The following is a 133,479-nucleotide window of genomic DNA, read 5'->3' as shown; positions in this document are numbered from 1 at the left end:
AAGTTGGGATCCACATACACATAAAGCTACTTATAAAGTCATAACGTGTTCTGTCTTATATGGGAAAAAAGGTTCGGAATGGGCTGATTTTTTGTGAGGATGATCTCTATGGTGAAGAGATCATCCTTACCAAAAATCAGCTCATTTTGAAATTTCTAACTCTAGTTTTACAAGTTGAAGAATCGTGGACCGTCCGATTTTTATAAAATCCCTTTTAATGAGATTATAAGCTTCGGAATGGGCTGATTTTTTGTAAGGATAATCCCCTCACCATAGAGGTCATCCTCCCAAAAAAATCAGCCCATTCGGAACCTTGTTACCCATATAAGACAAAACACATTGTAGCTTTATGTGTCTAAGGATTCTAACCCATTTATATCTTCTTTACTATCATAAAAGAAAAGCCAGAGCAGAAGTGGTTTGACACCAAAATTTTAATCCGCTTTATGTGTCTAAGGATTCTAACTCATATATATCTTCTTTACTATCATAAAAGAAAAGACAGAGTAGAAGTGGTTTGACACCAAAATTTTAATCCCACCAATGCACCCATCTCTACAGTTGGTTAATTTTCAAAATTACAAAAATATCATCTCTACTATGTAATTTTTCAAAATCCCCTTAAATAACATTTTAAATTATAAATAAACCCTTTCAATACATGTGTATTTGCACATGCCACCTTCTAGTAGAGAATAAAGACAATGATTTTTTTGGAAAAATATACCAGTTATTAACACAAAAACAAAGATGAGGGCATTTTGATTATTTTATTTGGGGAAAATTATTAAAAAATAATAATATTTTTTAAGAAATTAGTAAAAAAAAATAATAATAATAAATCGACCGTACCCAAAATACCCTTCACTGCAACCCGACAGTTAAACCCCCTGATTTTCCTAAATAGATATATATTAAATTATATATTATTATATATAACGATATAATAAATTATATTAAATTTTAATTAATATTAAAATATGATTTCTATACGTTTTTTGACCGGTTGATTTTCACATGTTAATATATATATTAAATTATATTATTATTTATAATAATATAATAAATCATAAAGTATATAAAATGATGTTATATATTAAATTATAATATAAAGTAATATAATATTTTAATTATAATATATTATTGCAACAAAAAAAAGAATAATAAATAATTTTTAAATAGGATTTCTACCTATTAATCGGTTATTTCCAATGACACTACAATGACTACAACATAATAATTGTGCATCTTCAACATCAATATAAAAGTTGTTCTAATCTTGCAATTTGAAACAATCATCGTATGTAACTCGGACAATGTAATATATGACGTCACAATCAAAATTTGAGTATTATCACCAATGTACGTCAGATCTTCACATAACCTTCACATAGAATTACAATCATTCTTCGAGCAGCCATCTTAGAAATTTAAATTTTTTCTTACAAAAAAAATTGAAAAGAATATAACAATAATTAAGAGAAATTAGAAAGTAAGAAAGTAAGGAGTCTAATCCGTAAATTTGGTTGTAAGATTTGTGCAAAATTGGGAATGAATGTTGGGAGCGGAGTGAAAAATGTGAATATTGGAATATAAATTAAAGAAAAAATTTAAAATTTGATTGTTATAATGAAAATTAGCTGTTGATCGGTGATCCAATCACCGATTTTCGAGGGGGTAATTTCGTTCACTTGTAAATCGGCGATTGAACTGCCAATTTATTACTTTTTTTTTTATAATTTCTTAATAATTATTTAAAAAAATTAATTTTCCATTTTATTTGGAGGAAGTAATAAGCTAAATACATGGATGAATCTCTAATTTACACCAAAATGCATAGAAAAACACAAAATTATTATAAGAATCTGGTTGTCCTCCTAATATTGTTCTTAGTTTTTTTTTTTTTTTTTAATTTGTTGCTAAAAAAAATTAAAAAAATATATAGTAGGCGTTTTTTTAGAGTGATGTGTATGTAATTATATTGGACATCCCTTTTTATTATAGAAGATATTCATTAGGACACGTCTCGTCATTTCTTATAAAATAGGGGTAGTTTTCGTAATTCTCTACTACTCTCCCAATATCCTCTTTATAAAGGAGAGAGAGGGTTTCAAGAAGCGAACGAAGGGAGAGGGGAATCAAAGAGTTGAGTTAGAGATAAACAGAGATCGTAAGGAAGACCGTTGGTTTTATTTTTCAAAAATCCAAATATCGGTTACTATCAGTTTTATTTCCCGCCATGGAGACTCAGTTTGAGAATGAATCTCGACCGTATATCGAGAAGACCAAGACCTTGATCTGCGCTCTCAATCTGATCTCTCGAAACCTCCCTCTCCCTCCAGACATATTCGATACAGTCTCCTCTATCTACCATTCTGATGATCTCGATGACCTCGAAGACGACGGTGGCGGCGGTGATGGAGCTCATGAGAGCGTTTTGTGTGATAACAATCTCATCTGTGAGAAGGATTCGGTACAAGTTCTCTTGAAGCCCTTTTTTGCCTTTTTTGGTTTTTGGGTTTGATTGAATTGGGTTTTTTGTTTCTGTTTTGGGAGATTTGGGTGTGTTTAGTTCTTTAATTTTGCGGGTTGGTTCCCTTTTTCGCTAGGAAATCTTAGTTTTATGTTTAATTTTTTTGTTGGGTGGAAGAGAATTTAGATTCAATTCATGTTTTTTTTTTAAACATCTGTGAGAATGATTGGGTTCAAGTTCTCTCAAAACCCTTTTTTTTTCTTTTTTGTTACTGTTTTGGTGGATTTTTGGTGTGTTTAGCTCTTTGATTTTGGGATTGGTTCTCTTGTATAGTTTTATGTTCAATTGGTTTGTTGGGTGGAAGAGAATTCAGGAATTATAGTTCTTTTTTTTTTTAACATTTGTGAGAAAGATTCTATCCAAGTTCTTTTTTTGTTTCTTGGATTGGATTGAATTGGTTTTCCCCCCCTCTTTTGGTGGATTTTTGGTGTGTTTAGTTCTTTGATTTTGGGGTCTAGTTTCTTGTTTGCTAGGAAATCATAGTTTTAAGCTCATTTTTTGTTTCGATTCTGATTTATTGCACTTAGCATTAGTTGATTTTCTCGTTTTTTACCTTTAGTTTTGCATTTATTTCTTCCTTCTTGTTTATTTACCTGCTTGATATGTGTTTTTTTATAAAGGAGGGTGAAGGCGATGAAGGAAAAACATTAGGGCTTCTTATGTTTCGTTAAATAAAGCTTTTGATAGTAACGGCATGACTCGATTCAAACCCAATCCATTGAAAACCCTAATGGTGCTGCCATTGATATGATTCCAAGGGTTCAAAGTGATGTTCTTTCCTTTGTACCTAATGAATAAGAATTATCTTTACCATCGTGGACTACATATTGATCACGATCATAAAGCTAAGCCATCCATAACAAAAGGCATCACTTTCAATGGGATATCTGTGCCAACTTTTATCAGACAATGAACCTGATGTATACATCTTTGATTCACCTTGATTTTCGACCACTTTTTGTTGCAATAATTTTTTCTTCATTGCCACTACCAATAGCTACAATGCACATCTTTTTCCGCTCTGTTGTACTTTGAAAGATATTGTTAACTGTTCCATTTTTTCATAACTTTCAGACAGTTGTGAGTTTTTGTGTGTTCACTCTGTACTTTTTAGGAATTTGTGGTTTAAATGAAGCTCGGTCAAGGTATTGAAAGCATAGTAACAAATATCGCTGCGCGACTAATTTGTGACTTTTTAATTGGAAATTTAATCCAACTTGAAGTTTTAAAAATACATTGTTGTGTTATGTTATGTTTTAATGTGAAATTTTCTTTTATATGAAAAATACATTTTTTATAATATGAAATTGAGTCATGTTGGAGTAACATTAAAATTGACATCCATTCTCACATTGATGATGTGGAGGTGCACACATAGCCATAGATGCGTTTCACTCGTATCTCAATGAAAAGCATCTATGGTTCCGTACATACAACCACATCACTAATGTGAGAATTGATGTCAATTTTAATGTTACTTCAGCATTTTCCTATGAAATTTTCTTGATAGTATATGAAAGAGTCGTGATAATGTGACACCCCCTCTGACAAACACCCCTATCACAGAACCGTAGATCATTTACCTCGGGATACACAAGAAAAAGATTTATGGTTCTGCATATCCTGGGGCAAATGATCTATGGTTTTGTGATAGGCGTATGTCAAAGGAAGGCATCAAAAAATCATTATTCTATATGAAATATACATTTTGATTATTTATTTTTATTTTCTTCATTTTGTGAAACTAGAGATTGACTTAAATCTATTACAACATCTCCGTAGGCCAGGCCAACCTGGACTAAATTATTTGATCTCGTTGTTTGCATGTACACTTGATTTTCGAGCACTTTTGGTGGTATTGAATAATGATTTGATTATTGTGCATCATATAATGTGTGTGCTTTTTTTTGTTCTAATTACAGTTGACCTCTTTTTACACAGAGCTGTCATGGATTTTCGGATGGAGGGGATTTAATAACAGACCTTGAGGATGCACTACTGAAGCAACGGTCCAATCACACGTCAGGCTTGAGATTGGGAGAATCTAGGGAAAATCGCTTACAAAGTCACATTCAACATCGTTTAACTGAGCTTGAAGGTTACTATTTGATATTAAGAGTATAAATCTTGTAATTTCACTTGGGTCACTTGTACCATATAATCCTGGTCTTTATGGATAATCTCACCATTTAATTCTTTTTGCATTCTGAAGTTGAAGGATATTTGATTTCTTTAGAACTGAATTGGTAGAGCATTCGAACACATACATGACAGTAAACTTTATGTCAATAGAATGAAGACAGTGAACTATTGAGTAGACTACAAGGTCACTCCATCAATAAGGTTATTTCTCTGTGTCACCTTCACTGGGTTTTACTTAGATCGATTCTATCTCTTGTTCAATTTTGGAGGTCTTTATGGGCAAAAAAGGATCTTATGGTGTCTGATCCTCTTTGCTATTTTTGGGTATTTGGATGGAGAGAAATAATCACATTTTTACAAGGGAAGGAACAGTCGATTCATCACTTATCATCAGTGTTTGGTGCAATCTTTTCAAAGACTTAAAGGGATATTTTAGAGGATTTCATTTTCATATGGGAGCTCGTGTGTAAGGAAAACATGTGGAGTTTTTGTTTTCCTTACTGTTTTTTGTTGTCTTGTTTTGTTCTTCCATTCATTTCTCCTGAATTCGGTAGGTCTTCTTGACCTCCTTTGAATCATCATTCCTTATGGCTTGCTTAATTTTATGCCCATCAAAAAAGAAAATAAAAGTCAGGTCCAGTAACGGCATACTAATCCACATCGTGCATACAAGAGGGTGAAATCCAACATTAGACATAGAAGATCTTCTAGGTGGGACACTTTGGATGTATATTGTAAATAAGCTTACCATGTTACTATAATTCATAGACCATCCTTGTGGTCTATCAGACAAGTAACATTGTTTCCTCAACAAAAAACCATTGTTTGTATCAGTGTTCAAAATCTCGTTTCCAGACAATCTTTTGGTTTGCAGAAAAAACAACTTGACCAAAACATTCCGAGATAATTTGAAACATTCTAAATGTTTTGGGGTCAATATTTCATTCCAGTGTCAGTCAAAACTAGAAGTTCACCAAAACAGTCCGAAATGGAATGAAATTTTGATTTGTGGTTGCATTACTACGGGTACATGAGTTGACAAAATAGCATGTACCCGATCTATATGTTCTATGATCAATTTTTATTTTTATTTTTTTCAATTTTTTCTTATTGTGGTTTTCATAGTTTGTTTATTATAGATTAATCTTTATTTGCTTTGCAGTATGATATGATTGTTTTGTTGCTAGGATTCTAGGGTTTGGAAGAGAAGATGAATAAAAAGGAGAAGAGGGAAAAGAAGAGAAAATGAGAGAATAGGAGTAGAGGATGATAATGTAGGGTTTTAGTTAGTTTTTCCACAGCGACCTCTACTTCTCCTTACATCTTTTATAAATTGAAGCCTAAGAACCAATGGACCCCTATTAAATGACAAAACCAAAAGCCTTATGCAACCCTTATATTGTTATAAATACCAATGAATAAACATTAAAGCTCCCCATAAAGCTGGAGTATCAATTTCATCTATGTCTAATTTGGAACAATTTTTGTTTAAGGGACCTCGTCCAAGTTCCTTGGTGAACATACTTGTGAGTTGGTTCACAGATTCCATGTCTGAGGTAGGCGATCACATTAATGGGGAACCTTTTCTGGAATTTTTTGCTCTCCATGGTCTAACACTTCCTACCAACTTTTATGTACACACAAGATTATGAATGGAGTCGACTCAAACAAAACAATCAGTTGGGCATCTGGGAGAAAAAATGAGTACTTGGAGACTGTCCATGTTGTTAAAAGAGATTCGAGATTTTTTCTTTCCTTATCTCCTTTAATGTTTAGGTCATTCTTGTTTCCTTATCTCCTTGTGTGAATATTTTCAAAGCTGAGTGTTATTATTTCAGCTATTGTCTAGCTTCTTTCTCACAGCTGACATACATATAATATTTAATCAGAGTTGCCTTCAAGTAGAGGTGAGGACGTGCAGACAAAGTCCTTGCTTGAGCTATATGGATTAAAGGTAACCTTATAGCTAAAGGTTTTTTCACAACTTTATTAGTCATTTTTATTTGCATAAAAATGTTTATTTCTTTATTGGGTCTTGCAACCAATATCTTTTTTTTTATCATGCAACAATAAAGGTTCTTTCACAACATACATAATTTTTATTTTTAGTCACATAACCAATGTTCTGAAAGACCATACCACGAGTATCATGGTTTAAGGTCTTGGTCTGTTGAAAACTGAGATAGTACGAGACAAGGCCCAATGTCTTCTTCCTAATGGCCACATGTCAGAGACACCTTGTGAAAGCGTGTTTCAGTCAATGGATGGTGATAAGAATTGGTGCAGTTTTACCACACTGCATACCAAACACTTGACTTTTAGTCCTGTTGGAAACAACATCAATCTTTCTTTTCTAATGTTCTTTCATCTTCAACATTTGTTTTAATAACTGAGGGATGACTTACGGTTTTGTCCTTGTGGGCAAGGAATTTTTTTCTAACAGCTAGCAGAGTTGCAAAGCAAGGTTCGGTCTGATGTGAGCTCAGAATACAGTCTGCGAGAGAAATGTGCATATCCTGACAAGTTATTGTTCGACTGGGGAATGATGCGATTGCGTCGTCCCTTTATCATGTATGGTATGGGAGATGCTTTCGCTATGGAAGCCGATGAACGTCAGCGGAAGAAACGGGATGCAGAGGTTATGTTACCATATATACATTACTTTTTCTAGCTAGACTATTCAGTTATTATAAGACAATAGATTGCAAACACAGTCTATAAATACATGGCAGCCAAGAAGGCTATTGCAACCAAAAGATGATGGGTCCAGACGAGGTCATCTATGAAAAAAACTTGTCTTTGTTAGATGATTATCCTTATCTGATCTATTGACTCTCTTGGATGATCTGATAAGGTATGACATGCTCCAAATGTGATCAATTGTTGATGGTTACACTCATTCTATCAGGTCAACATTTGTCTTAGGCAGACTCCTAGACCGGATATTTGATTAGTGGGTTCCATCCCTTTGTATATGTGCTAATAGTTTGTGTATAGAGGTCAGTAATAGACAAATTTATGGTCTATAACAATTAGATTATAAATCTCCTGACATGCATGTTAAATTATATTGTCATCTCTTGTACATAACATTCAACATGTTGCTGATGTTGAGAAATCTACTTGCTGCAGAAGCTGTCAAGGTTAGAAGAAGAGGAAAAGAACCGTATAGAGACCAGGAAAAGGAAATTCTTTGCAGAAATTCTTAATGCGACTCGTGAGTTTCAGTTGCAAGGACAAGCTACTTTGAAGCGCCGTAAACAGAGAAATGATGGTGTCCAGGCATGTCATTTATTGGCTTTCTTTGTAGTCTATTTTGTCTTTCCTATGGACTTCTAAACCTTTGACATCATGTCTACTGTAGTGTGCTTTTTGTGCTTTTTCTGCAATATTTTGATCAAGCTAAGGTAAAAATGTTTAGGACATTGGAGGAATTTTTTGTTTTATCCTTAGTTATCTACCGCACCTATTATTGGTAATATTTAATTAATCTTGCGATAACCTACAGAATTTTGTAATTCTAGAATGTCACAATTTATCTTGTGAAACATGTTTTTTTCTTCTTTTTTTTTTGCAAAAATGCCTACTTCTTTCTGTCAAAAAATTTAGCGTTTGTCAAACCAATAAAAACATCTTCCTTATTTACATTTTTTTTATTCCAGGTCTGTTTGTGTAATACACAGACCTGGGATCTCAACCCTACCTTCACACTTTAAACCTATCTAAAAAATGATTTCTTAAAACTTAAAACAAGTACCTCTGGAATTTCCTTAGAGATTGGACAAGATTTATGGTATGCCTAGTAGTTGTTCATCATAGTTGTTACGTGTAATAGAACATGCTTCATGCTGTTTGATGTCACGTGTATTAGATATAACCAACAGAAGTTCTCAATGTTTAGTCTATATCATTCTGAATCAACCATCACCTCCTTCTAGACAAAATCTGATCCCATAAAATTTAAAGAGGATGGAGGTCCATTGATACAAAATAGCCTTCCTCTTCTATAAAAATAAAAATAAAAGTCTTCTAATGAGACATCAATGTTCTCGGTGCGCTTATTGAGTTCTTTCCATAAGCCCCAACATAATTCTACAACACATTACAAAGTTTGGCAGACACCTTGCATTTGACAAGCATTTAAAAAGTTCAAATAATACCCCTAGGATGATTTAAATACCATGATAACAATTCAAAATTTATAGACTTCAATAAAGATTCGTTATTGATCCTGTTATATCATATAGGCATGGCATGGAAGGCAAAGGCAACGTGCTACACGGGCAGAGAAATTGAGGTTCCAAGCACTGAAAGCCGATGATCAAGAAGCTTACATGCGGATGGTGGAGGAGAGCAAGAATGAACGGTTAACTATGCTTCTTGGGAAAACCAATGACCTTCTTGTTTGTTTGGGAGCTGCTGTTCAAAGGCAAAAAGATGCAAACAATTTGGATAGTGTTGAAGCGTTACAAGGCTTAGAAGCTGATGACCCATCACAGTTGTCTGCTTCTAAGAGTGAAAGCCCTCCAGATATGCTTCAAGAGGAAGATGTAGACATAGTTGATTTAGATTCTGATCACCATCTTAAGACAAATGATCTACTTGAAGGCCAGCGACAGTATAATTCTGTTATTCATTCAATTCAGGAAAAGGTAAAGAAGAAATCCTCCATTTTCAGCCTCCCTTTATTTTATTCTTCTAATTTGTTTCAGTACTTATATGTGGTTTATGTCTAAATAGGTTCGGTGTTGCATACTGACATGTAGGCTAGTGAGAGAGTTGGACAGTCAGTCTAAACCTTTCATGGGCCTGTGTACTCAGAATTACATGAGAAATGTGGAAATTAGGGATTTTATCCAATATGGGTTGGACCCTTAGAGTAGATCCGAATAAAAATATGGGTTGATGTCCCTTGACCCGAGTCGATACGGATCCATCCCTGTATCCGCCTAGATTCAAATGATATATTTTTATGTTTTTCAAAATATATTTTTTTAATACATTAATATAACATGAATTCTTATAAAATAAAAGAATTATAATGGTAAACTTGAATTTTATAGCAATTTCAAAAGAAATATAGCAACAACAAAAAAATGTTGAACAGTCCAGAATTGTCCGACCCGACTGACCCAAATCAAGTAATTCAGTCTGGTCAGATCCGAATCTGGATTTAATGAAAGAAAAATGATTCGGATTTTTAGCTAATAGGATCCGCGTTGGATCGGGATATAAAATTCGGATATGGATATGGATATACTCGGATCCGGCCTGAACCCAACCCATTTTAAGCCCTAGTGGAAATGCAAAAATGGGATTGGGAAACTGTTCTGACATTCCATTTTTCCTTTCAGTTCAGCATCAGCATAGGAATGTTTCATTCGTGCAGACCACATACGAAAAACAAATCCCACATAGGAATGTTAATATAAGCATATAAGTGCATGAAGATTTCTCACAACCTTTAGTATTTGATGTGAAGGACCAAGGAACTAACATACATTTGAACTCTGTAGGTAACAGAGCAACCATCTATACTTCAAGGTGGAGAACTGAGAGCTTACCAGTTGGAAGGACTTCAGTGGATGCTTTCTTTGTTCAACAACAATCTAAATGGTATCTTGGCTGATGAGATGGGATTAGGGAAGACAATACAAACCATATCATTGGTTGCATATCTATTGGAGAAAAAGGGTGTAACTGGACCGCACTTGATTGTGGCTCCAAAGGCTGTACTTCCGAATTGGGTCAGCGAATTCTCTACTTGGGCTCCTAGGTACAGAGATTCATTTTTTCACAATATATTTATTCCTTTTTTTTACGTCTTTGTGATTTTTAATATCAAATCACTTTATTAAGGGTTTTCTTCTTGATTCAGTATTGTGGCCATTCTATACGATGGGCGTCTAGACGAACGGAAGCTAATGAGGGAAGAGTATTCAGGAGAGGGAAAATTCAATGTGATGATCACCCACTATGATCTGATCATGCGGGACAAAGCGTTTTTGAAGAAGATTCACTGGTACTACATGGTGGTTGATGAAGGACATAGATTAAAAAATCATGAGAGTGCTCTTGCACGTACTCTTCTGTCAGGGTATGCCACATGCCACAATTTGAAGGATTTGCTGATTGTATCTCTTTCTAAGTGTGGTTACATCGGATAGGACCACACTATAATTACTCACATGTTGTGATGCAACGTCTCTTAAATGGCCATTTACTCTATTGATTAGTCGTTTTCTTGACAAAGCATCTTGATCGTTTGAACTGCTCTTTGTTATGTCTCAAATCAATTTGTTCTTCATTGAGTATAAATTAAGCAATTTAACTCACATGTTGATGCAATGTCTCTTAGATGGCCATTTACCCTTTTGATTGGTCATTTTCTTGACGAAGCATCTTTTGATCATTTGAACTGCTCTTTATTATGTCTCAAATCAATTTGTTCTTCATGAGTATAAATGAAGCAATTTTGCAAATAGAATCATATGGTAAAATCATGAGTAGGGGCAGGCATTCTTTATTGTTAGTTGTTGACATTCTCTCATTTCTTCTTCTTGCCATCCCCCTTTTGAAGGGTCATGGACCAATGAACATGTTAAGAGATCAAAACATAATTGGGCATAGGTCTCGGGCAGCATGTCAGCTAGGAATCTGGAAGAGGCTAGACCTGCAGGGATTGGCTGATCTGACTCATTTACTAGATGTTCCAACTCCTGAAACCCCTCCCTTAAAACTTCTCTATTGGAGGTTATGTGTCCTTGTTTCTTCATTCATCTTGATGGATAGCTGCATTACATGCAGAGATCATTGCTTCTCTAGCATATTATGTTTTCTATTGCTTTGTAACTAATGGTAACAAATTGTTGATTTCTAATGTTTCTATACAAAGTGCTGGTGATGGTTGATCATTCCTAGTGCCCGTAAGTGCATGTGATTTGCAACTTAATTGCAGGTTTATTTAAACAGAATATTTTTGTTTTAAATATAATATGTTTGTTTTTGTTGGTACTATTTTTACTTCCTCAATTTAGTTTAGTTCATTCGGAATTAATACTTAAGCTGAATATCTGATTGTTTGCATATAAGATTATTGTAAAATATAAAGGTTCCACTCCACTCTGTGGATCATTATCCATCTAGAATACCTACTTTTGCAAAATCTAAATAAGTTGATTGTGTTCTCAAAGTGGCCTACATAATTAATTTCATTTACTTTTTACTAGACATTTTTTCTTATTTCCGTAAACAAAGAGTGGGGTGTCTCTAATTGAGTGTTTCCTTGTGTGCAGCTATCGGATTAGGCGCAGACTTTTGTTAACTGGTACCCCGATACAAAATAGTCTGCAGGAATTATGGGCACTTCTTAATTTTCTCCTCCCCACCATTTTTAATTCAGTGCAGAATTTCGAGGAATGGTTTAATGCACCATTTGCAGATCGATGTGATGTTTCTCTTACAGATGAAGAGGAGCTATTGATTATTCGCCGTTTACATCATGTAGGTGTTGATAACTACTCTGAACTGTATGTTGTAAGATATCTTCTTGAACTGTTGCTGTTTTTTACCGTCTTTCCTGGATTTTCAGGTTATAAGGCCATTCATATTGAGGAGGAAGAAAGATGAGGTAGAGAAGTACCTTCCTGGGAAAACTCAGGTCATACTGAAATGTGATCTGTCAGCATGGCAGAAAGTATATTATCAGCAGGTCACAGACCTCGGGAGAGTTGGGCTGGATTCTGGTATGTTAGTTATTATTTGGAATTTTTCCATTTTTCAAGAGTGGTGTTCCGTTGCTTAATGTAGAAGTAATGTAATAAGAAAGCTTCCTAGAGGATATTAATCCAAGCAATCCCAAGAGCTCACAAAAAGAATCTTCTTTTTATTATAGATAGTTCACAAAGAATCTGGGAAACAATAAGTATAGTTCAATAATCAGAAGTCCAGTTACATGTCCTCACTCCTCATAACGTCTATCTATAAGAAAACAAAATCCTAAGACCTGACTTAAGACCTAAATTACATATCATAGCTATCCATCTAAAGTAACATACTACTTTCCCAATAATAATCAAACACCCTATATTTTCGTCATTTTTGTTATACCAAAAATTTCAACACAGATTTCCATATAAGTTCGGAAATAGTTGTAGTAGTAATTAAATGTAAACTACTTTCCCAATAATGATCCAACACTCTTAATATTTTTGTTATACCAAAAATTTCAACACGGATCTCCATATAAGTCCTGAAATAGTTGTTGTGGATTCAAACAGCTATAAGCTTTGACCATTGGCCGAATGATTTAGGAGGCCTACTACTTTGGTCTGCATTTAGTAAACAAATATATGTTTTCTTTTACTTTTCATATATTTCTTTCCTCTTTTTTATTTAATAATTCTGAGTTAACTATAGTTAATATATCATATTATAATGTGTGTGGACTTGTTGGCATTCCAACTTTCTAGTCATTATGTGAAACACCTCGTACTTGTGGCAAGCATCCCGACACATGTGGTGTTAGTTATTACATAGGGCTCTAGGGTCTCAGCCAATTGAGGTGATGCCTAACTGAAGCATTGTGTAACTTATGTTTGCCATTCTTTTGAGATATTGCTTGATGATGCTTGCGACCTTCACTTTTGTCAAAGTGCATGCACATTTCTTCTGATTAGTTGAATGTCGACCAACTTGTTCTCTTTCTTTCTTTTTTTTGGTAGGTTGTTTAATTATTGGCAGCATCCCCTTTTTATTATTTTAAAGCAATGTGTAAGGTCTAAGTTTGATATAAACTTACATTTTTTTTTTTTTGATAAATAAAGAGATTTTTTTGAAGACAGAAAGGGGAGGTCAAGATGACCAACCTGGGAACTAGAAACACACAGAACTACATCCCTGAAATACTACTCACTGTCCCACCGGACTAAGAATTCCTCGAAGAAAAACCTTTGAACTCTTTAAAGATCTTACACCAAAAAAATAAATGCCCAAGAACCGATAAGAAGATCACTTGGCTGGTATAAACTTACATTTAGCATCTCCATTACCAAGTTTTAATCTTTTGTCTATCCTTTGAAGAAATGACATTTATTAGCTGGCCTTAGTGACAATGTAGTTATATTCTTCTCCATCGTCATCCTTCAGTTCTCTTTGCTATCCACCTAATTAAATTCTGATTATGTTCCCTTTGCACATTAGAATTCCAACCCTGTTTAACTTGTGATAAAATTGTAAATTCTTTAACCTTTGGGACAAAAATGTGCAGGATCTGGGAAATCCAAGAGTCTCCAGAACCTGACAATGCAACTCAGAAAGTGTTGTAACCATCCATACCTTTTTGTGGAAGCATATAACATATGGCGCAAGGAGGAGATCATCAGAGCGTCGGGAAAATTTGAGCTGCTTGATCGCTTACTCCCAAAACTCCAAAGAGCGGGGCATAGAGTTTTACTTTTCTCACAAATGACCCGTCTCATAGACATTCTTGAAATTTATTTGCAATTACATGAATTCAAGTATCTTAGACTTGATGGGTCAACTAAGACCGAAGAAAGAGGGACTTTGTTAAAGCAGTTCAATGCACCAGACTCACCTTTCTTCATGTTTCTTTTGAGCACCCGGGCTGGAGGCCTTGGTCTAAACTTGCAAACCGCAGATACTGTGATAATCTTTGACAGTGATTGGAACCCCCAAATGGACCAACAGGCGGAGGATCGAGCCCATCGTATTGGGCAAAAGAAAGAAGTACGGGTTTTTGTGCTTATCAGTGTTGGATCAATTGAAGAAGTAATCTTGGAACGTGCGAAACAGAAAAGGGGCATTGATGCCAAGGTCATCCAGGCAGGACTGTTCAATACAACTTCCACAGGTTTGTTGTTATCTTTCATCCTTCAATGTTTGACTAAAAAGTGATCTTTAGGGAATGGTAGTTTTATCCAATCATAGTCTGTGGTTTCTTGAAACCTAGGGCACTCGATTTTTTTAAAGTTGCATATCAGTTCCTCATCAAACACAAGTGTCTGTAATGCATCAGTGATGCATATATAATTTCTAGCTACATTCTTTTAGAGAAATATTTGCATCAGGATGCAAACATAGCAATATGTGCTCCGTGCATTTACCACATCACAATGTTAAAGAACGTGGGATATTGGAATATTAGGATCACCCCATCAGACTTTTTTGGTTTGTATATCACAGGTGAGTCTTTATAAGCACAAAGAGCAGTTCCTTCCCATCATGAAACCAAGTATTTTCTCCTTTCTAGTATAGATTTGATATGAAAATCTTTAATATTATAATGAGATGGCGGAGTAGAAGTGGTTTGACACCAAAATTTAAGTTGCAATAAATACCCCCATTTTTTTATTTAAATTTAATATAATCGGGGTCATTTTGGTAAAAATCAAGAAAATTGCAACCTTCACGTTGCTTAGCTTTCAAAATTATACAAGTATCCTTTTTACCATGTAATCTTCAAATTCAAAGCCCTTTTAATCAATATTTTAAATTACAAATAAGCCTGTTTGATAAATGTGCATTTGCACATACCCATCTTCTAGTATACATATATGGGTCAAGTTCAAGAGCCAATAACATAGCCAACGCGTTTTGTCCTATATGGGCTAGAAGTTTCGGAACGGGCTATTTTTTGCGAGGATGTGTATATATACATGTAAATATGTAATATCTTAACACATCAAGTCAATGTTGTGGGTATGTCATTATCTTGGTATTTTCAGATAAAGTTTTCCTGACACCTCCTCGTGTCATCAGTCTGGCACATCAAGTTACCTCATCGTAGTCTTATTGTTCGAATTTTCACTTATTTTTGTATAAATGTAGATGGCATAAACCAAGTTAAGCTGTTTTTGTGTAGCTCGGGACAGGAGAGAGTTGTTGCAGGAGATCATGCGTAGAGGTACAAACTCACTTGGGACTGACGTGCCAAGTGAGAGGGAGATCAATCGCCTTGCAGCCCGAACAGAGGATGAGTACTGGTTGTTTGAGAAGATGGACGAGGAGAGACGGCAGAGAGAGAACTACAAATCAAGGTTGATGGAGGAACACGAGGTACCCGACTGGGCATATTCTGTCTCCAAGGGAGAAAAACCCAAGGATCCAAAACATGATAGTATCAACATCACAGGAAAACGACAGAGGAAAGAGGTGGTCTATGCTGACAGCCTGAGTGACATACAGTGGTTGAAGGCTGTGGAAAATGGAGAAGACTTGTCTAAGCTCACAACTAGAGGCAATAGGAGAGAAAATCTTCCTTCTGAGGCCAATGAGTCAACCAGTGATGATGTGGGGTTGGAACAAGAAATATCAGAGCCGAGGAATGACAATGAGTCTATAGTAAGTGAGGATGCAACTGAAGATTTCTTGGGTCGGACCCCAAATGGACAAATGACTGGACCCGTACAATCCAACGAACCCGAATATGGAAGTGTTGGCAGAAATGGTTGGAGTGGGGATGTCCTTACATGGAAGACTCACAAGAGGAAGAGATCAAGCCATGGTGTGCAAAGCTCATCATCGGATGTGAGAGGGCAGACTCCTAACAGCAAAGGAAACAGATGGGTTTGACTGGAACTGGCACACCAAACAAATGAAAGAATGCTGTCGCTGCTCTTGCTCCTACACCCATTGCATTCATTAATCTTAGTTGTAACATTTAATACTGCCAAGTACGAATTCATATCCATAATGAGATACGGGTTTGGTCAGAATTGAATGTTGGAAAAAGATTAGTTTTGCTAATTCCAAATTTTTGGGGAATGATTTGATGATGATGCTTTTCATAACCTAAAATATTTATTGTTCATTGTTTTCATCTGTATGATTTGTGACAGAGAGCTCCTCTACAACGTCGGGATATGGAGTTCATATTTTTATTTTTTTGGTTGGGTATTGAGTTAAAACTGCTTTCATTTGGTGGGGCTATTGTAGAAATTAATGGCATTAAATCATCGTCTAAGATCACAAGAAAGGTTTAAGTACATGCCTACAAGTTACCTACTGTTTCAACACGTCCAAAGGAGAGTTCTCTTATAATGTGAATGTGTATGATGTGTGTTGTCTTGTAAGTTGCTAGCAATGGCGTTTGCCTTCTTTATTGTGCCTTTGTGTATTACATTAGGTGTTTCTAGGCGAACTTGCATGTCATCACTTACAAGTGTAGCACGATGTAGTGTTGTAACGAGCACGACGTGACAAGTGAGAGTATTAACTCAACTTCATCTTTATAATTAAGGAAATATGCAAGAAAATTTACACCCCTAAATACACTTTTTGCCGTTTTAGGCAAGTGGGTGAATGCAGGTTCCAAGTGTTTGTTGTGAAACACTTTAACAAATTAGCAAGTTGTCACCTTGTAAATGTGTTGTGACATGGTACATGTGTTTTTAGGACATTTCTTGAGGCTCTCCATCAATATGACCATTAGGATTTGAGGAAAAACTCAGGTTTCCTTGAGATTAGTTTCAATCTTCTAGCGATAAAAACACCATTTCCTTGTGATACATTTTTCTTGGGAATCCTACCATCCCAACGGTCACGTTGATGGAGAGTTTCAACCTGTTGGTGAGGCTAGCATTTTCCATATTTTTGGGATGATTAATTTCTGATCCCAACAAAATTTAACCAAGCAAGTGCGAACATTTTTAAATGTTTAGCGATGTCATGGGGTAACCATGTTTTAATGAGATCTATAATAAGAGAGAAGGTAGGTCCGAACTAAGTAACTTGAGTATCGAGGGTGGCAAATGCAAATATAGGAGCAGGAGGATTTGCGTCAAGTTCAAAAACATTATAGGGTTCGAAGAATCCCTATAGCCTTTTTTGTGTATATCTTTGAAATCGATAGGTCTACCATAGATTCTAGTGTCAAAGTTTTGATCACACTTAAAATTAATTTGGTCATCATCGATCACATTTCACCTACTCCATTGTCTCTCCTGTAAAAATTAACAGAGCACTCTCTTTTACAAGTTAACATTTTAATAGTTTTTAAAAAGAAAACCAAATTCACTTTTTCAAATCATAAAAAAATTATAGTATCAACTAGACAAGTCAGTCAATATTAAGATAGCATAAATAAGTATCCACCTAAAGCAACTGGAGACGGGTTCCAACATTATGGGAGCAAGGTAGGGGGGGGGGGCAGGAATATCATACAAACACCCACAAACTTTACCAATTCGGTAACAACAAAGGCTTGGGATCTTGAGACATGACCACCTTGAGCCTATTTGTCTTGGACTCCTTGCAGGCCATCACATGATGAAAATAAAAACATGGTAAGGGTCTAAAAAGAAGGTTATTTTACTACTTTTCCCCTAGAATGACAAACACAGTAACATTCACATTTTGGATGACTAGGTTTCTAACATGATTTGCTCCAAAAATTATGTCACCGAGGGATCACACCATTATGATGATCCCTTGAGCCAACGTGTCACGGCCCTATTCTTTCGAAGCGGGGTCGTGCGGTGCAAGGGGGTCAAATCCACTTGCAAGCCTGTAAAATGATCGTACACCACACACACGTAGCTAGCAAACAAGAAAACGAGGCAACACGAGATAAAGCCCGGAGGCAATTTTGTTGATATAATATTTGATTACACGGTGCAACGCGTTATAAAAGCAAATAGATGCGTTACAAGCAATTGATGATCCTATGACACGCGGGACTTCCACGGAGCTGGGCTTCAAGGCTTCAACAACGTGGGTGTAGGCCGGGGATTAGGATAGCACTGACACCCTTCCTACAAAGTGTATGCTAAGTCTTTACTAGATTTCCAGAAGGGAACATCAAAAGTAGAGGCCGGTCATACTCCCTTATTACTAAAATGCCACTAAGCTAACAGATATGCCCTGGTACGGGGGCTGACATGGCTTCATAACGAGCCTTACATAGCATTACATAGGGGCTCCCGGGTGACTCCGGGGCGAGCTACACCTAAACTTTAGGTGTCAGAGTACATGGCCGTTACACAACGGCTCAGATTTCTATCAAACACTAAAAGAGATGTTTCTCTAAGCTGGTTTAAGTCTACGACTTTTTTTTTTCTTTTTAATACAACATAGTGTCCCCAACCCCTTTGAAAGTGGGACTAATCACTGCAGATATGCCGAGATGTTTGTGTGTTGACACCAAGAACCCAGCCTTCACCTACTAATTACTAACCACTAACCCTATCGCTCAACCAAAAAAGGCACTACCAGACACATTTCTCTTTTTTATCTTCCTATTAAAAAATTAATAGTCAAAGCCATGAGCCCTTAAATGGTAAGAAACACCCAACGCTCTAATGATTAGATCTGGCCTCTGGAGCGCCACTCCAAACGGGGGGGGGGGACATTTTACACATGGCCAGACCTTGGTGGCTGACATCTTGTTACTTCAAACATACATAAAATAGATCCATTCCTTGGTGGCTGACATCTTGTTACTTCAAACATACATAAAATAGATCCATTTCCCAATCAAAAATATATTCCTGCAGTGTCAAGTGGAAATTTTGCAGTGAAACCGATTCAAAATATCAGACAATAATAACATTCTGCTGAATCATAAATTTTGATTACTGAAAAGTAATCTCCGGACTGAATAATGAAAAATCAAAAGTTTCTTAACATCTGACATCTTGTTTGGTCCATCATACCACAGGGGATGTTCTGAATGTGTAAGAAAAACTTAAATAACTAAACAGTTAAACCTTCTAACTAATAAAACATTCCTAAGCAGTGCCAAGAGCATGCATTTGAGCATTAACCATGTAAATTACGGTGGTTTCGAAGCATAAAAAACCACTGTCCCATTAACTATCTTCTGAATGAGTTACAACTACTGGTCCTCCCATATAGAGTAGGAAAAAAACCAAGCCGGTCAATCCAGACTGTCAAGAAAAAAGAGATACCTGCATAGGCAGACAAAAATGCTTTTAAGCGGTTTTAGTTTTCTAAAGGTTAAGAATGCAGTCAGAATCCAGGAAGCGATACCTCATATTGATAGCCCATTAATCTTCTTGGCCGACTTCAAGATGCTTAAGCTTTGATCCCAAATCATCGCCGTCGTCGTTTTCATCATCCTCTTCTTTAGAGTCCTCGTTGTCATCTTCTCCTTCAGGATCGTTCTCATCCAAGGGACCAAGCAAATAAGGGAAACCCTTAAATATCTCCCTCACCTCATCAATGCCTTCATCAGAGATGTAATTGGCATCAATGTTCAGCAATTTAAACTCAGGCTTATGTACCACCGCATGTGCCAAGATCCTGGCCCCAGCCCTTCTTATTCCATTGGTGCTCATATCGACTTCCTTTAACTGGTTGTGCCCCTCTTCCAATGCCTTACCTATCAGAATAGAACCCTCGTCCTTTAGTTCATTCTCACTCAAGTTCAGCTTGGAGAGGAACTGTTTCGCCACTATACATGCAGCTAAAGCAGGAGCAGCGTCAGATGTGATGTCGTTTCCAGCCATCTCGAGGACTTCGAGCGACGGAGCAGATTCTTTGAGAGCATTGACAAGAGTGGTGGCTCCTTCATCTTCGAGATTCAGGTAGCTAAGGTAAACCTCGGTAAGACCTAAATGGGAAGAAATGGCTTTACTGAGAGCAATACCAGCTTCAACACCAAACATGTTATCCCTCAAATCGAGCTTCTTCAAATTGGTGTATGTCCCTAGTGCATTGGCTAGAGCGACTCCCCCTTCAGAACCTACCCTTGTAGACGAGCATCGAAAATCCTCCAATGCAGGAGAATGCTTCACAACCTCAGAAATAGCAATTGCCCCCTCATCTCCGGTCATATTATTGTGAAAATGAAGGACCTTAAGCTTCTCCGTGGAAGGAATTAGATCGCATACTGCTCGTGCGGCTTCCTCAGAGATGCCATCATTCATCAAATAGAGCTGCTCCAAATTACTTTGCGATTTCAAGAGTGCCTCAAATGCCCTGACACCTTTCTCACCCAAGGCATTGTTCGAGAGGTCGAGAGATTTCAACACACAACCTTCCAGGGCCGATGAGAATATATTCATGACTTCAAGAGCTTCTGCCTCTGGCCTTCCTGCAATAAAATCTGATAAGTCCACTTCGGTCAACTGATCCTTAAGGGATACCAAAATGGGCTCTGCAACACGAGCTGCATCAACTCCAAAGCTTCTATTACTGAAGCATATCTTTGTGTATGAGTTCCCTGTCTCGGCTAATGGCCTTAGAAGCTCCTCAGCCTCCTCTGCATCAATAAAAGCTCGGCGGCCTCCAGATATATCGAAACATGTACCAGAAGTAGCAACTTTTTCGGTTTTGGGAACTTCTCCATCCTCCTTGGTTCTAGAACCTCGTTTAAAAACTTCCAACATGAGTTTACTGGATTCCTTAGCATAAAGTTGAACAGCAGAACTTCCATCACCATCTGGTTCCCTCTCATAGTGTTCATTCGCAGCGGCAAAAGCCATATCTTCAATTTGTTTTGCATCCTCCTCGGCTTCTTCTTTGCTCAGGAGACCATATTTCTTGGAGAAAAGGGTCGGGGTGGAAAGATTCTTGGTCATTCGCTCCACAAGCATCAACCTTGTACTCTGGCTAGGTGGCCACAGTTTAATAGAAACTGAACGGTGTTGAAATGTCTGACTTGTGGTCTCCATGCTCACTGCAATCACAAATATAAACTGTGTTGTTGGCTCTCTAGAAAGAATGACGAAATTAAGAAGAAACCAAAATGCTAAATTCTAGATGACACGAATACCACTAAGAAACTGGGATAACTTACATTGTTCGCTCTCTAGAAAGAATGACGAAATTAAGAAAAAATCAAAATGCTAAATTTCTAGATGACAAGAATACCACTAAGAAACTGGGATAATTTACATGTCTCCATCTAGTTAAGTTTTTAAATGTTCCATGGAATGTGATCATCTACAGCTTAAGTGTGTCTAGATTCACAAACAACCATCAAAGAAAAATCAAGTGTTTCTACAGAAAATCAACTCTTGGACATAGTGAGAGTGAACCGAGGCACATTTTTTTATGGACACTGGCAAGACAGATGTGTTTGAGAGTCCGTCTCTCCTGATAAATTGTTATAGTTCGCCATTTAATTAGTCATAAACATATCATTATACATTTATGTTCCATGTGCAAGTCTGGCAATGAATCGATTAACCGCCTATTTGTGAAAGTCACATTTAATTTGTGACTTGCAGTTGGTTTGACACATTGCAAAGCAAGTTTGAGGTCGTGGCTTCAAGTCCAGCTTACCCATCAAAAAAATATATATATTTGTGGCTTGCAATCGAAGATTTTTTTTTTTATAAATATAAATTGTATAAATAAAAAGAAAGGGAGGCTGAGGTAGCCCCCAAACAACAAGATTAGATAAGCAACATGGGAAAAGCAGAAAGAAATCTAAAATACATGCCCCGCGGGGAGCTAATTCACATCAAAGATATCCCAGTTAAAAACAAAATCTTGGAAACGCACTCCCTCAAAGTCTTTGCTCATCTTAGACCACATGAATAGAAGTCCCAAAATCTCTAAGATCACTGAATGAGACGAGCTCTCTTTGCAATGGAAGACCCTGTTGTTGCGCTCTCTCCAAAGACCCCAAGCAATGGCAAAAGGCAGGATAGCCCAGAGAAGCCTCTTTCTTGAATAGAAGAAATTGAAACTCCACCCCTCCAGAAGTTCAGAAAAAGATAAGGGAAAAATCCAATCCACATGGAAGCGAGCTAAGAAAAACATCCAAATAACTCGGGAAAAAGGACAATGACTAAGAATATGATTAACAGACTCCCCATCGAAGATTTAGTCCTAACTAATTTGCAAAGTTTTCAAAAAATCTCATATTTAAAATAAAAAAATCACGAACTTCACAAAGTAATGGAAAAGTTTGAAGTTGAAAAATATTATGGTTTTGTAATTTTGGTTAATATTATGTTTAATACATAAAATATTTATTTGTATACTTTTCTATAATTAACAATATAATTAAAGAAATTAATTATCCCAATTTTTCCTGAAGTTTCCACTTGCCGAAGTATTACCAAACACAAACTCTATCACTATGGTCGCAATATATGTGTGGGACACTTTTTTTGGCCTTTTTGATGACAGCTATCTTTCAAAGCTAGTAAATTTCAGTTTTTTCCTCTGAGGGCCAAAACTTTGAAGATTGTTACCGTTTAGTGTATGTTGGGACTCTTGGGCCGAGGAAACAATTGGGTGTTCAAAGGGAAAGAGAACATTCAAGCCATTGTTCTAAAAACCAAATCTTTTTTATTCCTTGGTCTGTATGATTTAGAGAATCCCGAGTATTGTTGTTTGAGGGTATTGTATACCGATGAGAGCACATTGGAGGTAAATTTGACAAGGAGTTCGAAGTGACTCAGGTTTAGGAGTGGGCAAACAGACCTTAGTTTGTCCCAACTAGAGTTAAGGTGCAATATTTACAATCCAAGAGTTCTTTAAAAAAAAATGAATGAATAAAAAACCATACACTAAGAACTTAATTCTATAACAAGATTCACAACTACGTAATAAACCCTCAAAATCCTCGAAGTTCATTCCAAGTTACTTCCCTTGTTCATGCATTGCAGCAATATAACCCCATGTAGTAATGTACATAATAAAACACAACGGTGGATCCTACTTTCTTTGTCTCAAGATTTATACCTCATAAACAACGTATATTGAGGACAAGTTTTACCTTTTTTAACCCCAACTTCATTGTCTTTCCTCTTCTCCCCAATTTCTTAATAATACTTCTCCAACTTTATTATTTTTCCTCTTTAAGCCCAAAGATGTTTTAATCATACCCACTTTATAATTTTGCTTCACTTACGCCCTTAACCCCAAAGACAATGCATGTGCCGTAGGCATGGGCAAACTCTACTAAGAGTATAAGATAGGATAGGCTAGTAAAATCTTATAATAAATTACAACACAACTCATTGAAATCTCTAATATTACCATGAAAAAGAGAATTCCATGACATCCAATCCTCCCAAATAACCTAAAACTTTCAAGGTTAGAAAGCATTTGGTCTACATGTTTGGATTGGAACCGATAGAAAAGGAGGTCAAAATCCTCTAATACTGGATCAAAACTTCCTTTATTCCTCTCTTTTTTTCAAAATAAGCAACTTCTTTTATCAAGTTTTCTCATTTCTTGCTTGTTAAAATCATATTCTATAGAAAGGAAGATAAATGTATATTTCATGCTTGAGAAACCCTAGTTTCCAACAAATCACAGTGGAGAGCAATACAACGGACTCGTATTCAGAGGTGCAACTTTCTAACCAAAGCTAAATCGTCTCACTAAGTTTAATCTACATAAATATAAATACGCATAAAAAACAAGCTAGAAAACGGAAAATTTCTTCTAAACCTACAGATCTATTCAGTAATCCAAAAAAAAACTCACCAGAATTTAACCAACTTGTTGCAAATTAGTTCTCAAGAAGCGTATCAAGCAAAGGCACGGATCATTCGATTAAGAAACCTTAATCTGCAAGAAGAACCCAAAAGGATTAAAACTTTCTCAAAATTCAAATTTTAAAATAAAAAAGTTTAATTCTTGCGGGAAAATGTAATAGATCTGGCAAATATGGAACTATTTTCAGTAAAAATCAAGCCAAAAAGGCAATGATGTGCGAATTACAGGAAAATCAAAGAGATTCGGTAAATCAAAGAGAAGAAGATACCAGTAGAAATGTGAAGAAAAACAAGAATAATTCAAAACCCAAGAACAAAAAAGGCAGGAAACCCTAAAGAAATGTATCAAGAACTGAAACCCTAAAAAACGAGAACTGTGAAGAGGATAAAACCTGGAAAAGTTGAGGTTTCAGGGTATCGTGGAAGGTTGGGAATGGAGGGAAATATGAATTAAGGCTGAAAATTTCCAGAAATGAACTCAAAAGACCATAAAGCCCTTGCACTTTTCTACAATTGTCTAATAAGTACTACTAACTCGTGAGTAGTGTGGCCGCGATGGCCCATCCGCCCATGTGGGTGTTGGAAGGAGAACGCTGTGGTAATTGAATATCAATTCACCCAATAAAAAGTTGCCACATGGCACATTATTGCGGGCCCACTGCCCTCGAAACCTGTGGCCAACCTCTGATCGCCACATACACCAAAAATCTGATTGATGCTGATATCGAACAGTTGGATTTTCGTGATTTATTTCCCAAACATCCAACCTATTTTTGTCTTATTATGTTTCCAGTTGTAAACTTGGGATCAATTTCAGCAGATTTGATTGAATTTCAGCCGTCCATTAGAGGATGTGCTTCTAACCTATGGTTGTGTGGGATAGTAAAATTAGGATGAATCTAAATCAGACATTTGAAACCTAATCTTATAAGATACACCTATGGTGATATAATGTCAAAACCATGCTAAGTAATTCTTCGAATAATTCATGAATTATACACGAAAAAACTCGAATGATACACAAAACAATTAAAACTTCCGTTCAATTCAACTCTTTGTAAAAATTTACGACTTCTTGAATTATTTCAAGTCATTCATGATTTATTATTTTCTCGAATTAAACAAATCAAAAATACTTCCTGAGTAGGACATGTTCAAGATATTGTATTTTTTGTAAGAAAATACATGACATAATTAGTCAGATGTTAGCAACCAATCGAGGCGTCAACTTGACGGATTGCATGCCCATGTGGCACTCAAATCTCAATAACATGATCGAGTACCACGTGAATATAGAACACACAAAAAATTTAAGAACTTTAAAATATATATTTTTTTTCAACATTTATCAATCCATTTGAAATTTTGGGCTTAGATGGTCATTTTGTTTTTAAGTACCCCACTAAAAACATTGAAGTCCTTTTCTTTTAAAATAAAAAATTATTATTATTAAAAACTAATATTAATCATGAACCATAGGGGGCCAAGAACAAGTGATGCAAATGAAGACTCAATCCAAGCTCTATAGAGTCCTTCAGGTGATTCATTAAATAATAAAAAAATTTAAACCATTAAATGACAAAATTCAATGGTGGTGATAAAATCAAAAATGTGTATCTTGAGGATATCTCAAGTATCCCTATGATAATCTACGACAGTTGACTTTGTGTTTTGATGGTCAGAATTTTGTAATTTTTCATAATTCAAGGGATCTGAAGTTCTCAAAACCAATTATATACATATATGATGTGTATGAATAAAAATATAATAGTAATAATAAAAAAAGGGAAATAAATCACACTAATCTAATTCATATCAATAATATGATCATTCCCAATATATTCCAATTTTATTTTTTTTCTAATAATCGAGTATCCCTGTAAACAACGGACCAGGCCCATATCTGAGCTTTGCCTAGTCCATAAACCATGGTCTTGTCTAAGGGATAGTCTTGGGGCACATGTAACACCCGCACATCACTTGCACCAAGTAAGTGAGGGCGCACCCTCACTTACTTGGTGCGTGTGATATGCAACTCCAGGCATGGTTTTTAAACTCGTTCAAGATCGAGACGTATCACCCGAGTTAACTCGGTATCAGAGTTGAACGAGACCAACTCACAAAGTCATTTTTTTGACCGAGTTTTATATCTCACGTTCTATTTTTTGAGTTATCTCACGAGACGTCTCAAACGTATTGGAAAACTCGTTCAAGACGACTCGGTATCAAAATTGAACGAGATCAACTCACAAAATCATTTTTTTGACCGAGTTTTATGTCTCACGTTATATTTTTTGAGTTATCTCACAAGACGTCTCAAACGTATCAGAAAACTCGTTCAAGAAAATTCGGTATCGGAGCTGAACGAGACGAGACGCGATATCGAGTTTAAAAATCATGGTTCCAGGACTAGCCTTCAACAATACCATGGTCTATAGATTGGGCAACGCCCAGGTATGAGTCCGGCCCACTACCTACAAGGATTAATAAATAGAGAAGGCAATCACATGTAGTTACATAACTGACTAACCACTTGATCTAATCTTAAAAATGATGTTTGGTCGTTCCCAATATACCTTAAAAGATTACAATAACAAATTCTCTAACAATACCAATGAAACATAATTTTCCCCAACTTTTAAGATTCTCTTTCCTTGACTTGGAAGGCAAGAACAATCCTTATTTTGGGAATGGGCATCTCATACACTAGTTTTTGGAGAGCCTCTTTTCCACATTCACCACTGCAAAGGGCCACAAAAGAATTATTCTCTGCTTTTCATCATTCATTATTATCTTATCCATTATGGTGATTGGAGTTTCCATTATTTACAAACAGTTTTATAATCAGAAGTCTTGGTTCAATTTATACCCCCAAATCCATCATTAAACGTCCAAGTTGGCAATTTTGTGTGAATTATGAGACTCTATACTTGAAAAGAAATAATTGGAGTATTGGACCATTTTTATTTTATTTTATTTTATTTATTGTGGTGGTGGGGGTACTAAGAATGATCTTGCAGCATCAAATGTATGGCTGAGATAGGAGGAAAAGTAGAGTTTCCTAGAGATCTCTGGTAAAGGTTTCGTAGAGATTTTTTCGGGATACATTTTTCTGAAGGGCCCCTGGGAATATCATTCCATCTCAATCATATATTTGATGTACCACTTTAAATGATTTTTTTTTTCTTCCTTTTATTAGTATATACATAAATGGGGTGGTGGGATCATCTATTTAAGATAGGGAAAATTACTTAAAGGACTCTGGTGAAGGGATTTATTTTTAAATAGTACGTAAGTTTTGTGCGGTAGTTTGATAGGACATTTAGTAAATTTTTTATTTCTTAATGATCCCTCATAATTGACTAACTCACCACTTTTTTACTTACTATTGAGTTCACCACTTTTTATTTATTGTTGAACTCGACGCTTTTTTATTTAGTATCGAGTTTACAATTTTTACTGTCTAACTCACCACTATTTACTGTTAAGTTCACTACTTTTTATTTACTGTCAAACTTGACATTTTTTATTTATTGTCGAGCTCACAACTTTTTAAATAAAAATTGGTGAACTCAACATGGTAAAACCCAGCCATTTTCAATTTTTGAGTTTTTTCGACTAAAATACATGGATAGATCGACTAAAAACTTGAGGGGGTCTAATTTTTGCTCATAATCAGAACAATATTTCGAGTACATCTTTCTTCTTATTAACTTCGTTAAATATAGAAGATTGGCGAGAGAGTATTAGAGTTTTTTTTTCTTAAAAAATTGTAAAAACCAAAAAATATTTCACGATTCCTCATTTTAAGTGGTTTGGAAGGAAAGTATTTGTTCCCTTTATTAGGGCTCTTGATCCACATAATGTGGGAATCTATAATTGACTATATTCTTGAGATTTTATATTGCTCTACAAGTGGATTGAAAGTTATTGAGATGAGTTGAGTGACTTGGACATCCCAACAATGACATTTATCCTACTTGGAAGTAGATTAGATGTCTCTGCACTCTTTCAAACAAAACTTAAATTACTAATTAAACAAAAAAAAAATTAATCACTCATCCATATTGTAGGTTATCCATGTCATTAAACAAGCCTCCCTCGACGTTCAATTAGGTTTACCAAACATCCACGGCGCTAATTAAAAGTTAAAAAAAATATATATATTGATAAGGTGGTTAAACCTTTACCATAATGACTTTTTTCTAATCTCGGTCAATGTCTAACTCACAAGGATCGAATGTTTCTCTCATATGGAACTAAAAACATAGGTATCTTAGAGGTCCATTTTTTAGGAAATCGCTAGGAATATATCTTTTCGTCTCAGTTTTAGGTTGAATGATGTTCGTAAACCTCGTTGGAGATTAGAATGTTTTTACCATAACTAGTAAAATCCCATCAAAGAAAGACCAGGCTTTATGATTCATTTTGCACTTAAGTGACATTTTTATGCTTGGTTACACAATGCTTGGAGTTTTTTGTGAATAAAATCACAAAAAAAAAAATTGTTGTGATTGGAGTTTCCAATGTTCTCAAACAGTCCCTTAACAATTCTTAATTCAATTTACTTCCCATAACCCATTGATTCAATTCTTATAAAGGGGAAAAGGTTAGGTGCCCACTAAGGTTGAAGATCTTGAAGACAAGTGATTTTGAGGAGAAAATTCAGGGTGTTTTTGTAGATGTTGAAGAAAATGGTATTTTAGTCATTTTTCATTAGTCTACAATAGAATACTAAGTATACGGAGAGGTGTCCAGATCAATAAAAATATTGGAGAAAGGGGTATGTCATCAGTTTCTAAATATAGGGGTATCTCAAATATCTACTAAAATTTGAGGGGGAAGTATAGGGGTGTATCAAATATTCATTGAAAAATTGAGGGGGTTAACAAGGTAAAAAATGGGTATGTAATGGGTTGAAAACACAGGTTGTATCTTAAAAATTATCTAAATAGAGGGGGATCATAATAAACCAATAAAAAATGACGGGTGTAGGGACAACGGCCAAAAATCTCATTATATAAATCCAAATATAAATAGGACAATGAAAATTTTAAAAATTTTATGAGAGCAAACTCAATATATATCGAAATATAAGTAGGACAATGAAAATTTCAAAAAAAATTGTGGGAGCAAGTTCCCCATTACCCCTATTGTAAACGCACCCCCGATTCCGTATATTTTTTCCAATAACAGAGTATCCTTTAGACAACGGACCAGGCCCGTATCAAGGCTCAGGGGAGGAGCCAAGATTTTCTTGTAGTGGGGGCAAACTATAGTTAGTTGTATAATTGAAGAACTTGAAGATGAATGATTTTAGGGAGAAATTCAGAGGTTTTAGGTTAGTAGATGAATAAAATGATACTTAGGTCATTTCCAATTAATATATGAGAAGGCCCGGTCAAGAGGCAATGTCATTGACGAAAAATTGAAGGTGGGGCAAAAATTGGAAGGAGGTGAGGGTGTACGAGGGCAAATGGGGCATGTAATTAGTTAAAAATATAGGGCGTCTCCAAGTTTTGTGGGGGCAATTGCCCTCACCAGCTCCTTACTAGCTCCGTCCTGTCTAGACTTTGCCTAGTTCATAGACCACAGTCTTGTCCAAGAACTAGTTCATGGGCACATGCAATGCCCGTAAATCACACCTTCCAGGTAAGTGAGGGTGTGTTCTTGTAGACAACACATCACTAGATTCCATTCTTGGAAAGAAAGAAAGACATGGACCTTTTTTTTTTCTTTTTGTACTTTTATTTGAGCCATAAGAGTGACCTTACTTCCCAAATGTTGAGAAAGGATGAAAAAAAAAACAAATTTTCTAGAGATCTCAAGTAGAGGTTTCCTAGAGATACATTTTTCTAAAGAATCGATAGGAATATCATCTCATCTCAACCATACATTTAATGATGCTCCACCTCAAATGACTTTTTTTCTTTCACAAATATAGATTTGGATGGTTGGATCATCTAAACCAACTTGAATTTTTAACTTATCAGACCTCCCAAGCATAGTTTAAAGTTTCATGTCATCAAGACAACCCAATTTAGATGTTTCAATTATATAAAAGACAAAAACAAAGCATGTTACCCTAAAACATTGGATGTAATGGGAATTTTACGAGACAAGTGTCTCGGTTGGGACATTATTTTTTTTTATCCTAGGCTAAACTATCTTTTGATACAAACTTTTACATATTTCTTCTTAGTAATTTAATCAAATATAAAAGATCTTGATGCACGCGACAATCATGATAGATTATGTGTTGTTTAATGCAATTAAAATCAAAATTTATTTCTTGATTCCCCATGTTAAGTGGTTTGGAAAGAAAGTATTTATGTATGTCCCTATTAAGTGTCTTGATACACATAACCTGAGTCTAATGGCCATATTCTTGAGAATATATAAATGTATTTTTCTTTACAAGTGGATTGATAATGATGGGAGAGGAGTTGGATGACATGGACATCCTAACAATGGGTTATTCTATTTGAAGTAGATTAGACGTCTCTTCTCTTTGTTAAACAAAATTTAATATTAATTAATTAAGAGTTGTGATAATCTGACACTCTTTCTTTAAGATACACAAGAAAAAGATTTTTGATTCTGTAACTATTAAGTTAGGAAGTATATGGTGGGGTGTCTGAAAAAAAAGAGCGTTAGATTATCATTAATCATTAATTAAAGAAATCTTTTAATCTCAGCCACACTATAAGCTATCCATGTCACCAAACAAGTCTCTCTCACGCTTTGATTAAGTTTACCCAACCTCGATGACACTAACTATATTACAAAAAGAAGTTAGAATAAAAAATATAAAAAAAATAAGGTAGTTAAACCTTACCCATAAAAGAATATTAAAGTGACTTGAAATATTACTCAAGTATGGAAAAGAAAAATCATAGATGCTTTTTCTCAAGATATTAGTGTCAAACACTTGAGGACAATTGATGGTTCTCTGGACACTCGAGTGCTAGTTCGACTCACTGTAACAAGGCCCTTTATCATAACTAACGTTTTTAAACTATAATAATGTTTGACTCAGAACACCAAATGTACCCCTCGAACAGGAATACAATTTCAATATCTTTTCTTCTTAGTTGTTTGTTTGTTTTTTCTTCATTTGGAAATTTTATTTTTTGTGATTTTATGATAAAAAATAATGTTTTTATGATTAGATATAAGATATTTTATGTGGAGGGCATTTTTGTGATTGACCTCGAGATCTAATTTTTAACAAGATCATTTATTAATAAATTATATAAATCATGAAAAAATAACGAAAAAGAGAAAAAACACAAAAAGATTTTTTACGTGGTTTGACAAACGTGCCTACGTCCACGAATTCGGGAAACCATTTTACTATAGATCTCACATTTACATAGTCTCATCTCCCCCTTTCAATCTTTTCTCCCTTCCCCTTTTACAATGACCTCGAAACTTTAAATAGATAAATTCTAATTAGAGTCTTAATCCTAATTAATTACAATTAATCATATTATCCCTTATCCAAAATATTAATTACATAAAAAAGAAATGAAAGAATCTTTTTAAATTAGGATTCTTCATTAATAAATTGGAATACTCTTCAAATAATGTTACGTGCCTGTCCCGGGATATGTGTTTATAGTGTAAATGAACAATTCAGATGAAAAATAATTTTATCCCTCCACATTTTGCATTACAAATGTTTAAGTATCTTCGACATAAAACGATATTCTAATTCTGGATTTTGAATTCAGTTTTTTAAAACAATGTAACCAAAAGAGATTCTGGATTTTAAAAATCAATTTTCATAAATTTGATTCTATCATCCAAAATCAGAATCTAAATTATGAAAATTGTGTGGATCATGTTCGAAGGGGCCATGGACAAGCAAATCTTGAATAAATTTGTAAAAAAATTCAAAAAGCTTCAAACCGTAATTAATGGCTTGAAAAGCTCTAATAGCCTCAAAGCCGTGCGGTGGAATCATGCTCACTATAGTCAACCTTTTGGGGTCATTTTTGTCATTTCGATGAATAATTTAATAAATAAATCTGTTTATTTAATTGAAAAAAATGACGTTCAATAATTGTCCAGCTGGCGACCACCGAAAGGCGTATTTCCTTCCCATAGATCTCACCGTGTATTTTAGCGTACATAATATGAGTTGTACTAACGTGTGCATTGAAGCATACATGGCCACGTGGGACCGAGACTGGTGGATGAAATATGGATCCAAATAGGTCAGATTTAGATATTAGACTTTACTATATGGATCGGTCCGGATCTTATGGGTTCTGGTTCCGGTTCTGAAACAAATATTTTCATAAATTAGTATATTATACTAAAGGGTATACTTAAAACACAATATAACCCTAAAAAGATACTTAATGATTTAAGATCTGTTTAACTATTGAGAGGATCCGAATAGGACCCGAGGGCCAGTCCATTTCGGGTCGGTAAGGCAATCGGATACCCGTTTGACCTTTAGGTAGGTCCCACCTTGGCCATTGAATGAAGTGGCTTGTCCACTAACAATGGTGCTACCGACACGAGCTTCCTTGTGAAGGGAACACCAGATACCTCTCTCAAGAAAAATAAAAAAATAAAAAAATAAAAAATAAAATAAAATAAAATAAGAGAGAGTGCGAATGTGTTAAAGCTGGCAAAAAAAAAGTAAGAAAAAACAATAAAGAGAGAGGTGTAAATGTGTTAAATTTCTCTTTGTCTCTCTTGAGAGTATCTTCTTTGTGTTTGAAGCTCATGTAGGAAGAATAACAGAGTTGTGAGATCTCTCAAGAAGATGTAAGCCCTTCTTCTGGAACTTATTTTACTGTTTGTTTTAGTTGGTTTTGTTTGTAATATGTTCTTGAAATGTTGGATTTGATGTCACTTGCATTCTTCCTTATATGGATTTTGATTTTTCTTCTTGATTCCTCAGTTGGGTTCATTTATTATAGTGTTCTATCTCTTTAAAATGGGCTTCTTTTGAGTTTGGATTTACTTTTCTAGTTAATGGGTTGTTTAGTTAGTTATTTGTTTTTCTTGTTGAGTTAGTTATTCCCCAAATTTTTGGAATAAGTTGTTGTTCTTGGATTTGTTGAGATGGGTTTGCATTAATTTGTTTAATTTCTTGTTCTTTTAATTTGAATTTTTTGGGATTTTTAGATTTAAGTTAAAAATGAGAATTTGAACTTTCATAGCTGCATTTATTGTTGCAAGACCTGAGAATTCTCTGTTTTCTGAGATGGGCAATGGTGCTTTTTTTGTCGTGGATTATGAATTTTCTCGAATTTAAAGGTCTTGCATAGTTTACTTTGTTACATCTCAAACATGGGTTTGTATCCATTAGACCAGAGTTTATTAGATAAAGATAACCTTTTTCAGATCTGATCTCTTAACTCTCATATCTACCAAACCATAAGCAATTCGACGTCTTTCCACGAGCATGAAATGTTTCATAACCATTGCACCCAATGCGCCTATTTTCAGATCCGATTTCTTAACTCTCATCCAATCAGTGTTGCAGTTTAAAAGCCTTATTTCCTTACCACTAGTGTTAATTCAATCTCACAAGTCCCTATGGTGTATAAATGCTTACATTTTCAATGGATAATGTATATTTCAATTAAGAAGGAAACAAAAAAAAATTCTTTCCAAACCTCCAACCATGCTAGATTTGAATCAGCATCCTCTGATGCATTAACCACACAATGTGGTTGCCAAAATTGCCACCATCACTAACACGAAAACCATGTGTGTTTTGTATAAAATTTATAATTTATATCTGTTATATGTTCCTCATAATTATTTGAATTTACATTTTTTCTTAAATTATTAAAATTAGGGGAAATTACTTAAAGGATCTTGGCGGAGGGACTTTTTCCTAAATAGTCCCTAAATTTTGGGGGTCTCTTAATAGTTCATCTAGTAAACTTTTCTTTTCTTAACAGTCTCTAAACCTCATCTCACATGTATAAGGTCTTTGAAATACCCAAACTACCCTTTTATCATCTTCTTCACCTAGCTAGGTTTTCCAATGACAATGGCGATCATTTCCAACGACCTTTGATCATGAAAAAAATCGTCTAACTCGACAGTAATTAAAAGTGGTGAACTCAATGCTGTAAATGTGAATCAGTTTTTTTTTGTTTTTTTCATTTTTTTTTTAGTTCGGTACTGGGTAAATCTCCTTGGAACACTCAAAATGCATAAACCATAGTTGCAAATAAAAAATTACGGCTTAGTCATAAAAAAAAAATTCAAATTTCAACTTCGTTCTTCATTTTTCTTAATGAAACATCAAAATAAATAAATAAAAATGTGTCTAAATGTTCAAAAGTAAGAGAATATCATTCTCTATATGTTATTCATGATTTTTTTTTTTTTTTGATAAATTATTAATGATCAAAGACCGTCGGAAATGATCGTCATTGGAAAACCTAACTATGTGAAGAAGATGATAAAATGATAGTTTGGGTATTTCAAAGACCTTATACAAGTGAGATGAGGTCCAAGGACTGTTAAGAAAAGTTTACTAAATGGACTATTAAGAGACCGTCCAAAACTTAGGGACTATTTAGAAAAAAATCCCTTTATCAGGGTCCTCCAAGTAATTTTCCCTTAAAATTATGAAACTATTTTTTATTTTTTTTTATAAAGGATTGGTATTTCATGCCCAATATATGTATCTTAGTATCAAGAAGCCGCACTGGAATTGTTTTAAGTGAGAAAGCTTCTTGTTGACCTCTCATGATTTCAATTGAAGATTTTAATCAATCTTCATGTCGCAGAAACATTAAAATGCTACTTCTATTGGAAAAGAAAACCATCCTCATCAATTCTCTCATCTCTTTCCTTCCCTATCTATACCCTTTCCTCAATCCTTTTCCATTCTTTCATTCCCATTAATAATTGTGTCCCCTTAGCCATGATTATGCTCTTGAGGATTTGGTTTGAGGTGCAAAAGAAATAAATTGAGAGAAAAAAAAGAAACCCATAAAAATAGGGGTGTGGGGGGAGTTAAAGGAGAGCATAAATGGAGAAATGGTAGAGAGAGGGATGTGGTTTGTTAAATTTGTTTTCACTATTTAGGCTATCTTTCTGACTTTCTATACCTTTTTTTAGACTAATTTATAGTCATTTGTCTTTCTTTCCTAGCTTATGTACTTCTTTACGGTGTAAGAATTCTTGGGTGCTTTTAGTCAGTGAGAATCTTTCATATAAAAGATAAGAGTCTCAATTTATGTAGGTTCTATGTTCCTCTTAGGTTACTTCACCTGATAGAAAAGAATAAGTTAATTTACCTGAAAGAAAATGATAAAGTAGATGAAGTTACTTTATCAGAATTTTGTAAATGTAGAAGTTTGTAGGAAAAGAATGGTAGTTATTTCTTTTAGCCTTACTTTATTACGTATAGTGCCATTCCCTAAAGCACAAGGATATTTTAAACTTGTGCACTGGATTTGGCATAAAGTGTAACAATCTTTCAATAGGGCATAAAGCATCAATGCCTAACTCAATCATTAATGCCATGGATCAATATTCAGCCTCTCTGCACTTGATTTGGCAACTACGTACTGTTTTTTTCATATCCAAGTGGCAAGGTTACCCTCCACAAAGGTGTAATAACTTGATGTAACCTGCCTATCAGAAACTAACAATCCCTATTTGCATCATAGGCAAAAATACGAAAGTGCCCAGTACAATGGTAGATGTCACGATTACAATCCTTCTGGTCTGGACTTAGACCCATAGCTCAGTTGGTTTGACACATTGCAAAGCAATTTTAAAGTCGCAGGTTCAAGTCCAGCTTACCCATCAAAAAAAAAAAAATCCTTTTGGTCTCCTGCAATCTAGTTTGAGCACTCAAGTAAAAATTGAGGACCAAAAACTTTGATACCATGTAGGGAAAGGGGTTAAAAAAAGGGAAAAGGAAAGGAGAAAGAGGGATGAGGGGGAGGATTAGTTTTCTCAGTCTTAACTTCATTTATATTGTGTCATGCATAATGGGTCTACACTCAAAGTTACATTTGGTGTAAGAGTGGGTAATCAAAATGGAAGGAAATGAAAAATGCCTATGATGTTCTTATGTTTTCTTAAGGAATACGAGCTTAGTTAAACCATGTATTTCCAAAGTTATTGACAAATAGTAGTCTATGATAATTAGCGAAACTGAGCTCTTTTTCTGTATCAGTGGGTTCATCCAAAATCTTTTTTATTTATTTTCAAAGTTAATAATAGTAAAGCCAATGACAAGATTGATTTTACCATTCTATATCTTCTCTCTTTGCGAATAATTCACCAAATACTTCTTGACTCTAGACATTTTTGTGTGGTTGGTACAGCTCAAGTTAAGAGATGGCATCATTGGCACTTGAGACGGAGGTTATAGGATCCGAGATTTGTTTAGCTTTAGGGTTGAACGAATCGAGAAAAGGAGTTACAGGAACCCCACGAGTGTTGTCTCTTCTTTCTTCTCTTCTTGAGAGATCTGTTCAAAAGAATGAAAAGTTGTTGGAGACCACAAAAAAGAAAGATATAGTTACAGTTTTTCATGGTTTGAGAGCACCCACACTTGGTATTCGGCAATACATTGATCGCATCTTCAAGTACTCGAGCTGCAGCCCATCATGCTTTGTTGTTGCACAAATATACATGGATAGATTCCTACAACGAGTGAATGCTTATGTCACTTCTCTGAACGTTCACCGGCTTCTTATCACAAGTGTGATGGTAGCAGCGAAATTTATTGACGACGCGTAAGTACTTTGATTTGTACTCTTTTTTTTTTTTTTTTCCAAGGACCTTGGGTATGCAATCCTTGATGAACCCAGCCCCATAAGCACATTTGGCACACCAACTCATTAATCCTGATCTTTCACCTGAACTTCCATGGCTTGATGGGGGGGAGGGGGGTTTGATTTGGGATCTCCACTTTCATCCTCACAAGATAGTTGGTATTGGTGTTGATGATATTTCATTGGGTTTTGTTTATAACATGTCAGATGTGATTTTTTAATCCACTTCAACAAAAATGTAGAGATGCTAATTCTTTCGTGCTTCCTTGCACAAGATTATGGGATGGAGAGCTACATTTAGTTTGATTAACTCACTAGATGAATATAGTCCATTTCAAGTTCAAGATAACTGCAGTATCACATTTTTACGTATTTCCATGAAATATACTGAAATATTTCCATTTTCACGTGGCTTGGAACAAAATTTAATCAAAACTTTCTTTTTGTATATATTTAGGTGGAAATGTCATTTAGTGAAATTATCCAATTTTAAGCATGGAAATGCAATAACTATTATGACGATACAAAATGTTATTTTTTAAAATTTATTTTTATAATATTGGAAAATTTTTATAATAAATCATATTAAAAAAAATACCTGTATACAGGACTTGTAAATTACACATAATATCCATTTTTTAGTTGAAATAAACTATGTGATTAATTGGGTATGTATATATCATCTTATTTTGTTGTATCATAAGCATCTTAGCACTTTGTATAAGAACAACTGTCCATTTATAGTTAGTTTGATATTTTGATATTATTTATACATCCTCTTTGGGGTTAAGGGGCTAAAAGAGGAAAAATAATAAAGTTAGAGTGGTATTATTAAAAATCTTTGGAGTTAAAGGGTAAAAGAGGAAAAATAATAAAGTTAGAGGGGTATTATTAAAAAAGGGGGGAGATGAGGAAAGACAATGAAGTTTGAGGGCTAATATTTAGGAAAAGGGTAGAAGAAAAAAGACAATAATGTTAGGGGCATTTTTGGAAAGAGGAAGAAGAGAAAAGGTAAAAAGGTGAAATATCGGTTGTTTATGGGATATAAATCTTGAGACAAAGAGAGTGGAACCCAACGTTGTGTCTTATTATATAGTTATTTAAAAATAAACATAATAATATGTGAATATAATACTTATAAATATATATATATATATGTGAATATAATACTTAATAGGTTGTCCATCGGTCTTTGGCTATCAGGCTCAAATACCTGCGCCAATGTGTAGCTAAATGAGACCAATATTCACTTCTACATGATTTTTTGTTATAGTTTGATGACTTGTGAGTGTATTCTCTTTTTCTGTTTTAGCATTTCCTATAGTTCCAACGAAAATTCCCTCAACATTTCCGTGAAAATTGTACTAGTTTTCACACGGATGTTCCATTTCCAAGCTGACCAAAATAGAGAATGAAACCAAAATTTAATACCTTGAGCATAGACCCCATTTTTTGGTAGGTATTATAACACTTCTATCTCAAGACTTGAGAGCAATTTATTTATAATAATAATAAATAACTAAATAACCATTTTGAATAGCTCGACTTCAGAACATTAATTGATCAAACAAAGCATGGGATCTTTTTTTTGGTTTTCTTCATTGGCTCTTGTCTGAAATAAAAAATCTGACTATATTTTCTATTAAATTTGTAGATTCTTCAACAATGCATATTATGCCAAAGTGGGAGGAATCAGCACTGCAGAGATGAATAGGATGGAGATTAAATTCTTGTTCAATTTAGATTTCAGACTACATGTCACAGTAGCAACTTTCGAGCGGTTTTGTGTCCAATTGGAGAAAGAAGCCACTGGAGGGTACCAGATTGAGCGGCCAATACAGATCTGTGGATTGAAAAAAGGATGGCAAAAGGATGACAAGCAAAAAGGAGCTGCCACGATCCGGAGTTATAGTTGTGGGGCCATCTAAATTTATTGTCATGGGCTCTTCTGTTTGATCTTCAGTTTAAGAATATATATGGATGTTTGGATTTATATGGAAGAGTAATATATGCTTGTAATATCACTCACTCAATTGTTGTACTATTATTTAATATGATCCAACAAGTTCTCACAGCTTGAATTTGTCTCTCATTGAATTCAATTGAGTTATCTTTAAACAGATTTTGAAAATCTTGGTTGACATGAGCCGATTGAATCGTTCAAGGGTTTGAACTCCGCCATCTCTTCGACCACTCCTTGAGAAATTGTTCATCTTGAACTCCTCTAATAACACAAACCAATAAGAAATTGGGGGTATCATTAAGACTTGGATATGAATTCCAGACTGTATCGAATGATTCTTGCATTAATGAAAGACATTCTTCTCATCCCCATTTTTCGGAATCGAGAATAGTAGCTGATAGTGCATCATTAACCAAAAACTGTAAGATTAGTAGGCAATTATAATGAAGACGGAACAAAAACCATTTCGACAGTTTAATTAATCAAAATCTGCCAACTGCTCTGGCAAAAATACGATAAAAATTCACTTCTGGCCAACAAAGCCAATTAAATCCCTAAAAACATTAGAAGGAAAGAAAAAAATCATCCTAAATTTCATCTCTGGTATCTTCATTATAGGTAAGAAAAAGATGGGAAGCAGGGAACTCAGCGCTTTCCACCACCACCTCCAAGTTTAGGGCCCTTTGGTGCTGCACCCTTGGGCATGCTACTCTTCTGGCTCCTTTGTGTCTTTGCCATCACCTCAGCTTTCTTTGCCTTCTTTTCATCCTTTGTCTTCTTGATCCTCTCCTTGATCTCACTGCACGATATAAAATAATCAGTTGTAGAAGAAATATGTGAATAAGTAATAAACTTTCACATAGAAAGCACCAGAAGGAGTTGATGACTTTACCGCAGAGCAGCCTCACGGGCAGCATCTCGGACTTCTGCCTTCTCGGTTCTTTTCTTTTGGATCACTTCCAAGGTAGCACCCACTATGGACCTAGAATATGGCTTCTTTGTGGCACGACGCCTCTTCTTAACAGCCTCTGCTGCAATGTCCTAAAATTGAGGAAATGGGTGTGAGAAGATTCAATAAAGGATCAGCCACAACCAAACAAGAAAATTATACAAAAGTACCAGAAAATAAGACTTTTTATTTTTTATTTTTTAAAAAGGCGGAGGGGGTTTGTAAGACTAGGTTTGGCAATGGGTCGGATGAAGCATATATCCGTATCCTTATCCAACTCTATATCCGGATATCTGTATCCGATTTGTTACCCTCTTTCGCTAAGGATATCCATATCCAATTACTAATACATTTTTTTAAAGGATATCCGTAACCGACTTGTACCCAAATTTCAGGTGGATATATATACCTTTATTGTGAAGTTGATGAAAGCAGGGGTGGAGCCAGGATTTTGCTCATGTGGGGGCAGCACCCAAGAGTAGAAAAAATTTTGTGGGGATGACTAAGAGTGAAAAAAATAGTTGTGGGGGCAACAGAGGCAGATTTCTTTATCCACTGCTAAAATCTGTCTCAATGGCACATTAATCCATAGAATTTGATAACTCTTGTGGGGGCAAGTGCCCCCACTCTAAATCCACCCCTGGATGAAAGAACCTCACTTTTGGGTTATACATATATATCTTATTGTGAAATTACTGCATTAAACTCGGATAAACAGATATTCAGATTAGATAGGAAGCGTGTCCAAATCTCACCCTAAAAAATTCGAATAAAGTACGGATAATTTTACCCGAATTCTTAATTGGATAAAAAAATTGTACCCATACCCGAATTACTTGGGTCGGATGATTCGGGTAAACAGATATCCGACATATTGCCAATCTGATGAAAAAGTAGGGAGTGCCATTTTGAATAAGAATCTCACCTTCTTATGCTGCTTCCTGTACATGGCTGTCCATGTGAGCTTTGAAGGTTTAAGTCGGTTGTGGAAGTACCTCTTGCACTTCGAATTGGCAAACAAGAAAACCTAAATTGACAAAAGTGAGCTACACTTGTTCAGTTTCATTGATAAGGGGTCAGGAAAATGGTAACAAAATGGAACAAAAATAAATTAGTTGATAAATACTTATTCCAATGAAGAACAAGTGGTGATTAATACCATAGGTTACCTGAGAATCTGCACGCACAAATCTGATACCCCTACCAGGGTATATCTTGGCACCACTGAAGCGGCACAATTCAGTCCTGAAAAGCCAATATCAAATAATTAATCCAAGAGCTTTGGCAATTGAGAATGCAAGTAAATACTTACACTCAAACTCATGTAATAATACTTGGTGAAAATGCAGGAAAGAGCATACTACGCAAACACAGCAAAGGAAAAATATAATCTTAATGGTGCACAAAAGCTTCCATCTATGCAACGTGACACCCAATTCCTCAAATATTGGCATGTAGGGTTCACGCACTGTATTGGGCATTATCAACACAGGTACTAGAAGAAAAATCTTAAAATTTTATTATTGCATTTAACTTCCTTAGATCTACGCATAAATGAAATAGAACTCGTAAGAACACACACGCACACAAAAAAAACTTCTAATACCTGTTATATAATTCTAGATATCATAGTTACCTGCTAAGAGGCCCAGATTCAGATATGTATACAGACAAATAATATGGGAAACAGGGATATCATTGCTTCCTAAAATGCAAGACATTGGACACAAGGACATGTATCATATCCAATATCTTGATATCATTGCTATATCTTTTAGCTACTAGTTTTCATATTTTCATAATGCCAAATGCAACTAATATCTTAGAGCCTATTTGGATGCACTAAAAAAGTAACTTTTTTTTAAAAAAACTTTTGAAAGTTAAAAAGTTTGTTTGGACTCATTTTCGAAAAGTACTTTAAAAAAAGTATAAAAATATATATATATATATATATACTTTTTAAAAGCAAAAGGAAACTACTTTCTACTTTCTAAAAGTTACTTTCTTCTTAACTACTTTCTATCTAAAAGAGCTCTTAATATCGCAAATACAATAAGAATAGTTTAATATTACTGTTCAAGCATTTTTTGTTAACAAACAAATATTCCAATAGGAAATGAGAATTCCAAAATTCTTTGAATTCTAGCAAAAAAAAAAAAAAAGCTTCGCTAAAAAAGAGAGTACTCCAAACAAAAAAACGAAGATTATCAAGCTTAGACTGATAGCTTAGTTGGTTGACATGTTTTAATGCAACTTTTAGGTTGTTGGTTCAAGTCCAACTTACCAACCTATAAAATATAAACGATGATTAAGCAGATTTTTTTTTTTTGTGTGTCCACCTCTCCACCTGAAATTTTATCTCGATTAACCAAACTAACCCCTGCGAAATAATACATCAAAATGCAATTTCCACTAGAAAATGCATTTTTTGGGAGTTATTGCTTATAGTTTCTACCCATTCTTCGGGTTTCCAAGTGAACGGGATTGCACTTATTCCCAAAAACTATTACTAGTTCTTGAGTGAGGTTTCTCAAATTATTGTGAAGTAGTACAAGTGATTCAAGACACGTTGGGTTCAACACATTTTGAGATCTAAGAACAATGAACGATCACATTTTTACCAGTAAATGTGTTTGTAAATAAAAATCAAACCCAACCCCAATTATCCAACACTATCACCTCTCCTTCCCAATCAATCTAAACTAAATCCACCACCAATAGGCGTTAATCTATTAAATAAGAAAAATAAGTATTATAAGAGACAAAATAGTTCAAATTGAAATCTAATCCAAATCCTAATCGCAATTTTATTTTATCAGGATTATGATTTCTTTCTAGGGATTCAATATAATTCATCAAATCTAGTTTTTCATAATTTTTCCCGCGAAATTTGGTCACGGGTGAAATTTCACAGTTCAGAATTTATTAAAATAAATAAATAAATTTAAGGAGGAAAAATACGTACTTGAGAACCATCGCGGCGTCTGGTGCAGGTTGTGGTCTCTCTCTCTCTCTCCCTCTCTCTGCTGAAACCCTAATAAGCAGTGATATAATAAACGGGTAATTTAGATATACCCCTACATGTTTCGGTAAATTTTGATATATCCTCTGTATTTTCAAATTGGTGACACACCCCTTGACAATGTTCTTCCGTGAGAGACTAATTGAAGTTACCAAAACACCCTCACCTTCTTCCTCTTGTAAAACTTGTATGATTTTCTTTTTCTTCAACCTTGGATTTTGATACAAGATAGTGTGGTCTTATTAGCTATAAATTTACTAAATTTTCTTTGATGCTCCATCGAAACTTTAAAATGTTGGTATCTAATGAAATTATAGGTCAATTTGATATATTCAATGTTTTGAGATCAATGTTTCTTATCAATCTGTTTGACATGGACACGTACAGACCCATACAATGACAAAGTATCGGGACTTATTTAACTCATAAGAAATCCTAACCATGATTTTAAATCTAGTCATCTCAAAGAATGATTTACTCTAATTTTAAGGTATTTTTTTTTAAATCTCGTTTGAGACAACTCAATCTTGTTCATGAACAAGACGGGACGTCAAAACTTAAAACCATGATCCTAATCATTAAAATACAACATACAATTATCATAATTTATCCTTAAGTTACAATATGTCCTTGGGATATGTGTGTTATCGCAACAGTCCAATGTTATGTTTTTACAACCGGAATTTCCTTCTTTTCCTTGAGTCATGGATCCCATCTGCTATTTGCTACTTACAACCATATCATTAGTTGAAGAGAAGGTTTTTTGAGGCTTAGATAATCTGACTTACCCATGTGGCATATTCAATCGATACTTTTCAAAAAAAATATTCAATCGACACCTTGACGTGACAAGCTTGAGAATCGTAGATCTACTTTCCTCAGGATACAAAACTACACTTTTTTATGAGAAATCATAGTTCTATATCCCAAGGAGAACATGTCACGTTAGGGATGTCGATTGAGTATGCCACATGAATTCTTTTGATAATAGACTGCTACCGAACATCCATGAAATTCCCAAATCTAAAATTAAAATTCAACACTGAAAAAATAACATTTTAAAAAATAAAATAAAAGATAAGTACATAAAATTTTGTCCTCTACAACCCTGTGATATCGGATCATGCTTTGGATGCCACTTGGTGAGCTCAACGTCCCCAAGTAAGTGTTAGAATTTTACTTAGGAAGGCTTAGATTTGCACACCTAACTGTTCTTTTTTTTATTACACAAATTAAAAAACCTACATATAGCACACCAAAAAAATTCACATTATATTTTGAGTTGCAATATTCTGACTCAAAAATTTTCAATCCGTCCACGTGGCAAGTGCACGGAACTATAGATCATTTTCTTCAGTATAAACAAAGAAAAAAGATCTACGGTTCAGTGCACCTTGACACATAAACCAAGTAGACCGAGTGAATTATCGAGTCGTATTATCATTAGTCTTGTAATTTTTTAATTAAAAAACTGCTTCCACCGCATTTCAAACCTACAAAGTAGACTTTTGAAACAGATTTTAGGATCCAATTCTAGAGTCCGATGTTATATTATCATCAGAGTTAAAATTGACTATACTCATAAAGACAGACCCATTTTCTGCAATTTTGGAATTTTTATTTTTTTTGTCAGCCATTTGTAAAGTTGTATTACCCGTTCAAGTTTTCGGTGTGATAAAGGAGACCATAACTGTAGAAATGGGGTAAGCAATGAAGATTCTGATTCTAGATTTTGAAATCAGCTTTTAGAAATGGTGTTGTAAGCAAACAATATTTTCTATTCTGGAAATATCTATGATCTGAATCTGAAATTCCAAATAAATGAAAATCTTGCAAATCCAACCAAACACCCACTAATAAACTGCATCGTTTAACCCAAAATCAGAGCCCCAAACATCCGAAAGAGAAGTCCACACAGACCCCAAGTAGAAGAAGCAAAGTTGGAATCCAAGAATAATCTTATTTGTTGGATCATAGAATCATGTAAAGGAGGATGAAAATGATTAAGATTCACTAAGGAAAAAAAAATTGAACTTGAAAAGTAATTCATATCAAATGGTCGGTTTTCGGACCTAAAACACAGCACTGCATAAAACTCTAGATGAACTCAAGGGAGAACGAATGCAAAACTATTAATTGTACTGGATAAGATTTAATCCGAAACCAGAAATCTAGACAACCCCCTAGTGAGAGAGGGAGAATCAATGAATTGGGAAAAAGAATTAAAAGCCTAATCAACTTTTGATCAGGAACTACATCTGACTCCCAACCCAATTTGCTTCCATCCCCCAGAAATATGGGTGGACCAAGAACGGGCACTTAAATATTTTTAATGAACCTACACCAGAAATCAACTGATTGATGGTTTGGATGGAAGCCAATGGAATTGGAGTCAGATGTAGACCTGATTGAAAGTTGATTGGGCTGGTCGATCATTTCGTGATACAATAAACTGAGCCAAAAGTCCCGAAGGATTGAATCCATCACTAAAAAATGTCCTAGATCCTAGATTTGTACTTCCACAAAACTTAATAATGACATTACATGAGAACCTACAGAAAATGTTAACAGCACAAGATTCTAATCAGAACAGATTGTGCAACACAACAATAAAAACACAGTTTTGCGACAAATGACATGAACATCTCCCACTGTACAATCATCAACATCCATCTGTGTAGTTAGAGATCAAGGGTCAGAGATAACCTCTACAGCCGGAAGTTACGTTGGTTAGGCTTAGTAAGTACTCTGCAGAAGTAGTTGAGGATCTCTGGTATTATACGTTGGATTAGATGTGAAAACCTGCAAATTTCAAAACCAGTAGATGAAACTTAAATTACTATGATATTGGGGAAAATGAACCTATAAAGGCTGTTGACATGGGAGGAAGAAATTCTTTCTTTCTTAATCTAGAATAAATTGAATTGCTACAAAACAAGGCACTGTTCATTTTTTAGACCAGTAAGAAAGGGCCCTAATACAAAAGGATTTAATTTTTAAATTTCAACTATTTTCAATATAAACGTAAACAGCCGTTATTTAAGTTCAAAACTGTCTCTCGAAAGCAAAACACTTGATCAATGCTATTACATCTTGAAATTAAGAGGGGGTCCAATCATGGAACATCTTTATTTTCGAAAAAAAAAAACAGGTCCCACAAGTTTACCGTTATAAGGGCCATAATTTACTGTTCCAAAATGTTAATTTAAAACATGGTTAGAGTCTTCAAAAAGTATTCCATATTTTCCCTATAGTTTCCTTTTATTTAGAGAGATTATATTGCCACACCAACTTTTGCTAACGCCACTCCAATTCATATGTAGTAAATCACCAAAGAAAGCACATATCTTGGGGTGGAATTAGCAAAAGCTGGGGTGGCAATAGAAGCTCTCTTTATTTATTATATTCTATTATAATATAATTCAAATATATAAATTAATGCTAGTTTTGTTTCAGGTCAATGGTTGGGGTGCATATCTGCAGTCTCTAAATCAACCAATTGAGATGCCGAGGTTGAGCACATTTTAAGAAGAGTCGAGCTGGAGTGACCTCAGGCTCGAACCTCATATCGCACTTCTTGACGTGAAAGTGGATAGGAACCATAGATGCTTTTTTCACTCGTATCTCAATGAAAAGTATCTATGTTCCCATACACTTTCACGTCAAGAAGTGAAATATGAGGTTCCAGTCTGGGGTCACTTCAGCATTATTCTTTTAAGAATTTCTTTTGTTGAGAGCCAAATTAAACACATCCCCCTTAATGAACAGTACTGAAATAATATCTTTCATTATTTCTGGATTACTCTTTCAAACTTTTGACAGCTTCCTTAGGACTTTTCCCAGTTTTTTCCTCAAAATGTTAGAGAGAGCATACCCTGGTCTATCACTCAATTTTTCGAACTGCTCCAGAATAAACAAAACACATGTGTGCCTTAAGGACATAGCATGGAAGGCCTCTGAAAGTTCATACATGCTTGAAACAGTTTCCAGAGATATATCCTGAACAGAAATTAAATATAAAAAAGGTTCATTAAACACCCATCTTGAGATAAAGTCCCGATCAGAAAGTTTAAATCAAATTTAACTTCTTTCCTCACCTGTGCAATGGCATATTCACAGAGACGCTTGAGTCCCTCTAAGAGATACTGGTCTGCAGCCCTAAGGAGATCCTGTGCAATATCTAATGTAACATTCACTGATCCTGTGTATATGAATCTGTTCACAAAAAGAGACAGTTCGTATTGTAACCACATTGAGCGCAAATTTGCATAACTGAGGAAAATAAAGTGAGATCCCTAACCTCATCATCAACTCAAACACTTCCCATCGTATATTGGGTATCTCAATGTCTCGTGCATCCTTTTCCTGTAACATAGTCATCGTTATTTCATTAGAATATCTGTAATTGTAGGTAACAACATACTGTTTTTACTTCATGACTATTTTTTAGGTGAGTGGGGAAGGTGGATGGAAGCAAGATGTGGTATATGCTCTCATAATCATTTAGTTGGATTTTTCAGGGAAGGAAAATGGCACAAACTAAAGATTTGTCAAAATATGAGGGAATATAAAAACTACAGAAAGTGAAAATATAACTGTGCCTACCCTGTAACCACCATCAAACATTGCACGGAATGCATCCGAAGAAGCAAGCAAAGCAATTCTGTGAGCATAGAACCGTCTACCTGAAAAGTAAGACAATGATTGAGGAGCATTCGTAAGTGAAGTGAGTTGATTTCTTTAAATTACCTAGGGCATGGAACTAAAAAAAAAAAGGGTACTAATTGACAAAAAGAATGACTTACAACCTTCGACTAGAAATGTAACGTCAGACAGTGTGGGATGGTTTACATATTGTTCACCCAAATAGACCTGCAACAGAAATTATTTGTCATCCAAAGAAACAAGCAAGCACAACATTAAGTTTGAGAAAGATAGCTTCTAAATATTAACTAGTTGACAAACTCCTTCAAAAGGAACGTCTAAGCCATACAATCCTTTTACACTTAGACTATTCAACTGCTAGACCTGCAACGGATTATCATTTGCAATTTAAATAGTAATTTATATGGGATTTTTTTGTGTACTAAGAGTCTTCAACATGCAATGGTTGGAACTGATGCCCAATATGCAAGGATAGGGATAAATAGGTATTTCATTTTTCCTTTTTCATAATCCTTTAAAAAAAGGATACATTGTCTTGTTGAGTTTTATCTCACTTGTTGAATTTTAATTGGGAGACCACATATGATACATTAACAATGTTAGATGAGGTTTGATGTGACTACATCAGATTTTAGTAGACATTCGACAATTATAAAATCGCACTATGAATTTCAATGACACAATTTTTTCCACTATGTTCTGTGATTATGCATTCTTGAGTTTTTTGGTGGCCTTTGTAATTTTTACCCAGTGAAACAAGGTCCTCTCAGGATCATGTACCTCTGGAAGCGGCATTGATGGGCATGATTTGTTGTATTAGTGTAAGTAGTTATGTTCCCATTCCTAACGTGTACAAGTTGCCTTGATTTTGATCTCTAGCTTAGAAGCCTGGCCTATATATTTGCTGGGATGGAAAAACTTGCCAAAATCATCATTAATGGCTTAATAAAATTCCATACTGATGAGACATGGTTTGCTCATCATAGATTCATTCATAATACTTGCAAAAATAAATTCTCAATCACATACAAAAACATGATCTCTAACTAATGTGAATATATCACATAGACAAATGAGTTTTATGCAAGTTGAAGGCTCTAAAATGGCACTAGGAAAACCGAAGATGCAATAGACAGAGATGGTAAAGTAAGATACAAAAACATGTGCCTTGACTGAAGAATTCAATGTCAAAATACGATACGTGTTGTCTAGCCCAATATTTGGGTTGCTGGCAATCCCAATTGAACCGTGCACAAGAAGCAGCACGGCTTATTTGGTAGATCTGAATTGAAGCATGAGGACATGCATGCAACAAAACCCGACTAGATTTTGGAAGGGAACACACCTGTGGTGTTGGAGATGGAGGAGCTGCATCAATAGGAGAGAGTGATTGAGCTTTATTAGCCAACTTGTAAAGGGCCACAGAACCATCTTGCTGCTGCTTTGAGCTTGCAGACCCAAGAAGCCCCAAAAGCAACTCCAATCCTGCATGGATGTTATGTGATTGGATCAAGAAGCAACAGCTCTAAGCTTGAGTGCACACGTGTGACTAAAGCAATTTCATATATGAAAAAGGAAATACAAATGGAAAAACCAAAGTCAAAAAAGAGGTTACCGTTGTTATCAATGAATACAGTTCTTTGATCGTCAGGGGAACAAAGATGGGCAAGAGCCAAAGCAACTCGTCGCTGAACTACCTTCTCTGCTACGCGCATCAGATATAACAAGTGGTTCAAAACCTATCAGGACATAAAACACTTAACACAATAAGTTGATTACGAAGTACAAATCATACTTTATAAATTTATATTCTGAAAGAGAAACATCAGCCTATTCATGATTGCTTGTGGAGTGCAATAATATCCATACATTAGGTATATTCATGTCAAAAGAAGTGAACAATATGGACGGTAAGGGTGGGAAGAAGGTTGAGTTCTTGGAAATCCCCAAAGAAGTTCGCAGGCCTTGACGTTCGGAATTTAAAACAGATGAATTGTGTACTTTCAGGAAAGTGGTTGTGGAGGTTTGGTTGTGAACAGATAATTTCAACAAAGTTTGGGGAGAGAGATTTTGAATGGGAGAGTGGTATGGTCCAATCTTCCTATGGTTGCAGGGTGCAGAAAGGTGTTCTTAAAGTGTATCCGACTTTAAGACTAAATTAAAGTTTAAAGTGGGAAGTGGGTTCATGGTGCAATTTTGGGAGGATCATTGGTGTGGGTCAGCGACCTAAAGTGAGCAATTTCCAGGTTTGTTTGCTTTGTTCTTGAAGAAAGTAGCACCAATCTCTAGTTTCAATCAGATCGAAAACAGGAGTAGATTGGGACTTTGGGTTCAGAAGAGCTTTCAACGACTGGGAGTTGGATTCGGTGAGCTCTCTAACCAATTTGGTAGCATCTAAGGCTATCGACAAGACTCAAGACTTTGGGAGGCAGCCAAAGATGGATTGTGTATAGTTAGATCATTCTACCTCGCTCTCTTCGATGTAAAACTCTAATCCTTTCCCTAGTGTAGGCTTGGGGTTCAAAAAGTCCCTAAAAAAAATTCTTTCTTCGTCTGGACAACAACTTTAAATAAGATCCTTTTGATGTATAATGTCATCAATATAAGGGCGATCATCGTGGACTTCGGAAAGTGGATGGGGAGTCTATGGACCATGTGTTAATGCATTGCTCATGGGTGTCAGAGATTTGATTTCTTTTCCTAAGTTTGTTTGGAATTTCTGCTTGCCAGCCTAAGTCCACTCATGCCCTATTCGAGAGTTGGCTTTATCTCGATCACGGAACATGGCATTCAAGAGGATGTTATGGAGCATCCTTTTGTTTGCAATATGTTGTGGTGTTTGGAAGGAGAGAAACGATATGGTCTCGAAGAAAGGAAAGCTCGGTTAAGGAAGTTGCTATCTCCATCTTGGGGTTTTTTATTTTTTGGAGCAAATCGAATCCAACGGGGCTTTCTTTGATGATTTCATGGGTAGATGGAACTTTGTAGCATCTGTGTAATTCTATTTTTGATATTAAAGTTTGTATTGCTCGTGTTGTTGGTTTGGTCATCTCAACCAAGCTTTCTTTCTTTTTTTCTGTTTTTATTCATCAAAAAAGAAGTGAACAATGAGTAAAAAAAACACTCACTCTCCCATGAATCTTGTCCTCTAATCTTTTCAATGTCCTTGCTACACAATCTTTGGTTGCCTGTAATTTAGATCATAACACCCATATCAACTTGGCTGAACAAACAACAATGGGCCCTAAAGTTCACATTACAGAAATTGATGGTCGTTAATTAGCCCCATAGCTGAAACAATACAATACCTATAAAGCATTAAGAAAGCACTATGTATAGTAGACGCAAATCAAACTTTAATATCAAAAATGAACATACTTGAACAATAAATTCTCCATCTTGCAGCTTTTGAACACCTCCCACCTTGATAAAATCGGAAACATTATCCTATGGGAAGAAAAAGAATGTCATATTTATTAATAAGTCAAAACCTAACTGCATTTATAGCTTGATACCAGTGAAACTTAATTATACCTCATTGTCCGCAAGACCATAAAGAGCAAATGCTGCATTATGTTGCAGAGACCCATTTTTTGAGTCAAGAAGCTTCAATAAGGGTAGTAGACCACCATTATGAGCGATGCCAGCTTGGTTGTGTGCATCCTGAAAATGAATATCACTTGTCACGCCAGAGAAACATGCCCACTGACTGCAATTTATTGTTAAGCATACAAACTCGGTAGTATGCCACAATCAACAAAGTCGAAATGACCATAAGTCATACTGATGGAAAATAATAGAAGTATTTTCACAATAAAAGCACAAAAAGAAAGATCATGTATCAAACACAAACCAGAAGCCCCAACAAGCATAAGTACTCAATTTTAAGGAATAAAAACAGTAAGCTTATAATGCTTTCTAACCACACATAGATACAAGATGCATGGTAATGACCAACAAAGGACATTCATGCCAGCTAAAACCCATACAATCTCACATCCAAATGTCACAGGCTAAGAAACAACCAAAAGAAGAAAGGACGCCTGATCAGTCTATTGCTCCATAAATGGTTAGAACCCAACCAACTCTAGTAGGACCGACCTTACCTTCCAACAGTGATAGAAAGAGATCTAGAGAGCATATTTAGTTATAGTCAGTAAAGAGAAGTCCAAACAAATATATATATAGGGAAGCGTTCGGAGGCCCTAAAGAGCGTCAAACATTTTTCAAAATAAGGGTTATAAGTTTCGCAACTTATAACCCTAGTTAAAAAGTTGAAGAATTGTGGACCGTCCAATTTTTGTAAACCACTTTTGATGGGGTTAGAAGTTTTGGAATGAGCTGATTTTTGGTGAGGATGATCTCTCATCATAGAGATCATCCTCACCAAAAATCAGCCCATCCCAAAACTTCTAACCCATACATTGCAAAAATGTTTGGCACAATGTTTGGCTCTCTTTAGGGCCACCGAACGCCACCCATATATATATGGGAAAAGGTTGCATGGACGGAAGGACCATGTAAAACCTGGACCAAGGTTCACATTTGGGCCAGGTGGACTGACAGGTTGGTCCAAATGACACCTCAGCCCTCAACAATTAATGATTTAGATCAGCTTTTAAATAATAAAAAAACATTTTTTTGTGGTCCGATCTAAGACTTTAAAAGTGGACGGTTAGTGAACACCCAAATTTAAAATTGTCCAATGGTGAAAACAAGTTTTTTTTTTCTAATTTTTTTTTCAAAGTTCTTGGTATTTGACACCCGATTGTATTTTTGGGTGCCACATTGGTTGTGCCGAGCAAGTGCAGAGTGCAGATGAGTGACAAAAATAGTGTTTCAAACCAAAAATCTTTTTTAATTCAAAATTCATGTAAATAATACACACTCAATGCATACATTTTCATTTAAATTTTCCAATGCCTTATAATTATAAGGCAGGAAAAGATATAACTCTATGAAGCAGGTTTTCTGGCTCATCTAAAATGCAACCACACTCTTAAGCCCAAAGTTCAAGCAGAGGGCAGGAAAACAAGCAATTCTTTGGAATGTCAAGATTTTATAGCCATTGAACAAGTTATACTGCAATTAGCAATCCAAATTAGATCTCTGTATTCACAGTACTCATGCCCCTCGTAATCAACAAAAGATCTCAACGCTTTGTAGCACAACCTACGTTTTCGAGTATGCCCACAAAGTTTAATAATAGCATGCAACTCAAGCAGCCATATTTCAGTTTACATTATATATATACGAAAACTAAGAACCTGTGCCAGCCTCCCCAGTGCAAAGGCCGCCATTTCCCTAAGTTGTATATCTGAAGATTGGAGCATCTCAATCAAAGGTCGAACGGCACCTCTCTGTACAATGTGAACCTGCAAGAAACTCATTCATTAGGGGAAGAAAAGCTGTATTTGAGAAGGATGGAACACCGAACAATGTTTCGGCCAGAATCATACTCGGCATATCACAAAGAGAGAGCGTTCACAATTCAATTCAAGAATTATAGAAGGAATACATATTCACAATCACCTTGCAATCTGAATCTGTGGCAGCAAATTGCCCAAGCAACAAAGCTGCCTCCCTTTGGCTCTCAGAACAGCAGGAACTGTCACCAACAGATAAACTTTAAAGCAGGAAAAAAACCAAAGATTTATCACTCGTGCATAAATTGTACTTAACGAGAACAGCTGAATACAGGAGAAAGAGAGAGAGAATGTGTGTGTGTGTGTGTGGGGGGGGGGGGGGGGGGGGAAGGGGAAGGGACAAGAGATTGAATTCAGCTAAATTAAAAAGAGAAGACACTACAACAGTCCAAATTCAGTAATACCTCAGTAATCCAATAACAGGTTGTAAAGCTCCAGCTAGGAGCACTTCCTTCTTTATGTTTGGGGATGAATGTACCAGATTTCCAATCACACCAACCTGACATATGCAGGAAAAGTCAATTGATGCAACAGGTGATACAAATTACAACCCCAATTTCTACACATATTGCAATGTAACTTTGAGACACACAACCCCAGATTCTACATGCATCACAATGTAACTTTGAGACACATGCACAGATAGAGAGAGAGAGAGAGAGAGAGTACCGCCTCATAATGTATAGCAGCATCCTCAGATCGAAGCATCAGAATGAGGGTAGGGAGAGCATTGCAGTCCACAATCTGCAAAATTATAAAATCCAATCCATTCAACCTGATTCTTATTCAAACAAGATCTCTCTAAAAAATATTCATGTTGCACAGAGAATCCACTAACCTGATTCTTGTTTTCGTCATTTTTAAATGCCAGGGTTCGCAGGGCCCCAGCAGCTGCTCTTTGTACCTTTGTATCAGTGAACTCAAGCAACTCAACAAGCGGTGGAATCCCCCCTTTAATCCTTAAAAAACAGCAAAAATATTCATCAAAAACAAGAAATGATACTAAATACACATCTTGGAAATAGTATAGTAGTATGCAAGTGAACAAACCTGACACGGGTTTTTATACTACTATTTTCATGAGCAAGGTTAGTGATTGCGTCAGCTGCTCTCCGAATAACACTGTTGACTGCCCGAGAGTTAGAACCATCATTGTGCCTCTTCAACAGGTCCACAAGATGAGACAAAGCGCCAGCATCAACTATAAGTTGTTGATGCTCTGGCTGTTAACAACAAGGACAACAATAACCAGGTTCATCTGTTAGAACTAGAGCTTATGCTCAGCCAATAACAAAAAGAACAACCTTTGAAGCCTCATAGTGAGTAGAGCAGATGCAACCATGATAGACAGAAACAAAGAATAGATAATGACAAGGATGGAAATATAGGCTACGTTCCCAAGAATGAAGTTATGGTTTTGGTTTGTGTCTCAGTCAACACCAACATTAGATAAATAGAGTTGTGCTCAAGCGTACATGGTACCCACATGGCCATCACGACTCCACCTCGTGTGGGTATTCACCTAATAGGAAATTGGGGATAACAAGACCAAGCCGCACCAACTCAGCCGCTAAGTGACGACAACATGCTAGTGATCCAATTTGATAGGCCCAGTGGTCGTTCAATGAAATGCCTTGACTTCCCAAAACACTGGTCAAGAACTTGGGATTTCTAGTTATGAACAAATCGCACATAACTTCTACTTTCTATACACACTATAAAACGTTTAATAAAAACAGGAAAGAGTGGCTCAGACCCATAGCTCAGTTGGTTTGACACATTGCAAAACAACTTTGAGGTTGTGGGTTCAAGTCCAGCTTACCTATATATATATATTCACGAAGAGATTGCCCTAAGTGTAGAGCTTTTACTAACCAATCAATCAACTATAATTTTATCTTTAATGTTATTCTAAAATTTTGGCCAAAATAATATTTCACAGTAATTTTCAGTTAGATTTAATTTTCAAATTTTGTAAAAGGCTTACGCCCGGGCACTTGCATATGAAAGATTTTTTCCTCAAACACCCTGAGTCTTATTAAAAAAGCATAACAAATATGAAAGATATACACCGTTACCTTTTTTTTAAGGATACTAAAGAATATGTCGCATGCCTTTTATACCCTTTTAACACACTATCTCAAAAGCGTATGACTGACATGTATGCTCGTTTGGCTATATTTAGTTATGCTGCACTAACAATCCAATTATTCCTTTACCCTAAAACATTTAGCTAATTGATTAAAAAAATATCTAGTTTGGTGAAATATACAAGAGATCCCCACCCTACAATGCTTTCTTTCTCAGTTTTTTTGTACTTTGATCTATTTTTATAGAAGTAATCTTACCATACATTTGTTTTTTTTTTTTTTTTAATCTCTAGTATAAAAGGCAAGTCCATGAGGCTTACACCCGACACCTTAAGGCTTACATCTCAAGTTTTTTCTATTGACCCACACCTTCCGATTTAAAAATCGCGCTTTTAATCTCTATTTGTTAGAGAATAAGATGCACTGTATTAAGATGCATGCGATACATTGTATCATTGTTAGTGTATCTCATCACAAATGGAAGGTTGTGATGAAGGAGATTCTAGAATATATATTGATATTTAAAATAAATCAATTAGGATATTCTAGAATATTTATATTAGGTAGTTTTCATATATCTTGGTTGATGTAATGTCTATAAATATCCTATTGGGTTTGTAATATTAATCCAAGAATTCTCAATAAAATCATATTTCTACATGGTATCAGAGCTCAAACTCCACTGAGAACATCGATCTTGGTGCACCATTCTTCGGCGAAGGCGTCACCGCCACCACCATCACCAAACCTTAATCATTTTGTTTACGTTATTAGTATTTTTTTTTTAAATAAAAATACCATCTTTCTCTATGTTCCGGACCTAGATATCTTTATTTTCTTCTTTGTTATTATTTTTTTTTTTTTTCCAATAAAAATCACAACTTCTTCAATATCTCTACAAATCTTCCAATTTCACATATTCATATTATACGATCTCATTTTTATTTTCCTATCTAAAATCTCTCTAAAGAGAGTTCTTTCATTTAAATGGAACAATCCTACATTTTATGCTTCTAGGAGAGATCATGATAGATCTGGTCTAATAAGCCACCAGCTCAGACAGTGATGGACTTCATAAGCAAGCGGTGACCACCAACAAGCATGATTGGCACTTTGACGATCAATGAACATATCCATTAATGAGATCAAGCAATTATTCAACAAAATCAATTGCATATTCCTTTTTCAAATGACGATGTAATTGCGGGAGGATGTTAGAGAATAAAATGCACTGTATTAAGATGTATGAAATACATTGTATCATTATTAGTGTATCTCATCACAAATGGAAGGTTGTGATGAAGGATATTCTAGAATAAATATTGATATTTAGAATATATCAATTGGGATATTCTAGAATATTTATATTAGGTAGTTTACATATATCTTGGTTGATGTAATGTCTATAAATGCCTTATTGGGGCTTTTGTAATATCAATCCAAGAATTCTCAATAAAATCATATTTCTACACTACTGGACCCAAGTGGGAAACAAAATTTAACCATGCATGCAATATATAATAATATGAGAAAAAACGAACTCAGACAATTCAGAGAGAACGAGCAGGATAGAAGGGAATGGTTCAAGGCTAAGGATAAGAAGTTCTCTGTCAAGTCTTTATATTATAACTTGCTTCCGTCGTGTGAGGTATCTTTCTCTCCATCTGTCATTTGGTCCGCGCTTGTTCCTTCTAAAGTGTCTTTCTTTGTATGGCTTGCCTCTTGGGGTAGAATTCTCACCTTGGATAATTTGATCTGTCGGGGATGGATTATCCCAAATTTTTGCCATCTTTGTTTGAGGGACGGAGAATCCGTCAACCACATTCTTATTCACTATTCCTTTTCTCGGGTGATGTGGATGTTCTTCTTATTTTGTTTCCAGGTGGATTGGATTCTTTTTCATCTTTTTTTGCACTTTTAGATGATTGGAGTTACAATATCTTCTCTTCTAGAAAGAGGCATCTTTGGGCTATCCTTCCTTTTGTCATTGCTTGGGGTCTTTTGAGAGAGCGCAACAATAGGGTGTTCCATAGCAAGGAGAGTTCGTCTCACACGGTGATTTTAGAGATTTTGGAATTTCTTTTCTTTTGGTCTAAGATGAGTAAAGACTTTGAGGGAGTGTACTTCCAAGATTTTGTATTTAATTGGGAATCCGTTTGTGACTTGTAGCCCCCGCCGGACTTGTACTTTTTTCCTTGTTGTTATTTTCTTGTCTGTTGTTTGGGGGCTATCTCAGCCTCCTCTTTTCCTTTTCTTCATTAACAAATTTTATATTTATCACAAGAAAAAAAAAACAACTGTTATCTATCAACCATTATTCTGTTGTTTTAGTAAAAATCGAACAATTTATTACTCCTCCAGACCATCTATGCACACTTAAACAAATTTCTTGTTAATTGTTATTACTTTAGAACTGACGAAGACAAATCAACAAAAATATTATCAAACTACCGAGTCAGTAACTCAAATTACATGAAAACGGTACAATAATCCAACATAAACTCGATCAAATAAACAAAATTAAAAATAAAACAGGCAGAATTGCACCAAAATTACCTTGACAGCTAGAAGACCAAGAGCAAAGGCGCTCCCTTTCTCGACTTCGTGCTCAAACGGCTTCTGACCGATTTCACCTTCTCTCAAAGGAGGCGGCGCTTGAAGATGTCTCACAAGAGCCGGAACTGCACCTCCATCAACAATCACGTTCACAACCTCTTCTGCATGAATCACAGCAGATCAGATCATCTCAAGTCAGTAATTTTTCTCAGAAACTTGAAAACTTAGTAGATCAAAAACCCGAGAAATCGAACAAATTTAACAGAAATAAGGATAGATCATCTCAAATCAGTAATTTTTCTCAGAAATTTAGATATTAACAAAAAAAAAACCCTAGAAATCAACAACTTTAATGGAAATAAGGAGAGATCGAGTTGATTCGAGTTACCGTTTTTGGCGAGTTCTGCGAGAACATGAGTTGCACGCTTCGCGGCCGCTCGATCTGATTCTAACCAAGTGAAGGTGTTGTTAAGTATATTAACCTGCGCACTCACCTCGCACGTTAGGGCTTGTTGGGCGTCTGTAGATGTGAGAGAGGTCTCTCTTTCTTCTTCGATTTCTTCCTCCAGTTTCCGCTTTTGCCCTTTCCTCTCTGGGAGGTTCTGTTGTTCTTGGCGCTTCTGCTGCTCCATCGACGGATAAGAGAGATGAGTGGAGAAAGAAGATAGAGAGCCTTTCATGAAAAGAGTGAGAGGGGTATTTTCGGAATTTTCTTTTTTTTCTTTCTTTTCCTTTTTTCTTTTTTATTTTGAGTGACAAGAAGAGAAATGAGATGTATGTGTCGGTTTTGTACCGGCCGCATTATTTTTTTGGTGTTTCGGTGTTTGAAAAACCCGCCATTTTTTTTATTTTTTATTTTTTTTTGTTCCAAAAAGCTAACCTGCGCGCCTAAGAAATTAAAGGCTGAAAAAAGAGGAAGAAAAAGCTAACTTGCGCATGGGTTTCCCATCATGCGAGGGGAAGTACAGTCTTGTATTCGGGCATGCATGAAGAAGGTCTACCTTACTTTGATGTGGTGATAGTGGGTTCCACTAAAAAGTTTCGGGTGCACTCCCATTATTGTTGGAGACCTTGATAGCGACGAATTTGTTCTTCAACTCGTCGCTTCAAGAGCCTTAATATGAGTCGAGAAGTTAAAAATGAGTCTACGGGAGCAATTGCCCTCGAGATAATTTTGTATTTTCAACTAACTACATGTCTCATTTGCCTCCGTTATGATAAAATCCTAGGTCCGTCCCTGAATACAACAAATATCTTATAAAATTTTACCCTCTTTAGTGTTTTCTCATACTTGTAAGAAGTTTTTCTTTTGTTATGATGACATGTAAAATATAACACTTTTTTATCAAATAATCAATGTGACAATATAGAAAAAATCATCTCAAATTTTATAATTATATTGACTAATAGATCATTAGGAGAAATTTGACAATCATGTAATTCGAAAGGTGAGGTTTCCTTTAAATCTTAATTGATAGTCTCAATAATAATATCGAATGCAATAAAAATGATTAAATGTGGTGTAACATTTTGTTAACACATTGTCGACATTTAAGAAAAGTTGTGCATGAAGACCGCGGAGGATGTTTTTTGGGAAAATCAATATGTGGCAATTTTGAGGACATTTTGCCGAACAACCGTATTATAGGACAACATACTTGTACTAGCTAAACGTCATAAATAACAGGGAATGATAAGAAAGGTCGAATTGGCTGGTTATCGAGTTCCAAAGGAAAGTACTTGAAGTACATAAATTACAAATCCCATAGAATAAAGAGCACAACTATATTTACGAAAATCAAGACAAATCCCTAAACGGGTGCAATTGTTCAAACGGAAATCAAGGAAAATTTTTGGAAGTTATAAGGGAAGGAAACTCTATAAATGCATGGGTGCACGGCATTGAAAAGGTAGGCAATTTTTCTCTAAAAAATATCCTATTATACTTCTTATACTAAAAATCATAACTTAGACGTTGGAATGGTGTTATTAAAAACACATCCAGGAGTACATGAAAGCAAAAGTTCTCTTATCAGTGAGAATCACAAAGGTAGTACAAGTTTTTACATCTACAAAAATCAGTAAAAATAAAAATAAAAATACATGAAACTTTAAAACAAAAACATCTAGGATTCCTATGATCAAGAGAAGAAGTAAGAATCGACATCATCAGTATAGAATTGAGATGATTATGATCAACAAAATTGATCGCCTATAATCCCAATTATTTTATTGTCAAAATCTCATCATCAATTATATACCGATGAGTCATTCATAATTGACATTTAAAATCCTAGATCCCATCCTTGAAGTCAGGATACTTTTTGTGCTCCACGCCATTGATGAGAATCTCGAGGTGTTACGTTTAGGATTGGATGTATTTCCACTCTTTCCCTTTCAATTCAGTTATAGCAAAGATTTACCCTTTAAGTGGGACCATTTTTTTTTTTTCCTAATTGGCGCCAAAAGTGAGGTGTATTTTACGCATCCCGCCTCCTTATAGTATTATTTTTCGAATTAAATGACCAAAATGACCTTAAAGATAATGGTTTATGCCAGCGAATCTCATCGCATCCGTTTTGGAAGAAAAAAAAAACAAACAATAGACCAGAGTTTCCAGTCTATTTAAACCAGGTAGCGTATTTTAGCATAATTCCAAACTAATTCGCCCTTTATTCTTCGACACAAGCTTTAATTGAAATAGTAAATTGTTGTGGCTAACAAGAACAGGGTGCGTACTTAACCCCAGCTATGTGACTTAGTGGTCCACACGTAAGCATTATGAGATATGTTAAGCATGTCACATTCTCCTCTTACAAATCCAACCAACTCGTACTAGTTGTCCATAGTTGACTTTGCAGTTTGCTCTCACATCTGTGAATTGGTTTGGTAAGCATTTTGGTTGGTAAGCATTTTGGGTGTGTTTGCAAAAAAATTAACATTGGTAGATTTTAATCAATGCTGGATTCGAATTGGAATAATTCTTAAGTGACCTAAGATTAGACCTCACGTCGTACGTCCTGACGTGAAAGTGACTGGGAATCATAGATATTTTTCGCGAGATACAAGTTAAAAAGCATTTATGGTTCTTAGCCACATTCACGTCATGATGTGCGATGTGAAGTTCAATCTTGAGGTCACTCCAGCACGACTCTTCAAATTGGACAAGTTTTGATGAAAGTCCACACAAATGAACTGAGATTGAGATAGATTTTACCTATGCGACCAATTCTTCAAATGTTAAGTAACCAACTACTCCTGATTTTGGAAAAGAAGGAGAATTATGAATATAATAGGATTGCATGACTTAACTAGATAATGACTCATCCAAGAGTAGAGAAAAATATAAACTCTCCCTCATCCATAAAGGTAGAAAGAATCGAACCCGTGACCCATAGGAACAAGTGTTATGATACCATGTTAACCAACCAAATACTCAAAAAGACCAATCTTTTGGAGAATGGGAGAACAATGACTATAAGAGGATCATGGGACTTAATTGAAATACGACTCACCCAAGAGTGGAGGAAAATATACACTCAAAATCTAAATAAAAAATCTTAATAACTATTTTTTTTTCCTATTCAAATTTTATCAATTTGATTGAGCCATGGTTTGATTCTCATTCAATTTGAATTCTTGCATTTATAAAATAATTTAAAAATATATGTTTATTTATAAGTGTATAATTACACTTGGTAAGGTGGACCTTAAAGTATCCACATGACTACTATTGCGTGGAAGAGATAAATCAATGAAAACATGTGTTAACTTTTCTGTGTTTGAGAATTCACTTGGGTGATGAGTGAGTTAGGTCGAGACCTCCGTGTGTCAACACTTCTGAGTATAAAGAAAGGCTCAGCTAAAGTGACATATGGCCAAAAGAGAGCATTAACAGAGAACAACTCTGGTCGAGTGATCAATTTTACAAAGAAAAATGTTATCTCTCATGAACTTTAAAGGGACAAGGTTCACTACATCTAAGTGAATCAAAGTGAAAATACTATTTTTAATTTGAACTTTGAAGAGTCTATTGGAGCAACTAAAAGACGTTTTCACCATTAGAAATGTCTTGCCACATACTCTTAAGAGTCTGTTAGAGATACTCCTATCAAATATATATATATTTGAGTAATGATTTTTTGACGCCTCCCTCTGACACACACCCAACCACAAAATTATAGGCAATTGCCTTGAGATAAGCATAACCTCAAATATTTTCATGGTGTATCCCAAGACAAATGATCTACGATTATGTGATGGAGGCGTCATATTACCACAACTTTCTCTATATGTATCTCAGGGTCATGGCTGGACCATGGTATAACCCACTGAACTAATCGTTTGGAATCGAGTTCATTGTAGATAAGAATGTTGTCAAGGGTTAGCTGAGACTATAAAGAGCGAATGGGTTTGGCTCCCTAAGTCGTGTCTTCGAATCTCTACATGTCCATCCACAAAAATGTGACTACTTAACTATTATAACATGTGACATAGTGTAGGATGGTCCGTGCATCCCCAGGTAGATTAGTCTTAGCAAAGGTGGATACTCCACGAGCTAAAAAATAAAAAAATAGATCCACTACATGTGATAAATATCCAATTTGCAATCCCCAAACATTTGTGTTCAGTATGGCAATAATATATGGATTGAATCACACCTACTTGCACCGTACCTAATCCAAATAAAAAAAGGTTCGGATGAAAGTGGATATTGACCAAGTCAAAAATAGGGTCAAACTAAAGTTCATTTTGCACGATGGATTCGCACCCGCTCCATGAATGGATCTTGATGAAGATGCAATATCATTAAATTGATGAGATACCTCTCGACCTTAATCTACTATGTGGGACTTGATCAAAAAATGATCCATTAGGCTATATCAAATTGGGTCATTATCCGATCAATAATTGTCAAAATCCAATTCATCGTTCCGGATCCGAAGATAAAGATTGAAAAGTCCAAAAGAGGGATCCGATCCGTTGTTACCCACTTTGTCCAAGTAACCGTTCCATTTGAATTATTTAATTGTTTACAACTTAGCAGACCAACTGCCTCATCTGACCTAGCTTTCCCGCGTATTCTCTTTCGCTGATTGATTCCTTTCTTCCTCAACGACCAATTCAATCCTCAACTTGCACTCTATCTCTCATTCTCTCTAAAACCTCTCTCACATCTGTACTTCTCTCAAGCTCTCAACAATGGCGTTTCTCTCTCTACTGTGCTTTATTCTCTTATCTCTCCTCTCCACAGCACAATCTCAAACCTCATCACCTCCCAAAGGTACACAAATCTCATCTCTAATCACTCTCTCAATTTCATCTTCAACTTCAATTTTGATTTCTCACCTCGTTCTCTCTCATCCTTTCAGGTCTCCTAATAGACTGCGGCGCCACCGTTCCTTCCATGATCGATGGCCGACGATGGCTTCCCGATTCCGATTACGTTTCCGCTGGAACCCCCAAAACCCTAACATCTCCCGACCTCTTCCCAACTCTTTCCACCGTCCGATCTTTCCCTCTGGACAACGGTACTCCTCGAAAATTCTGCTACGTTGTTCCAGTGTTCCGCAGCGGGAAATACCTAGTCCGAACTACTTACTACTATGGAGGAATCAACGGCCGTGATCCTCCACCGGTATTTGATCAAATTGTCGATGGGACGATGTGGAGCATTGTGAACACTACGGAGGATTACACCTTAGGGTTGTCGTCATACTATGAGGGCGTATTTGTTGCTGGAGGGAAGACGATGAGTGTGTGCATTGGAGCAAAAAATTATACCGATTCAGACCCATTTATTTCCGCTCTAGAGTTCGTGCTTTTGGGGGATTCACTTTATAATTCGACGGATTTCGGGAAGTATGGTCTGAGCTTGGTTGCTAGGAACAGTTTTGGATATGGAGGGCCAATCATAAAGTAAGTGTAGTAGGATAATTTGAGTTAGGGTTTTTTTTTAAGGTATGAAGTTGATAATCTGAAATTGGAAAGTCAGGGTCTGTTTTATTTTTGAAATTGGTGTTCACATTGTTTCTGAGTTACCATCTGAAAAAAAAAGGTGAAAATTGCAGTTTTATATAATTGAGAATCAGATTATACGGTACGGGTTCTATGACTTAATCCCCCTAATTATTACTTGTGAATTTCTTACGTTGAATTTGCTTTGTTTTAATTTCCAGTTTGAAATTTAGTGAATGTGGACATAACACGTGTAATCATCAAGTAAGTAGTGGAATTCAGGGTCTGTTTCATTTTTGAAATTGGTGTCCACATTGGTTCCAACTTATTATTTGGAAAAATGGTGAAAATTGTAGTTTTACATAATCGAAAATCAGACTATAGGGTTAGGGTTCTATGATTTAATCCGTGTAATTATTACTTGTGAGTTTCTTACATTGAATTTGCTTTGTTTTAATTCCTAGTTTGAAATTTAGTGAATGGACATAACACATGTAATATTGATTTATCCGTTGAGGGTTGGATTTATTTTTTTAGGTCCGTCTCTGAAGAAAGTGATTGAATATAAATTCAGCGCTTTGGAAATTTCAATACTAATTTTATTGTTTTCTTATTTAACATTAACTTAATTGGCCAAAATCTGATCTTGTGAAACTCCTGATTTCCTGATTTTCTTGATTGGTCTGCTAATATTTTCTGCTTTCTCGTATTTTATTTTTAATTGGCCAATATCTAATTACTGTTTGTTTGACAAGCCAGATACCCTGATGATCCATTCGATCGCTATTGGCAGCCATTTGGGGATAGTAATCCTATCATACAAAGCATAAAAAATGTCTCCGTTGATGGTATTTGGAATCTTCCCCCTTCAAAGGTATTTGACATAGAGCTGATCACCGACCAAGCAAAACCGATGGTGTTGCAGTGGCCTCCAGTATCTCTTCCGAACTCCATCTACTACATTGCTCTATATTTTGCCGACAATCGTGATATCTCATTGGAGAGCTCGAGAGCATTTAGCATCACTGTGAATGGGATAGAATATTATCGTAATTTGAATGTGACTTCAGCTGGTGTTGCTGTCTTTGCAACCCGTTGGCCTCTTTCTGGTCTTATAAATATAATTCTGACTCCAGCTGCTGGATCAGATGTTGGTCCGCTGATCAATGCTGGAGAGGTTTTCAATGTACTTCCCATTGGAGGAAGAACTGTTACCCGAGATGGTTAGGTTACTGAATACCAATGCACAGACCTCTGCCCTATTTTCCTAGAGAATCCCTCAACCTTCTACGGCAGTCTTAGATCATTTATTGGATGGCCGTAGCCTGAAAAATTATATAATTTAACATCAAAACTATCCGATCAAGATCTCATACATCTATATAATAAAACACAACGGTGGATCCCACTCTCTTTCTCAAGATTTATACCCATAAACAATTTATCTCAAGGACAAGTTTTACCTTTTTCTCTTCTTCTTATTTTCAAAAATGCCCCTAATTCTATTCTCTTTCTCTTTATACTTTTTTCCAATATTACCCCTCCAACTTTATTCTCTTTTCTCTTCTCCCCCCCTCTCTTAATAATACCTCTCCAACTTTATTATTTTCCTCTTTTAACCCCCTTAAACCCAAAGAGGGTGTCCGTGTGGGTAGGTAAAAATTTGTTGAAGGGTTGGGAAAATCTCATACATTGCGATACAATACAACACTGTGAATGTACATACTGCATCACTTAGGATGGCTAGAATTGGCTACGGCATGTCCAAAAGTGACATAGCAACTAGACAGAAATGTCTGGTGAGCGGTGTGTACTATAATTATGTGCACACGCCACCAAGATGGGTGAGGGATCTTTGGGGAAAGGTGTAAGGCTTTCTTTTTATTTCTTTGTTGAATTGAACTTTTATTATAGTTGATTTATTCCTTAACATGGGATTTCCATTTTTGGTTGCAGTTATTGCGTTGGAGAAAGTGAGGAATAGTCTAGAAAATCCCCCACCTGATTGGAGTGGAGATCCGTGTTTACCTCGCCAATACTCATGGACCGGAGTTTCATGCTCCGATGGACCTCGGATACGTGTGGTCACTTTGTGAGTGGGGATTTGTGATCATGAAATAGTTTATTATCTATGGCTTATATTAATCCAGGCACTGTTTTTGTAAAACTTACGTTTTGGTGTTTTTTTTTCCAGAAACTTGTCGAGCATGGATCTCTCAGGATCTATATCGGCCAGTATTGCCAATTTGACAGCATTGACAGACATGTGGGTTATCAAAATAAATTTCTCTTGGGAACACACAGCATTTGGTGGTATTTGACAACTAATGATCCTATGTTGTAAATGGCAGTTGGCTTGGCAACAACAATTTGTCAGGGACCATTCCTGATCTCAGCTCATTAAAGAGGCTGGAAACATTGTAAGTAATGGAGGTCTCTTTCGTCTTTCTATTTTGTTGTAGTTTTTGTGCTAATCTTTTAAGAGAGACACATATGGTGGTGTACAAACCGCTATTAAATTGTCTCACAATTTCCAACACTATGAAACCCTAAATCCATAACGTGTTTGAACATAATGACAACTCTTTTTGGTTATGTATATTATCTTTATTCCAACTCTGTTGATAGCATGATCTAAATTGTTGGAGCCACATATCTCATTCTTTGTTATCTTTTATGAAGGCATTTGGAGAACAATCAGATTAGTGGAGAGATTCCTGCCTCGTTGGGGACCATTGACAGCCTGCATGAACTGTAATTTCGAATCTCTTGAGATAACATCCATGCATTTGGACCTCTCCTATTCTCCTTTGCATTCTTGTATTTGTGCTATTGTTTTATATTTGTTCTTTTCTTTTTTTCTTAATAACGGAGCAATATTCATGGCATACTTATAGTTGCGCTTGCTTGTGTATTTCAGCTTCATACAAAATAACAGCCTGACTGGTCAAGTTCCAAACAGCCTCAAAGTAAAACCTGGATTAAACCTTAAGTAAGAGTGAACATCCTCAAGTCATAATTGCATCTTATTTGTTGTCGTTTCAAAAGGAATTATTTCCTCTGATTTGCTTCTTAGGATTTCTCCTGGAAACCACTTTTCATTTCCACCACATTCTTCAGCAACATAGTTATTATCAAAATCTTGATATGTGTGTGTGTGTTTTTTTTTTCAGAACTTGATCTACAGCATATTATAAAGTAGCTCGCGAAAGAGTGCGTATTCATATCAACAGAACTGAAACTACTCCAGGTTTTGTACATTTGTAAGCAGATCAAAATAAGAGCTCTTCGGTGCAATTTGAAGTACCTAAATTCTATAGGTAAAATGGTTGTGCATAAGTAACCAACTCTATTCTTTCTTTATTAAACAGATGTTGAGATGTGCTCTCAATTGTAATTTTCAATGATTCTCATATGTTATAGTTGTTTCTTCCTTTCCACGTACATGTACCATACAAGTGTTTGAATATAAATGAACTTTGAAATGGATGGGGTTGACTCTTTTTCTTTTTCTTTTTTCCAATTAAACATGCTTGTGCAAACCTATCAAGTTTTGCTTCACACAATGTTTAATGACTTTGCTTCTTGTTATCGTAGCATAAAATTAAATGGAGAGTAATGCTGGTTTAGTGGAAACTAGGAATTCTTTCCTCTTATACAGAACTATCTGTTATAGTTAGAATGTTTGCTTATTCCTTTTCCATGGGAATATCCCATAGAGGCATACTAATAGCTGTCACATAAATTTATTTTTCTGATAGGCAAGCGATTTAGTGGTGAGCAATTAGTGAGTAAAGGCGAGTTTTGAACTCAGCTCGTGGTATCTATTAGAGTATTAGATTAGGTTGTGGTGTACACTTGTACAATGGGTCGTTATCTTAGGATTAGATCATGTAGATATGGTGGTATTTATACAATACAAGTATATGGTGTACACTTATACACTGGATCATGTAGAAAGGTTGTATTATACAATACGACTATACAACCAAATCTAATACTCTAATAGTATAAACACTCAAACCTTATTAACGTAGCAAGCCGACACCTTTCTGTCACAGAATTTCGCCAACACAATCCCCTCCTGCTTTTTTTTTCTTCATTTTCATCATCTCTGTGTCACTTCCATTTCTCTCAAAACTTTCTCTAGTTTGCGTGCTACCATAGATGTTGTGGGACGGCTTTGTGGATTCTCCTCTGTGGACATCAATCCTACATCAAGAATATGGGTACAACATCGCTCAAACTTTTCTTTAGCACCAGAGTCATCTCCCACATCTGCCTTTAGTGAGATGTCGACAACATCCAAAACATGATTAGGAAATGCAGAATTCACCCATTTCCTCATATCAAGCCCATCTGTGAACATGTTGCTTGTGGGTCGCTTCCTTGTCATCATCTCTAACAACAATATTCTGAAGCTGTATACATCTCCTCTCTCTGATATCTCGGTACTCTGTCCATACTCTGTTCACAACAATAGACACCTTAGTCAAACCAAGGGTTCCCTTGATTACTACGAAAAGCATCTGTTATTTAATAAAAGTGGTGCTAATGGAATATATTAATGGAGTTCAAAACTTCAAATAGCTGTCTCAATTTTATGAGGTGATATTAAAAATGGCTACCTATAGTAGAACTTTGTGAATATTTTTGAGTTGTACATTGGTAAGCTAGACTTGAAGGTGCCAACTTGCTAAGTTGGTTAATGTCTGTTGGTGTTGATACCACAACTGGGTTTCAAAATCGGTGTTCACCTACTAATTACTAACCACTGACCCACTTATATATATAGAGAGAAAAAAGTTACACTACAATTCGTCAACCAACTGAGCTATGGGTTGGGTTGGATCTCAAAGGCATATGATTTTGTTGAAGTCAAAAGAACTGAGTCATTCCATGAAAAAAAAACAAATTTTCCATCAGAGAAAAACTCGATTATGAATTAATCCTCTAATTCATTATTAAAAATCTCAGTTTCAGACTTGTCCTACACCAATCCTATGGGGGTACACCTTTAATCGCCAAATAAAAGACAGGTGCTGACTTTTTCTTAAAGAAATCGATCCATGTGATATTTTTTACATGTTTTGATTGTTTTTTAAAGAGGTCACTCTCTCAAAGATGAAAATTTAGGTATGCAGAAATTCTTGAATAGTAAGGTTACATTTGATTTTTTATTTTTATTTTTAAAATAATTCTTTTTGTAGTTTTATTGTTTACCCAATTGGCACTTGACTTTGTTCATATGACATAGTGTAGTGGACTAGCTGGTTATTTCATTCTTTAATGTTTAAACTTTAAACTATAATATAAAAGTTCACATGTTTAAAAAGACAATGTAATTAAGGGTTTTTGCAGTTAAGAATTCATCACATATGAATTACTAAGGCAAAAAATATAGAACAATTCCCTTAGACATTCATTTTATGAGCTCTTTTATTTACTTGATCACTTAGTGATGGGTGAGCCTGATCAAAGATTGCTCATGAGTAAATGCATCCATCTATTCAATGTTAGACAAGAATTATCAAAAGGTACATAAACATACCTGGGGGAATATACCCAACCGATCCTCGAAGCAAATTCGTGGTGGCAGTAATATCTCCATTGTTGATGTCTTCTGAAATGAGCTTTGCAATCCCAAAGTCAGCTACATAGGCCACCATATCTTTGTCCAATAACACATTTTGTGGTTTCAGGTCACAATGAACAATTTTAACCGAACATCCCTCGTGAAGATATTCCAAGCCATGTACTACATCGATCACTATTGCAATTCTTTCCCTCATGTTCAATTGACATCCTCCTGCGTCTTCTGTTCCACCAGGATAGAGATGCTGATCCAAGTTTCCATTACCCAAAAACTGCAACAAAATAGCCTTGAAATCCGAATTCCACGTTGCTCCTAATATTCTAACTAGATTTCGGTGCTTAACTCTTGACAATATCTGACACTCCCTCTTGAAACTCTTATAACCCTGAGTGCATTCTTGGTTCAAAACTTTCACTGCCACTAGGGTTTTCCCCTTATTAATGGTTGCTATGTACACCGACCCAAAGCTTCCCCTTCCCAAGAGATTCGCCTCGTGGAATCCATCCGTTGCAATTTCGAGCTCCATTCGAGTTAGAACCAAAGTTTCATGCTTTATGCCAGGGAAACGTATTAAAAATTTTCTCCCAGATTTTACTCCTCTTTTCTTGGAGTAGTATCGGTAGACAAAAACAGAAACCAACACACAGAGAAAGAAAGCACAACTTATTCCAACTGCAAGCACTAAATGAACCCATTTTCCTGCCTTGCCTTTCTTACGCTTGACCTGCAATTTACAAGGAGGGAGATTCATCAATGCAGTACCACCACACAGACCGGCATTCCCAGTGAACGAGCTTTTCCCATAATTTTTGAACCTTCCCGTACTTGGAACTTCTCCTGTCAGTCTGTTATATGATAAGTTAAGATAAGTGACCTTCAGTTCCTTACCCAGCCAGACTGGAATTTTACCAGTTATGTTATTGAAAGCCAAGTCCAAAGCTTTCAGATACGATATCTGTCTTAAGGTCTCTGGTATTGGGCCTTCAAGCATGTTACTAGAGAGGTTAAGACATTCTAAAGAGAGACAGCTCCCAATCATGCTTGGGATCACACCGGAAAACTGATTTTCCGACATGTCAATTTCCTGGACTTTTGCCAAATTTCCAATAGTTGCAGGTATCTCTCCTTGGAGATTGTTGTTCGAAAGGTTCAGTGAAAGAGCTAGGTTTGAGAAGAGACCCATTTCTGCAGGAAGAGACCCTTGTAGTTTATTAAAGGATAAATCCAGCATAATCAGTAAAGAACAACGGGTGAGTTCTGTGGGGATGAATCCCGATAGTTGGTTACAGGACAAGTTAAGATACCTCAACTGTGTAAGGTTACCGAGTGAAGACGGGATTGACCCACTAATCAAATTGTCCTGAAGATTCAGTAGACCGAGGTTAGCCATATGTCCGATATCATCTGGGATTGGCCCTTGTAATTTGTTGCGTGACAGGTCCAATGTTTGTAACTGCCCAAGCTTCCTGAACGTTGCAGGAACAGTTCCCGTCAAGTTATTATAGAACAGTGTCAGACGCACGAGGCTGCTTAGATTTCCAATCGCCTCCGGTATCTCTCCTGTTATCTTATTATTAAGGAGATTAAAGTAATGCAGACTTTCCGAAAGATCACCAACCGAATCCGGTAAGCTCCCTTGAAAAATGTTAGAAGCCAAGTGCAGTTTCTGTAGCAACGAACAGTTTGTTAGAGCCGTTAGAAACCGCAAGGAAGCACCGTCGAAGCCGCTAACAAGATTATTTGAGTGAAGGTAAAGGATTTCGAGTTTATTTAATTTGCCCAACTCTGAAGGAACCATTCCCGTTAAATTATTTTGGCTGAGGTCGAGTAATGTAAGCTGAGAAAGATTCGAAAGGGTTATAGGAATCTGCCCGGAAAAGTTATTTTGCAGAAGGTACAGCTTCTCCAAGTTATGGAGTCTCGCCCCAATTTCCCAAGGAATCTCTCCAGTCAACAAATTCACGCTCAGTGAAATTTCCCGCAGAGCAGTGCAGTTACTGATAGATGAAGGTATTTTTCCTTCGAAGTAGTTGAGGTGAAAGTACATGATCTCTAATTTTGTGAGTGACCCGAGCTCCGAAGGTATTTTGCCCGTGAAGTAATTATTGGCCAATTGAAGATCCATCAACTCTGTTAGGTTTGATAGAGATTGGGGTACTTCGCCTGTCAGTTTATTACCTGAGAGCACCAAGTGAGACAAGTTCTTCAGCTGGCCAAGTTCGGGTGGAATGCTTCCAGAGAGATTGTTATTAATGAGGTCCATTGTTTTTAAATTTCGGCAACGTTGTAATGATGCTGGAATGCTTCCTTGGAGGTGATTGCCGCTCATATTTAAATCAACCAATTCAGAAAGCTCTCCGGTTGATGTCGGAAGCTCTCCATATAAGCTGTTGTCTTGTAAATGAAGTGTGGTGAGGAGAGAGAGGTTGGCTAGAAACGGTGAGATGGTTCCTTCTAAGCCCATGTTTACGAGTACAAGGGCGATAACTCGGGTTTTGTGATACGGGTGGCACTTAATTCCTGTCCAATTGCAGAAGAAAGTGGTCTGATTCCAACCATTGAGATGACCATCGGGATCGCTTTTTATATCCTGTTTGAATTGGAGAAGAGATTGACAGTCAGAGAAATTTCCACATAGAGATGATGAAGTTAATGGCAGAGTGAAGAGAATGATAAAGTACAATTTGGTCATGGATACAAGAAATTTTTTAAGGTATGACATGCTTTCCTCTGTTTCTTGCTTTCTATGTTCTTTCATTATTTTTGAGCTTTTGATAGTGATTTTTTTCCTTATATGGTAGTTTGTAAGATGTGGAGATTTTCGTTTATAGACATGAACCTCGGCGTTTTGGAGAATATTTGAGATACCCTCCTATGTTTTCAAACAAATGACATGCCCCCTTGACCTTGGTCTTATCCTAATAGACAAATTGAAAATGACCTAAATACTATAAATCAAATTTATTCAACAATTTCCATTTCATGTATTATTTTTATATTTTAATTTATTTGTAAATGTTCCAATTATGTTGTAGGCAAGTAGAGGAAATAGAGTGAAGAATAATGATGAATGCACGCGGTTTTGGGTACGCGTTTGGTACGTGGTTGACGTGGCAAGGGCACGTAACCACCTATCTTTTTCTGGTGTATCGCGAGGAAAAAGATCTATGGTTCTGTGCCCTTATCAAGCCAACCATGTCAAGGCTTTGGTCTCATGCACCTTTAAAACCATAGGTTGAAGACACTTAAAGTAGATAAACTCTATGATGTTTTATCAAAACGTGCACCAAAAATTTAAAATTATCAAAATGGTGCACTATTCATTTCAATTCCAAAAATTGTAAATTAATTTTCAGAATTAAAATATTTTACCAAAACAAATAAAATGGTAATTTTAAAATAAATAATATTTTAATACCATAAATACCCTTTTACCATCCTTCTATAAAACAATGTGCATATCCTCCGTTTAATTAAACAGATAGAAATATAATTGTTTGAGTACATTAATGTTTCCTTTCAAGGTTTGGTTATTTCAACACTCCACGGTTTTGTAGGTAATTTTTTTCATCGCCGAGATCTAAAAACTTGTCAGTCATCATCTTTGTTAGGGTTACTGTATTATAGATCTATAACCAAACTTACATATCTAGACCCTAAATGTATATAATTGTTTTAAGCATGGAATTTATGGGTTTTCAGTTCCCTGACAACACTGGAAATTGCATACAAGATCGCCGAGTGTTGAAATAAACTAAAATTTGAAAGAAAATGTCACTTTACTAAAATAATTATATTTTAATATGTGTGCACCACCACATTAGAATGTCAAAATCGATGTACATTTCAATGTTACTTCAGTATTATCCATATTATTATATAAGAAGATGTTAAAAAGGGTATTTTTGGTATTACAACACTGTTCATTTTAAAATTTAAAATTTGGGTAAAATATTTTAATTAAAAAAAAAAACAATTTACCATTTTCAGAATTAAAATGAATATTGTGCCATTTTGGTAAGTTTTCAATTTTTCCATGCAGATTTGGTAATTCGTTCTAATATCTTACAACTGAAGGTGAGGGGATTGAAGATGAGGGCATTTTGATCATTTTATTAATCTATCAGAGAAGGCCATGTCGTCAGTTTAAAATCATAGGTGTGTCTCAATTCCCAAATATCCACCAAAACCCAGAGGGCGGCCCCAAGGCTCTTATTATTAGGTGAAGAAGAGTGTAGATCATGTGAAGAAGTCTCCATAATAAATATATAAAAAAAAAAAATTATGCGAAGAAGTTAGATTTTCTAGTTGACATGACTCAAGAATTACGTTGATGTCACATGGTGTGTCTCAATTTCTTGTTAGCAATCTCCAATTTAATTCTTGAAAATTTTACGAATTTTTCAATTTTTTTTAATATATATATATAATGAAAGTATTATTTTTCAAATTATTGAATTATTTTTCAAATTAATAATTTGTCCCTTGTCTTTGATCTTCTTTTAAAAATTAATGTAACAATAACCTCAATATCATCATCATCATAAATACCATCACCATTAACATCACCATCACTATTAACATCGCTATCATTGGATTTCAAATTCTTAAAATGAAATGGATAATACACGTATGAAGCATATGTCACATATTTCCATTTATCGAATTTTAAATCAGACTTTTGCTATAAAAAATCGAATAGAACTAGTATTTTTCACGAATCAAATTTTTACCGTACTCCAAATTGCTAATGAGGGGGAGAACCTTTGTTTTTATTTTTTACGAATCAAATTCTCTTGTATTTTGTTGCGTTATGCAGAGCTTAGGAGGTCAGGGAGTTGGACTTTGTGCGATTGTGTTATATTTGCTATTTCATTTTTTTGAAGAAAATAATATTAGATGGAAAAATCATTTTCCCCTAGATTTGGGTAGGAAAACTTTTTTCTGCAAGTGAGAGAATCGATTTGGTGGGAAAATACACAATAAATACACCCGAAAATTCTATTTTTAGGTACATTTTCCTACCCCATTTTCAATTATCACTCATACAAGCTTGATCTTTTTAATTACTGAATCAGGATCTAGAACAGTGTTTGCATGGCAAGATTTGATTAGTGTTTAAAACACATTGGACTTGTAAATAAGTTACCCACGCAGTCCTAAGTGTTTAATATCTAATAAAAAAGTGCCACGTGGATACCAAGTGTTGCTATAGGAACAAGACACCGTTCTAGATCGCAACTCGAGTAAGCTAAAATATATATATATATATATATATATATATATATATATATATATATAGGGTCCCGTTCAGCACCCTAAGCTTTACCACACATTTTAACAAATGTGTTTTGTCTTACATGGGTTAGAAGTTTTGGAATGGGCTGATTTTTGGTGAGGATGATCTCTATGGTGAGGAGATCATCCTCACCAAAAATCAGCTCATTCCAAAACTTCTAACCCCATAAAAAATGGTTTACAAAAAATGGACGGTCCACGATTTTTCAACGTGTAAACATGGGGCTAAACATTTCAGAATGGGCTGATTTTTGGGGAGGATGATCTTCTAATCATAGAGATCATCCTCACCAAAAATCAGCTCATTCCAAAACTTCTAACCCATGTAGGACAAAAAACGTTTGTTAAAGTGTGTGGTAAAACTTAGGGTGCTGAACATTTCCCATATATATATATATATATATATAGGTCCCGTTCGCCACCCTTAGTTTTATCACACACTTTAACAAACGCGTTTTGTCTTACATGGGTTAGAAGTTTCGGAATGAGCTGATTTTTGGTGAGGATGATCTCTATGGTGAGGAGATCATCCTCACCAAAAATCAGCTCATTCCAAAACTTCTAACCCCATCAAAATTGATTTACAAAAAATGGACGGTCCACGATTTTTCAACGTGTAAACATGGGGCTAAACATTTCGGAATGGGCTGATTTTTGGGGAGGATGATCTTCTAATCATAGAGATCATCCTCACCAAAAATCAGCTCATTCCAAAACTTCTAACCCATGTAGGACAAAAAACGTTTGTTAAAGTGTGTGGTAAAACTAAGGGTGGCGAACGGGACCCTATATATATATATAAATTGATGGAGATTAAATGCATTAAGATCAGTTTGTTGAGATTTGTTTTGGAGTAGGGTCCACATTTGAAGGTTTGTCTCTTGGTGGGACCCAATCAATAATTATAGTTGGTTGCTACTGCTTGAAATTAATTACAACCAGCTGATCTTGATTTGTTTAACAAAAAAACAAAAACAAAAAACATTTATGTTTTAGACATTTTGGATGGTAAGTCAACTAATGGGCATTTTCAATTTTTGGGCTTAGTTTGGTAATTTACATTTACTCCCCTTGAAGGTTTGGTGAGGGTTTGAGATATCTCTGCATTTTAAAATTATGATATACCCATTGACGGTGGTCTTCTATGAGAGACTAATAGAAAATAATTAAAAGCCAATGATTTTTGGATAGAGGTGGAAGATGAGGGTATTTTCTAGATTTCTAGATGAGGGTTACAGCCCTGTGCTCCCATCGGGCCTAACTTTCCTATGTCCAAGCCCAGCCTTAAAGGGCTCGGGCCGGGCTCAGGTTGATTTCGGGTTTTGATAAAAAGTTAAATTTATGTATTTTTGAAAATCAGTGGAAGCTAACTATTAATTATTTTTTTTTTTATCAAAATAGGGATCCAATATGATTAGAGATGAAACTAGATCATTATTTATAATTTGTTAGAATTCTCTTTTGTTATATATATAATATAAATCTAAAATATAATATTGGGCCGGGCTAGGCATTATTTAGCTCTAGTCCGACCCGGATTTAACGGGTTGAAAATTTTGAAACCGGCACTACCTTTCGAGATCAAGATTAAGGCCCTAACCCTTCTTTGTTTGGGTGGGTCGAGCAGGGCTTGTGAGCCAACTGACTCAATTGACACCCTTATAAATGATATTGCCAAGGAGAAATTTTCACTGATAAGGGTTTCGAAGAATCTTAAAATGTCTAACGTGTGTAGTTTAGTAAATATGGGATGCTTTCAATATATGCTCTGGTGTAATATGGATAGTGAATTTAAAATTCTGTGAAATCTCAAATTGACTTTTTCATAAATAAATTTTTTCAAAATTATTTGAAATCTCACATTCAGTACTTTCCAGTGAGCATTTTTTTTTAATTTTACTTTGCCCAGTCAATGATTGATGGAAGGCCAATGATTATTGATGGATTGAATAATGAGTCGTGATGAATGCACACGATCTTGGTACGTGACTGATGTGGCAAGGGCACAAAATCATAGATTGTTTTCATCGGGATACATAGGAAAAAGATGTGTGGTTTTGTGCCCTTTTCACGTCACCCTTGTACCCAATCGCGTACATTCATCATTATTCTTGAATAATATGCCACATGGCATTTTTAAAAACGTCTTTACCGTACGTCTGAAGTACTTTAAAGCTTGAATCTAGTCATGAATGATATCAGTAGTTATATTGATGAATTCTCACCGTTACTTTCATTATTAGGTGAAGGGTAAAAAAGGAAAATTACCTTATACGGACACGTGGTACATGAGTTACTATTTATTTATTTTTCAATTTAAAATTCCAAACTTACCAGATTACGACTAACTCTTTTTTCCCCTCCATGGGATCCCTTGAATGTTAGATGATCCCTAACTTCTGATTTCGGATCTTATGATCTAAAGCACCACTCAACTCAGATGTTAATCGAGTTGAGTCAACTCAACAACTTATAAGAAGATATATACATGGGAGCGGTTCAGCGGCCCTAAAGTTTGCCAAACATTGTGCCAATCGTATTTCAAAACATGGGTTAGAAGTTTTGGAATGGGCTGATTTTTTGTGAGGATGATATCTACGGTGAGGATATTATCCTCTCCAAAAATCAGCTCATTTTGAAATTTCTAATCCTAATTTACAAATTGAAGAATCGTGGATCGTTCAATTTTTGTAAATCACTTTTGATAGGATTAGAAGTTTTGGAATAGGCTGATTTTTGTTGAGGATGATCTCCTCATCATAGAGATCATCCTCACAAAAAATCAGCCCATTCCAAAATTTCTAACCCATGTTTTGAAAAATGTTTGGCAAACTTTAGAGCCACTAAACCGCTCCATATATAAATATATATATATTAAATTTATTAACTTTAAATATAGCTTAAAATTCTATATTTTATTTTATTTTAACTTTTTTCATTAAAAAAAAAAATTAAAGCTATTCCTCCATTCTTTCCATTTTTTTATTTTATTTTTTATATGATGATTGGTAAGCCTTGTTTTTAATGAGTTATATAAAATCGATGCTGACAAGATTTGAACCCAAATCTCTAGTAGCATCACTCAAAAACTTTACCAAGTAAGCTAGTTGGCACAAGCAATGCTTTCCTAATAAAAGACAAATTCCTAATAAAAAAAATAAACTCCCAATAAAACAAGTAATTAAATTCTTAATAGAATTTGGACTCTGGACCTCCCTTAAACCGAGATTCTTCAATGCCATCATCTTCTTCAACTTTTCAAATGCATTGGTTGATGGAGACGTACCTCATCTCTACTAGACTCGATTCCTTAACACAATGCTTCTTGATCGTCCAACATTTAGCTCTATAGCATGGGTGGATATTTTGGTCTCTATAGTTTGGTTCAACCAAGTTTTAGGATCAATGGCTCCAAATTTGGAGTTGATTTAATGAGTTTTAAAACATAGATAATATTTATATATTATTTTATAAAAGAAAAACTGCAATTCCCATCTTTGATGCTCAAGATTAGATTTACCCCTATGGTGTGAATGTGAAATTAACTAGAAAATATAACAACAGTTAAATGTCACTTAATTACAAAGCCAAAAAAAAAAAAAAAAACAATTCTAGCAAGAAAACAACTTCATTCACCAAACTCACTTACCTCTCTACATTCCCTTTCTTAAGTGAAGACAAAGGAGCCAAGACACTATTAGTCTTCCCTTGGGTGCAAATAGGCACATTGATGAGAGGCCTTATTATAATACTAGCTGACCTTGTTCTCTCTAACCCTTTTTTAATCCTCCTCAAATGCTTCTCTCTACTCCACATCCCTTCCTTGCCTTCCTTCACATCATCCATAGATGATGATGAAGACGATGATGAATGTTGTTTTTTCAACCTTAACAATTCTTTCCATAAAACAGTGCATTTAGGGGGTCTAGGAGATGGGTCTTCATCAGCCAACCAACTTACTCTACTAACTTCTTTATTTTCTTTCTTGTCTTCTTCCACTTCATCATCTTTTGGTTTGAGAGTAAGTTTTTCCAAGTGTTGTATTTTCCAGGAGGGAAGAAGTTTTCCCTCGAAGAAGAGCTCGTCGGCAGTTAACATTGTATCAGTAGTAGTAGAGTTGTTAGAGAGAAACTCAAATTCTACATTACTCCCTTTGTCTAATTTCTCTGTTTCAAGTTCTTTTTGGGTTTTTGGATTTGGGGTTGTGGAGATGAAGTTGTTGTTGTTGACGAAATCAGCGCTACCGGAGAAAGAGATTCGTGGGTTCGTTGGCGCCTCGATGGATCTAGAGATTGGTTGATCAGTTTTTAGGGAGATCATGGTGATTGGGTTTGCTTAGGGAGGAGGAGGAGGAGGGAGGGAGGTGTGTGTGTGTCTGTTGTGTCTTAGGCCTGCATGAGTATGTGTTTTATAAAGAGAAGATAGTACCTTTTTTTTTTTTCTACTTTTTTGGTTTGTAAATTTTGGGGAACTTAGTGAGATTATTAAACTGAAGTGGTCTGTGAAGCCAAAGCAAGTGAGTTAAGGTTGTGTTTAGAACATGGGGACATCACATGGAGCCCCATAGGAAGTAAAAGACAAAAGTTGAAACAACTTAAACAAGTTAGAAAAATAAAAAAAATAAAAAAAATTCTTTTCTTTGAATTTATAAATATTCACTTTTTATTTTCCTTTTCACATTTTGGGTTGGAATCCAAAATTCCAAATCAACATCCAAATCGTCCTTCACTTTGATGGTGAGTAACTTTTAAGTAATAAATCAAATCAAGAATAATAATTGATGGAGCAAAGTCACTTTACCAAGTTTTTAAAATCTTTTTTTATCAATAGATTCTCTAGAGAATCAAATAATTCCAACTTCTCTATGGAGTTCTTATCTCCATGGTTTAAAATATCGTATAGATTGAATTGTCCTGGTTAATGAAAAAACATATATGGTTTTAGCTAGTACATTCGATACAAATTGACACATTCCGAAAAAAACCCGATACATTCCAAAAACATTCAATGATTCGAGGACAATGTTTCGTATCGATCTTGATGGATACCAATACATTCTGATACCTTTCAATATTTTAATCCATGCTTATCACCTCCCTTAAGCACCATTTGAGGCCTTTCTATTGTGTCATCATTATTGAAGTCTTATCCTATAAACTTGAGGTCGGTTCAATGAATTATGTTCCATCATTCAATTTTGTCGAGAAACATGTCTACTTGTGTTGAAAAATGTATTCATATTTGTTCTCCCTACTTCAATCTAGGCTTTTATGTTTTTTGTTTTTTTTTTTTAGAATCTTCAACTTACATATTCCTTCTAACTTGAATTGCAATCGATCATTCTAATTAACATAAAAATTAAGAATTAAAAATGAACGAAAAAATACGAGTCAATTGACGAGTTATTTTGCCCATTTTGGAATAAACTTCCAACCAAACCAAGCACTTCTTGGGGGGAAAGCAAGGAAAACAAGAAATTTTATTTTAGAGCTAAATTCACTTTAATAGAAGGTTTTATTAATGGGTGTAAACTTTTCTTAAAAAATAGGATCAAGGATATTTTAGTAATTTTGCTAAACTAAGTTAATTAATGTTACTTTTATATATTTTATGGGAGTTAGTCAAAAGGGGGTTAAGCTTTGGGAGATTGACCATCTTTGCCTATATAATTGGGTAGCCCAAGCATGTAGTGAGAAAATTCTTTCCATGTGACTTCCCACTCCCCAACTAGATCAAATATATCTACTAATTGACCAAATTACCCCTTTAAAAGTTATATTAATTGCTATTAAAGTAAGGGTATTTTTGTCCTTCGAAGAAGTCTGCAAGTGGTAGATATCTTGTTCATCTTCTTAAAAAGTTCAATTAGATTTGATTATGGTAACTCTAATTACATGGCTGTAGACAGTTAATAGATGGGAAGTGATTGTGTATAATTATGACATGTGTACACTGGTAACATGTGGACCCTAGGTCAAAAATCAATATAGGTCAATGTTGACTATTGACTTAGATGACTTCATATTCAACTGTGGATCCTACACCAATGAACAATTATCATTGTCATCAAAGCCTTGTTTTAATGATTTGGGTCGACTAAACTAATATTGTCCCGAGTCATATTTTCTATTATTAAACAATGTATTTCTTTGGGCATCGTTTTCGAACGACGTCCTAATCAACCCTTACTTACTTTTCACCTCAGATGTTAAGAAATTTTTGTATTAAGTTGATGAACCAATAATATGATGCCATGTGTATTAAAAATTAATAAAAATATAACTTCTAATCACTCAAAAAAAATTTCTCTCCACCAACCATTCACGCTTGCTTTTCAAATACACATGACTTCATGCCATTGATTCATCAGCTTACCACATAAATTTGTTAACCATCGGTTGACAAGTGGCACAAATAACAAAGGAAATGGAGAAAAAATTTATATCTTTTTACCTGCGATCTTTTGCCCAAAAATTTTAATTTTGAGATTTCAAATCTTAAAATGGATTGTTGGGTTCACATGGATTACCATATTAGCAAAATCTAACACCACAGCCTTTTAGATTTCAAATTTTTTTTTTTTTCCGAACTTGATCTAAGATTTTGAAAAATAGATAGCTATACCGAGCACCTACATTGAAAATTAAAATTCAATGGTGAAAAACAATTTTTTTTTTAAAAGTTCATAGAATTGTGTCATCTCAACCTCGTGCCATCGGATCATGTTTTTGAATACCACAAGTTGACGTGATGAAGAAATTTCCTTTTTTTTTCATTGTGGGCAAGAGAGAAATTTTATCACTTATTTTTTTTTTTACCCACATTCAAACGTTTGTGGCGTTGTGAGCAAAAAATATCTCGATAAAATAGCATTTCATTTGGATGGGGTGAGCGGCACCAGGGGGGTTAATGTGCTATTGCAACAGATTAAGAAATTTGCCACTATTGCCGTCACAATTTTTCTTCTTTCCACTTTTAGTTGCCCCCACAACAAATTTTTTCACTCTTAATTGTCCCGACAAATTTTTTTCTACCCTTAGTTGCCCCCACATGAGCAAAATCCTGACCCCGCCCCTATGTGGCACTAAAAGTGCATATCTCGATATAGAGTTGGTTCAATGTAGATTTAAGAAATAGATTGGTCCGTTTACTAGGATCTACATCGAAACCATCCATTGTGCCACATGATATAATCTTATCTGATTTGAAAATGAATTCTAAAATGGGAAGACTTTTAACTAGCGAAAAAGTTACCTTATTTGGATAATTATAGATGAGGATGTTATTAGAATTATTAATTTATTAGGATTGATTTCTTTGTGGTTTGGCTTTATTTATTTTATAGGGTTTTTAGATTGTAAAGGAAGAACAAAAAGCATGAACGTAATTGGATTATGAAAATTACTGGAATGATTATCTGAAATTTGAACACGTGGTCACTAAGTTTTGGGCTGTCCCTTAATATTCCATTTTGTAAAATTTTCTTCTCATAACAATCCTTGGACCTCATCTCCCGTATTTCTCACGATTGAATGACCTAATTGTTCGAACTCATCGTTTTCATAAAAAAAAAATTGGATTTTTGGCATTTCAATCAAGTTTTAGAGACTCCATTCCATTGAAAATGATTTAAAAAGGAAGAAGAAGCAATTTTCAAACATTTTAAAGATGTATGTAAAAAATTAAGATTTTTTTCTTAATTTTTGGATGAAAATCGATCAAGAATGGTTCTTTTGGATTGAAATTATCTAAACATTTGTTATCTCAAGTTTTTAGTTGGCCTTTCTATGTATTTTAGTATAAAAAAAATCGAAAATTGAAAATGGGTGGATTTTACTAGTGTCGAGTTCACCATTTTTTACTTAAAAAGTGGTGAACTCGATAATAAATAATGTTGAGTTTCACTAACTCGACACTAAATAAAAAAACGTCAAGTTCGAAAATAAATAAAAGGATAATGCTAAAGTACATTCTAATGTGGTGATGGCGTGATGCACACATGATCATAAACTCTTTTCATAGAGATATGAGTGAAAAGCATCTATGATTATGTGCAGTGTTTTCAAAAACCTATGCCTCATCAAACATTAGCAAGGCTTAGGCCTTAGAGGTATGAGACATACGCCCAGTGTCGAATGAAGTCAGTTTAGAATGATTACTATTTATTGCCCTTTCTCCACACTACACTCTAGTGCCAGCACCTATGGTATGGAACATCTTGGAATAAAGGCAGAAGTATCCTCTAAGATTGACCTCATTTCGCACGACTCAACATCGCATTCTAATGCCAGCACCCTATTACCATCACAACCTTTTGATTTTTTAAAAATTATTACACATTGAAAAGCAAATTTGGTATTCATTATAAAAGATTTTATCTCATACTTCATTTTTTTTTTGTACTCTAAAACATCGTCCCCTGTACATTAGAGGACTCAAACTTCTGAGTGCCAGATTCAATACTTATCAACGTTCAAAGAATTTTTTTTGTTTTTTTTTTTTTGGCGCAGGGGGTGGGGGGCAGCCAGTACTTAAAAAGCCTGCTGCATAGCCATCTTCAATTTGAATGTGGATTGAATATAGGGCGTGTTTGATGGTAGAGAAAACATTACCTGGCGAATGCTGGATGGGCAAATCCTTTTTCACTCTTGAGTGTATCATGGAAAATCACATAGAAAATCTCTTTGTATTCTTTCATTTAAATTGAGTCAATATAATTTTTTTTTTTCAGAATATAGCCTTAATCTTAGTAGGGGTAGTTAAGTTTGCCTTGTATATGAAAAAAAAAAAACTTAAAAGAAAGGTTATTTTTACCGTTAAAATTTAATTTTAAGATGGGATTCAAAATGAAAAAAAAAAAGCTTTCGGTCATGTTCAAAAAAAAATTTATTTGTTTTACATGAGATTTTCCATGAAATTTAGGTGGCTATGGTGTTGGATTGACAATTTGGTAATCCATTTTAGCTCATCGACCCATGGAAGAAGGTGGTATGTGCAAACGGACATGTATTATAAGATCCAACTTTTGGTGTCATATGGCATCTTAGGGAGAGGGTGAGAAAAGATTTATTGCCTTAAGCGACAAGTCATTTTTCCCACTTTTTGTATTTGTTTTTCAATAATGTTATAAACTATTTTCCTGCCATGCAATCAAACATGCCTCTCAAAAATTTTTTTTTTTAATTTTAATTTTCGGTAAATTACCCTAGATTTTCAAGTTAAGGATGTCTAAAATTGTATTACAATAAATACTTATACACCACAATTCTGAAGTGAGAAAATTTCTCTTAGAGCTCTAAAGCACTTCCCGAGATTGAAATTCCTGTATAAGTGATTCCATAGGACTTTGGCTTAGCACCAATTGAGAATTCAAAACCATCTATGGCATGGATTTTCCTACAAAACCATTGTGTTCAACCCCGTCAACCTTTAGGCTAACAACTTTAATTTATTTGGCAAAAGCCTAACGAATTTTTTTTTTCTTCTACCAAATCAAATTTACGTTTTTAACCTTTGACTTAAGATTTAAGATTAGTACTCCAGGGTGAATTCTCCCTAGAAACCGGAACAGATACCAATCATGCCATGGATGAGGAAGGGAAGCCAAAAGTAAAATATGAGATGTTCAGGGTCTGTTTGAAATAAACTAATTTTGTTTTTTTGGGTTCTCTACTTACCAAGGATTTGTGATAAGAGAAATAATAAATAAAGTTTTGTGAAAGAATTCTGTATATTTTTCATTTAAGGGCTGTATCACAGTTTAGGTCCAAAGACTGACCGACCACTTAATAATATATCATCATTTGTTACAATTTAGAAATTAATCAGAAAGAGTTACAAAATACGAAAGAAATAAAAGATGAAATGCAGAATCCATAATCTACTCACTATCGCTTTCATAGTTTAATAAGGATTGGAGTGCTGTTTGGTTGTTTTCAATGTTACCGACGGATGATGGTGTCTTCTTGTTGACAACTGATACACTGATGGAAGAAGACTTGAAAATAAATTTGGGTTTACTTGAAGCCTTACTGCATTCCTGAGTGGCTGTTAACACAAAATTATTAGGAAGGGCAATACTTCATAACTAACTATGGTTTCTTTGTTGATGGAAGGAAGGAAGTTACCTTTATGACTGGAGGTGTCAAAAATGCTGTCCTTTGTCAAAGAATTTGTTGGATTACCCACTGCTTCTGAAATCTTTCGCTTCTGCAAAACCAATAACCATGTGAGTTACAAGGCAGTAAGTTCAAATGCCATGTAACACCAGAATAAAAAATTTCTTATAAATTAATTAACAAAATACTATAAATACCAAGGAAGTTAACAGTATATTAAAAGCTAAATCATTCATATGTTGCACTGAGGAAAAAAAAGAAGAGAAATAGCAATATTAAGCCTATGACTGCAGGCTGTATCGACAGGTCAAAGACAGTAAATAGGTGGGACTAATGTGGGTTTACACTATTGGACTATAATAGCAGGTTGTGGGACTACTGTTGTGCCCTTCACTCAAAGTACTTCTTCAAGGTCCCACATACAAGTAAGACCAGTAGAAGATGCAAGAGCCAAGCCAAATAACTCATCCAACTTTACACCACAAAGCTATTGCAAGTTTAAGTCATTTTTGTTCAGTTGATAGCAGACCATAGAACACTAGAAAACAATGTAAAGTACATCTTAGATATCTTGATTGTTTGTGAGTAAGACTTGAAAAAGAAAAGGAAATTTTTTATGTTCAGTCATAAAATTGATATGAAATAATCTTCCCATTGATCCCCACCCACCATAAAAACTTCTATCACATGTCCTCCACTTCAAAAATTAATCTAATAAAAGTGCCTTACACATTGACAACGAGGAAAGGAAGGAGTGTCACCCTATCGATGCCCCCTTGCACTCCTAAAGATTATGGCGGGTGACAAGAACTGGAAAATGTAGTTGTGGATGTACATACCTTGAAATTAAAAAAAAAAAATGCGTATCTCGGTCCATTTTTTACATCTTACACCAAGATACCCCAAAAGTCTCCAATTAACATGCTTGCATGCTTCTGCTAATGTATTTGTTTAGATGCCATTGTCACCAACAAAAAAAATGCTTATATCCTTCTGTCCACAGGTGTTCGAAAAGGTCCAAGTGAAATTATGTCCCAGATTTTTAAGGATAAAAACTCCGCAAACTTCAACCTTCAAATCCTGAAATTCCAAAGATGTGTGCATTTAGGCTTCTTGAAGGTGTCATGTCAGACATCTAGTTTCTATTCCAGACAAAGTGTATATGTTATTGTTATATAATTTATCTTTTTTTTTATAAGTATTGTTATATAGTTTATCAACGGGTGAAAGCTAATATGTACAAGCCTATGGTATCAACACTCTGGGCTATACCAAATCTGCAAGCTCTAAGCAACAGACAATGTTTTCTTTTTTTTTTTATCGATAAAGATAATTTTATCAAAAAGAGCAGACAATGTTTTCTTTAATGTACCCTAAAGATCCTTAATCCATAATTATGTTTCTTCGTTCTTTTTTTAATTTTTTTTCAAGCATATCTAAGATGTTTGTCCATATTTGGTGTGACCGATACCTTATCCAGACCCAGAGAGACCCCTAGTAGCGGCGATATATTCTGATTAGAAGAAATCAATGGTCAAATCCCAAGAGCAACTCTTTTTTTTCTGTTAGGTACTTAAGTTTAATATGAGGGTGGGGTTTTGCCCCAAGGTTTCAAAACTAGAAAGAATGGAAAAACCCATTGGGGTTACAAAAAACACAAGGGGAATTCCAAGTGAACTGTTTGCTATAAATCCGTGGCTCTGTGTCTTATTCTGTTTTAAATAAAACAGAAACTTATTATAAGGCTCCTCCTCTAAATAAATAAAGAAAACAAAATGCTAGAAAGCCCCTAAAACTAAAAATTAAACTAGGAATCTCCCTAAAAAGAGAAAATTAATATGCTTCCTCCTTCTATACAGTTGTAGAGTTGAATTTCAATTGCAGTTCCTTTATAGTGAAATATTCACCATCTCAAACAAAATTTAAATATATTTAGGCCTTACAAAACCTTCAGTCCTTAAAAGCATGATTCATAGTTTCGTGTTGTTTAATAATGTTTCAGTGGAACATTCTAGTTTCAGCCAAGACTGGAATGAAACATCGATCCCAGGAATGTTTTGGTCGAGACCATCTTGTTTTTCCTCATTACTGAAATATCGTGCCAAAACAAGACTTTAAACATTGCATATAAGACTCACTTTTATCCTATAAGTATATAAACTATCAATAACAAGACTAAGGCAAGAATACTGATTTAAAAAAAGGTACTAAAGCATGAATCTGTTCTATCTTGCTAAGTTCAAGAAAAGAATAAGCTGGTAAAACATAAAGGAAAAAACATGTATTTTATTTCATTGTCGCAGTGACAAATATCCCAACTGATATACACTGAAAAAATAAACAGAAGAAAGCTAAAACAACAACCAGAACAAATCATACTTTGAAAGTGGAGTTAGACATTTCACCACCATCAGTTTTCAACTGATGTAGATCGTCATCATCATCATCATCGTCGTCGTCGTCATCATTGATCCTTCGAACGTAATTTTTTGGACCCTGCATTATTTGAAGCAATTTATTAATGTTGAACAAAGATTTTAAAAACTAAAAATGAAAAGTAAATACTAATAGTTACACAAGGAGATCACTTAGTAGAAGCAGGGGTGCCCAAACACTAACATTGAAAATCGATTTTATGAGTGCTTCATCCTCCTCCTCTAATTTTTTCTCCTGCCAAGCAGCATAAATCACTCAACATGGTCAGAAACTTTAGATCTTATAAGTCATAACTACACTGTAGAAGAACGGCTACAATGAAAGTTTAATCCTAAAGATTTCAAAATTTATACACCTCAGGAAAGCCTTTTGAATATTTTATGGAGTTTTTCAAATATTCAAACAATGGGGTAGCTAGATACAGAAGTAAAAGGGAGAAAAAAAAGTGGGTAAAAATACCAATGTACCTTTTCCTCAGCTGTGTGTTGCAAGGCCTCAAGCATTTCATCTACACTCACACTTGCATGTCTCGACTGAAAGCAACAGAATACAAAATCAGCATTTCTGTTAAAAGTTGAAAAATAAGGAAACAATTAGCAAACATATGGCGCAGTAGGTACCTTCATAGACTTCATTTCATCGAGTGCAGCAAGTATGTCCATCTCTCTTTTAGAGTCCATTGTTCTGTTCTCCAATGATTTCATAGCATCCCCCATCTCTTCTGAATCCCTTTTTGCTTGTTCTTTCTCTGCTTCCTGATGAAAGTAAAATATAGAATTTAATCAAATTCTTGAAGTAAACCTCAAATAATACTCTGGGGATGATGCACAGATAATTTTATTTTTTTAAATATTCATATATAGCAGAATGAGCCTCATGAATTATTAGTACAATAATAATAATTGTTCACCTCATCTTCTGCACGCCAAGGCTCAAAATTGCGGGTTGCACCTGACTCAACAACATAGTCTGAATTTTGTGGGTCAGTCTTCATTGTAAGTTCAGCTGAGCATTTGGTGCATTTGAAGTAGAACCGAAATATTTGAATTCCGAGATATGTCTGCACATTGATAACCAAAAAACAAATTTTAGTTTAAACATTAGTTTGATTCAAACATGAATACGAGATAATCTTATCATTATATCTGGATTTTAAAAAAAAATCCAAACATGCTGAATGAGGCTAATTTGTGTATCATTAGATTCAAGTGCATCAAGTTCGTAATTACAAGTTTACAACTGCTTAAAACTATATGCTAGTGCAAATTTTCTACTTGTTTACGTGAGTAATGCCCCATCTTCAGCCATCAAGAACAATTACCTCACTTAAAAAATTAAGTGAGCATATACCAAAAAAATAGGTGATCGCCAACTAAACCTTCTATATATCTATATAATAAAACACAACTGAGTTGTGAGACACAAACCTTTATATGGGACCCACTTAAATCCCTTTATTACTTTTTCTCTTTACCCCCTCAACTTTATTTTCACTCCTCTAACTTTATCATATGTCCTCTTTTACCCCTTTTAACCTATTTTATTATTTTTTTCTACATTTCACCCCCTATAACTTTACTATATTTCATATTTTACCCCTTTAACCCACATTATAGTTTTTCATCTTTTACCCCTTTAACCTTAAATTTTTTCAATAATACCCCAAACCCAATTAGACTTGACCCAAACCCACTCATTTTGAATTGATTTCGAGTCATGTTCGCAAGTTGTGTAAAAATTGCCACCACCTACTCTAACTTATTTTTTTTTCGCTTTTACCCCCTTAACCCCAGGGAGGATGCTCGTGTCATGGGCACAGGTGAACTCTAGTATATATAGATAGCTAATGAATAGATAATTCAACGTGCAATTAGTAAAACTTCAATCATTCTATACCACAATGCACAGCCATCTTGAGCTCTCCTGGTGCCCAATTATTGATACTGTAAATAATCTTAGGCTTTTAGCAAATTTCAACCAAAGCTCAATAACATAAATGAGTAAGTATAACCAACAATTTTTAGACATGATATGAATCCATAGTTATTCAAAAAATTACTATAAACATGATTTCAGTAATCTACTAAACCTATGAAAAAGAAACACTAATAATGAAAAAATTGTCGTGAAGATTGGATTTAATCTATCATAGGATTGTAAAAAAATTTACAGATTGAAAAAATAAAATAAAATAAAAGAACTGACCTCGCCGACGACATCTTCTTTGCGGGAATTGAACTTGGTTCCTTTATAGATGTAATTGCCACAAGTGTTGCAACGGATACTCATGGGAAGCATCATCCTTACTTTGATCTGTTGGTTTTTGGGTTGTCTCCTTCTTGGTAGTTTTGATGGATCGAAATCCGGTGGGTAGTACTTATTTAATACCTTCCTCTCTCCCATTTTTCTTTATCTGTCTCTCTCTCTACCTGTAGCCCTAGTTCCTCAAAAAATCAAATCTGTTACAAGAAATAAACTTATTTTTAAAAGGCAACGTTGAGACCAATGGATTTTGAGACAAAAAAATCTAGGGTTTTTTGGCTTGAGGTTGAAGATGAGAGACATAATTTTTAGGTAGAAAATAGGGGTTTTCTCCGAAGGGTTAGGCAAGGTTTATAATGGTTGATTTTGACAGAAAAATCTAGGGCTTTTTTAGGTTGAAGATGAGAGAAAAAGAGAGGGTTCATCGAAGGGTTAAGGCAATCGATTTTAAGAGAAAAATCTAGGGTTTCACAGAGAGATGGTAACTTACCTGGATGTCTCTGATTCAATTGCTGAATCTCCTGCTTGTAAGTTGTAGTCCTCTAAGACAGAGAGTATGTCAGAAGAAAACTAGAGAGAGAGAAAAAGGGACGAAAGGCTGACAGCGAGAGAGAGAGGGAGGGATCGAAAGATTTCTTTGAAAAAAAATATTCCTATTGGGCCTTAAATCATAGCCCAAATCGGATTTTTTTTTTTTTGAATGCCTATCTCAAAGCCCAATCTCCTAACATTCAGTCCTATTTACAAAAACTATACTTGATTCATTCAGGCCCAAATTAACCAAACAATACTGATTTGAGATCTTAAAACTAAATACATTGGAGTGATTAATCCACCGGTTATTTGATTAAATTATTAAGAGGAAATACATAATCACTGAGTAAATAATTTCAAATATGTCATAAATATAATTATCAAGTTGTGCCATGATGCCTAATGGGCATAGAATCCAAGTCCAAGCCCAACCTTAAACATAGTCAAGTCCAGCCACAGACCCTACAAACCATTTTTTTACAAACTTCACAAACCCAATCCATGTTATATCGGGTCAGTGTAGAAAACGAAGGTCCGGCCCATTTACAGTCACACGTGCGTATGAAAATATCCTAGCTAGTAGAAAGTATTAGGGGTGCAACTTGATTCCATTCGGTTCGGTTTGAGGACAAATTAGAACCAAACCGACATAGGTCGGTTCCACTAAATAAGAACCAGAACCGAACCAAACCAACCCAAATCAAATTAAGGTCGGTTTGGTTCGGTTCGATTCCACATATTGCAAATATTTTATAAATTATAAGTAATATTTTTTGATGAAAAAATAAACATAAAATTTCATATAATAAATCACAAATCTATCCATAAAAAACCCTTAGTTTATCCATAAAGATCATTAATCTTTGTACTAACATTTAAAATAATCCATAATAATTATTATATACATATTTATTTATTTATTGCATAGGGGTTCGTTTCTCAGTTTGATTCGGTTCTATACAAACTTGATCCGAGAACCAAATCAAATTGATCGGTTCTTCATTTTCATAACTTGAAATCAAATCGCAACTTATTCCAAATCAAATCAAATCACCTTAAAACTATCGATTTGATTCAATTCTCAGTTTAAACCGAATCAAGTTGCACCCCAAGAAAGTATATCCTTAGCTTCTTTAATAACAATAATGTTATTTGATTTACAAAATTACAAAGCAAAAAAGAAGTGGTAGATGATTTTCACCCATTAATTACTAGTGGCTCAAAATTGACATGGATAACTCTCTAGCTACGTGGAACAATATGAGCCCCATTTGATCATTCTTGTACCTTGGTTAGAGTTGAAGGCCATTTTAGCCTTGATGTTGACTTGAATTACAAAACTGACCCTTTAACCGAGTTGACTCGACTCGAATGAACTTTGAGGGGACTCGCCTAGAAATTCAATTGAACAGCTCATCATGTCAATTGTGAATTGTGTGTCTATATATAACAAGATTTTATAAGTAATTATTTAATAATCCATCTTATCATAACAAATATAGTTATTTAAATAATTGAGAAAATTGTTAAAAGAGGATTAAATATTTTAATATTTACAAAAAAAATATTTTTTTTTTCAAAATTTATCAAAAATGAATTAAGCCATTGGAGTGACACTCCAACTTTTTTGTAACTCAGTAGATTGTCCAACATTTTAATGTGTTAGAATACATTGCTTTACCAAAATTACCCTTAAAAAGTTAAAACGTAGATTATCCAGCATTTTAATAATTTTCTTTAACACCCCAATTATTTAACTTCCATTTAAACGTTGGACAGGCCAATGAGTTATTAAAATGCTAAATTGTCAAATGACTTAATTCATTTTTAATAATTTTAAAAAAAATATATTTTTAAATATTTAACTATTTTTAATAATTTTTCTTAATGCTAAATTGTCAAATGACTTAATTCAATTTCTCAATCAATTGGGAATCAAAATTTAGATTTTTCAGTAATTAAAAGGTTAATCTGAACAAAGAGAGAGAATCAACGAAACAAAACTATATGATAAAAAAAAAAGTCTAAAACAACCAGGGTTTATCAGAATCAAATACTAAAGGCTCTTTCTAGTCAACTCAAACATACCAAAAACTAGGGTTTCAATCATCATAGTTGAAATCAAAGCAGAAACTACAGAAAATTGCATAATCAAACAAACATTAAGAAAAACAATTGACAATCTGCCATGATAAAATCTTACGAGCTCGAACTGCGCAGTAGAAATTAAGGTTTCGAATCGAAAATCATAAAACCCTAACTTGGGTTTGAGTAGAATATGGTTCAGTTAGGAAATCGATTTGGACAAAAAGAAGAAAAAAAAAAAATAGGAAGTCTAAGTCTAACCTGGGCTGAGCCGACGCCGATGCCGAAGATGCGGCCGTGACAGCGAGAGGTTGAAGTCGTGAGGCGATGAAGGACTGAGCCGATGAGGTCGTGACCGCGAGGGGTTGAGGTCGTGACGTCGAGAGGCGATGCCGCGACGAAGAGGAAGAGCTGAGCCGACGGGATGAGGTGTTCGACAGAACTTCTCTAAGTTCAAACCCTCAAAAAATATAAATGAAAATAAAAATAAAAAGATATTTATATAGTATCTATTTCGGATCGGATCTTCACAAACCCGATCCATGTATATCGGGTCAGGGTAGAAAAATCAGGTCCGGCCCATTTACAATCACATGTGCGTAGGAAAATATCCTAGGGCCTGTTTGGATCGACTTCTCAAAGTGCTTCTAACTCTTGTAGGGAGTCAGAAACACTTACTCTATCATTTGGACATTTATAATATTTTGAAAGAACAACTTTTTAAAAAAGTAAAAATAATACTTTTATGAGAAGTACCGAAATTGGTACTTCTCAATTTCGTTTTTGCGGAGAGCCATTTTACTGTCAAAATTTTTTATGCGGTTCCAATGTTACCCTCAAGTGTAAAGAGTCTTTTTTTTTTTTTCTAAACCCCAACCACACAACGCAAAACAACGACAGATCCTGTTCATCCTCTCTTGTTTGGAACTCAACAGAACGAAAACCTTCCTCATTTGGAGCTCGATAGAGCGAGAACAATAGCTTTTCTGGTAAAATCCCAATCAAAACCCTTGTCAAGATTACTAGTTTGAAGAATTTGGTTCTATCTTACAAAAATTTTACTGTGATTTATCAGAATCTTTGTCGAAGCTTACGAATTTGGATATCTCCATCTCTCTCTATCTCTCTTTCAGATCTCAAAATCAATCACAAATTTCTCTATAAAGGAAACCCATTTTTTATTGAAACAATTCCAAGAATTGAAGCATTTGATAGAGTCATCATCACTTCTTCTTCCGATGTTGAAGAAGTATGTATCTACTCTTGTTCTTTTATTTCTTTTGGTCAATTTCTTTGAAGATTTCAAATCTGAAACTCAAATTTTACCAGCCAATGAAAGTAAGATCATTTTCTTTCAATTTATTACTTCAAAAATGGAAAATATTGCAGAAATCACAGTAATTTTTTTTTCTATTTGGTTTGGTTGAATTCAGATATTTCGTGTATTCGATCCATCTTGTTTGTTTAAAAAAAATGAAACAGTTTTGTTAGAGAGAGAGAGAGAGAGCAATTGAGATCATTTTAATATGAAATTTATGGTATTCAACATGTCAACTCTGTGTTTAACTGAAATGGCCTAAACAAATCTGTTTTCTTTCAATCTCTTACTTCAAGTGTATATAATTGTAGAAATTGCAGTTTTTATTTTTATTTTTTCAGTTTTAGAGAATTCAAAGTAGTCGTGTATTAGATTCATCAAGTTGGTTAAATAAAGCAGTTAATTTTAGTTCAAATTCGTTGTGAAATTGTAGAAATTTGAAGGAAACATGTAGAATTCTCGCCCAAATCAACAATTTTTTTAAAAAGTTCCGTCAACTATCTCTTGTTCAATCGGTTTGTAAAATAGCCCCCCCCCCCCCCCCAAAAAAAAAAAAACTTTTTTTTTTTCGTTTAAGGATTTTTTTTTTACCGGGAAAAAAAATGGAAAACTTTTGGTGTTGGTCAGTAGTACCTACCCCCGTGTCGCATTATATATTCTCATGGAGCACTCTTTGGGCCCACTGTTCCATATATGTTTAGCTTACCATCCTAAAAAAAATCATCTTGATTGCTGATTTCTAACCATAAGTGTCTTTACCAAGGCTCCAAAATCAAATGTTTTGTATCCATGCTTCTTGTTCATGATCACAATATGCTTAAATCAATGGCTAAGATTAAGAATGTTCATCAATCAGACCAATTCTTAATGTTAAGGTCAACGTATCCAAAAGTTGGTTGAAAGATTATCCCACGTGGCAATATAAAATAGAATAAACATACGAGTGGACATGTCACTGTGATTTGGTCCGTGGTCCGCTATGCATCGATGGCTAATTAATTTGGTGGGCCATAGTTCGGAATCTTTGAAAATTAAAACTCTGTCTTAGGTGAATAGCACGGGGATTGGTGGAGTCAGTGTAAACTGTCTAATGCATTAGCACATGAGGATAACATTGCTCAAGTATGATATTTTGTCTAAGTTCTAATTTGGCTAAAAATGTCATTAATCTAATTTTTTAAGTGCATGTATTGATTTTATGTACGATGATACATGTTTTATTATATGATAGCTGTCATATTTTTATACAGTTTTTTTTTTCATATGTCCAATATTTAGGGGAGATTGTATCAAATTTTTTTAAAAATAAGAATAAGTATATTTTGAATTTAAAATGATGTTATAATGTTTTTATTTAATAAAAATAGTAACTGTTACTTTTTTTATTATAAGTTATTGAATTATAATGTTAAAAACAGTAATTATTATATATAAGAGCATTCTGGTCATTTTGACAGAATCCAGAATAATTTCCAAATACAAAATTCTATGAGAAGTACTTCTAACAGTATTTCTCAGATCCTGCATCCAAACGTATAACACATATTTAGTTACTTGAGATAGTACTTCAAAAAATACTTCTGAGAATACTTATATTTTAAGTACTTCTAGCTCCTATCCACACGGCCCTAGTTTCTTTAACAATAATGTTATTTGATTTACAAACTTACAAAGCAAAAAAGAAGTGGTAGATGATTTTCAACCATTAATTACTAATTACTAGTGGCTCAAAATTGACATGGATAACTTTCTAGCTACGTGGAAGAATATGAGCCCCATTTGTACCTTTGTTAGAGTTGAAGGCAATGTTTAGCCTTGGTGTCGACAATTACAAAACTGACCCTTTAACCGAGTTAACTTGACTCGAATGAAATTTTAGGGAACTCGCCTAGAAATTCAATTGTACAGCAAATCATGTCAATTGTGAATTGTGTGTCTATATATAACAAGATTTTATGAGTAATTATTTAATAATCCATCTTATCATAACAAATATATTTATTTAAATAAAAATTTATTTATAAATAATTGGGAAAATTGTTAAAAGAGAATTAAATATTTTAACATTTACAAAAAGAAACAAAAAACAAAAAAAAAAATTATCAAAAACGAATAAAGCCATTGGATTGACACTCCGACTTTTTCATAATTCATTGGACTTTCCAACGTTTTAATGTGTTAGAATACGTTACTTTACCAAAAATAACTTTGGGATAGTTAAAACGTAGATTATCCCGCATTTTAATAATTTACTTTAACACCCCAACTATTTAGCTTCCATTTAAAATGTTGAATAGGCCAATGAGTTATTAAAATACTAGATTGTCAAACAACTTAATTCATTTCTGATAATTTTTGAATTTTTTTTATAAATATTTAACTATTTTTTAATAATTTTTCTTTAAAAAATTTAAACCCCATTTAGAGGGATTGACTTGTGAGATGAGATGACTTGATGTCTGATGCTGGGATAGATTACTTTAATGAGTCGCTTGAGTCATCTCAATGTCGGAGCAGAACGAGTTATAAAACCATGGCTGAGAACCAATGGCAAATTTCGTAATTTGGAGAAAGGACATAAACTATTATTTGAGCTGTTTCACACACATATATATATATATATATAAATGAACAACCAAGCAAGTAAAACTAGAAGTAAATTCAGTTGTTATCGTCTCCATGGCTTCTCCTAATCTTTTCAAGCTCTCTGTTATCTTCAGTCTTCTATCGACCTTCGCTAATTGGTCGAAAAATCAAGAAAATGTTGGAACTTTCCCTCCTACTTGTAATCGCATCGAGTGTCCAAGCTTTGATGTAATTCAAGTCGGTAATGGTTTCGAAATTCGTCGCTATAATTCAACTGTGTGGATGTCAACATCTCCAATCGAAGATATTTCCCTCGTCGAAGCAACAAGATCTGGTTTTCTACAGTAAGAATTTCATCTTTTCTTCTCCTTTAATTTTGAAACTTTTTTTTATGATCCTTCGTTTCGTTAGAAGAAATTGAATCGAAGAACACTATCAGTCCAATCTAACACGTATTTTTTTTTACTTATTTATTTATTATTATTATTTGATGTTTCGTGGGTTTCTTGACCTGATTAATTTTATTAGTCGATTACTTAGATAATAGAAACTAGAAAGGGTTCTGTTCTTAGTGACCGAATCTTTGTGTTAAGGGACGCTCTCAAATCTCACTCCTTCTCCAATTCCGCTCTCAAAATGAGGAAATCCGCTCACATAAAAGAATCTCATTTTATCCATCATATTAAGTATTTTTTATTTCTTAAATAACTATTAGTCGCGTATGTCGTAAAAAATAAATGGGGTGATTTACAATTTTGTGAGCTGAAAATGAGTTATTTACGATTCTGGCTCATTGTTCATTTTAATTACCAATACCTGAAGGATCACGTTTTCATTAAAAAAAATCAGAACAAAGTGATTATTTCGCGAGTTTAAAATGAAATTGTGACTTTAAATCTGTGAAATAGTCACGTTAAAAACCTCCAAATTCGTTATTGTTTTGGTAATTAAAATGAAGAGTGAATCGGAATCATAAATTCGTCAAAAGTTGATCTCTTTCTCGTAGATATCTCAAATAAATATTATAATGAGTTATTATCGATGAGTATTACAATTAAAAACAACAATATTGTAATGACAGAAGAATTAAAATATTACTGTAATTATAGAATTAATTTGAAACTTAAAAATAGAAAGAGCTTCAATCATTAAAACATATATTGATTATTTACTTGAAAATAATTATATTTATCAAGAATTGTTTTGTTGTAACTAATTGTAGGTAGTGAGTAGTACAGTAACAACAGTAATATAGTCAAGCTATATAAATAGTATGAAAAAAATACAAACAACTAATGAATGTAGGGCGAGTGAAAATATAACAACTATGGACCATGGTGGAATCATGTAAAGAATCTATTAGAAAAGTGTGTTTATTTTATTGAAAATTATTATTTCTAAATTGTAAAAGATGTATTTTTTTGCAAGAGAAAGTATGTAGTAATGGATTAATTAAAGCAAGTGAAGTATACAATTGTATAAATAATATTTGAATATATTATGTATAACTCAATACATAACGCTTTGGCGGCGCTCTGCACCTTAAGATATTTTCAACTAGGCGTTTTTGCGTTCCCATTCCAGCTCTGGCACCCACTCGTGCTCTGAACTTTGGTCACTTTTGTTATTAGTTTGTCTAAGTCAACTCGGATGAGCCAAATCTACCGGAACATGTTCAAACCGGTATAGAAAATATATATATATATATATATATATATATATATATGTAGATATGAATATATTTAGTTTTTTTTTTTCTTGGATTAGATGCTACAACCACAAAATTTGATTGTATATCACTAATAAACACTTCAAACTATTTTTGAAAAAACATACATTAGAAGGAAAAAAAATCATCAAAACCAAATTTTTTTTTTTTTTTGCTAGTTATCAAAACCAGTTTAATTGAACTAATTTACCCGACTAAGTTCACATAGTTTTTGGGAAAAAATGGTAGTCTAGAGAGTTTACGCACAAAAAATTTAGAATTTCATGTAATCCCAGATTAACCAATCATAAGACGTCGTGAGTATTGAGGTCTTCTCTAACATAGATTTTTTTTTAATTGGCGATAACCTCAATACACACATTGTCGTGCATTGGTTAATCCAGATTTTGTGAAACTCAGAGTAACTTTTTTGTGTACAAAAAAATTATCCGAGTCTATGAGGTGATTCATAGTGGAAAACTCAAAATTACAGTGCCAGACGTGTATTAAAATATTTAAAAGATGGGCCATACATCTTATCTGGTTATAGATTTCTTTTACCCAATAAGGTGCCAGTTGTTCTTGTATTTATTTTGAATTTACTTTCATACCTATTTTTTAAACTTAATGTCCATGCTAAGGATATAAGAATAAATTTAAGTACAATTGGAACTCTGTTTAATAAACAGAGTTCAATAAACATTTGATGCCAAACTGAAGATGTCACTTATATGCAAAATATTCTCTTTTGAAAATTTATATACGAAATATTTTGAAAACATAAATAGCAGAGACTACTATCATGTGCCCAACTACCAGATATATGAGAACACAACAAAGCCTTATTGTGAAGGTTTGGTGATGGCTAATTGCAATTTATACATTTCTTTTTATGGATTTTGGATTTTAGTTTCTATCAACTATGCCGATGTAGTTTGCTTTTATATACTACATTGTCGATCCCCAAGTTCAAATAAAGGAAAATGGTTACATAAGAAAAGACATTTTGCAAAAAACTTGACAGTTAATTTGTATTGTTTGGCATTGTTATGTAACAGATTATTCTCTTACATTCAAGGGAAGAACGATTACAGTGAGAAAATAGAAATGACGGCTCCTGTGATCACCCAAGTATCCCCTAGTGATGGACCCTTTTGTGCATCCTCATTTGTCGTTAGCTTCTACGTCCCAAAAGTGAATCAACTTGACCCACCTCCAGCAAAAGGCCTACATGTCCAAAAATGGAGTACCAAGTATGCGGCTGTAAGACAATTTGGTGGGTTTGTGGCAGATGGCGAAGTAGGAAACGAAGCAGCAGCGTTGCATGACAGTCTAGCCGGAACTAAATGGTCAGATATCATCAACAAGGGCCAGGCAGCTGATCCTACATCAGTGTATACTGTGGCCCAGTACAATTCCCCATTTGAATACGAGGATAGAGTGAATGAGATATGGATGATGTTTGAGATGGAGGATGATTATGCTTCATGACTAAGGGATTAAGTCCTATTAAGGGTATCTAAATAAACCTTAATTTTGTTTTAAAGTTTTGTACTAAATGGATTCTACATATATCTTATCGTAGTATGTATCTTCTGGTTTTCGTGATCCAACATGTTGAACTATGGAATGTCTGCATAATAGGGCATGAAATGGGTTGAATCTGGGCTACCTCTGCGATGGATCTATTTGTTTTGTTTCCAAAAAGACCAATTAAAGGTATAAATAATTGAGTTGTAGATCCCATATAAAAGATTCTCAATTACATTCTCCAATTCCATTGTTAAGTGGGTGAGAGAGATTCTCAAACATAAAAAAAACCAAATTTTCTCAGATAACTTACATAGAAGGACATATAAAGGCGTACCCTTTTTATTGCCAAACAACATACAATCACCAGAGCTGCATTTTTTTCTCTTCTTGTAAATGATCACTTGTTACAGTCATCACCAGAGTATAGATACAACTCCACGTGGCACTCTTTGGAAAGATCCATCAAGGCACTTTTCCTAATGTTGTGGAACTTCGCTACGGCTTCCTTGAAGCACTTGCAACCAAACTGATTATCTTCCAGCTCAGAAGCCATCTTTACAAGCTGCTCGGCACCTTCACAACACGATGGCAACGGGTGGGTGGCCATGCCGCTCAAAAAAGCGAAGCACTCCCCGAAAATGGCCCAACACGACCACATTCAAAGACGTCAGCACCGGCTCTCAGCCCAGCTCGAGCTCCATGGCTTGGCAACATGAGCCATACAGATGCTATCAGGACCAAGAGTGGTGCAACAAAGGTCTTCTTCATTTACTTTGTTTTAGTGGGTATGAGATGCACGTAGATTGTGATGTGCTGACAAGGGTATTTTATATGTCAGGGACAGGACTGTGAGAGAGAACAATTTTAGTTGGTTAGAGCTTGTCTTTTGAAATCCATCTAGTAAACTCGAAAGTTGGCTGAGTCAACCCACTCTGTTATAGACCTAATTTCTAAGGGGGTTTTTTAACAAAATTAAGTCAATAACGGCCAAAAAATACACCATTGTAATCCTAATTTATTATAATGAATCATAAAATCCATTGCTAAATCTCTAGCAATGGAGGATATTACAACGAAAATGACTTCCATCCTAATATATAGGTCTATAGAGAAGGCTTTCAACCCCATAGACCCCTACAAAATATAAATCTTAAACCGTGTAGTGTCAACCTTTCCTAAAACTTATTAGTGATTAGAATCGATTTCCTAGGGATCAACTTGTATGATCTCAATAGTTCATTCTAAATTTTAAAAAAATAATGCTGAAGTGGCCTCATTTCACACTTCTTATGCCGTCGTGGAAGTGCGTAGGAGCAATAGATTCTTTTCATATAGATACGAGTGAAAAGCATCTATGGTTCTCTATGCATCTCCACATTAGAAAAGTGTAAAATGAGGTCAATCTTGAGGTCACTCTAGCACAACTCATTTTAAAGCATTGGACTCATCCATGTCAACTCGAAAGTAATCGAGTTGGCTCAAGATGATGGAGAATCTTGTCAAACATAGGTTGTAGCTCTCCCTTCAACAACATTCAGTTTCGTAGGACTAAAAAGATAGTTGAAAATACCTGAAAGGGCACGGTCATGATGAAATGGGGTATGGCTTGATGTTACTTAATTTTATTTTTATGAGGAATGATTTAGTGTATACCAATCACAGAAGGATTGTTTTATATGATGGAAAGTACCAATCATGTTCTAAAGATCATATGGTAGGCCTTGGTGATGACAGAAGTGATGCCGGGGACATGATCACATGATGCCAGTACCATAGGTAGGCCCACCAAATTAAGTTGTACATCTAATTTTATGATATGGATGTTATAATAGAGAATCAAGTTTCAATTATGGGTGCAACTCAGGCGGGTTGGGGTCAACCCTTGCCCTTCCCCAACCCAACAGGAGCATGAAATGCTCAATCTGACCCCCAACCAAGTCGGGTTAGTCAGGTTAATACATTCCTCATTAACACTAAGTAATTTAGTATTGGTAAGGATTTATATAAAAGATAAATGCTTTGTATAGAACTTAAAATTATTTTTCCTAAAAATATCTTTCAAAAGTTTATATAAATAAAATTATAAGTAAATTTAAAAAGAGAAGAAAAGTATAAAATTAGCTCAAATAATCATTTTTTTATATTAATAATAAGAATTTTTTCAAGAAAAAAAAATATTTAAAATTATAATATAACCATTGTATGACAATATAAAATTATACTTAAAACAAAACATTAATAACAAAAATAATTATTTATCTAATGAAATAATGACACGTTAATTTTGATATATAGATAAGCAAAAGTATATATATTGAAATATGAATTATGAGTGTGAAAGAAACAAAAATAAGAAATAATTTTAAATTATAATCATATTAAGTTCGGATTTGGACAAATCGGGTTGGTCGATTTAAGCAATCCTGCAACAAACCCAATTTGAGTTGGGCATTTTTCTTTTGTTGCCCAAACTCGAGGTCGAACCCAAGCTAACTATGCTCAACCCTGACCCAAGCTCAAGTTCTAGCCAACGGGTTCAGGTTTACCCACTAGGGTATATCTCTTATTTACATAATCCTACTAAATAGAAATGTTTTTTTGTCTTCTAAACTTAGATTATCAAGAGATCTCTCAAAATCTCTCAGTATATGATGTACACTTATACACTGGATCATGTAGATAGGGTGTATTATACAATACGATTATACAACCTAATCTAAGGGGGTGTTTGTTTAACGTTGATTTCAACACTTAATGCTGAATGCAATTCAGCTTCAGCAATCAACACGTTTGTTTACTCCACATTTTCAGTACTTATTGCTGAAAAATAAGTGAAAAGCATTAAGTGAAGTTGGATCACTTAATTTTTTTGCTGAAGTGGTAAGCAACGGTCTTTTTCAACACGGACAAGTATGCCCTTATACTTGAAATAATATTATCTCTTATGTCCTAAGGATGATGATATAAGCACCCCACAAATTAATAAGGCAACCCACACCAATATTATCTCTCCTATTTTCTCTCTCATCTACGTATTTAAATAATATTAATTCAAATTAAAGAGAGAGAAAATTTCGACCTTTAAAGGGTCGAAATTTTCTCTCTCCTCCACGCATTTAAATAATATTAAATATTTTGAAAAAATAAAATAGGAGAGAGAAATTTCCTCTTTCCTTTTTTATTTTTTTGGAATATTTAATATTTAACGAAATATTTATATTTAATATTCTCTCTTTTTAATTTGAATTAATATCATTTTTTAATTTGAATTAAAAAAATTTAAAATTTACTTTTTAAATGATTTTTTAAATGATGTGGAGGAGAGAGAATTTGTTCGGCTAGGTTCCCAAAACGAATTTCATTAAATTTAGTATTTTTTTAATAAATAATTTTAATTTTTGGATTTTATTAATAATTTCCCCTTAAACATACAACTATTGAAAATGGTAATATAGTCAATTTATCAGTTTTCAGTATTAAGTAAGAAACAGATTTATGTGATTACAACTCTTAATTTGAATCAGTTTAGCACAATTCAAATAGGTAAACAGACAACAATTTCAGCACTTAAATTCAGGGTTTATACAGTTTTAGCAATTATAATTATTCAGCACTTATTTGTTCAGTTTAACAAACAACACCTAATACTCTAATAGTATAAATACTGAAACCTTATTAACGTAGCAAGCCGACACCTTTCTGTCACAGAATTTCGCCAACACAAACCCCTCCTGCTCTTTTTTTCTCATCATTTTCATCATCTTTGTACACTTCCATTTCTCTCAAAACTTTCTCTAGTTCGCGTGCTACCATAGATGTTGTGGGACGACTTTGTGGATTCTCCTCTGTGGACATCAACCCTACATCAAGAATATGCGTACAACATCGCTCAAACTTTTCTTTAGCACCGGAGTCATCTCTCACATCTGCCTTCAGTGAGATGTCAACAACATCCAAAACATGATTAGGAAATGCAGAATTCACCCATTTCCTGATATCAAGCCCATCTGTGAATATGTTGCTTGTGGGTCGCTTCCTTGTCATCATCTCTAACAACATTATTCCGAAGCTGTATACATCTCCTCTCTGTGATATCTCAGTACTCTGTCCATACTCTGTTCACAGCAATAGACACCTTAGTCAAACCAAGGGTTCCCTTGATTATTACGAAAATGTCTGTTATTTAATAAAAGTGGTGCTAATGGAATATATTAATGGAGTTCAAAACTTCAAATAGCTGTCTCAATTTTATGAGGCGATATTAAAAATGGCTACTTATAGTAGAACTTTGTGAATATTTTTGAGTTGTACTTTGATTGGCAAGCTAGACTTGAAGGTGCCAACTTGCTAAGTTGGTTAATGTCTGTTGGTGTTGATACCACAACAGGGTTTCAAAATCGGCGTTCAACTACTAATTACTAACCACTAAACCACTTATATGTATACATATGTATAGAAAAAAGGTAAGCTGGACCTCAAAGTTACACTGCAATTCATCAACCAACTGAGCTATGGGTTGGGTTGGATCTCAAAGGCATAAGATATTGTTGAAGTCAAAAGAATCAAGTCATTCCAGGAAAAAAAACAATTTTTCCATCAGAGAAAAACTTGATTATGAATTAGTCCTCTAATTCATTATTAAAAATCTCAGTTTCCGACTTGTCCTACACCAATCCTATGGGGTTATACCTTTAATAGCCAAATAAAAGACAGGTGCTGACTTTTTCTTAAAGAAATCGATCCATGTGATATTTTTTACATGTTTTAATTGTTTTTTAAAGAGGTCACTCTCTCAAAGATAAAATTTAGGTATGCAGAAATTCTTGAATAGTAAGGTTACATTTAATGTTTAAACTTTAAACTATAATATAAAAGTTCACATGTTTAAAAAGACAACATAATTAAGGGTTTTTGCAGTTAAGAATTAAAAAATATAGAACAATTCCCTTAGACATTCATTTTATGAGCTCTTTTATTTACTTGATCACTTAGTGATGGGTGAGCCTGATCAAAGATTGCTCATGAGTAAATGTATCCATCTATTCAATGTTGGACAAGAATTATCGAAAGGTACATAAACATACCTGGGGGAATATACCCAACCGATCCTCGAAGCAAATTCGTGGTGGTAGTAATATCTCCATTGTTTTTGTCTTCTGAAATGAGCTTTGCAATCCCAAAGTCAGCTACATAGGCCACCATATCTTTGTCCAGTAACACATTTTGTGGTTTCAGGTCACAATGAACAATTTTAACCGAACATCCCTCGTGAAGATATTCCAAGCCATGTACTACATCGATCATTATTGCAATTCTTTCCCTCATGTTCAATTGACATTCTCCTGCTTCTTCTGTTCCACCAGGATAGAGATGCTGATCCAAGTTTCCATTACCCAAAAACTGCAACAAAATAGCCTTGAAATCCGAATTCCACGTTGCTCCTAATATTCTAACCAGATTTCGGTGCTTAACTCTTGACAGTATCTGAATCTCCCTCTTGAAACTCTTATAACCCTGAGTGCATTCTTGGTTCAGAACTTTCACTGCCACTAAGGTTTTCCCCCTATTAATGGTTGCTACATACACTGACCCAAAGCTTCCCCTTCCCAAGAGATTCGCCTCGTGGAATCCATCTGTTGCAATTTCGAGCTCCATTTGAGTTAGAACTAAAGTTTCATGCTTTATTGTAGGGAAACGCATTAAAAAATTTATCCCAGATTGTACGTCTCTTTTCTTGGAGTAGTATCGGTAGACAAAAACAGAAACCAACACACAGAGAAAGAAAGCACAACTTATTCCAACTGCAAGCACTAAATGAACCCATTTTCCTGCTTTGCCTTTCTTATGCTTGACCTGCAATTTACAAGGAGGGAGATTCATCAATGCAGTACCACCACACAGACCGGCATTCCCAGTGAACGAGCTTTTCCCATAATTTTTGAACCTTCCCGTACTTGGAACTTCTCCTGTCAGTCTGTTATACGATAAGTTAAGATAAGTGACCTTCAATTCCTGACCCAGCCAGACTGGAATTTTACCAGTTATGTTATTGAAAGCCAAGTCCAAAGCTTTCAGATACGTTATCTGTCTTAAGGTCTCTGGTATTGAGCCTTCAAGCATGTTACTAGAGAGGTTAAGATATTCTAAAGAGAGACAGCTCCCAATCATGCCTGGGATCACACCAGAAAACTGATTTTCTGACATGTCAATTTCCTGGACTTGTGCCAAATTTCCAATACTTGCAGGTATCTCTCCTTGGAGATTGTTGTTCGAAAGTTTCAGTGCAAGAGCTAGGTTTGAGAAGAGACCCATTTCTGCAGGAAGAGACCCTTGTAGTTTATTAAAGGATAAATCCAGCATCATCAGTAAAGAACAACGGGTGAGTTCTGTGGGGATGAATCCCGATAGTTGGTTACGGGACAAGTTAAGATACCTCAACTGTGTAAGGTTACCGAGTGAAGACGGGATTGACCCACTAATCAAATTGTGCTGAAGATTCAGTAGACCGAGGTTAGCCATATGTCCGATATCATCTGGGATTGGCCCTTGTAATTTGTTGCGTGCCAGGTCCAATGTTTGTAACTGCCCAAGCTTCTTGAACGTTGCAGGAACAGTTCCCGTCAAGTTATTAAACAACAGTGTCAGACGCACGAGGCCGCTTAGATTTCCAATCGCCTCCGGTATCTCTCCTGTTATCTTATTATCAAGGAGATTAAAGTAATACAGCCTTTCCGAAAGATCACCAACCGAATCCGGTAAGCTCCCTTGAAAAATGTTGGAGCCCAAGTGCAGTTTCTGTAGCAACGAACAGTTCGTTAGAGCCGTTAGAAACCGCAAGGAAGCACTGTCGAAGCCACTAGCGAGATAATTTGAGTGAAGGTAAAGGATTTCGAGTTTATTTAATTTGCCCAACTCTGAAGGAACCATTCCCGTTAAATTATTTAGGCTGAGGTCGAGTAATGTAAGCTGAGAAAGATTTGAAAGGGTTATAGGAATCTGCCCGGAAAAGTTGTTTTGCAGAAGGTACAGCTTCTCCAAGTTATGGAGTCTCGCCCCAATTTCCCAAGGAATCTCTCCAGTCAACAAATTCGCGCCCAGTGAAATTTCGCGTAGAGCAGTGCAGTTACCTATAGATGAAGGTATTTTTCCTTCGAAGTAGTTGAGGTGGAAGTACATGATCTCTAACTTTGTGAGTGACCCGAGCTCCGAAGGTATTTTGCCCGTGAAGTAATTATTGGCCAATTCAAGATCCATCAACTCTGTTAGGTTCGATAGAGATCGGGGTACTTCGCCTTTCAGTTTATTAGCTGAGAGCACCAAGTGAGTCAAGTTCTTCAGCTGGCCAAGTTCGGGTGGAATGCTTCCAGATAGATTGTTATGAAAGAGGTCCACTGTTTTTAAATTTTGGCAACGTTGAAATGATGCTGGAATGCTGCCTTGGAGGTGATTGACGCTCATATTTAAATCAACCAATTCAGAAAGCTCTCCAGTTGATGTCGGAAGCTCTCCATATAAGCTGTTGTTTTGTAAATGAAGTGTGGTGAGGAGAGAGAGGTTAGCTAGAAACGGCGAGATGGTTCCTTCTAAGCCCATGTTTACGAGTTCAAGGGCGATAACTCGGGTTTTGAGATACGGGTGGCACTTAATTCCTGGCCAATTGCAGAAGAAAGTGGTCTGATTCCAACCATTGAGAAGACCATAGGGATCGCTTTTTATATCGTGTTTGAATTGGAGAAGAGATTGACAGTCAGAGAAATTTCCACACAGAGATGATGAAGGTGATGGCAGGGTGAAGAGAAAGATAAAGGACAATTTGGTCATGGAAACAAGAAATTTTTTAAGGTATGACATGCTTTCCTTTGTTTCTTGCTTTCTATGTTCTTTCATTATTTTTGAGCTTTTGATCATGAAATTTTCCTTCTGTGGTAGTTTGTAAGGTGTGGAAATTTTACTTTATAGACATTAACCTCCGCGTTTTGTGGTAGTTTGTAAGGTGTGGAATGGTAGTTTGTAGACATTAATGTCCGCATTTTGTGGTAGTTTGTAAGGTGTGGATATTTGAGATACCCTCTAATGTTTTCGAACAAATGACATGCCCCCTTGACCTTGGTTTTCTCTTAATAGACAAATTGAAAATGACCTAAATACTATAAATCAAATTTATTAATCCATTTCATGTATTATTTTTATATTTTAATTTATTTGTAAATGTTCCAATTATGTTGTATGCATGTAGAAGAAATAAAGTGCACCCAGTTTTGGGTACGCACTTGGTACGTGGCTGATGTGGCAAAGGTACAAAATTGCAGAACTTTTTCCTGTGTATCCCGAGGAAAAAGATCTATGGTTCTGTGCCCTTACCAAGCCAACCATGCTCGCATTGAGTTAACACCTTTCCAACGTTTCTATGTCTGAGGCATACACTTCACTTATTTTTACATTGACTAATGATAAAATGACTCGAAAAAATATACGTGGTTGACGTGGCAATTATACAGAATTGTAGATCGATTTCCTTGTGTATCCCGAAGAAAATGATCTGTGGTTCAGACATTCAGTGCACTTGCCATGTCAACAACTTATGTTTTTTTCGAGTCAGATTATCACAACTCTTTTACATTTTTCCCTTTCGTCTTGAATTCTTTTTAATGAGCCTCACTAAGCACGTCTGAAGGCTTTAGCCTCATGCACCTTCAAAACCAGTGGTTGAAGACACTGAAATAGATAAAATCTAGGCACCCAAAATTAAAAAATTATCAAAATTGTACACTATTCATTTCAATTCCAAATGGTAAATTAATGTTTTCAGAATTAAAATATTTTACTAAAACAAATAAAATGGTAATTTTAAAATAAATAATATTTTAATGCATAAATACCCTTTTACCATCCTTTTATAAAACAATGTGCATATCCTCCATTTAATTAAAAAAGATAGAAATATAAATGTGTGAGTACTATAATGTTTCCTTTCAAGGTTTAGTTTATTTCAACACTCTGATTGTTTTGTAGGTAGTTTTCGACATCGTCAGAGATCTAAAAAATTGTAAATCATCATCTCTATTAGAGTTAATGTATTGTAGATTTGTAACCAAACTTGCATATCTAAACCCTAAATGTTCATAATTGTTTTAACCATAGAATTTATGAGCTTTCAATTCCCTAACAACACCGGAAATTGCATACAAGATTGCCGAGTGTTGAAATAAACTAAATTTTGGAAGGAAACATCACTTTACTAAAATAATTATATTTTTATATGTGTGCACCAGCACATTAGAATGTCAGAATCGATGTACATTTCAATGTTACTTCAGGATCATTCATATTATTATATAAAAAAAGATGTTAAAAATGGAATTTTTGGTATTACAACACTGTTCATTTTAAAATTTAAAATTTGGGTAAAATATTTTAATTTCGAAAGCAACAATTTGCCATTTTCAGAATTAAAATAAATAGTGTGCCATTTTGGTAAGTTTTCAATTTTTCCACATTGATTTGGTAATTCATTCTATATCTTACCTTTGAAGGTGAGAGAATTGAAGATGAGGGCATTTAGATCATTTTATTAATCTATCAAAGAAGGCCAAGGTCAAGAAGGGCATGTCATCAGTTTAAAAACATAGGGGCGTCTCAAATATCCACCAAAACCTGGAGGGCCCCATGCTTTTATTATTGGGTGAAGAAGCGTTGGGATTATGTGAAGAAGTTAGATTTTCTGATTGACATGACTCGAGAGCTACGTTGATGTCACGTGGCATGTCCCAACTACTTGTTAGCAATCTCCAATTTAATTCTTGAAAATTTCACGAATTTTTTCATTATTTTTTTCAAAAGAAAGTAGTATTCTCTGGATTATTGAACTATTTTGAATAATTCAAACTTTTTCACAATTTTTGACACTACATCTTAATTTTTCAAATTGATGATTTGTCCTTCATTTTAATATTTTTTTTTTCAAAACAATGAAACAATAACCCTAATGTCCTCATTACCTTTACCATCACCATCACTATTAATATTATTATAATTGGATTTCGACTTCTTGAAATGAAATGAGTGATACACGTATGAAGCATATGTCACATATTTTATTTATCGAATTTTTGGCCAAATTTTAAAAATTCGAATAGAAGACGTATTATTCATGAATTGAATCTTCTTGTACTTCAAAACGCTAACGAGGTAGGAAAACTTCTTTTCTGCAAACAGTATTTACATGGCAAGATTTGATTAGTGTTTAAAATACATTGGACCCATAAATAAGTCATGCACGCAGTCCTAAGTGCTTTAAATCTAATCAAAAGATGCCACGTGAACAATAGGAACAGAGCATATATATATATATATATATATATATGGGTCCCGTTCGCCACCCTTAGTTTTACCACACACTTTAACAAACGCGTTTTGTCTTACATGGGTTAGAAGTTTCGGAATGAGCTGATTTTTGGTGAGGATGATCTCTATGGTGAGGAGATCATCTTCACCAAAAATCAGCTCATTCCAAAACTTCTAACCCCATCAAAATTGATTTACAAAAAATTGACGGTCCACGATTTTTCAACGTGTAAACATGGGGCTAAACATTTCGGAATGGGCTGATTTTTGGGGAGGATGATCTTCTAATCATAGAGATCATCCTCACCAAAAATCAGCTCATTCCAAAACTTCTAACCCATGTAGGACAAAAAACGTTTGTTAAAGTGTGCGGTAAAACTTAGGGTGCTGAACATTTCCCTATATATATATAAATTGATGGAGATTAAATGCATTAAGAGTAGTTGAGATTTGTTTTGGAGTAGGGTCCACATTTGAAGGTTTAACTCTTGGTGGGACCCACTCAATAATTAATTACTGTTGGTTGAAACTGCTTGAAATTAATAACAACCACTCGATCTTGATTTGTCTGAAAAAAGAAAAAAAAAACATTTATGTTTTGGACATTTTGGATGATGAGTCAAGTAATGGGCATTTTCAAATTTTGGTAATTTACATTTACTCCCTTGGAGGTTTGTGAAGGTTTGAGATACCTCTGCATTTTTAAATTATGATATACCCATTGACGGTGGTCTTCTATGAGAGACTAATAGAAAATAGAAAATAATTAAAAGCCAATGATTTTTGGATAGAAGTGGAAGTGGAAGATGAGGGTATTTTCTAGATTTTGGTTGAGCCGTAACGCGGTCAAAAGTGGCGGGTTATGTTTGGGCAGCCCGATACTCCCATCGGGCCTAACTTTCCTATGTCAAAGCCCACCCCTAAAGGGCTCGGGCCGGCAACCAATTGATTTCGGATTTTATACAAAATTAAATTTATGTATTTTTTGAAATCATTGGAAGCAAATTATTAATTATTTTTCATCAAAATAGGGATCAAATATCTATCTTGATTGAAAAATGATTAGAGATGAAACTAGATCATTGTTTGTAATTTATTAGAATTATCTTTTGTTATATATATAATATAAATCTAAAATATAATATCGGCCCAGCTAGGCATTGTTTAGCTATAGTCCGACCTGGATTTAACGGGTTGAAAATTTTGAAACTGGCACTACCCTTCGGGATCAAGATTAAGGACCTAACCCTTCTTTGTTTGGGTGGGTGAGTCGAGCAGGGCTTGCGAGCCAATTGACTCAATTGACACCCATATAAAACATATTGCCAAGGAGAAATTTTCACTGATAAGGATTCCGTGGAATCTTAAAATGTCTAACATGTGTAGTTTTGTAAATTTGGGATGCTCTCAATATATGCTCTAGTGTAGTATGGTTCGTGAATTCAAAATTCTGTGAAATTTTAAATTGACTTTTTCGTAAATAAAATTTTTTGAAATTATTTAAAATCTCATATTAAGTACTTTCCAATGAGCAATTTTTTTTTTTTTTTACTTTGCTCAATCAATGATTGATGAAAGGCCAATGATTATTGATGGATTGAATAATGAGTCATGATGAATGTGCATGATCTTAGTATGTGGCTGATGTGGCAAGGGTACAAAATCATAGATTATTTTCATCGGGATAAATAGGAAAAAGATGTGTGGATCTGTGCCTTTTCCGTATCAGCCATGTACCAATCATGTACATTCATCATTATTCTTGAATAATATGCCACGTGGCATTTTTTGAAAAATGTCTTTACTGTACGTCTGAAGTAATTTAAAGCTTGAATCTAGTCATGAATGATATCAGTAGTTATATTGATGAATTCTCACCGTTATTTTCATAATTAGGTGAAGGGTAAAAAAGGAAACTTGCCCCCATATGCACACGTGGCACATGAGTTACTTTTTATTTATTTTTCAAATTCAAAATTCCAAACTTACCGACCAACCCTTTTTCCCCTCTATGGGATCCCTCGAATGTTAGATGGTCCCCAACTTCTGATTTGGGATCCTATGATCTAAAGCACTACTCAACTCAGACGTCCATCGAGTTGAGTCAACTCAACAACTTACAAGAAGATTTATATATATATATATATATATATATTAAATTTATTAATTTTAAATATGGCTTAAAATTCTATATTTTATTTTATTTTAACTTTTTTCATAAAAAAATAAATTAAAGTAATTCCTCCATTCTTTCCATTTTTTTAAAATAATGATTGGTAAGCCTTGTTTTAATGAGTTTAATAAATTCGGTGCTGACGAGATTTGAATCCAAATCTCTAATATCATCACCCAAAGACTTTATCAATTAAACTAATTGGCATATGCAGTGCTTTCTTAATAAAAGATAAACTCCTAATAAAATAATAAGCTCCCAACAAAACAAGTAATTAAATTCCTAATAGAAGTTGAACTCTCGACCTCCCTTAAATCGAGATTCTTCAATGCCATCATCTTCAACTTTTCAAATGCATTGGTTGATGGAGACGTACCTCACCTCTAGTAGACTTGATTCCTTAACATGATGCTTCTTGATTGTCCAACATTTAGCTCTATAAACTGTCCTACATCTCTCACATGGGTGGATATTTTGGTCTTTATAGTTTGGTTCAACCAAGTTTTAGGATCAATGCCTCTAAATTTGGAGTTGATTTAATGAGTTTTAAAACATAGATTATATTTATATATTATTTATAAAAGAAAAACTGCAATTCCCATCTATGATGCTCAAGATTAGATTTACCCCTATGGTGTGAATGTGAAATTAAATAGAAAATATAAACAAAGCAAAAAAAAAAAAAAAAATTCACCTCTACATCCATGCATCAAATCCACCATAGCAAAAAAATCTCCCAAAAATATATTTAAAAAAAAAAAAAAAACAATTCTAGCAAGAAAACAACTTCATTCACCAAGCTCACTTACCTCTCTACCCTCCCTTTCTTAAGTGAAAACAAAGGAGGCAAGACACTATTAGTCTTCCCTTGGGTGCAAATAGGCACATTGATGAGAGGCCTTATTGTAATACTAGCTGACCTTGTTCTCTCTAACCCTTTTTTAATCCTCCTCAAATGCTTCTCTCTACTCCACACCCCTTCCTTGCCTTCCTTCACGTCATCCATAGATGATGATGATGAATGTTGTTTTTTCAACCTTAACAATTCTTTCCATAAAACAGTGCACTTAGGAGGTCTAGGAGATGGGTCTTCATCAGCCAACCAACTTACTCTACTAACTTCTTTATTTTCTTTCTTGTCTTCTTCCACTTCATCATCTTTTGGTTTGAGAGTAAGTTTTTCCAAGTGTTGTATTTTCCAGGAGGGAAGAAGTTTTCCCTCGAAGAAGAGCTCGTCGGCAGTTAACATTGTATCAGTAGTAGTAGAGTTGTTAGAGAGAAACTCAAATTCTACATTACTCCCTTTGTCTGATTTCTCTGTTTCAAGTTCTTTTTGGGTTTTTGGATTTGGGGTTGTGGAGATGAAGTTGTTGTTGTTGATGAAATCAGCGCTACCGGAGAAAGAGATTCGTGGGTTTGATGGCGCCTTGATGGATCTAGAGATTGGTTGATCAGTTTTTAGGGAGATCATGGTGATTGGGTTTGCTTAGGGAGGAGGAGGAGGGAGGGAGGTGTGTGTGTGTGTCTGTGTTAGGCTTGCATGAGTATGTGTTTTATAAAGAGAAGATAATACTTTTTTTTTTTTCTCTACTTTTTTGGTTTGTAAATTTTGGGGAACTTAGCGAGATTATTAAACTGAAGTGGTCTGGTGAAGCCAAAGTAATTGAGTTAAGGTTGTGTTTAGAACATGGGGACATCACATGGAGCCCATAGGAAGTAAAAGACAAAAGTTGAAACAGCTTAAACAAGTTAGAAAAATAAAAATAATAATAAAAAAAATTCTTTTCTTGGAATTTATAAATATTCACTTTTTATTTTCTTTTTCACATATTGGCTTAGAATCCAAAATTCCAAATCAACATGTAAGATTCTCTATCTTGTTGGGTCGTCCTTCATTTTGATAGTTAGTAACTTTTATAGTAATAAATCAAATCAAGAATAATAATTGAAGGAGCAAAGTCACTTTACCAAGTTTTTTAAGACTTTTTTCCAATAGATTCTCTTGAGAACAAAATAATTCCAACTTTTCTATGGAGTCTTATCACCATAGTTTAAAATATCGTATATATTGAATGTCTTGGTTAATGAAAAAACATATACCATATCAACCAATACATTCGATACAAACTGACACAATCTGGAAAAAACCCATGACATTCCCAAAACATTCAATGATTTGAGGTTTCGTGTCGAGCTTGCCCAATACCAATACGTATCTACCAATACATTTTGATACCTTCCAATATTTTAAACCAATGCTTATCACCTCCCTTAAACACCATTTGAGACCTTTCTATTGTGTCATCATTATTGACGCCTTATCCCATAAATTTGAAGTTGGTTCAATTAATTATGTTCCATCATTCAATTTTGTCTAGAGACATGTCTGCTTGTGTTGAAAAATGTATTCATATATGTTCTCCTTACTTCAATCTATGCTCTTTTGTTTTTTTTTTTTTTTTGATTTTTAGAATCTTCAACTTACATATTCCTCCTAACTTGAAGTGCAATTAATCATTCTAACGTAAAAATTAAGAATTAAAAATGAACAAAAAAATACGTGCCAATTGACGAGTTATTTTGCTCATTTTGGAATAAACTTCCAACCAAACCAAGCACTCCTTGGGGGAAAAGCAAGAAAACAAGAAATTTTATTTTAGAGCTAAATCAATTTAATAGAAGGTTTATTAATGGGTGTAAACTTTTCTTAAAAAGTAGGATCAAGGATATTTTAGTAATTTTGCTAAATTAAGTTAATTAATGTTACTTTTATATATTTTATGGGAGTTAGTCAAAAGGGAGTTAAGCTTTGGGAGATTGACTATCTTTGCCTATGTGGTGAGCAAAATTCTTTCCATGTGACTTCCCACTCCCCAACAAGATCAAATATATCTACTAATTGACCAAATTACCCCTTTAAAAGTATTATTATTTGCTAGCACTCTAAAAAAAAAATCCTATTGAAGTGAGGGTATTTTTGTCCATTGAAGAAGTCTGCAAGTGGTACATATCTTGTTCATTTCTTAAAATGTTCAATTAGATTTGATTATGGTAACTCTAATTACATGGCTGTAAACAGTTATAGATGGGAAGTGATTGTGTATAATCATGACATGTGTACACTTGTAATATGTGGACTCCTAGGTCAAAAATCAATATAGGTCAATGTTGACTATTGACTTAGATGACTTCATCGATGGACCCATTCAACTGTGGGTCCTACAACCAATGAACAATTATCAATCGTCATCAAAGCCTATCTTAATGATTTGGGTCGAGAAACTAATCCTATATTTAATTTTGTTTCGAACCACATTTTCTATTATTAAACAATGTGTTTCTTTGTCTAGAGACATGTCTGCTTGTGTTGAAAAATGTATTCATATATGTTCTCCCTACTTCAATCTATGCTCTTTTGCTTTTTTTTGTTTTTAGAATCTTCAACTTACATATTCCTCCTAACTTGAAGTGCAATTAATCATTCTAACGTAAGAATTAAGAATTAAAAATGACCAAAAAATACGTGCCAATTGATGAGTTATTTTGCTCATTTTGGAATAAACTTCCAACCAAACCAAGCACTCCTTGGGGGAAAGCAAGGAAAACAAGAAATTTTATTTTAGAGCTAAATTCAATTTAATAGAAGGTTTTATTAATGGGTGTGAACTTTTCTTAAAAAGTAGGATCAAGGATATTTAAGTAATTTTGCTAAATTAAGTTAATTTTACTTTTATATTTTATGGGAATTAGTCAAAAGGAGTTAAGCTTTGGGAGATTGACTATCTTTGCCTATGTGGTGAGCAAAATTCTTTCCATGTGACTTCCCACTCCCCAACTAGATCAAATATATCTACTAATTGACCAAATTACCCCTTTAAAAGTATTATTATTTGCTAGTACTCTAAAAAAAAAATCCTATTGAAGTGAGGGTATTTTTGTCCATTGAAGAAGTCTGCAAGTGGTAGATATCTTGTTCATCTTCTTAAAATGTTCAATTAGATTTGATTATGGTAACTCTAATTACATGGCTGTAAACAGTTAATAGATGGGAAGTGATTGTGTATAATCATGACATGTGTACACTTGTAATATGTGGACTCCTAGGTCAAAAATCAATATAGGTCAATGTTGACTATTGACTTAGATGACTTCATCGGATGGACCCATTCAACTGTGGGTCCTACACCAATGAACAATTATCATCGTTATCAAAGCCTTATCTTAATGATTTGGGTCAAGTAAACTAACCCTATATTTAATTTTGTTTCGAGCCACATTTTCTATTATTAAACAATGTGTTTCTTTGGGCATCATTTTCAAACAACGTCCTAATCAACCCTTACCTACTTTCCACCTCATATGCTAATAAATTTTTGTACTAAGTTGATGAACCAATAATATGATGCCATGTGTATTAAAAATTATTAAAAATATAACTTCTAACCACTCAAAAAAAAATCTCTCCACCAACCAATCACGCCTACTTTTCCAATACACGGGACTTCATGCCATTGATTCATCAACTTAGCACATAAATTTCTTTACAATAAATTTGTACTCATGATGAGTACTGTAAGAATCATAGAAGTTTGTGGGGGATAAAATAGGAATGGTTTTTTGAGATTTCAAATCTTAAAATGGATTGTTGGGTTCACATGGTAATATTTGCAATCTAACATCAAAGCTTTCTATTTTTATTTTTATTTTTATTTTATTTTCTTGATCTAAGGTTTTGAAAAATAGATAGCGACTGAGCACCTAAATTTAAAATTAAAACTCAATGATGAAAAATTAATTTATTTTTTAAAAGTTCATAGAATTTTGTCGTCTCAACCTTGTGCCATCGGATTATGTTTTTGAGTACCATAAGGTGATGCGATGAAGAAATTTCCTTTTTTTCATTGTGGGTAAGAGAAAAATTTTATCTCTTATTATTATTTTTAGTCACATTCAAACGTCTGTGACGCTGTGAGTAAATTACTTAAAAGATCCTGACGGAGGGATTTTTTTAATTAGACCCTAAGTTTTGGGCTGTCTCTTAATAATTCATTTAATAAAATTTTCTTCTCTTAACAATCCATGGACCTCATCTCCCATATTTCTCACAATTGAATGCCCTAATTGTTCGAACTCATCGATTTCATCCAAAAAAATTAGATTTTTGACATCTCAATCAAGTTTCGGAGACTCCATTCTATCGAAAAGGATTTAGGAAGGAAGAAGAAGCAATTTTCATACATTTTAAAGATGTATGTAAAAAAACTAAGATTTTTTCTTAGTTTTTGGATGAAAATCGATTATGAATGATTCTTTTGGATTGAAATCATCTAAACAAGTAGTTATCTTAAGTTTTTAGTTGGCCTTTCTATGTATTTTAGTATAAAAAAAAATCAAAAATTGAAAATGAGTGGATTTTACTAGTGTTGAGTTCACCATTTTTACTTAAAAAGTGGTGAACTCGACAATAAATAATGGTGAGTTCCACTGTAAAAATTGTGAACTCGACACTAAATAAAAAAGCGTCGAGTTCGAAAATAAATAGAAGGATAATGCTGAAGTACATTCTAATGTGGTGATGCACACATAACCATAAACGCTTTTCATAGAGATATGAGTGAAAAGCATCTATGATTATGTGTAGTGTTTTCAAAAACCTATGCCTCGAGGCATGAGGCGTAGGCTTCATGCTTTGAGGCTTAAGCCTCATCAAACATTAGTAAGGCTTACGCCTTGGAGGTATGAGACATATGCCGCATGCTTCAATATGGAACGAGGCTTACGCCTCAATAAGTTCGACAAAACCAAAAATTGTAGGTCAAAAAATTAATTCATTTTTTTTATTTTCTTGCTTTATTTTATACAAATACCCTCCCAATATCTCTTATTTACATAACCCTACTAAATAGAAATGTTTTTTGTCTTCTAAACTTAGATTATCAAGAGATCTTTCAAAATCTCTCTTTAAAATCCTAAAATTTCTTTACACTGAGATTTTTTCCTAGAAACTTCAATATTCATCCGAATTCAAATCCGTTGGTTCCTACAACTTTCTTATGAGATTGTGATTAAATAGAACTAAGAAATCAATGATTTTCTAAGGTTTTTAGGTATATGATTTTTTCTATGTACATTCTTGAATGTTTTACTTTTTTTTTTTTTTCAAAAACTTATATTTCTCTCTTGTTTTGGTGTTTGATTATTTTATTTTTTTAGTTGATTTAATTATTCTCTAGTTTATAATAAGATGTAAAACTTCATTCCTAGACCTAGAGTAGTTGTTTATTTGATGTATGATACTCTATAAGTGATGATACATTGTTGTTACTATATTATATTACACTTTCTTACATTTTTAATGTTTAATTTTTATTTAATGCTTGAAGGTTGTTTACTTATTTTTATATTTTTTCTGAATTTATTATATACTTTTTAGGATTTTTTTTGGTGCCAAACATTTTTCAAAATATGGGTTAGAAGCTTTGGAATGAGCTGATTTTTTGTGAGGATGATCTCTATGATGAGGAGATCATCCTCACCAAAAAACATCATATCCAAAACTTCTAACCCCATCAAAGTGATTTACAAAAATGGACGGTCACGATCTTCAACTTGTAAACTAGGCTTAGAAGTTTCAAAATGAGTTGATTTTTTGTGAGAATGATCTCTTCACCGTAGAGATCATCTCACAAAAAATCAGCAATTCCAAAACTTCTAACCCCATCAAAAGTGATTTAAAAAAAATGTTTGGCACCAAACTTGGCAAACTTATGGCTGCCGAACCGCTCCCATATATTGTAATGAGTTCGCCAATGATGAGGGATCATTAAGAAATAAAAAATTTAGTAAATGTCTTATCAAGCTATCTACAAAACTTAGGGATTATTTATTTAGACATGAATCCCTTTGTCAGGTCCTTTAAATTTATTTAATTCTTTAAATTCGTAGTCTTTTTTTTTTTTTTTTTTCAAGTACTTAAAAATGAAGTATCTGTTGGCCCACAAGTTTGGACTTTAGTGCTTCCCAATTACAAGGACGTACTGGTGACATTCTGCGCATTTTAAGAGGGCTTCTAATTGTAAAGCTGAGGGACGCTGCAAAAATGAGCCAGGGGGACCAACCTTTTATTGTTGGTGAGTGATGGCTCACTGTACTGTACATCACGTGCACAGTCACGTGTATCAAATACCTGGTTTTATGCAAATTATAGCTGTGAACCGTTAACGTGAGCCGCCCTTGAATTTTTTTTTTATTTTTATAATGTTTCTTCTCATCTTGATTAGCTGTGATGATTGGATATGTTGACGATTGACTCCAAGTGTGTTTTGAATTTGAGGGGAGGAATCCATTTGTTGTTTCTGCACTTTCAATCTCAACCGTTCGATCAAAGATTGATCTAATGGTTCTCATGCAATGGAAGAATTGTGGATCAGTTCTTCTGTAACCCTGCCACCTCTATTGATGATTAACTGTGAGCTAATGTTGGACAATCTGACCTTTGATGGAGTCCCAATCAATGGTTGTCGTCCCCCCACCTTATTTGTGGTCCTGACATCTGGTTATAATTTTTTATTATTAATATTGTGGTCTATTTAAACCTCATAGACCCATTCAAGCTTTCAAAATTTTACTTTTGTTTTGAACAATTTAAAATTCGTTTCACGTCTCATCTAATCCAAGAACAAGAAAATTCATCTAATCTATGAACAAGACAAATTTTCCGACATGTTTGAGTCGTCTTGTTCAATATGAGAAAAATGAATTATGATCTTAAACCTCATCCAATACGTTTGACTTGTCTATCCATCTCGGTGATGGACGATATTGAGATGTATCCGAGGAGTTGTCTCGATCTCAGATGAGATTTAAAAGCATGGGTAAACATTCCAGTTTTGATTCAAGAAATCATTAATTAATCCTGAGACAATATTGAATGTTTGACTTTTGACTATTTTTAAATATTTTGGTCGGACCTTCACTATTTTAGTAAAAATATAGGAAAATTTACTCGATAACCCTAGGGTAGGGACATCTTTCTCAATGCACCCCAAGTTTTGGGGTGGTTTCTTTATAACCTAACTAGTAAACTCTTTCCTTCTTAATACAGCTCACTCTCATAAAATGACGAATTCAAATCGTTGAGATCAACCATTCAAACCTTCAATAAAAAATTTGAATGTTGACATTGATGATACATGTTCAAACTGAGATAGACAATTGCAATCCTTGGTATCATTATCTTGATGATTCATGTTGAAACATTGAGCTCGGCAGTTGCAACAAGGCCAATATCAAAAAATTTGACGAACACTTGTTTTTTTTTCAAAAGTTCTGATATTTCGTTCTTTCCAAATTACTCAACAAAGCAAATAATTAACCAGAAAATTCTTTCTTTGTGACACAATGCTCTTCAACTATGAAAGAAATAACAGAGTTGGAAAAACATCACATGTGAAAAAAGGAAAAGATAGTTACCCCAAATTTCTGTTGCAAACGAATAATGAACAAAGAGATGAGTGATTGACTCACCACTCATTTTGCATAGACAACAAAAGTTTACCGAGATAAATCCCTTGCCCTAGACTATCGATCGTTAGAATTTTATTCTATGATGCAGACCAAATTAAAAAAATAAAATAAAAAATATCAAGGGCCCGATATGACCTTTGTTAAGAAGGAAAAAATAGTTACACACCTTTATAGACAGAATATCCACACTGGTAATTCCAACCATGAAGCATGATGTGTGGCGTGACACCTGAAGGTACTTCGAAAGAAATATTGACCTGCATTGTTTCACCAGGCACCAAAGAGAAATAGTTATCAGAATAATGGACTGGGAGAATTCTTGTGTCTTCTCCTTCTTGTTGATCTTTCTCTGCGGCATGGACAGAGAAATGAAGAAAGAAAGCAACACCTGATTCAGTCCCATTCACTTCGACAACTCTCAAGCTATCATCACTACTTGAGAAAAGTCCGTAGATCCTCTGAAACAGACGAACTTCATGTTTCTCTTCTTTTCCACTTAGCATGGATTTCATTGAATCCATCTGTCTATCAATGAAATGGCACTTGTGGCCTAGACTTTCGGAATTTGGGTTTTCAGATGTATTTTGTACATGTAATTGGATTTCGTAAGTGGACCCTTCGATGAAAACTTTAGATGTTATCCTGAGGGGTATTTTTTTTGTCCTATATGGCTCCAACAGCTTGTAGTCTCCACCGGGAAGATACAACCAATAAAAGTTCCTAGATAGTATGGCGTTGTCTGATGTACTAAAAAGTTTGAGAAGAAGAAAGTAGATTGGTTTTGGGTTTTTCGATTTAGGATACTTCATCTCAATAATGGTTTGTGTTCTTTTAGCTGACACGGAGAATTTTTCTGTTACTTTGTAGTATGGACATGTTCCATCTAAATCCCAAACAGAGGCTTCTATTGCTACGTTAGATAATTCATCTGATGTGGTGTTTACTACCTGTTAAGTAAGAAACCACCATCAATGGTGTTCAGAACCTGAAAGAGAATATCTCTACCATCTAGTGCTAAGAAATGAAGTAATGGATACAATTTACCTCTATAAAATATGTTGCTAGATTGAGCTGGACATGAATTGGTTCGGCTGCACAGCGGCAGCCATAGAAACCTGCTGTTTGGTCATGGAGATGATCATAAAACTGACCTCTAAGACCTGTCCAAGGATTCTGAGTCTTCCAAATCAAAACACCTGTGTATTTGGTCCACATACGAGAAGTCCATCCTTCTAGAAGAGCTCTATATTGAATGTAGTTGACAAGTTGTGCCTGTGACGATAATTGAGTACAAAGTCAGAATAAGAATAACAGAGAAGAGAAGAAACCAAGAGCATCTCTTGCGAGTGAAGGAAGTTAGTTTTTTTTACTTTCTCACAGAAGTCATCGAGGTCTTTTGGGGACCCGTATAGTTCAATTTGATCATGAACCAATCCTGGCTTTGAATAGGGGATGTATTTATGGTATTCCCATATGGGGTTTGGGATTTCTTCCATGTAACCATCAGAGTGCCTTTTAAGCAATGGAATCTCCCACCCTTCTGGAGGCATTGTTGCTCTGATGGTAGCTGCAACAGGCACTCCCACGGAGCCAACTTCCGGATTGAACCCATAGTTGTAGTAATCAGCGTTGAAGAAGTCCTCGGGATACTGGATTTCGTACGGGCCATCAGTGAAGTCTCCTTTTCCGTTTGCAAAGCCATCCCACATTGATCCTTTGATGTAAACACGTGTGCCATCAAGGTATTGACTAGGATCATTTGATGCCAGATTTAAATCTTGAAAGGAATTGTTTACTTGTTTGAGGCTTTTAAAATCTGGGTGGAGCTCTAAGGCATTTTTCAAGGCTGTGTTGATGTCATCTGGGGGAGTCTGTTCATTCCCCCCAACCCAAAGAGCAAGACTGGGATGATTCCTTAAGAGCTTGACGGTGTCTATTGCACATAACAAGAAAAGATCATGGTCCAAAGGACCATTTGGATTTGACACTGGATCACCTCGTCCATCACAATCTCCAGTTATCCAAAACTCTTGCCATACCTGCAAAAATTGAATCAGTTACAAGGCTAATTTCAAGAAGAGTATCAGAAATTAATTCCTAAAAGCATTTGCTAATAACTGTCCGTGCTGGAGACCATGTCGTTCAAACATGTGGCACATGAAGAAAATCTTCATTTTATTCAAATATTTCTTAAGTTATTATTTATATATTGCTTTATAAGATTATAAGTTACATCGCTTATCTAAATTGTACACTTCAAAACAAGCTAATTTGTATCAACGCATCAACACATAGTTTTGTGAGGGTCAACATGTCTTGACACTTTGTACCTGTGTCAGATATTATCACACATGTCCATGACTTCGTCACATAGTAGAAATCAAGTAGCATGGATCTTTGATAAGAAATAGAGGTCCACAAGATGGAAAAAGACAACTAAATAGGCATATTTCAGTTGAGAGCGAGATAGAGTTTCAGTGTGTGTGTGTGTGCTCAAGCTTACCAGCAAACCATATATATCACAGTAATGATAGAATTCAGGCCTCTCTGCCAATCCACCACCCCAACAGCGGAGCATATTAAAGTTCATATCTGCATGGAACTTGATATCTGTTCTGTATCTTTCCTTTGAAAGCCGTAATAACCCATCTGACAATATCCAGTTACCACCACGGATAAAAACAGATTGTCCATTGACCTTGAACAATCTGCAAAGTGAGAAACATATACATTGATAAAACTAGCACCTGAAGGAATAATGTAGTGGACACTTCTAGAATTCTTAAGATGAATTATACCTTCCACCAGTAGCATCATCTATAGTGCTCTCAATTTTGCGGAATCCAAATTGATGGCTCCATGAATCAGACTCCCCATATTCCTTTACATCAACAGAGATCTCAACATCATACAGGGATTGTTTTCCCATACCGTTAGGCCACCACAAATTGGGCCTGTAGAAAAAAAGCTGACAACTCATTCTGTGTTAGCACTTGAACACCACTATTATTTCTTGCTAATTTAGATTATGAAAAATAGTTTCTTCCCATGGAAATTATGCGAGTTTTATGAACAGCCCTCCCTTGAACCCGTTTAAGCTTTCCCAAATAGCAAACATGTTCTAAGCTATTCCAACACTTACTGTATTTTGAGTAGTATCTTACATTTTATAATATTAATATAATTGTTTGGAGATGGCAAAGTTTTTACACTGGCAGCCAACATGATGTAACCCTCCTTTACCCTGAAGTTTCCATTTTCATTACCATGATCTATAATCCATAAAGATGGAAAGATTGGGGATTAATGTTGTCCATAAAATTAGAGCTTGATGTCAAAGTGAAGGTGTGCTTCTGGAGTGCTAAGTGACTGACACATCCCCACCAAATTAAACGGAAAACTTTAGAAGAAGGCAGTGATACTGGCTATGCTTTCTAAAGCTGAATGTTGAGCAATCAAGAAATAATATGTTCAAAGATGAGTGTAACAGAGATGGGGATGCTGAGATGGATGAGTGGAAAAACACTAAAAGGGTTGTGTTAACGTGTGCCCTAAATACACTTGAGAAATTGATTTTTTTAACTGAAAATGCCCTAAAAAAACTTTATTTTTCCAAAACTAACCCAGATGCTTATTCCCAAGGTGTATTTATTGCACTTTAACTAGGGGTGCAACTTGGTCCGGTTCAAACCGAGAACTGAATCCTTATATTAATACAATTATAAATAAATATTATTAATCTTTTTAATAAACTATACGCATGTTTTATGGATAAATTGATTATTATTCTTATGGATAGATTATTTGACATTTTTTTGGATGGATGGATTAATGACTTTCTTTATTGATGGAAAAACTATTGACTTCTTTTTCTTTTTTTTTTAATGAATACATTACTAATATTTTTATTATTGATGGATAGATTAATGACTCATTATATGAGATTTCATATTTATATTTAGTAATTTTTATTAAAAACATGTTGATTCAATTAGGCTTTAAGATATTGGCAACCCATAGAACCAAACCGATCTTAGCTCGGTCCGGGTTGGTTTGGTTCTGTGGCAAAATTTGGTTCAGTTCCAGTTCTCATTTAATAGAACCGACCTAGGTCGGTTGGGTTTCAATTTTGCCTCAAACTGAACCAAGTTGCACCCCTAACTTTAACATGTGCCTTTAACAAAACCCTCAAAAAAATGTTGAACACATTCATGGCAATTTTGACTATAATCCCAACTTCATGTGCTTTATTTTCTTTACATGATAACGCACATAACTTTATTGGAATAAGAGAAAAGTAGGGCATGGAGTTACAATCTTAAACTCATTTGAGTTGATGGACGATGTTATCATGATCTTAACTCATAAGACATGACACACTGAACCCATGAATATTTTGGCCCACGCTTGATATAATTACACACCAAAAATCAGCCCGATTGATGATTTCCAACCATAGGATTTGACCATTGTGCATCATGAACCAGAATCATAGGTACAAAAGATTAGGTTTTCAAGCCCTTGTTGAAAGATGCTCAAAGCCAACAAATAGAAATCATGAATAAGGCTAATTCTTGTGCTCTAGTCCACCAAGAGATGGGTGATGGAGTGAGTGGACTCTAAATAGTGTGCCACATTGCACTTTTGAATCTTTTGTCGTTCAATGACCCCAGGGTAATGTTAGAAATTCACCTTTGATGAATATCTTAATAAACTAGACATCATGGTATAGCAATGAGTATTGTCAAAGTAGAGAGGGGGACTAAACCAACAATTGAAAAAACAAAGGAAAAAAAAACTCACCGGAGGAGCTGTATATCGAATTTGTGATCTAGGAGGAATTGAAAAATGTTGAGTTTGAAGATGCTCAACCAAGCAAATGCTGCCCTCAAGTTCAGTTGTCACTTGAATATTCAAAGAACACTCGGCCAACCAAGCACTTTTATTTTTCAACTCAGTAGTGGCGTGGAGATATGCCCTTGTGTAATTGTCAAAGAACGTTGAAACCAAATGAGGGTCAGCTATTTTCACCGGCTGCAACCATTGCAAATAATAGTTATATATCAGCATAGGAAACTCTAGTTTCTTATATACTGTCGTGAATCATTCCATCAGAATGCATTGTTATTATAAGTATCACCAATTAGTCTATCAGAAAACCATCAAACAATGTATGGAAATATCAAAGAATTTACATTAAGAAAATAAATCCAAACTTAAGTTAGAAAAGCATTAGTAGGTGGTTTCACCCCGTCATGGGGAACAAAAAACTAATAGACAGGCACCGAAAGATATGTACACATATAAGAAAGTGAAAATGCATCTTTGATGACTAAAAATAAAGTTAACACCACCTAAGCTTCTAGAATTAGATTAATAGTAATATCCATTTACAGAAGTCCAAACTTATCAGCATATTTGGCTCTTCTTCTTTTTTTGATAGATAAATGCATAATGTATTAAATGTGGTCGAGAATGACGACCAGCAAAAGAAAATACTTGCTTGTTAAGACAGTCACACCAGAATTATATTCATGTGCAAACATGAAGCTTGTGACATAAGTAAGAAATCAAAATGTAATCCCATCAAAACGAAAATTAAAGGAAATCTTGCACCTATCAAAAAAAAATAAAAAATCAAGCATTTCGAACAAAACTTACCCCAGAAACAGAAACTGATACCTCGTCCCAAATACCAGTGTTCCTATCCCTGTGAAAGTACAAAAATCAAATATTTGTGAAGATAAAATGGTGTTTCTTTTCATTTGGAGATGAGAAAAAATTAAGATCAAGGTTTAAAAATGTAAAGTCTAAAAGAAGTAGAATAATCCACAACAGTTGTCAGTTCTTTCACAAATTCGCAGGAAGGCCAAAGCCATATGAAAGAAGCCTTCATGCACGTCTTTTTTTTTTCCTGATATGTACCTATCCATAGTTAGTATGTATCATACACTAGGATTTATATTATGATGTTGAGTATGTGATCCAAGGCTATACTGTTATGTGGTTGAACCCCCTGGAAGCCTAGACGAGTGCTACCTTGATTTAATTAAGGATAAATATTCATTTTGTATGTCGATGTACGTGTTTATTTATGCAAACATTATATCAGATGAGTCACATTATACTGCAGATATCTATCTAAGGAACTCTTGAAAGATCTCCAACCTCCTCCACTCAAACTTTAATAAACCTTTGAAGTATCCATACTCTACTCTAGTGGTCCAAGGTTTCCTAGAAAGCAATGGTTAGAATTCTTCCATGCTCAAATCTACTCCATGAAGGTTTGGCACTTTCATTAGGTTTTCCATAATTCAGCCTTTTAACATGCTCTCAAAAAAAAAAAAAAAAATCCTTCTTTTGTTGCTTTTTAGAGGCCATCTCAGCCTCCTTGTATTTTGTTATCCCTCTTTTATCAATATATTACACTTACCAAAAAATATGCTCTCAAAAAAACTATCCATGAAAACCTCGTTATTTTTTTCTTTTGATCAGTGGTTCCAAATTTGCTAGGTTTCTCATTCACACCCCTCACAAATGGATTGGAGCATAAATGTTTCTCAATTATCACAAGTCAAGTCTTGTGATACATATGTACAAATGCACACCTAGGAGCAAGGAATCCCTATCTTCTTCCCAAACACTCCATAAAAAAAAAAACAATGAAAAGAAGAGCCCATGCACGTAGGGAACTAAAGAATTTACGGATAACTCATAACTTACAGATAATATATGTATCAAAAGGAACAGCACAAGACACCTCCTAAAATAACCCAATTAGCATTCATCTGAACACTATATCGAATTATTGGTTTGTACTTGGCATTGATCCATTACAGATTTTGTTTTCCATGCTCAAGCTCTGTATGCAGGATTCCTCTAAAAAGGTAAAAGCCACTTCTAATATAACATGCTTCCAGCCAGTAAGCCAGGTTCATGCTAGTCGTTATACTCCTAGAGAATTGCTGAATATCAATCATATCTTCAAGAATAGATGAATCAACATGACAAAAAAATTCCAAAGATCATAAATATGCAGCTGAATGTTAGGTCATTATATTGCTACTTATTCACATAAACTTTAAATTTCCAGACCACAAACTTAATTGAAATAATAAATGCTATAAAGAATTGCAAACACATATATAAAATGATCTCTAATAATAATACAATTGTTACCTTATCGGGGTCATCCAATCCCAACCCTCAACGTATTGTGCAGCAACATCTTTCCCTATCTAACATGGAAAAAGACAATGTCACTACACAAAATGAATGATATATGCTTATGCAGGTATTGGTGGACACACACATTCATGGAGACTGTATACCTACACAATCATCACATATTAATAGAACATCTATGTATTCAAACAATGATAGGTTCTTTTCTACTTAAGGATCAACCTCAGTATGGTTACAAACCAAAGAAAAAGTAAGTCTATTTAGGAAAAAAGTCATTATGCTTTATTTACTCCTCCTCCACGACCACCCTGAAAAAAGGCCAAGGAAACCAATTTGTGGAGAGATTTGGAGTCCCTCCACCCTTCTAGCATCCACTATATCTGCTGAAGAGTTTTTAGGGGCTTCAGCACAGACCATACAAAGAATCATTTAATTATCGAGGTTCTACAATATTGGAAAATGATTCCTTTAGCTACTTGTTGAGCCACATGGAAATAAACTATTCAATTCCAAGGACAAGGTTGCGAAGTTCACAATGTAACTTTGAATTTCAAAGAATTTTCTCCTTCGTCGATCTTATTCTTGTTAGAGAATATAGATGCATCTTACTTGGTGAATTAGATACATTGTAGCAATACCAGTGTATCTTATTGCAATGGAAGTGGTGTAAGATCTATCTACGATCATATTTTTCCCAAAAAGGGATAGGATGAAAACAAAATCAGAAGAGATTTCCAAAGACAATAACCCTGCTGCACCTGCAAAAGATTCAATTTTGGTGGCCTCGCAGTAGCTCTCTCAGTTAGCACTAAGGATTTCATCAAATGATTTTGTGATAGAAACCATGCAAGACTGAAGGACCTATAGAGATGCCTCCCTGAAAAGGACCTATCATTTGCCAAGCAGCCACAAAGCTGAATGGAAGGAGATCTTCCTCTCCGGAATGCCAGACAATTTAGGAAATCTGATCCGAGCCAGAATCAATGGTGTTAACCTCAAAAGGGTTAGTTGGAGGACTATCCTAATCTTTGAAGGTGCCATTGAATCCAAACGATGTAATGCACTATAAACATTGTGATTACTGTCTCACACAAAAACCATTAAGGGTAAAATTTAAATAACTAAACCAGATCTTGCATTTCCTTCTTATATATTTGATTTTTAGTCACAAACCTGATAATTGTGTGAAATCCAAAGATATCATCGCACAAAAAACAATTGTATATAAATATACAGGAAATAAGAACTAATCATTGCATATTGTGAACAACAAATGTATACCTCATGATCACCACCTTGCCCCCCTTCAGGAGGAATTATCCCTGGATGGTCTGGAGGATGAACGAGAACAGCTAGAAAATTTTGCCCATCAGGGTGAAGAATATCTGTAATATCAAGATAATGTCTTCGAAACATGCCCTTAGGTAGGACCGTTTTGTGCCCATTCAAATACACTTCAGCGGAGTAATTAATTGCACGAAAGCTCAATTCCACATGTTGATTTCCTGACTGAAGAGAATCATTATCGCAGTAAAGTTAAACTCCAGATTTAAAAATGAAAAAAAGTATAACACGAAACTATCAATATTATGCACACCAAAAGGAAGAAAGAAATCAGGCCAAAATTCCTAAACACAATTACAATGGATTAGCATGTGGTTGAAAAAAATCAGTAGAATTGATTCCCCTGGCTCATATGTGAATTTGTGGTTAGGATCTTGTCCAACCTCGGTCCAAATAAAAAAAGAATCTTAGAAGGAACCTTTTGGCCCCAAACCGCATAGATCAGAAAGATAGTCAGAAGTTGGATCAATGAAGGCATAAAAAAGATTTTACGGAAAACCTAACATTCCGACTACAAGCCCACAACCTTCGATCCTCCTCCAAAAGAGATAAGGAAATGCAAAGGAGAACATTGAAAATATTAGCAAGATCTTGGACTTCCAAATTATTAAAGTTTCTCCTAAAACTAAAGTCCCAAGACATCTCTCCCCCAATCAAAATCATAAAATTACGAACTGACATCCCTTTTTCTTATTGACAATGAAAATAGACTAGAGAGTTATTCCTAAAAAGAAGAAGCTCCACAGTCCACTCGAACAGTCTTCCAAAAAGTGCATCTTGTTCCCCCCTCTTCACCTTAAAAGCAATCTATTACGAAACATCGGAATGATTTTTATAATGCCTTTCCACACACTACACCCAAAGAAAGATCTCACCCCACCACTCTCTCAACCAAAACTATTCCCACCATACTTCGCCTTAATAATCTTCTTCGACAGACTTTAATGCTCTGCCCCAAATCTTCACAACTATTTTACAAAAATAGGATAATTCATCAACCTATACTTACCAAAATGTAGGCCCCCTTCTTTTTAGGGAGAGCAAATACAATCTCAGTTAACTAAATGGAATTTGCGCTGGCCATCCTTATTATTTTATAGGAAATCCCTTGTGAGCTTGTTGAGATGCAACTCCATACCTCTAGGCATGGTAAGCAAAGACGATACATAGCTAGGGATGTTTGCTAAAGTGCTCTTCACCAAGGTCATTTTGCCTCCCTTAAAAAGGTATCTCACCTTCCAAGCTCCCAACCTATTTCCCACTCTTTTGATCATAGAGTCCCAAATTCAAGAACTTCTGTACGTCATTCTGAAAGGGAAACCCAAGAAAGAAGATGTATAACTATTGAAATAAGTTTGTCATCGCCTGAGCAATATTGGTGTTATTGTTACAAGTGTAATAAAACATTCCTTCAACTATCTTTGGTATACATATCTCCATGTAAGGGAGTTTTGGGAATTTATAGACCACTATCCTCCTAGTTATATTGGGAGGATATATCATCAAAGCACTCCACTTTCAACCATACCAAATGAGGGATAACCAATAGTGCACCTCTGATGAAGCAAACAAAATCTCCAATTAAGAAATTAGCATGACTAGACATTTGCCAATTTAATCAAGTAAACAATTCAAGGATATCAACACTCGAAATATTAAATCCATCATCAAACTTCTAATTTTATTGTGCAAGAAAAACTAAGTAAATATGAACTAGAAATACGTCTCCACTATGAAAAGAAAATGCGAACAGTTCAACATGTTAGAAAACTTAACGTCAAATTACAAAGTTCACAAAAAGAGTAATGCATACCAGGGCACACTGAAAAGTAGTGAAAAACCAGAATGTATAGTATTCCCTCCCAGAGTCACCAATGTCTATGATTGACTCATTTTCCAATCCATAAAAAGGATCTGGCACGAGCTTGTTCTTTAACAGGGTTCCTAAAACACTGTTAATCAAATAACAATTAGTCTGGAAAAATAAAACAATGAAGGCTGCATGACAGGATGTGCTAACACAAAGAATTGTTTTGTAGCCCTAATTCACATATGCATACATAGGTACAACCTATGAGTAGTGGGCACTTAAATCAGACTGACTTTTTATGATAAAATGTGGTTGGAGATTGAATTTCTGCTTGTAAACTCAAATAAGAATAATAATAAAGTCCACTGATGTTCTTGCATGTGATCATAAGGAGATTCATTAAGATTTGCATTCTTTTAATGGTACTAAAGAACTTTTGTTCCTCTACAATCTCCAAGACTCCAAAAAACTCTCTTATTCATCTTTAAAATCTCCAAATAAAAAAACATGAAAACCGAAGCTTCTTTAGATAATTAGTTCCTTTCTGCTCTGTAAAAACATGAAAATTCGAAGAAAAATCCACATGTCCGATTCCGAAGACACATTGATGATCGCAAAATAATTCAGCGAGACTACATTCTGAATTTGTTAACATTTAAGGCTTTACAGTCTCAAAATGACGAAACAATTGTCTTCAATTCAACAGTGGATCAAGCTCATTTGCAACTAAACAGGATACAATTTCTAGTTTTCTAAAGATGCATAAAACCTCACATAAATCAATCAAATAAAAAAAATATGGGGAGAATTTAGAGGAAATGCGATCTAATTCACCCGAAAGTGAAACAAATTTCAATTTTGCATGAAACATAAACTATTGAAGATCAAAATAAATCAATTTACACATGGAAAATCTCAGAATCTGAGAGAGGAGAAACGTGATTACGTTCCGGGAACTACAGCTTTCATCCATGGCGACGAAGGCCCAGTGGGAAGGTCGGTGGTGGTGAGCTGAACTCCAGTAAGATCGACTTCTGTAGATCTCGCAGCAAGCCATCCTGAATCAAGCTTCGTTTTCCCGATTTCCACCATTTTTTATTTTTTTTGGCTCTAAGAAAGTGAGGGAAGGAAAGCCTCTCTATTCTATGAGTTTTGCCTCTCTTTCTCCATGAGTTCCCTTGAGTCCGAGTTTTCACATCGAATTCGAGAGAGAGAGTCAGAGAGACACTGTGCGTAAAGTGGGTGCTCGATACTAACCGGCTGTAACCAGTTTTCAATCCACGTGGCATACACAGAAGTCTAATAATGAGAAAGGAAAAAACGCTGTAAAAAAGGAAAATTTTAAATTAATTATATATACAGACACGTTGTCTTCGACTTCAATATGGATTAAGGAAGGTTTTTAAAAGGATAACGCTGAAAATTAATTAACTATTGATGTTTTTCATCAAGATATATTTTTGCATCAAGATATATTTTTTTGTAGTGGATGTGTGTCATAATTACATATCTTATTGAAAATCATAATTATGACATACATCCTTGTCAGAATGTCCCCCACAATGTTATTCCAGCACAACTCTTTTTGAAAAGAGTAGTGCTAGTTCGAGTGACGACAAGATTATACCTTATATTGCACATCATGACATGAAAGTGTATAGGAACCATATATGTTTTTTGACTTATATCTCGATGAAAAGTATCTATAGTTATAAAACACATTCATGTCAAAAATGTCCATTACAATGTTACTTTAGCACTATAAAAAAAGTCGTGCTCGCTAAAGGGATGTCAAGATTGTACATCATATCGCACATCCTCACATGGAAGTGTGTAAGAATCATAAATGCTTTTTGACTTGTATCTTGATGAAAAACATCTATAATTCTTAAACACTTTCACATTAGGAAGTGCGATATGAGGTCACTTCAGCATTATTTAAAAAAATATATATATATTTGTTTCCTCAATCTCCTAATAGAATTTGAGTTCTCTACAACTCCACGGTAAATGCTTAAAAGCAATAAAATACAAATGTTACAATTAACTCTTATTATTATCAACTTTAAAAGGTTGAAATTCAGAGGATTGGACTCATGAAAGCCCAACTTTTAGAGTAAACCCTCACTTTTCAAATACATTGTTACTTTTTTTTCGTACTTTAGAAATGGGTTGGGAAGGGATTGGATATTAATATTTATTTACTCATTTGTGGAGATCCTTTTTACCACACTATATGATGAGGACACATGTCGCTAAGGTTGAACGGACCCAACAAGAAGTACTGATTTCAAAACATTGACAAACCGAAGCTAATATTTACCGAGGTCTAGCTTAATGTCTTTTTGAAACTGTGACCTAACATTAAGAATGAAATCTCATTCTCACTCACTCAGATTTTCATTAGGATGATATTAATCGAGTAGGGCGGTGAACCCTAAGAGTAGCACAAGAGTCTTTAAATTGAAACGACCCAAACAGAGGTAAAGATTGGATTTTAGATCAGTAATTTCCATCGACTCGATAATATCTAGCAGAATGGTAAATTTATCAATTCGGACTCAAAATCTCAACTATAATAAGACAAAAAATTTAGTAAGATTTGAGCTCTCTTAAGCACCAACTCCACAAATTAGATGTGATATCAACAAGTACTTATAAAAACATGAGTAAATGTGACATTCCCTAAATCACTCGCCTCCAAACAATGAAAACATGCCAATACAACATTAATTACACTAAGATACAATTAATCAAACTTGAGTGATAATATTAATGAGACGTGGGCACAACCCCCTAGAGAAGTCAATAGTCACCTTCTAGCTCAAACTTCATGTGGCAGTACAACTGACAATTTATGTTGTGACACTTGTCCCAAACATCTTAACTATAAAAATCACCCTCAAAGACAATGGGGGGTCATAAAATTATTCCACAAATTATAAAAAGGTAAAATCTTCTCTTGCAATTTCATTGTTCACTATTTTCTTCATTTTCAATCCTTATTTTCTCTTGGTCATCATTGTTTTATTGACTTGATATTTAAATGATCATTAGTAGGCACCACATCAAGGGTTCATCCTATTTTTTCCTTTTGC

The 133,479-nt window shown here is 34.8% G+C and overlaps 13 protein-coding genes across 20 annotated transcripts; 4 read left to right on the top strand and 9 right to left on the bottom strand.

Annotated features, from left to right (window-relative positions):
* The first annotated feature begins 2,105 nt into the window (after positions 1–2,105).
* LOC147383214 (putative ATP-dependent DNA helicase CHR12) lies at positions 2,106–16,470 on the top strand. Of its 2 annotated transcripts, XM_086427528.1 has the most exons (12): positions 2,106–2,473; positions 4,475–4,631; positions 6,565–6,629; positions 7,119–7,313; positions 7,808–7,957; positions 8,923–9,327; positions 10,192–10,451; positions 10,554–10,772; positions 11,971–12,178; positions 12,267–12,420; positions 13,944–14,546; positions 15,558–16,470. In XM_086427528.1, exons 1-12 carry the CDS (start codon positions 2,240–2,242, stop codon positions 16,265–16,267), a joined length of 3,360 nt encoding a protein of 1,119 aa, XP_086283654.1. In that variant the 5' UTR covers positions 2,106–2,239; the 3' UTR covers positions 16,268–16,470. The 2 variants fall into 2 exon arrangements, with proteins under 2 accessions (XP_086283654.1, XP_086283655.1); XM_086427529.1 differs by lacking the exons at positions 2,106–2,473; positions 4,475–4,631 and having other exon boundaries at positions 6,580–6,629; positions 7,102–7,313.
* Positions 16,471–19,249: 2,779 nt separating this feature from the next.
* RANGAP2 (RAN GTPase activating protein 2) lies at positions 19,250–24,635 on the bottom strand. Of its 2 annotated transcripts, none has more exons than XM_086428336.1 (4): positions 24,510–24,635; positions 24,107–24,190; positions 19,685–21,335; positions 19,250–19,602 (listed from the first exon to the last, which is right to left on the bottom strand). In XM_086428336.1, the coding sequence occupies exon 3, from the start codon at positions 21,328–21,330 to the stop codon at positions 19,702–19,704; it is 1,629 nt and encodes a 542-aa protein (XP_086284462.1). In that variant the 5' UTR covers positions 21,331–21,335; positions 24,107–24,190; positions 24,510–24,635; the 3' UTR covers positions 19,250–19,602; positions 19,685–19,701. The 2 variants fall into 2 exon arrangements, with proteins under 2 accessions (XP_086284462.1, XP_086284461.1); XM_086428335.1 differs by having other exon boundaries at positions 24,387–24,526.
* Positions 24,636–32,736: 8,101 nt separating this feature from the next.
* On the top strand, positions 32,737–38,970 carry CYCP1;1 (cyclin p1;1). The gene is made up of 3 exons (XM_086428380.1): positions 32,737–32,901; positions 36,444–36,857; positions 38,551–38,970. Exons 2-3 carry the CDS (start codon positions 36,457–36,459, stop codon positions 38,822–38,824), a joined length of 675 nt encoding a protein of 224 aa, XP_086284506.1. The 5' UTR covers positions 32,737–32,901; positions 36,444–36,456; the 3' UTR covers positions 38,825–38,970.
* A 341-nt stretch (positions 38,971–39,311) lies between these two features.
* LOC147383211 (large ribosomal subunit protein eL24-like) lies at positions 39,312–42,875 on the bottom strand. The gene is made up of 5 exons (XM_086428381.1): positions 42,774–42,875; positions 40,978–41,053; positions 40,734–40,835; positions 39,752–39,900; positions 39,312–39,658 (listed from the first exon to the last, which is right to left on the bottom strand). Exons 1-5 carry the CDS (start codon positions 42,782–42,784, stop codon positions 39,505–39,507), a joined length of 492 nt encoding a protein of 163 aa, XP_086284507.1. The 5' UTR covers positions 42,785–42,875; the 3' UTR covers positions 39,312–39,504.
* A 2,408-nt stretch (positions 42,876–45,283) lies between these two features.
* Positions 45,284–58,261, bottom strand: ARIA (ARM repeat protein interacting with ABF2). Its single transcript, XM_086428379.1, has 19 exons — positions 57,956–58,261; positions 57,568–57,728; positions 53,972–54,144; positions 53,760–53,880; positions 53,591–53,665; positions 53,326–53,420; positions 53,028–53,103; positions 52,763–52,870; positions 51,030–51,158; positions 50,874–50,942; positions 50,624–50,683; positions 49,111–49,234; positions 48,841–48,980; positions 47,639–47,702; positions 47,436–47,515; positions 47,131–47,195; positions 46,928–47,045; positions 46,705–46,829; positions 45,284–45,632 (listed from the first exon to the last, which is right to left on the bottom strand). The coding sequence occupies exons 1-19, from the start codon at positions 58,245–58,247 to the stop codon at positions 45,539–45,541; spliced, it is 2,169 nt and encodes a 722-aa protein (XP_086284505.1). The 5' UTR covers positions 58,248–58,261; the 3' UTR covers positions 45,284–45,538.
* Positions 58,262–62,618: 4,357 nt separating this feature from the next.
* LOC147383209 (Leucine-rich repeat (LRR) family protein) lies at positions 62,619–67,010 on the top strand. The gene is made up of 9 exons (XM_086428339.1): positions 62,619–62,851; positions 62,940–63,486; positions 64,285–64,748; positions 65,482–65,617; positions 65,720–65,791; positions 65,877–65,945; positions 66,208–66,279; positions 66,446–66,517; positions 66,699–67,010. The coding sequence occupies exons 1-9, from the start codon at positions 62,770–62,772 to the stop codon at positions 66,703–66,705; spliced, it is 1,521 nt and encodes a 506-aa protein (XP_086284465.1). The 5' UTR covers positions 62,619–62,769; the 3' UTR covers positions 66,706–67,010.
* Positions 67,011–67,409: 399 nt separating this feature from the next.
* On the bottom strand, positions 67,410–71,870 carry LOC147383208 (uncharacterized). The gene is made up of 2 exons (XM_086428338.1): positions 69,077–71,870; positions 67,410–67,992 (listed from the first exon to the last, which is right to left on the bottom strand). Exons 1-2 carry the CDS (start codon positions 71,841–71,843, stop codon positions 67,634–67,636), a joined length of 3,126 nt encoding a protein of 1,041 aa, XP_086284464.1. The 5' UTR covers positions 71,844–71,870; the 3' UTR covers positions 67,410–67,633.
* A 6,142-nt stretch (positions 71,871–78,012) lies between these two features.
* Positions 78,013–78,802, bottom strand: LOC147383207 (uncharacterized). The gene has a single exon (XM_086428862.1). The coding sequence runs from the start codon at positions 78,737–78,739 to the stop codon at positions 78,065–78,067; it is 675 nt and encodes a 224-aa protein (XP_086284988.1). The 5' UTR covers positions 78,740–78,802; the 3' UTR covers positions 78,013–78,064.
* Positions 78,803–84,118: 5,316 nt separating this feature from the next.
* On the bottom strand, positions 84,119–92,311 carry LOC147383206 (uncharacterized). 5 transcript variants are annotated; one of them, XM_086427908.1, is made up of 10 exons: positions 92,116–92,311; positions 89,726–89,777; positions 89,179–89,432; positions 87,884–88,033; positions 87,594–87,728; positions 87,441–87,506; positions 87,157–87,207; positions 86,917–87,033; positions 84,547–84,628; positions 84,119–84,466 (listed from the first exon to the last, which is right to left on the bottom strand). In XM_086427908.1, the coding sequence occupies exons 3-10, from the start codon at positions 89,374–89,376 to the stop codon at positions 84,300–84,302; spliced, it is 966 nt and encodes a 321-aa protein (XP_086284034.1). In that variant the 5' UTR covers positions 89,377–89,432; positions 89,726–89,777; positions 92,116–92,311; the 3' UTR covers positions 84,119–84,299. The 5 variants fall into 5 exon arrangements, 4 of the variants coding, with proteins under 4 accessions (XP_086284034.1, XP_086284036.1, XP_086284037.1 ...); XM_086427910.1 differs by having other exon boundaries at positions 89,726–89,756; XR_015173449.1 differs by lacking the exon at positions 84,119–84,466 and adding an exon at positions 85,377–85,617 and having other exon boundaries at positions 84,558–84,628.
* A 3,499-nt stretch (positions 92,312–95,810) lies between these two features.
* LOC147383205 (uncharacterized) lies at positions 95,811–99,069 on the top strand. Its single transcript, XM_086429244.1, has 2 exons — positions 95,811–96,102; positions 98,525–99,069. The coding sequence occupies exons 1-2, from the start codon at positions 95,852–95,854 to the stop codon at positions 98,955–98,957; spliced, it is 684 nt and encodes a 227-aa protein (XP_086285370.1). The 5' UTR covers positions 95,811–95,851; the 3' UTR covers positions 98,958–99,069.
* A 3,478-nt stretch (positions 99,070–102,547) lies between these two features.
* Positions 102,548–106,954, bottom strand: LOC147383204 (uncharacterized). Its single transcript, XM_086429547.1, has 2 exons — positions 104,084–106,954; positions 102,548–103,114 (listed from the first exon to the last, which is right to left on the bottom strand). Exons 1-2 carry the CDS (start codon positions 106,905–106,907, stop codon positions 102,702–102,704), a joined length of 3,237 nt encoding a protein of 1,078 aa, XP_086285673.1. The 5' UTR covers positions 106,908–106,954; the 3' UTR covers positions 102,548–102,701.
* Positions 106,955–112,229: 5,275 nt separating this feature from the next.
* On the bottom strand, positions 112,230–113,035 carry LOC147383203 (uncharacterized). The gene has a single exon (XM_086428831.1). It carries the CDS (start codon positions 112,985–112,987, stop codon positions 112,322–112,324), a length of 666 nt encoding a protein of 221 aa, XP_086284957.1. The 5' UTR covers positions 112,988–113,035; the 3' UTR covers positions 112,230–112,321.
* Positions 113,036–119,965: 6,930 nt separating this feature from the next.
* Positions 119,966–131,602, bottom strand: LOC147383202 (mannosylglycoprotein endo-beta-mannosidase-like). Of its 2 annotated transcripts, XM_086427737.1 has the most exons (11): positions 131,328–131,602; positions 130,385–130,523; positions 128,509–128,736; positions 127,222–127,280; positions 125,704–125,752; positions 124,846–125,076; positions 122,841–123,010; positions 122,546–122,750; positions 121,413–122,081; positions 121,087–121,314; positions 119,966–120,989 (listed from the first exon to the last, which is right to left on the bottom strand). In XM_086427737.1, exons 1-11 carry the CDS (start codon positions 131,471–131,473, stop codon positions 120,201–120,203), a joined length of 2,913 nt encoding a protein of 970 aa, XP_086283863.1. In that variant the 5' UTR covers positions 131,474–131,602; the 3' UTR covers positions 119,966–120,200. The 2 variants fall into 2 exon arrangements, with proteins under 2 accessions (XP_086283863.1, XP_086283864.1); XM_086427738.1 differs by lacking the exons at positions 130,385–130,523; positions 131,328–131,602 and having other exon boundaries at positions 127,222–127,276; positions 128,509–128,647.
* Between the last annotated feature and the right edge of the window lie 1,877 nt (positions 131,603–133,479).

This window comes from Akebia trifoliata, chromosome 16 (genome assembly GCF_017979445.1).
Source record: "Akebia trifoliata isolate Shusen 1 chromosome 16, ASM1797944v1, whole genome shotgun sequence".
NCBI lineage: Eukaryota > Viridiplantae > Streptophyta > Magnoliopsida > Ranunculales > Lardizabalaceae > Akebia > Akebia trifoliata.
The sequence above is the reverse complement of the archived record's forward strand: the minus strand, read 5'-3'. Positions and strand labels throughout refer to the sequence as shown.

Coding starts and splice junctions, on each gene's coding strand:
- LOC147383214 (XM_086427528.1), top strand. CDS start 2,240: ATGGAGACTCAGTTTGAGAATGAATCTCGACCGTATATCGAGAAGACC. Junction 9,328..10,191: donor TTCATTCAATTCAGGAAAAG/GTAAAGAAGAAA, acceptor TGAACTCTGTAG/GTAACAGAGCAACCATCTAT. Junction 14,547..15,557: donor GTTCAATACAACTTCCACAG/GTTTGTTGTTAT, acceptor GTTTTTGTGTAG/CTCGGGACAGGAGAGAGTTG.
- RANGAP2 (XM_086428336.1), bottom strand. CDS start 21,330: ATGGAGACCACAAGTCAGACATTTCAACACCGTTCAGTTTCTATTAAA.
- LOC147383211 (XM_086428381.1), bottom strand. Junction 40,836..40,977: donor TTGTGCGTGCAGATTCTCAG/GTAACCTATGGT, acceptor TTGTCAATTTAG/GTTTTCTTGTTTGCCAATTC. Junction 39,659..39,751: donor GCCCGTGAGGCTGCTCTGCG/GTAAAGTCATCA, acceptor TATATCGTGCAG/TGAGATCAAGGAGAGGATCA.
- ARIA (XM_086428379.1), bottom strand. CDS start 58,247: ATGAAAGGCTCTCTATCTTCTTTCTCCACTCATCTCTCTTATCCGTCG. Junction 50,943..51,029: donor ATGGTCTTGCGGACAATGAG/GTATAATTAAGT, acceptor TTCTTCCCATAG/GATAATGTTTCCGATTTTAT. Junction 50,684..50,873: donor ATGGAGAATTTATTGTTCAA/GTATGTTCATTT, acceptor TCTAAATTACAG/GCAACCAAAGATTGTGTAGC.
- LOC147383209 (XM_086428339.1), top strand. CDS start 62,770: ATGGCGTTTCTCTCTCTACTGTGCTTTATTCTCTTATCTCTCCTCTCC. Junction 65,946..66,207: donor TTAAAGAGGCTGGAAACATT/GTAAGTAATGGA, acceptor TCTTTTATGAAG/GCATTTGGAGAACAATCAGA. Junction 66,280..66,445: donor ATTGACAGCCTGCATGAACT/GTAATTTCGAAT, acceptor TGTGTATTTCAG/CTTCATACAAAATAACAGCC.
- LOC147383208 (XM_086428338.1), bottom strand. CDS start 71,843: ATGTCATACCTTAAAAAATTTCTTGTATCCATGACCAAATTGTACTTT. Junction 67,993..69,076: donor GGTTGGGTATATTCCCCCAG/GTATGTTTATGT, acceptor TGTTGTGAACAG/AGTATGGACAGAGTACCGAG.
- LOC147383207 (XM_086428862.1), bottom strand. CDS start 78,739: ATGATCTCCCTAAAAACTGATCAACCAATCTCTAGATCCATCGAGGCG.
- LOC147383206 (XM_086427908.1), bottom strand. CDS start 89,376: ATGGGAGAGAGGAAGGTATTAAATAAGTACTACCCACCGGATTTCGAT. Junction 88,034..89,178: donor AAGAAGATGTCGTCGGCGAG/GTCAGTTCTTTT, acceptor ATCAATGTGCAG/ACATATCTCGGAATTCAAAT. Junction 87,034..87,156: donor TCATAAAATCGATTTTCAAT/GTTAGTGTTTGG, acceptor CAAATAATGCAG/GGTCCAAAAAATTACGTTCG.
- LOC147383205 (XM_086429244.1), top strand. CDS start 95,852: ATGGCTTCTCCTAATCTTTTCAAGCTCTCTGTTATCTTCAGTCTTCTA. Junction 96,103..98,524: donor ACAAGATCTGGTTTTCTACA/GTAAGAATTTCA, acceptor GTTATGTAACAG/ATTATTCTCTTACATTCAAG.
- LOC147383204 (XM_086429547.1), bottom strand. CDS start 106,907: ATGATCAAAAGCTCAAAAATAATGAAAGAACATAGAAAGCAAGAAACA. Junction 103,115..104,083: donor GGTTGGGTATATTCCCCCAG/GTATGTTTATGT, acceptor TGCTGTGAACAG/AGTATGGACAGAGTACTGAG.
- LOC147383203 (XM_086428831.1), bottom strand. CDS start 112,987: ATGATCTCCCTAAAAACTGATCAACCAATCTCTAGATCCATCAAGGCG.
- LOC147383202 (XM_086427737.1), bottom strand. CDS start 131,473: ATGGTGGAAATCGGGAAAACGAAGCTTGATTCAGGATGGCTTGCTGCG. Junction 123,011..124,845: donor TTCGATATACAGCTCCTCCG/GTGAGTTTTTTT, acceptor ATGAGTTGTCAG/CTTTTTTTCTACAGGCCCAA. Junction 122,751..122,840: donor GATGATGCTACTGGTGGAAG/GTATAATTCATC, acceptor CTCACTTTGCAG/ATTGTTCAAGGTCAATGGAC.